Here is a 124795-nt window from a genome sequence, read left to right as displayed (position 1 = left end):
TATATATATATATATATATATATATATATATATATATATATATATATATATATACATACACACACACACGTATAGAGAGGAAATTGGTGGTAGGAACATAAAACATTCAACAATATAATCAACAGGAATTTATGCAACAACCGCGTTATTGTTAGGCAGAGACTGTGGCTGGACAGCAGCGTAGCCTTTGAAACAACGTGAGAGAGACACGGCAGCGGGTTGAGGATTTTCGTGGAAATTCTCGTTGTCCTCCAAGGATCTTCCCTTGGTCTCCGGAGTAAACAAGTAAGTGCATATCATTCCGGCAATGCAAACACCCCCCAGCATTATCAACGATGCCGTCATTCCCATCCCTTTAGGATACCCATTCTCTTTCTTATTGTGAGAGGCCCAGAAAAAGCCAATCGACCCAATCATCGCCCCCAGCTTCCCGACGGCGCCGAAAATGCCGTGGCACGTTGTTCTGAACCGGGCCGGGAACAGCTCGGCCGGCACTATGAAAGTGGTTGTGTTTGGCCCGAAATTGGAGAAGAAGAAGGTGAGACCGTAAAGGATCATGAACCCCGCATTATTTCTGCCTTTCTCCTCCACCCAGAAGCTGTAATAAGGAATTCCAATGGCGAATAAGGAGATCGCCATGAAGAAGAAACCCATCATTTGGATCTTCACTCTACCTATTAGCGTGTATATTCAGTAGAGGGCAGAGTAGTAAAATCCATATATGAGTTGGTTGTAACAACCTCTTGGCGTCATGTGTAATCTCTATATAATCTGTACTGCCATCGTCATCAATAAACTGAATCACCATTTTACTTCTTCTCAATGCCATCTTCGACCATCACTCTCACCTAGCTCTCTGTTTCTAGTCTTATCATGGTATCAGAAGAGAGAGGATCCACGTACGCTACAGCTGTATCCGGTACCGGAGAATCCAGTCAACGATCGCATCCTTCCACTCCGATCGTCCAGTCTCCAGGTCGCACAAACAATCCGCAGAGGAATTCCGCTCCACAGAGGGGCAACAACTAAGATGATATCAAAGATCCCCTGCCTGACATACACAAGGTGTATGTTATGGCCGAGAAATTTGAGAGGCAATTAAACGTTGCGAACTTAAGTGACTTGGAGATCGTACATGCTAATGCGATTCAAATTGTTCAAACAACCAATGAGAACTTTGCTGCTGCAATCAATCACTTTAATGGCAGGAAGAACGTGAATATTGATCAGATGTCACATGAGCAAATTCAGAAGCTCATCTCTCTGTTTCAGAACCAAGCTGGACAGACTCAAGCATCAACTACAGCCGCTGTTTCTCTCTTGCCTACATTCAACAAAGAAAGCTCTCAAAATGAAGGCAGGTGCACGCTTAATACTCATACTAATTCAATTACTTTGGAATCTTCTGCATGGATATTGGATTCAGGTGCTACCGATCACATAGCCTGTTCTTTAGATCTGTTTGATGATTATCATGTGGTTAAAGGAGCTATTGTAAACCTGCCGAATGGGAAATGCATTGAAGTAAAACATGTAGGAAACATAAGGCTTAATGATGAGATATGGTTGAAGGACGTTCTCCACATCCCAACTTTTCAATTCAACATTGTGTCTGTTACTAAATTGCTTCAAGACTCACCTTACACTCTAATCTTTGCGTCTGATCAGTGTATGATTCGGGGGAAACATGGGAGGATGACTGGTTTTGCTAAGAAACAAAGAGGATTATACTTGCTACATGAATCACCGGGAAATCATAAGAAATCTTGTACTTCTTTTGCTATGCAGTGTAGTATTGAAACTTGGCATCAACGGTTGGGACACTTCCCTATAAATAAGATGCACTACTTACATAATTTCTCTGATTTTTCTGTGCATAACCCTAAGAAATTAGCCTGTGATGTATGCCATTTTGACAAGCACAAAAGGTCTCCATTTCCCCTAAGCAGTACATCCTCTAAAACTTGTTTTGAGCTCTTGCATATGAATATTTGGGGGCCTTTCATGATTAAATCGTTGGGAGGGGAACGCTATTTTCTTACCATTGTTGATGATTATTCGAGGTTTACATGGGTTCATTTAATGAGGAATAAATCAGAAACTCAGCTGCTGGTTACGAAATTTCACAAGTCTGTCCACACACAGTTTGCTGCACCAATCAAGATTATACGTAGTGATAATGGAGTAGAATTCAACATGACTAATTTTTTTGATGAGCATGGTATTGTCCATCAACGATTGTGTGTAAATACACCGCAGAAAAATGCGGTTGTGGAACGCAAACATCAACATATCTTGAATGTCGCTAGGGTTCTTCGCTTCCAAGCTAATCTTCCCTTGGAGTTTTCGGGGCAGTGCGTTCTACATGCAGTATTCCTAATCAACCGGCTTCCATCTCCGGTCATTGAGTGGCAGAGCCCGTATCAAAGATTGTATGGGAACAATCCAGACTTAAGCAACATAAGAGTGTTCGGGTGCTTATGTTTTGCCTCCACTTTGCCCCAATCACGACACAAAATGGCTGCACGCAGCAGAAAAGGTATTTTCCTTGGCATACCTGCAAATACTAAAGGTTTTCTGGTTTATGATGTCCATGATAGGTCTATATTCATCTCCCGTGATGTGATATTCTATGAGTCACAATTTCCATTTGGCAAAGATAAACAATCATGCAGTGAAGAGCTTGCAGAAGTTTCCCAAACAGTAATTGAACCATCCTTGCCCATCATACCAACATCACATTGTGAAGAGTTTAACTTCCAAGAAGAAAATGTTCAAGCAGGTACTGGTAGCCCTCCCGTGCCAGCAGCGTTCACGGAACCAATGGGAGTTGACTATCCTAACAACATTGATCAGCCTAGCAGTGATCCTCCAATAGTACAACCTGCTAGTGATGATACAGAAAGCATAAATGCAGACAGTATAAACACCACTGGGCAGTCTCATTCTCCAGTTCAACCTAGGAGATCAAACAGACAAAGACAACTCCCGAGCAGATTGCAGGACTATTATTGTGATACAATTGTTCAAAACAGAACGTCACCTCATGCCCTCTCAAAGGTGGTGTCCTACAACAATCTTACTTCCTCACACAGACTGTATGCAATGGCAGTCAACACCATTGATGATCCAAGAACTTATAATCAAGCTATTAAGCATGACTGTTGGAAAAAGGCAATGCAAGCAAAGATCACGGCCCTACAAGAAAATAACACTTGGGAGCTAACTGAACTACCCCCGGGAAAGACACCTATAGGGTGTAAGTGGGTATACAAGACTAAGCTTAAATCAGATGGAACCGTTGAAAGATGCAAAGTGAGGCTTGTGGCTAAGGGCTTCACGCAGCAATTCGGAGTGGATTATCTTGAAACTTTTTCTCCCGTGGCCAGAATAACCACAATCCGAACCTTTTTAAGTGTAGCTGCTTCCAAGGCATGGCATATTCATCAAATGGATGTTAATAATGCCTTCCTGCATGGTGATTTAAATGAAGAGGTCTATATGACTCTACCACCTGGCTTTCAAAGCACAAAGCCAAATCAAGTATGTAGATTGCTACGATCCCTATATGGTCTCAAGCAAGCAAGTAGGCAGTGGAATGCGAAGTTAAATGCAACATTGCTCCACATTGGTTTCACTCAATCTAAGTCTGATCCATCATTGTTTACTAGAGGGAAGGATACAAGTTTCATAGCCCTGTTAGTATATGTTGGTGATATCATAGTAGCCAGTGCAAGGTTGGACTTGATTCAAGAATTGAAGCAATTCATGGACAGCACATTCAAAATCAAGGACCTAGGTAATTTGAGTTATTTCCTGGGAATTGAAGCTCATCAATCCACAGAAGGGTTAAACATTTGCCAGTGAAAATATGCTTTGGAAATACTAAATGAAGCCGGTTTCTTAGCGTGTAAGCCTGCACACACACCCATGGCACAAGGTGTAAAATTGGCGCACGGTGATGGCACTCCTGTTGATGATCCTAGTAGCTACAGACGCTTGGTGGGAAGATTGCTATACCTTACAGCCACAAGGCCCGACATTACATACGCTGTCCAACAGTTAAGTCAATTTGTTGATGCTCCTACGGACAAACATCTATAAGCGGCTCATCGGGTCCTACGGTACATCAAAGCCTCCCCTGGCCAAGGTCTTCTCTATCCAAGTAATACAGATTTACACCTTCAAATGTTTTCAGATTCGGATTGGGCTACATGTCCTGAAACTCGAAAGTCCATCACTGGCTATTGTGCTTTCTTAGGCTCAGCATTGATATCATGGCGATCCAAAAAGCAAGTCACGGTCTCGAAATCATCTTCTGAGGCAGAATACCGTGCATTAGCTTCTGCTGTATGTGAGGTCCAATGGCTGATATATCTTCTCCAAGATTTACAGGTCACAATGGTCAGGCCAGCGACAATCTTTTGTGATAATAAGTCTGCAGTTGCCATAGCTGAGAACCACGTGTTCCACGAACGCACAAAACATATCGATATTTATTGTCACATTGTGCGGGAAAAATTATCATCATCAAATCAAGTGGCCGATGGATTTACTAAGCCGCTTCCTGCTTCGGCATTCCAAAGTTTCAAGTCTAAGCTGACCTTGCAAGATTTGCATGCGCCAGCTTACGGTGGGGTATTAGCGCCATGTGTAATCTCTATGTAATCTGTACTGCCATCGTCATCAATAAACTGAATCACCATTTTACTTCTTCTCAATGCCATCTTCGACCATCACTCTCACCTAGCTCTCTGCTTCCAGTCTTATCACTACCAATGCGATCGATGAAATAAACCGTGAAAAAGTAGCCTGGAATTGTGGAACAAATGGCCTAAAGTTTTGCGATGTCAAAAGCCTCCTGGAAAGCGTTTTTTGTGGTTGTGCCCAAGTAGTGTTGGTATATATGGGATTGGAAGAGGTTGCTGCTGTAGAACACGACGTCTAGTAGGAACCATGAGAGGGAACAAGCTAGGAGGTGAGTCCCATGTCTGCTGAACAAGAATTTTCTGGAGAACAATGGATAGTCATCCTCATTGTTATTACAGAAACTGTTCATTATTGTTGGTGACGATGACCATTCACAATCGTCTTCTACCACTGGAGTCAGTGAAACGTCTTCGAGCACCTTTTCCATGTCCTTTGCTGCTTGCACCTCGTTTTTCGCCACCAACTGTATACCTGTGGATTCATAGGGTGATCGGGAAAAGTGTTTTTTTTAATTTACTACTATTAGCTGTTTCACTTGATTTAAAAATAAGCGATTTGTTAATTAGTTTTTTTTTTTTACATTAAAATGTTAAAATTAAAGAATAAATTACTCAAAACAACTTTTTCAATTAGCTTTTTGAAAAAAAATTATACTAAATAATTATTGATATGCTAACAATTAATTTATCAAATACCTTCAATATTATTAATTAGTTATACACTCTAATCTAATCAGCTACTGTCACTTATCTATCTATTTACCAAACAGATTTTTTAAATGAGGTTAACGGGGGCAATTGGAAAGAAGCATATATAAATCAATAATAATGCATTATTAGGCCTAGAAATTTCAAACCTGGCGGTCTCGGGCATCATCATACGCCAGTAATACGTCATCCCTGCCGGCACTGCACCTAACACCTAACATCAGAATAATCCTCCAGGCCAAGTCCGCCGACATCGGAGTATGGAGACTGTCCTTTGAGAGGTTAGCGGCTCGCATAAAGACGGCGCAAACGGCCATCGTCACAGTGGAGCTCACCAGGATTCCAAAACCCTGCATGGAGAAGACGGCGGCAATGAAAGCGCCGCGCGTGTTCTTGTTGGCGAACTCGGACATGATGGTGGCGGAGAGAGGGTAGTCGCCGCCAATCCCCACGCCCAATAAGAACCTAAAGAAACCGAGCGTGAGGAGCACGCAAGTGGTGGATCGGAGGTGCAGATTGAAAATCCGCTGGCGAGAGCGCTGATGAGCATGAGGATGAGCGCGGCACCGTAGACGCGGCGTCGGCCAGCTAGGTCGCCTAGACGGCCGAAAATAAGATTTCCTATGACGGCTCCGAGGAGGGCCGTAGCCGGAGAAACTTTGCAGGAGTTAAAGGTGGTCGGTGCAGCGGTGGGGATAATAGATCGATGTGAGCGAGGAGTTTCATGATGGGAGGGATGCAAAAAAGGTCGTAAGCGTCGGTGAATAAGCCCATGCCGGCTATGATGATAGCTTTGTAGTGATAATACTGCGTTCTTGCTGAGTCCAGCGCCGCAAGCACCTTCAACGCCGCCATCTGATCTCTCTCTGATTATCTAGCTATACTACACTAAGTTAGTTAGTTAGTTGTTATTTACATAAAACTCTGCAATCTAATTTCAAAAGATGGAGATAACAGGACAATGTGAATGTATTTATTTATTTGTAGTTAATAATGCATGTATGGATGTTTTGATTGGTGGGAGAAAGATGGGGGAAGTTTCATCCCGCAAGACTTTGACTCCGACCATTATCATATAAGTATAGTGCATAACAGATATATTTATACACATAGAAACTAATTTATGAATAATCTTTGTAACTTTATATATACACAACAAATACTCCTTTTTCTAATTTTCCACTAATAATATTACTTTTATGGATCTCATGCTTATTTTTTTACACACAACAACTGTACTACAACTTTTTCTTCTCTTTATATATTTCATATAAAGAAACAATTTGTTGCCACTAGACCAATGATGAATTAAACAGTATTATTAATTAATAGAAGCAGCGAGATTATTGTTAGGCGATGCTGATGATCGTGGCTCAACAGCAGTGTAGCCTTTGAAACAGTGCGAGAGACACATAGAAGCAGAAGTACATGTTTGAGGATGTTCCTCAAAATTTTCGTTGTCCTCCAATGATCGCCCCTTGGTCTCCGGCGTCAGCAAGTAGGTGGTTATCATTCCGGCGATGCAAACTCCGCCCAGCATTACCAACAACGCCGACGTCATTCCAATCCCTGCTGCTGAATGTTCTTTCTGCTTGTACTTATGGGAAGCCCAGGAGAAGCCAACCGCCCCAATAATCGCCCCCAATTTCCCGGCGGCGCCGGATATTCCATGGCACGTTGTTCTAAACCGTGCCGGGAAAAGTTCCGCCGGCACAATGAAAGTGGTTGTGTTTGGCCCGAAATTGGAGAAGAAGAAGGTGAGTCCGTAAAGGAACATAAACCCTACACCCCTAATCCCTGCATTGTTCTCCGCCCAGAAGCTGTGATAAGGGATTCCAATGGCGAATAACCCCATGGCCATGAAAAAGAACCCCATTATCTGGATTTTAACTCTGCCAATGCGATCGATGAAGTAGACCGTGAAAAAATAGCCCGGAACTGTGGAGCAAATGGCGATGATGGTTTGGAGTTTTGCGATGTTAAAGGCCTCTACGAAAGCATTTTTTGTGGTTTCAGGGAGATACTGGTGGTAAATGTGGGATTGAAAGAGGTTGCTGCTGTAGAAGACGACGTCCACAAGAAACCAGGAGAGGGAACAAGCAAGGAGGTGGCGCCCATGTCTGTGGAAGAATTCTGTGGAGAATAAGGAATAGTCATTATTACAGAAATGTGTGTTTGTTATGGGTGAAGATAATTCTGGATCTATATCCTCTTCCTCCTCCTCCTTTATGGGGCTTAATGAAACGTCCAACACCTTTTCCATGTCCTTGGCTGCTTGCAACAAATTTTTCTCCACCAAAGCAGTGTATCTGCACCATAAATATATGCACCAAAGACTTTGATAACTATATAACCTCATCATATATGGGCTAAAAGTACAATATGGATAATTAAGGAAGTAAATATGTTTAAAACTGTATTTTAAATTTTCAAAAGTGAAATAATTCAGGCCTGGAAAAGTGTTAATTAGCCAGTTATTAGCTAATTAATTATAAGTAGTGTTAATTGTAATTTAATTTTATGATTCAGGGAGTATTTTTAGGCCAGGCCAGGCAAGTTAACCAACATAACTGCCACTACTATATATGGAATCCTTAATTAGATGGAATAAGAAGAAAGTGTAGTCAGTCAACACATGCAATTCATGTATCTATTGACTCGATCTATGCCAAGTCAGCATGAGAGAATGAAATTTCAAACCTGGCGGTCTCTGGCATCATCATACGCCAGTAATACGTCATTCCTGCCGGCACTGCACCTATCATCACAATAATTCTCCAGGCCAAGTCCGCCGACGCCGGAGTATGAAGATTTTCCGGCGAGAGGTTGGCAGCCCGGATAAAGATGGAACAAACAACCATGGTGACGGTGGAGCTGAGCAGGATCCCAAAACCCTGCATGGAAAACACGGCCGCAATGAAAGCGCCGCGCGTCCTCTTGTTAGCAAACTCCGACATTATGGTGGCGGACAGAGGGTAGTCACCGCCAATCCCCACTCCCAACAAGAACCTGAAGAAACCCAGGCTTAGGAGGACGCATGTCCTGGAGGTGCAGATAGAGAATCCGCACCCTACAGAGCTCACAATCATGAGCACCAGTGCAAAGCCGTAGACTCGCCGTCGCCCCACCAGATCGCCCAGCCGCCCGAAACCCAGCTTGCCTATCACGGTTCCAAGGAGGGCTATTCCCACCATGGTTGAGTTGACGGCCGGAGAAACTTCGCATTTGTCCGGATAATGGATGTGAGCGAGGAGTTTCATGATGGGAGGGATACAGAAGAGGTCGTAGGCATCGGTGAATAAACCCATGCCGGCTATGATGATAGCTTTGAAGTGATAATACTGCGTTTTTGCGGAGTCCAGTGCCGAAAGCACTTTCAACGCCATTGCTAGCTCAACTGGCTCACGAAATGAGATCGATCGAGTTGTGGTGTATATCGTTGCTGTTATGACTTACGAGTTGAACGAAAGAAGTTTCGTCGAACAAGACAAACGAAGACTTTGACTCATTAAGTATTCTATGAAAATTGACAATATGTCGAATGAGAGTTGAGGTTGACCAGTTTCATAAACATTATATTCATTCATTCCTCCTATAATCCTATTGGAGCTGCAACGTAAACCACAACTCATGCTGACCGTGTATTTATCACAACACTACCGACTATAATTTTGATGCTTAGAATCAAAATCTTAGTTTTAGTAAGATACCTTAATTGCTTCTGTGTAATAACTTACAAATTACAGCACTAGAAAGACCATATGCAACAAGCTTAATCAAAAAAATGTTGGTAAAAATCAAACTCGTGACCTTCAAGTACAAGAATCATGTTCCACCAACTTTTTATAGACCAAAAAAGCATATGTTAAGTCACCAAAAATACAACTATATATGGATATCGAAATCAAAGGAATTTGGGATGGTGCGGTACAAAATCCAATTTTCCATAATTCGGCTGGTAAATAGCAATGTAACATATATAGGAAGAGGAAGCGATGGTGGAACTTAGACTTGGAGAGTCTGACCTTAGTACCTTACTCTATCGCATTCTTCACTACAAAGAAGACAACCACTTCATCAGTTTTTAAATTAATTGTCCTATGACCATAATCAAGAAAACATACCTAAACACTGATTACAGTTAAGAAGGTTGGAACCAGCCATTGGACCAATTTTCAGACAAACCTTCCGCTGAAACACGAGGTAATCCAAACTTCAGTACGACAACTTCTAGAATACCATCTTGTCTGAATGTTAGAGAACATAGCCTGGGATCCACTGCTCCTGGCAAACTGAATGATACGGTGAATGGTCCGGGTGGGCAAAGCTCTTGTACATTCACTTGATAAACTTCAGAGGCGTTCTTTAAAAGCTGAGACTCTGAGACCACACCTTCTATCTGGACTTTGCCATCTCTCTGTATCTCGCATTTTAAATTACCTGTATGATATTATACAACTAGCATCAATTCCACTTTAGTACCAACCACCATATATGCTCATAAAAAACATCTGGGTATAGTACAGAGAATTTTACATTTCTTACAAATCATATTCACATGTTATAGGTCTTATTTCAAATATCCTTAACTGTAGTCATTGTATTATAATAGTAGAAGCAGTAGCTTACGTTTCAATTTGATTAACATATTCTAGATTGATTACCAGGCAAATTAAAGCATTTTCAAGTACAATAAGAATCTGATGTCTACACTGATCTTGGCATGCAACTGATCAGAATTATATGCACCTATCCATTTGAATGCCTGAACCATAACCTATTGTCGAACATGAAATTGTAGAAGAACAGACCTTTATCTCTTACTCCAGGAAGGGAAACTTGGAAGAGGTAAGCATACTCGCTCTCACCAATGTCAATCAAACCAAGGGTCGGTCCAATGGCACCTTCTTTTGCAGTACCACTTAATGTTACAAGTGGTTTTACTTGAGGGAGCTCTGCATATTGATGAGAACTCATGATCCCAGCCCTGACAAAAGGTTATAATCTCTCAATACCTTCCAATAGTGTATATGTTAAACCCAAATTTTAACTTTTAATAGAAAGAGTGCAAATAAAGACTGCCTATACAGAAGATTGCCAAATTATTACTCTAGAAAGTGCTGATAGCATTCCATAAAATCCATGTCGTAGACATAGAACAGAGAAGGAAGCTTGTTTTCACATTGCAAAAACATAAGCAGTAAGAACTAAGAAGAGCAATAAACCAGGAAAAGTAGCATCAAGCATGTTCAAGATTATAACAGAAGTACATGTTTTAGAGGTTCCTAAGATAAAAGGTAGATAAACCATTCCAAAGGACAAATCACAATTAACAAGTGATCACCCCTTTAATGGATATTTTAGTAACATTAATATGTATAGATTATAGAATTTCTTTGATCGAACTACTATAATTAGAAGTGTTTCTTAACTGTTCTTACAGATCCCTGAAGGACCCAACAAAGAAACCCTGACTGGGACAAGAATTAAAAGTAAGAGAATGAAGAAATTGCAAACTCTTGACAATATCCACTATGCTAACCCAACACACCAAGTCCAGGATGGATTGTGTTGTCATCAATTTTAGGGTCTCGATTTAAACTGTATTACAATGACTCAGAACAGTTTGCATACTGAATCAATAACCTAAAACTGAATGGCGCTTGTTCATGTAATAAGAGATAACTAGGTTTGCTAGCAACTTGACCAGCCAGGCCTAAGGTTTTGAAAAAAAAAAAAAAAACAACAATGAAGACGGCAAGAAGAAGAATTATAGGATAATAGATCCATGGCTTGAAAAGTTACCCTCTGTGTGCCACCAATAGTAATGTTGACCACGGATTGAAATGGCGGAAGCTGAAAATGGAGCAATTTATTGGGAGTGATGGACTCCTAGGTAGGGTAGAGCTGTCAATACTGGCTGGCTAAACGGGCGAGCTTGCTCAGTATTGTTTTTTCAATGAGCAAATGAGGAAAAGTTTACAGCAAATGAGAAGTGTAGAAATCTCTCTCCAATTTTCACTTCTTCACCTACTGACAACAGAAGAGGGGTTATAAAATTCTGCAACACTATTCATAACAAGCATGCTAAGCACTAAAATTTGGGGACAAATGTACAAAAGAGAACATCAAATATGCCAATATGACATAAATTACAACAAAGCACCATTAATAAAAATTAACCTTAAAACCACCAATAATTACACTTGTATGTGGCAACCCACCTACAACTGCTTTCTTCATGGAAATATGTGGAAATTACATTCTGATTTCTGAACTACACGGCATGAAAAAAATATGCATGGTTTATTGTAGCATCAGATTATATGCACATAAGGAATTACCACAAGTCCACAATGACCTAAACCATGGGGATCCGACGAATATCTAGTTCTAATTCCATGAAATACAATGTCCAAAGTAGAAAACAGAAAATATGACAGCTGAAGAAGAAGTTTCAATATCGCAGTAAAACCCTAGAGGCAAACCTGTAAAGACGCTAGTATTACTAGTAATAGACGCGTCGCTAGTCGGAGACGATGAGAGTGCCCTAGAGCTTGGAGCGACGGGCAACGGAGACGATGAGAGGAATCAGACGGATTTAGAGATTTGGCTTCTTGGATTGGAGTCGTTGCCTGGTGCTGTTAAGGAATCCGGTTCCTGAACAGAAGGTTTCGGTTTGAACCGCCCGTCTTCTTTTTTTTTTTTTTTTTTTCTTTTTTTTTCCCCTTTTTTTTTTTTTTTTTTTTTCCCTTTTTTTTTCTTTTTTTTTTTTTTTTTTTCTTTTTTTTTCCCCTTTTTTTTTTTTTTTTTTTTTCCCTTTTTTTTTCTTTTTTTTTTTTTTTTTTTCTTTTTTTTTCCCCTTTTTTTTTTTTTTTTTTTTTCCCTTTTTTTTTCTTTTTTTTTTTTTTTTTTTCTTTTTTTTTCCCCTTTTTTTTTTTTTTTTTTTTTCCCTTTTTTTTTCTTTTTTTTTTTTTTTTTTTCTTTTTTTTTCCCCTTTTTTTTTTTTTTTTTTTTTCCCTTTTTTTTTCTTTTTTTTTTTTTTTTTTTCTTTTTTTTTCCCCTTTTTTTTTTTTTTTTTTTTTCCCTTTTTTTTTCTTTTTTTTTTTTTTTTTTTCTTTTTTTTTCCCCTTTTTTTTTTTTTTTTTTTTTCCCTTTTTTTTTCTTTTTTTTTTTTTTTTTTTCTTTTTTTTTCCCCTTTTTTTTTTTTTTTTTTTTTCCCTTTTTTTTTCTTTTTTTTTTTTTTTTTTTCTTTTTTTTTCCCCTTTTTTTTTTTTTTTTTTTTTCCCTTTTTTTTTCTTTTTTTTTTTTTTTTTTTCTTTTTTTTTCCCCTTTTTTTTTTTTTTTTTTTTTCCCTTTTTTTTTCTTTTTTTTTTTTTTTTTTTCTTTTTTTTTCCCCTTTTTTTTTTTTTTTTTTTTTCCCTTTTTTTTTCTTTTTTTTTTTTTTTTTTTCTTTTTTTTTCCCCTTTTTTTTTTTTTTTTTTTTTCCCTTTTTTTTTCTTTTTTTTTTTTTTTTTTTCTTTTTTTTTCCCCTTTTTTTTTTTTTTTTTTTTTCCCTTTTTTTTTCTTTTTTTTTTTTTTTTTTTCTTTTTTTTTCCCCTTTTTTTTTTTTTTTTTTTTTCCCTTTTTTTTTCTTTTTTTTTTTTTTTTTTTCTTTTTTTTTCCCCTTTTTTTTTTTTTTTTTTTTTCCCTTTTTTTTTCTTTTTTTTTTTTTTTTTTTCTTTTTTTTTCCCCTTTTTTTTTTTTTTTTTTTTTCCCTTTTTTTTTCTTTTTTTTTTTTTTTTTTTCTTTTTTTTTCCCCTTTTTTTTTTTTTTTTTTTTTCCCTTTTTTTTTCTTTTTTTTTTTTTTTTTTTCTTTTTTTTTCCCCTTTTTTTTTTTTTTTTTTTTTCCCTTTTTTTTTCTTTTTTTTTTTTTTTTTTTCTTTTTTTTTCCCCTTTTTTTTTTTTTTTTTTTTTCCCTTTTTTTTTCTTTTTTTTTTTTTTTTTTTCTTTTTTTTTCCCCTTTTTTTTTTTTTTTTTTTTTCCCTTTTTTTTTCTTTTTTTTTTTTTTTTTTTCTTTTTTTTTCCCCTTTTTTTTTTTTTTTTTTTTTCCCTTTTTTTTTCTTTTTTTTTTTTTTTTTTTCTTTTTTTTTCCCCTTTTTTTTTTTTTTTTTTTTTTTTCTTTTTTTTTTCTTTTTTTTTCCCTATTTTTTTCCTTTTTTTTTTATTTGAAACCAGAATCGACCAATTTTGAATTGAAATTATTGGTTTAAGTTTTCGACTTTAATAAATTGGAATTGAAAACCTTTTGAGTTCTGATTTGATTCAAATAGAACCATGGTTATCGGCAAATTATTCACACAATTTATATAATGAATGTTCACAACTAAATGTTCACAATTTCTTGTCAATTACTTGTCAAAAAAAAAAAATGTTCACAATTTGAATGGTCATAAATCCGAATTGGAAAGCAAGCTTGAGGTTGTACATTAAGCTCCTAATAAGTTTGCATAATAGAAATGGTTATATAGTAAATGCAAATAAATTTAATAATATTTTCTTGATTGATGTTGAAATATTACAAAGGATGTCTTGTAGAGAAATTGAGAATGATTTGTCTAGACCAAGACAATGGTCCTAGAATGGTGGTGGAGCGCAAGACCATAACGGGTCAAAGCCCGCCATTATGGACCCGGAGGTGAGCTCAGGGACTAGAATGGCTAGTCGTCTAAGGCCTCGGGTTGCCAAACTTAGATCTCGAATATTGGGTCAAGGTCATCTATCTCGATCCAAGTTATTTATCTCCATCCAAGTCATCTATCTTTGTCCGAGTCATCTTCTCGCCCAAGCATCAATGAAGGAACAAATTGTCATTGGGTATGTAGGCACCAATAAGTTCGCATAATAGAAATGATTAAATAGTAAAGGCAAATAAATTTAATAATATTTTCTTGATTGGTGTAAGAATATTACAAATAATGTCTTGTAGTGAAATTGGACATGATTTGTTTAGGCCAATACAATGGTCCTAGAATGGTGGTGGGCCGCAAGACCAAAATGACTTCATAAGCTGGCCTCGGGTTGCCAAACTTGGGCCTTGGGTCCCCAATATTGGGTCAGGATTGTCTTTTCCTGTCCAGACCATCTATCTTCGTCCGAATTGTCTATCTTGGTTCTGGTCATCTTCTCGCCCTGCCCAGATTATATTCCTAGGCCTCCCAGCTATGGGCTCTCGCAGCCTAGGTCCTCGTTCTTGGGTAATAACAATCATTAAAGTAAAAAGAGAAGAGAGAAGACGACCCAAAACTGTACACCTAAGAGTAAGAAGATCAAAGGAATCGAACACGTGGTTAATTAGTAAAGTACATTCCAATTTCTATATGCAGGAATACAAGATTGAATAAAGGGGTGGCAATTGGCAAATGCACCCAACAAGCTAAAAATTATTGAACTATGTATAAAAGAGTTTGGATGATGATTAAATGTTTTTGCCATAGAACTATTGCAATAGTGAAAATGTAGCCATTGGAGTTCTGTCAATAGTTTTAAAAAAAGTTTATGGTTTAAGATTTTAAAATTAAGTTTTTGACAAAAATATTTAATACATTGTCCAAATCTATATTTTCTTACAAATCTCAATAATTTATAAATGATTATAATTATTACTATTTATTGTATGTATGAAAATAATTTTTCATTATTTAAATTTAAAATTTTAAAAATAACTACTGCCAAAAACACTAAATGGCAACGTTTTCACTATTGCAATACCTTTTTGACAAAATTATTTACTACATTGCCCAAACTTTTACCTATAAAGTTCAATAATTTATAAATAATTATAATACAACTATTTGTTTTATTTATTAAAATAATAAATAGTTAATTATCCAAAAAGCTTTTGTTAATCTGTTAGGGGCTTGATAACAGTAACACAGAGCATTTTGTTGATAGCATCAAAGAGTAATTTCAACACCTATGTAACCCTTCATCTTCTACCGTGCATGTGCATGTGCCGTGCCGTGCCGTGCAGTGCATGTGCATGTGTAGTGCAGGGAGACGGTACAATTGTACAAAGGCACATTATATTGTCAATACCAAAATACAGGATTACAGGGCTGATAGAGTACACCAGGCCAGTCTAAACTGCTGTATGCATGCATACATGCAACTACGGGCTATACTTCGCAACAATGCCTTCAAAAATTCCATCACATCCAAAGTTGGGTGAGAACAACCTTGGATCAACAGGCCCTGGCAATCTGAAAGACAGAGTGAAAGCTCCAGGCGGGCACTGCTGCAGAAGTGTCATTGCAAAAACCCGATAATACTTTGACACAGTTTTTCCGCCAGTTGATGTCACCCCTCGGATATGAACCATACCATCACGTTCAATCTCACAGTTGAATTCACCTAAGACACAAATCACAATAATATAATGGTGTAGTTATTCTTGAAAAAAAATGTATGTAATGCTTCAAATTGCAGCTTTAGAATATTGCAAAAGAAACCGTTATTAGCCGGTGGCTATCCTTATCCCAACAATACTCACTTTCAAAAGTGAGCCCTACTTCTACATTAGCAAATTTGTAATTCACCTAATAGTTTATCTACACCCCTGCAATACTCTTCACTCTAAAAATTTATCTACCAAATCCTATTACAATATAATAACAAATTATTAATAAAACAATAAATAATTTTTTTTTTTTTTTTAAATAGTACAAAAGTCTGCCATATGCTGCCATGCGGCAAGCTTTAATTTGCAAGTTTTCTAAATTAGAAAGCTTGCAAGCCACATGGCAAAAAAAAATAAAAGAACAATTTTAAAAAAAAAATCCACACAATACTACTTCCCAATGCTGCTCTTCCAAAACAAAATATATGTCGTTTGTTGTGCAAGAAGGAAGACATATTGTTTAATAGCCTTGGGTGTTAACCACAATTAATGCCTAACTGGTTTTTATGTTAACTATTTAGCTCCTTTTAAAGCTTCAGAATCACATAAATCACCTCATTAAATAGCGTCAGGTGTAGCACATCATATAAAAATAGAAACTAGTAAAGCTAAGACAATAAATTAGAATGCAGAGTGACAAACCATACCAGGGTCCTTTTTAACACCAGGCAGAGCAACACGAAAATAGTATGCAGATTTGCTGACGCCAATGTCAAAGGCTCCAATAGGTTGCCCAGTTACTCCTTTACAAGCTGTTCCACTCAAAACTAGTGATGCCTTTGAACTACTTTCCATGTTGGGAATGGGTAGAAGGGGCATCATGCAAGATCTCCTCCCGGAATATCCTTCAACCTCAACTTGTGGACTATCACTTTCCTCATTCAAGTTCCGCTTTGAATTCTTCCTAATCACTTTCTTCCCTTTCTTTTCTGAACGCAAGGCATCCATGTTGATATCTGTGCAATTTCAGTGCTCACCTAGGTCCCCCGTTAGATGCTTGTAGTAACCAAAAGAACAGAACAGTTATGTGACAACCAAGTTACCTGAGCCAACATTCATAAAATTGTTGCATATCAACAAGCTAGGAAAATTCTTTTCAAAAGAAGGGTGAGGAAATTAGCAGTCCAATATCAGATGCATTTCAGAATGAAGCAAATAACAGGATTGGAGCAAATGAGAATACTGACTAAATATACCCTTTGCTTACATTAACAGAATTGAATTTCTATTATGTGCTTTTGCAAATAATGCTTCCCTTAAATAATGCCAGAAGCTTACCAAACACAGAATGGATTGACTGGTTTTACAAGTTAAATCAGGAATTACGCTCACCACAATCCAGGCATACATAGAAAATTCATTAACTTCAAAAGGTAACCAAGTGAGTGGAGTATGATTTCATACCTGAAAATCAGTCACTCCTTCAAATTTTGCCTCAGTGTACCTCTCATGTACAGTTTGAAGGCTATGTAAAAACCAATGGACCACATTAATTGATTAATTCATAGTATATTACAGTCCCATAAACCATAATATATCAATACTCAAAATCAACCATAGCCATTCTAAATTGACAGTCACAACTCACAAGCACCATATACTGCTCTACAAACTATTCATCGTACGGAGTATCATACATAGGAAGAAAAAGAAGTAATTCAAACAAGAATAAATAAAAAAAAAATTAAAGGAGAGCCCAATGCAAGTCGTAGCCGAAAAAATTGTGCTAGATTATATTAACCTCGAATCAGATTGCAAATAGTACCAGACAATAGATACTTAATTGACAGTAAATTGTGTTGAAACTCGGATTAAAAGCAACAAAAATTATTTAATCGAAAGTAAATTGTGCTGAAACTCAAAAGAAAAGTAAAAAAATTGAGGAATTTCTCCACTTGATACAGTGAGAAGAAGAGCATTACCATAAAAATGGGGCTCAACGGAACCTATTGGCGGCGTGATTTCTTCAATTTCAATTCTAACTTGGAAGAAAATGGATGAAATGGCGTTGCTAGAGCTACGATTTCACAACAGTCGTACAATGAAGAAGAGAAGAGAGGCGAGGAAGACGCCCAAAAATCGCACGTAACCTTGAGATTCTGAGAGTAAGAGTAGATCAAAGGGATGGAACTTTAGAAAATATATTTCATGTGGGTGGAACGCTTTAATTACATACGGTACAATTCGGCCAAATTATACCATGGAGTTTGACAGTTGGTTATACCTTGTACTAGCTATTGCCCCGTGCGATGCTCGGACTAATATTATATAAATTAAAATGAAGTATTGGTGTAAAAAGAGAATAAGAATTGACGAATTATTTTTTCTTTGAGAAAAAAAAAATATTATTATTGAAAGCACAAATTACAAATTATTAAAAATCTCTTTGTAAACTACTTTAGTAGTAGAAGTACAACTAATTTGATAGTCATTGCGTATGTCAACATTAGAGGAAATTTTCTTTTGTTGAACTTGAAAGGTAATCTTGAGTCTGATGAGGTTATAATCATTCTAGCAATTAAAACTTTAGTTCCAGCATTCGACCTGCCAATATGCTTCCATCAACCACATTGAAAGTCTCTCAAAGTTTTGTTGTAGACTAATAAAAGTTTTGACAATTCTAATATTGCAAACTCCTTTTCTTCTTCGTCTTTTAAAAACAATTCTAAAACCACAAATAAACAAACATTTCATTAGTTAGAAAATACAATTTTTCCCGTTAATATGAAATAAATATCTATTTCATTTTTAATTATTAATACCTGATTGATTAAATAATCTCCTACGATTGTGCTGAGCATCATCAGCGAGATGTACTCATACTTTGTTCCACACTGATTCCAGACAAACCATTGTAAAAGTTTGTATACTGTATATAGATATATATGTACCGTGTATATATATATATATATATATTAACGAAAGAAGAAATGAGGCCAGACATTATTTCCTTCGCTCTGCTCATCTCTCATCGCTCATCTCTCTCTCATCTATCGGTCACATAAACTCTCGCAATCTGTAATCTAAATCGCACCAATGATCCAAAATAATCCATCTATGGTGTTCTAGTAAGACAGATCAGGAAAGCATACACATATACAGCTCCGATTTACCCGCGATAACACATCTCTTCCGGTGTAGTTTTCATTTGAAATCTTCATTTTCAGTACCAGATAAGTATGATTCCTATTTGTTTCTTGAATAGAATTGTTGAGATCTGTAATTTAAAGTATTTTTTTTTGTGGTAGAGTTTAAGAAAATACGACATCTAAGTTTGATTCATCCATCATTTTTTCCAGATCTATAACTGTTACCTACTGTTCTACCTAAAAATTGACTGAATTTGTTGTTATAGTATTTCAAATTTCGAATTTGAACTATTTTATTGTGTAATCTTGTTAAGAAAATAAGCAATCTAAGTTCTGGGATTTACAGTGTAGCTCGGTTCATCAATCTTTTGTCAAAATCTATATTGTTTACCTACGGTGATAGCTTAAAATGCCACGAATTTGTTATTATTACTGGTATTTAATTAATGCAATGAATTTGTCTAAATTATGATTATACAGTACTAATTGATTTTTATTTTTTCCATTGCATGCAGATGGCTGAGATAAAAAACTGAGCTGCAAAAAAAATAAGTTCCTTCCAAGCATTCTAAATAGTATTACACTAAGTTGTGGCTATTAACTGTTATGCTATTTTTAATCATACATACACCAGTTTGTTAAATAAGATTAAGATTACTGCTATGATGTTTTGACCATTACGAATCTGGGTGTAAATACTTAATATTAACGGGTAAAGCTGGAAATTGACATACTATGTCAATCTGGCTTTCATTGCATTGAAGATGACATGTTAAATTTATTGTCAGGTGTTGCTGAACTTGATAGGCCCTCCGGATTGAGAGTTGCAGAACATTTCAAGACTTGAATCATAAAGTAAGTATTCTAACATTCCTGCAAACTCAATATATATATTGCAACACATATACAGTACTTTTGAGAAAAAAAAAACTAAATTCAAAGCATATATTACTTCCATGCTAACATTGCATCAGAGATAGTTATAAAAATTTTCATTTATTATGTACACAGATTACTGACTTACATCATTAAATCTATTAAGTTAAACACTATCACCTATCTCTATGATGACATACATGTAAAAATCTAAACTTAAATAACTAAACTGGATATGTCTTGAATTCTGATACGCCCTTGCCTATGATTAAGTTCAACTGTCACTCTTAATACCTTCTAGATCCACATAGTTGACTTTATTACATTGCTTGTACATCCACTTCTGATTTTGTCTTACCTGCAAATGATTTCTTGAACAAAAGATAAACTACATCAGCAGTCCATTGCAAATACTAAATATTTCATGCAAATAGGGCCTATCTTCATTTGAAGTTGTAACAATTGTCTAGCATGAATATCATCATCACAAATAAAATTTAAAAAAAAAAACAGATTTATAATTTTCCAGATTTTGTCATCTGCTGAATCAATAACCTCCTCTAGTTTTACAGTGGTATACACCTTTATCATTTTGTATCCATACTCAGTGATTTCTACACTCCAAATAAAATTAAATTGGCCATTTTCTGTTTCTTTTCAAGAAGTTCATCTGCTTTTTCCTTACATTGACATGTTGCAGAAGTTGTTTCTTCAATCTAGAACCCAAAGGCATTCTACCATTACTTTCTTGCTTTGTGTGCATTGCAAGTACATATGACTGCACTTCCTTCTTAAAAAAATCATGGATTGAACTAAATGCCACTATTTTTCAAAAAAAATGCCACTATTTTTGTGGGTTTGTTTTTTAAGAAAAAAAACATACCAACCAACACCTCTAGATCAATTCCTTCTAGTGTCATCAGAGGTAAAAGACTGTAAACAATACATTTTTTAAGGAAAATCACAACCTTTGTATTCTTTCTACTTTCACCAATGTTTTATGATAGAAACTCTAACATGAAAGGGATACTGCATGTCTTAAAGAAAAGAAATGAGTGATTACCAGGAATTTTTTTATGCAGTACACATTGTCAGCTGTACACAACCATGAAATGTAAAATTGCTAATCTTTCAAGACATAAAAAAATTGATTTGAATCTTTTAATCATTAATACAGATACAATACATGATTTTTTATGAAAGAATTTGCATTTAAAGATGAAGAAAATCTAAACAATCCAAAAAAGCACTAAAACAAAAACATCAACTTTAAAAAGTGTAGAGACATCGTGGTATTACAACCTTCCTTGGAGAATAAGTATCTATTCAAATTATGTGTGTATTTCGTACATGTAAGATAGTATGATAATATGAAATTAATCTTTCCATTATTTTTCTGCTTTATTGTCTACCTAAATTGTTCTTCTTAACACAGTTGTTGAGATATTTGCACATGATGAGAATTAAATCTGATGCTTTATGCAGTTAGGAAGGTTGTAATACCTGGATTTGGAATAGGCTGTGGTTTCTTCTTTCTTCATATGACTGCTAAAATTGTTAGTTTCTTTCATTCTGGCAGTGAATTTAAGCTTGACAAAGTGTAGAGACATCGTGGTATCTATTATCAGTATATACCTCCTTTGTCACTGTATATATAATTTTACACTTTAGAACATTTTTACAGTTTAGAACATATACTATTCAAATATTTTAGTTACATACAGATTGTGAGAATTACAGATTTGGTGGCTGCCTTTGTTCATACCTTTTTAAAAAATCATGGGGATGTAATTGGAAGGCCATCGATGTTACCAGGATCTATCTTTGCTTTGCTTTGCTTTGCTTTAAAATGAATAGGACCTGTGATAAAGAATCAACAAAAAATCGTTTTAAAAACACCAGAAATTAGACATTAAAGTGTATACCTTTCCCGTACACAACAGCCCTATTACTAAGGAACAAAATATCATTATAATCAACTACCATGGCTTTTGCAGGTGTATACCTTTCTCTTGGTAGGCTCTGATTCTGCCGGCTGTTTCCTCCTCTCTGGTTGGGCTTCTGGCCTGTGGCATCTCTGCATCTAATTCTAAAAGAGATTTTGTAGTATTGGTTGTGATATGAGATTTATTTATAGTGTTGATTTAGATGTAAATACTGATTTTGAATTTTAAATTCATCTGTAATCAATTAATGTTAGTCTTGTAGATTGTAAAAGTAGTTATTGGAATTTGTAAGCATGCTTTGTTTGTTGCAGAAGATGTGAACACAATAAATGCATTCATACCTTCTAATATCTTTTTACTGATAATTTTACAAATTTATCAAAACTACGTAGTTTTGACTGGGCGGGAAAACGAAAATATTTTTATTTTCCAGAAATGTGTGGCTTTTATATATATATATATATAGATATATATAGATATATAGAATTAGGTTCAGGTGTGAATTTAGATTTTCATGTGAGCCATGTGCATTCATGGTAGCCGTGCACTCTGTTCGACCAGTGGTCCTGATTGTGGGGGTATAGGGGGTGCAGGTGTGGGTGTCCGCAGGGTATGATTCACGTTTGTGGCAGTGCAGTGTGATGTTGTGGGGCCCCCTCCTTTTTTTTTTTTTCGCGTGATGTTATGGCTTATGGGGACCTTTTTTTTTTTTTTTAATTTTTTGCCCTTTTTGCGCGTGATAATTGGTTCCCATCTGTGGCAGTGATCCGGCTTGCACGCTGCTATCGAGTCATGGCTAGGTCGAATGGTGGTCGGCGTTCGAAGAGGTGGGTGTCCGGTAGGGCGATTCCGTCGGCGGCCTCGGGGTCGGCCGGTGCGGCTGGCTACTCCGCGCATGCTTGGTCATTCAAGCGGCGGACTTTCCGCCGCACCCCGATTTCGGTGGTCTGCGAAGGGTACGACCAGCAACCGGCCGGAGTGGGGTCTAGGGTATCAGCCAGGCGGCGGGCGGCACATAGGGGGGCGAACCGTGGTAAGTGCCATTCCTCTACTTTATATGTCTAGGTGTGATTCTGCTGGGGTTTTGCGGGGATTTTGGTATGAGGGGGGTGTCGGTTCTGCTGGTGTCCTTTGTTCTGGAAGGTGGGGTAGTATCACCAGTTCAAAAATTGCAATATAGTTATTCAATGTTTGTATAACTAAAACTAATACTATGGGGTCAGTAGCTGTGAACTAATACTATGGGGGTAGTAGCTGATGAACCACTAATTGTTCTTGTTATATATGTTAAAAGGGGGTCTGCCATTGGGGTTAATTAATTTTATATCTCTTTTCAATTTTTGACTACTGTAGAAACCATGTCGGTGGTTGCCATTATATATATACATATATGGAGTAGTTCATTGTTATATCTGTTAAAAGGGGGGCTGCCATGCTGGGGTGTTTATGCTATTTATGGACTGTTTACTGTTATGTTTTTTTTTTTTTTTGGGTTCTTTTCTGTTGTTGTTCTTAAGATTGATATCTTCTCATTTTGATATTTTAGGCTTAAAATAAGAGTATAGCTAGGAGTTATTCTGGGTAAGACTATATGGAGGGATTATACAGTATGATTTAATGTTATATATGTTAAAAGGGGGAGCTTGCATTTGAGTAAATTGATGGGGAATCAATAATAATCAATTCAGATATTAGTTAACAGATAATTAGCTCTAATTTAGTGCACTACAGGTGGTATTTTCTAGGGTGGGTAAATGCATCTGTAGGGAGGGTGGGGTATGCTCAATATTAGCAATGAACTACAGTACTGCCCATTGTAGTGCATCATACTGCTAATATGTGGTTCTAATGTAATGAGCAGGGAGGGTGTAGTTTTTTTTAAAGTTTAATTTTTTAAAGAAGGGTGTTGTCCATTATCTATTTGTATTGAAAAATTCAGCACCATGCATCCTATGCCTCCTTTCATGCTGCTGAATTAAATGTAATCATTTCTTTTTATAGTTAGCTGAACATATATACAAGTTAGGCTAATTAATTAGATCTTTGATTAATTCCATCAGTACGTACACATACTCATTAATTAATTTTATATCCCTTTTCAATTTTTGACTACTGTAGAAACCATGTCGGTGGCTGCCATTATATATAAATATACATATATGGAGTAGAGGAGAGGGAAGAAGTAAATTAATTATATTAATAATGGGTTACGACCTCGGATCTTCAAATGTTAACTCTTCTTTTGTTTGATGAATCTAAAGCTGCTGGTTTTTCTGCAATAATTCAGCAAGCAAGTTGCATCTTTTTTTTTTTTTTTTAAAAAAACTTTTTTAAGAAAAAGGGAAACAATGCTAAACTGTCTTGCTGTTTGAATTCTTCTTGTTTGTTTGGCTGTTTTTCACTTTAGAAGCCTAACCGATTGTGTTCCTTGGTTCCAAACAGACCAAAACCCATTTCAACCGGTGGTTTTAACCGAAGACGAGGGCGACACTGATGACGAATTCCACACTGCTCCACGTATTCCTACTTTCACGACGCGCGGTGGACCGAAGCAACTCATACGTGTTGTTTCCTCACTAACGCAATGTCAGCGGGAAGATGTTATCAGTATTGGCATGGGGGGCCTCCTGGGGTTGCAGGTAGCGGACCTCCCACTACAGCTCGGCGAGTGGTTGGTGGGTAACTTTGACCCAGATATGATGGCCCTCAAGCTATGCAATGGGAGCTACATGAGCATCACGACCCAGGACGTAGCAAGGGTGTTGGGCTTACCCAATGGGCCGTTGCCAATTTCGGAACGTGACGGGCCACATGTTTCGCCAGAACTACGTGCATGGAGGGAGGAAATCAAACACCGGAAAGGAAAAATCACAGTCAAGGCGTTAGTCACGCAGATGTTAGAGCTCAAAGGTGGGGGGGAGTGGTTTAGGCGGCATTTAAGTGTCGTTGTTGTCTCCACCCTGATTGCCAGTGTTTCAAATGGCTATGCCAATCAAAAGACCGTCCATATGTTCCGCGATGTGGACCGGATTACAGACTTGGACTGGTGTGGGTATCTCCTTCGCTCTTTGGTTGTCGCACATGGACATTGGACCCAAGATAGAACTCGCAAATTCATGGGGCCACTACTATTCTTAATTGTGAGTCATACTGTTATACACGGATATATGTGTGTGCCTCCTACTATTATATGCGTTTAATTTGGTGTGGTGTAGCTCCTGTATGCAGATAGGGTCGTGGTAGGAGGACGTGACGTGCCCAGATCAATCCCCACGTTAAATGGGTGGACTACGGAGTTACTCAAAGCACGGGAGGCACGAGAGATTACTGCACAAGGGTTTGGGCAAGGCATGCTAGATGATCCGCCGCATCCAACTGACTTCCATGCTCCTTCGGTTGAAGCATCATTGACTGGCCAACCAATACGACTCAACACCGAGCCGGGCACATTGCAGCCGGGACCTACTCTTGGAACACCACAGGTATGCACATCAACTACTTTAACCCTACATTGGTGCCTGCGTTTTTAATACAACTAGTGCACGGTGCTAGTACGTGCAAACCACTAACATTTGCTAGCTGGTTCTCATTTGTTTTGTAGGGATTTGCACAGCTCTTCGAATCCAAAACCGGTGATCTAGTTTTAGTCGCGACACAAGTGGCTGATATGGTGCGCCAAAACCCCAACCAAGCTTATGGTGACCACAATTTCAAGAGGCTGCCGAGGCATCCAATCTTCTGATAGGGGTAGCTCAGAACGAGCCGAATGCCACACACTGTTCTGGTGCTCAGGAGCCGCAAACGCTGGGCCACACTAAAATGGATTAGGAAGAAGCATTCTGGCAAAACTCGGAGAACATCAAGGCATTGGAGCGCGCCGAAATGGCAGCGCTGCGGGCTACCACGATTAGCGACATGCCCAGCTTCAGTCTGGGATTCACGTAAGACGACCCCGCACAAGGAAAGGACAACCACCCGCCGGTTAGCGACATGCCCAGCTTTAGTCTGGGATTCACGCAAGATGACCCCGCACAAGGAAAGGACGACCACCCGCCGGTTAGCGACATGCCCAGCTTTAGTTTGGGATTCACGCAAGACGACCCCACGCAAGGAAATGACGACCACCCGCCGAACCATCAGGGTCCTGTAACACCAGCCCCGCATGTGAGTTTCTGATCACCAACACGTTCTTCTCAGTCACCGGCTAACCTTATTGTCAAAATGATCATTCAGGGTGCTAACCGCGGTATGCAATTGGAGGACTTGCTACCGAAAAATCAGGAATCCCCACAGCCACCGGTGCCCGCCGTAGCAGCAGATCGCAAAGGAAAGCGACCGCTCAACCAGGAGGCTAAACCGTTCCGCCTTCTCTTTAGTCCGGTCAGGGGTTATCCAACGGTTCCGATACCACCAATTTACATGGTATGGATGTGGGTATTCAACTGCCCAAACACCAACTGGTAAGTGATTTCCGCGACTCTGAGCTGCTATTCCTTGGAATACCCACCGTAAGTGACATAACCGTGCTTGCGTTAATAGCGATGAGGTCCTGTTCCTCCATAACGCACAAACCGCCACCTGGTCAGACTTTATGACATTGAAGGAGGGAGTCAACGTCACCACGGCTGTGGTAGATGCGTGGTCCACTGTTTTAATTGCGAGGGAAAAATCAAGGGGATGGGGGACCCCTTCTCGCCTGTTTGCATCCACGACCACTACTGTATGTTTCTTATTTTGAACACTCTTATATACGGGGGTTCATGTACACCTAAAATCTATCCTTGATTTTGCAGGTAGGGACCGTGGTGAACACTATAGGCACCAGGGACGAGAGAATCGAATTATTTAAAGCGAGGCTAGATGCTGATTTACGGGCCTCCGACCACGTGGGAACTGCGACTTTAGATATGGTAACACTCTCTACGGCATTCCAGACCTACGAAATCAATAACGGAACCTTTTAAACTATCGTAACAACTCACACTAACCTTTGCCTCGACAGTACTTATTTCCAATAATACAAGATGGACATTACTATGTCATGAGTGTAAATTTCAACCAATACAAGTTCGACATCATCGATTGCGACTCAAAACAGGTGCCCAACGATAAAAAATACCACGACGCCCCCGTGGATCTGGTATGTTCTTTGCGTTTACTGTCTATGAATATGTCTACAACTTTTGTTCTGTAATCACATATAAGCAAAAATGATGCATGTGTTCAAATGTGGGGCGGGGTGGTGCTATTTGATGGTTTAAACTTGGTTTGCAGCTTGACATGCTTTCGGAGTACGTAGAAAGCAAGCGACAGTGGGCACGAGCCATCCACGCCAGGAACTTGCGTCCGAAAAGGATGCAAATGTCGTGGAGAGATGCAACTCCTAACGCTGATTCGGCTATTTTCGCGATGCGGCATATGGAATCATTCACAGGACAGACAGCTCGCACTTGGCAGTGTGGGTTACAGAGAGGAAATCGTCAGCAACTAAACAACCTACGCAAGCGCTTCATGCACAACATCCTACTCGCCGAGGCAAATGAGTACATGCACAATGTGTCTTCACGAGTGGGGCGATATGACTGCGATCGCATAACCAGACCTTCTCACTGATCAAGAGTACCAACGGGTCAAGCTTCAAAATAAGGCAATAACAGAACAGGAGTGCTATCATCAATAATATAGCTACCTTGCTAGTGTTTAGTAGTAGCATGTTCACGGCCCCTCGGTACCACGTCAGCATGGTACGCTGGTGTCCAAGGACCTTACAACTACTGCAAAAACCTATTATTTCCCCTCATCCAATAACACAAACTCAACCACGGTGCGTTGACACCAAAATTACAGTAGGTATGTGCATTGGTGCATTATGATTACTACTATGCTATAACAATCTTGCTGTTGGTGATACAGTTTTTGGGTTGGGCATTTATGCAGCGTGCGAGATCTGCACCGACCTGAATAATTTTAGTTACAAAAATGAATTGAAAATTTTGAAGTTAATTGATTTGGAATGAAGATCCCTTGATCACTTGAAACTTGAAAGGCATGCACACAGAGAAAAATATTAGGCTTCATGTCTACTGGTTCTCCAACTGGTACTTAATGTTTGGGCTTTCATCCTAAGTTGAGCTAGGAGAAAGCATGGCAGAACTTGAAGAAAGTAGAAGAAAGCTTGTTAATTTGAAAATGCAGAAAGAGGCAGCATCAGTACGAGAGCAACCGGTTTTGGGTTCGGTAAATTGGAGCGTGTCACCAGAATATACAGTGAGGACAATGGATGTTCAGGAACTAAAGGATTCTATTGAGGAGACACAGGTGCTGTGACATTGGCTATTATTGCTTGCTTCTGTGTCTTTGCCTGTGTGAGTGTTTCTTTAAATATGATATGTTTCATATGTTATAGGTGTTGGCAGATGACCGCCTAATTGAACTTCAAGATGCCAAAGATGACAATTCTGTCCTGCTAAAGCAGTTGCAAGATCTTAAGGTCTCTAATCTGTACTTTTTGATGTGGTATTTGAAGTTTGAATTTTGATTTTATCATTATTAAAAGGTGGCGATATATACCCCAATTTTATTTGCTTATCCAATTTACCAATATTCATATGTTGAAATCGAGTTTTATGAAGTAATTTCATTTTTCCAGTATTAGGAAAAAAGTTTGGAAAAGGAGAACAGAGTAATAAAATTTTTGTTGATGTTGTTGTTTGTTTTTTTTTTTTTTGGGGGGGGGGGGAATTTTGGAAATAGTGGTTCAGTAACACTCTGCTTAAAAGTTTATCCCCTGTAGATAATCCCAGTTTTGAACCTTGACTATGCCCAATTTCTAAAAGTGCCATTGTGCACTACATATGCCACTGAATTGCATCATGTTTCTACCGCCACCCCTAGTGCAGTCTGACTTTAAATGCATTGCATGCGTGGTATTGTGTTTATTCACATATAATGTCAGTCAATTCACTGAGTATTTAATTGACTATGCCCAATTTCTAAAAGTGTCATCCCTATAATGTAAGAGTTTGCTATACTTTTGGTCCTTTGACTACAGTGGCATTTTCACCTATGGTGTTTGACCCTTTTTTTCCCACTTAGAGTCTAAAATATCCACACATGTTGTAAGGTGAAGTTTGGTGAAATTTGTATGAAGTGAAAGCAGTTTGTATATTATTTGGACTAAAAGTTGGACTGAGAGCATTAAATATTTGGCTGCTGTTTTTTTTTTTTTTTACTGTGTAGGAGTAAAGATGGATGGGAGTGCAAGCTTTGGCTTGGATACAAAGTAGTACCATGGAAAAGAGTAGGCATTCATCAAAGGGCAACCTCTTGACCATGGAAAAGAGTAGGCATTCATCAAAGGGCAACCTCTTGGCACTTGGGGTGCGCACGCCTAATCTGTGGGAACCCCAGGACTGTAATGTAATTTCAAAAATATCCTATATACGCATATTAAATAGTGGATGCGTTTCAAATGTGCATTCTACCTTTCGTGGGCCTCAGAAGGTTTGTATACACTGTCAGGGTGTTTTCATGTCTTTACTTTGCTACTGGAAGTCAATATGTATATAATAAAAAGTTGTGCTCAAATTTTATATTAGTAAAGTGGGGTATGAACAAAGTTTGAGGGTGATGATATGTGGAGGGCAGGTGTAGAGTAGAGGAAAGTGAGGGGATGTGAAGGTCACGAGTAGCAGGCAATGATTCAGCTGCCAACTACTAGTCACAAACTTTGATGTCAACAATGCCACTTTCTTCATGAATTCAATATTTTAACAATTTCTTTCAATATGCTTTGGTAGTTTGGATGCGGAAGGGCCACTACTGGGTTAGGACTCATGATTAAGATCGTAAAATCAACATGGTTAAGCGTGGTCAACTGTTACGAAGTGCACTCATCATTACCGGGGGGAGGGGGGGGGGAGTCTGTGCACAGGCCTAATCTGTGGGATTTCCAGATCCGTAATATAATCTAAAAACCATTCCCTGTGGGCATTTTTTTTAACAGATGTGCATTCTACCTGTGTATAAATAGGATTTGGCATTAGGGAAGGATTACTAAGGTGAAGTCAAATAAATACAAGTAGTATTTATAAATAAATTACTACAGTAGTTTTGTAATAGGGAAAAGTTTTCTGCTGCTAGTTTTATTAATGGGAAACACATGAGTATGGGTGGCTACAGAAATTAATGCAAATGTTATACAGCATGGACACTTGAAAATGTAAAAACCAGCTAAAGCGGTCCACAATGTGCTTTCAGAAATGACGTCCTAATTTGCTGTGCTCATTATTAAACTAACAAAGTACAGAGACAAGGGCTGTACTAGGGAAAACTAACAAACTGCACTCTAGTGGGATTCCACATTAGCGATTAAGCACTATTTTTTTTATTCAGTTTGTCACCGGAACCGACACGTGGAAATTTAGGGCAATTTTGGCGGTCATGACGCCCGTAAAGACCGCACGCCCCGCACTTGTGCTCACCCTTCTCCCTAGCCTCGATAGCTAACTCCCGTTTGCTCTTGATGCGTTTCCCACTCCCCTTGTTCTTCACTTGTGCTGGGGGCTTAATAGATATGGATTGCGGAGGGCACACACCACACAAAGCCTGAATAGCAGCGGTGTTGCCCTTTACCATGCGAGTGCTCGACCCGTCAGCCACGAATTCAGCTTTCAGTTCATTCATTGCCTGTAACAACCGTGTCAATCGTCCCTCATTCCTTCCCACCATCCCTACACACGTGTTGATCTCGGCCCACAATAAATTCATAACCATTCCGGGGGGGCTACTGGTACTGCACTGCTCCAGGCTCCCCGGAACGCTGCACTGTTTGCACCACCGACCCACGACATATTGGGGGGGGACCGACTGTAGGTGTGCTTCCTTGAACACCAAGAACATATGCCTGCAAACCAAACCCATCCTCTGGAATAACTTGCAACTGCACTGTGCACTAAAATCAATAGGGTTGTACTCGACACTGCATACTCTATTCCACTCATCTTTAATGACGTACACCATCAAACCCTTGTCCTCACAAATACTAACCACTCGACAAAAAAAACACCCACCAAGAATCTCTTTTTGAACCTCATAAAAAATAGTTATTGTGTAGATTTGCGCGACATGCCTTTCTAATGCTAAAGGAGTTTTAAACTCGGGTGAATACCCCTCGCACTGAGCGTTCAATTTTGTCTGTTTGTGACGCTGAGCTTCCAGCACACCCTCAAATTGCATATAAAACTCAACTATACTAGAGTGCGGATTTGTGAACTTACCGTAAGCACTGTTTTCCCCTTCAGACCGGGACGTCGTCCGTAGTAGCCCACTCATTGGCAAGTCAAGGAAATAAGCCGAGATCCAGAACATCCGCTCCGCATATAGTTTGTTAAACCAGCGGTGTTCACCAAGATCATACTCTGCCATTAACCCCTGCCATTGAGATTCGAACTCCTCAACTACGATTCGGTCAGACCAAACTATACTATTTAACTTCTTACGGAATACTTCGTCCTTTGCAAGTTCACCACCAGCTTTTTCACTAACCTTAGTCATGATGTGCCACATACAAAACCGATGACGACTCTCTGGTAAGACCCGTTCCACAGCAATAATCATGGCGGCGTCCTGATCGGTAACCACATAAAGTGGACTCTTACCCATTGCGGTTTTGAATCTGTCTAATAACCACATGTATGAGTCCACGTCCTCTTTAGTGAGTAGTCCAGCCCCCAAGGTGATGCAACGACGGTGGTTGTCGACCCCGGTGAAGGGCACAAAAACCAAAGAGTACCTGCAACAGAAGATGCTTAAACACAATTCTCCCTCGCCATAATCAACATCACTTTACGAACGCTTAATTAGGCTAGCATGCCAACGTTATGGATAACAATTTATGGGGGAAAAAAACACACACACAAATGACTACATACCGACTCAAATTAATCGATAAATACAATTCACGCAAAATTAAATGAACATATAATAACCCAATGTACAGTATAACAAATTAAAATTGCCCCAATGACCGAACCAAACCAAGATGCACACACAGAACTTTGTTCCGCAGGATCTATAGTCTTATAATGTTTTCTCAATACATTCAATGCATCATATAACTTTTACAAACCCAACACACTGCCCATCTCCACTTATATTATATTCCTTCAAGGCATGCAGTAATTAATAACCAAACACCACCGACCTTTCTAATATTATAGTCACCAAACCATTCAAATAAGAGTTACGGGCATCAATCACCAACCTTCTCATTTAATTTTGACAAAAAAAAAACAAAAAAAAAAAAACAAAATGACCCACCCCAAGACACAACTGTATATTTCAATCCACCTCATATATATAATTTGTCTCTCATCAAGTAGTGAGATCAACGATATGCATATCAAATGTAATTTGCTAACTAACTTCATACTTTAAAGTCCAGTACAGGGTTGCTACATCCACGCATCATGGTCATATACACGAAATATAATTATGCATATTGAAAAGCTTTGACATACCTGTTCGTACCATAGGTTGCATCGAACGAAATGGCGTCACCAAAGGTCGAGAAATTGTCCCGAGCTAGGGGGTCAGCCCAAAAAAGACGCGTCAACCGATTCTCTTCATCTAGTTGATAATCGAAATAAAAACCATCCGACACCTCCCGTTTCTGGCTGAACTGTTTAATAATCATCTCTCCATCACCCCCGCTGACATACTCTTGTAGGTCTCGTTTGAAATTATGGAAGTCAACACTTGTTGCACCGATATTACCGTACGTACCCACTAGCTCCTTGCATAATCTGAAGCTTTGAGCGGTCCCAATATTAGCCTTAATGCAACTTGCAATGAATGCTTGTTGTGTGGCATCTAGGTTCCTGTTGATGCGCAAAAATTGTTTGGATGCCTCAGAGCACAAAGGGTGGGTGTGATTCTCTTCGAAAATAGTCACCACGAACTCTCTAGTGTTGTCCTGTCGTAAACAAATCTTAGCTAGGCATTGAACCCTGTTAGAAATTCGCTTTCTTCGTTGCTTAACGTGGCCTCCCTCACCATTCACAGTGGATGGGCCGCTACTACCACCCCCTTTGGTCCCTTGACGGCTGCAAACTAAATAACGCATAGTCACCTCACCATCCCGGCCTCGCTTCATGGTGCTATGGCGTACATCAAACCCACCGGCGCGTCCGTAGCTCATATAAAACTCTACACCCTCATTCATTGTCTTGAACCGAAGTCCAATGGCTGGTCGTATCATTGCGTCAACATTCGGTGTCCAGAACGAGGGATCAGTCAACGCCCAGTCCGGTTCAATCGCACCACCGTGAGTACGAACCTCTACACTACCACCTGCATTAAAATAATGTCAGTGAAACAAGACCACCCCATTAACCGTTCTACATGCATGTGTTAAGTAACCAACATGGCCTGCACCACCATACCCAAATACATTCGAAAAGAATAAATTCAAAGACAATTCAAGAAGTGCTAATTATATGTTAACTAATATCTGAATTAATTAATATTGATTCCCCATTTGTTTTCTCAAATGCCAACCCCCCTTTTGAACATATATAACACTAAATCATACTGTATAATCCCTCCATACAGTCATAAGCAGAATTACTCCTAGTTATACTCTGATTTTAAGCCTAAAATATAAAAATGAGAAGATACTAATATTAAAAACAACACCACAAAAGAACCTTAACAAAAAACAAAAAAAACATAACAGTAAACTTGAATAACTAGCATGCATCAGTTTCTATGTGTCCATTGTTATCTTCATTGGTATATACATTTTACATTTGCACTGATGAGCCTGGGAAATCATATATCTTGCATTCCATCATATTTGAATGGTTTGGTAGTTACCCATACTAGCCTCATAGTGGGTAGCATTGGGGTCTCACACGGCTACAATTTTTACACAATTAATGGGGAAAACCTACATGGTGATCAAAGGGAACTAACAAATTAATGTGAGTATGACTGTATCACTGGTGCGGTACTTCCTGACTTCGCTCATAAGTACACCATCAGTACACCATGTTATTGGGGAGCCCTTTCAAACCAGTAGCGCACCGCACAAACTACCCTAAACTGCGGCGTGTTCGATGGGCGCTCGACCAACAGCGGCACGGCGCCGTGGAGAAGACCGATAATAGGACTCCAGGGTCGTCTACACATACGCGGGTGTATAAAGTGCGTACCTGGTGAAACTGCGCAGTCCTCGTCGCACACCACCATGCCGGCGCGGGGCTTCACCATGCTACAGCCGTCACACCAGAACTAATCCAACTCGCCTTCTTATTCGTCCCACGACCGACGGAGCGCAGTAACAGAAGACTCCAGTTCAAACTTCGAATACGTTATCCATCTACGCGAACTACCATGAATACCCCAGGTGCCCTGAAGCAACGCACACGCGACGAATAATAGGGATAATATGGGCCATCAGATCTAAATTGCATCAATGCACTCAAATGATGCACTCATTCACAAATTAACGTAAGTGTGCACCGGAATAATAACCTAGATATATATATAGATATATAGATATAGATATAGATTGTGTACTTTAGTCTAAAAATAATTATTTTGTATACAATTAGTAAATTTGCTCGTATGTTTCACGGAATGAATTTATTATAGTATTTTAAAAATATTTGAATTGATAAACAATTATATAAACACATATTTAGATAGATTTATATATCTTGAGGCATATAATATGGTAATTGCAGACACATATTTAAATGTTAGAGTGCGCCCTACTCATGCCAACCAAACTGGTTATTTGTAATTGTTTGTTGACCGTGGATCTATATTTCAAATCATAATTATTTTGTGGGTTAGGAATTTATAATTCAAATTGAAATTGTGTATATATTACGAATGTACTTTTTACATGAATTTTTTTGAATGATATAATTAATTGTACATACAGTACGTACAATTAATTGTATATTCGATTACAAGGGATCGGAGTAATAACTAACCTCTCCTGGTTCCACATAAACAACATCCGCTTCCATTAAAGAGAAGTCGGCTCCTACAGCCAAAAAAAAAAACATTATTAAAGTAGAACTACTAACTAATTATGGGAGAAATATAATTTAGAATGGTTGAGGATCAAAGAGGTTGAGATTATATTGAATTGCTAGAATCAACGTAACTTGCTTTACACCTTCACTACCTGTTTGCGTTTCTTGGGGAGCTGCTAGGTTTTGTCCGGATTGAGTTGCTGCAGACGAGTTGGCAGCCGGCGGCGGTGGGGGATTGGCAGCCGGCGGCGGTGGGGGATTGGCGGCACCGCAACTGGCCTCGGAACAGGAATTCCCGGCGGCCCGTCAAACATCGCCGGCGGTCTCCATCTGGAATTCATAACCACGGGGCTAGCACTCCGATTAAGTTGCTCAAACTCCGCTTGTAATCTTGCTGCCAACGGTGACGATGCCACGTACATTGCACGCATGGTTTCTCCATCAATGTTACTCACTAATGATCGTGAACCCGCACCTGCCGCCGCCGACTCTTCTCCGGTGAGGTTGCCCTGCCTCTTCCTGTTATCCATATCCCCACCACCTACTATACTTTGTTAATTGAACAGATTTATGAGGACGGAACCTTGTATCCAAGTTCATTTATAAGGGCCAAAATTTAACTTTTCACAGAAATACATTACTATAATGGGCGAAAAATGACGTGACTTCTTACCAAGATTTACATAACAATTAAATACTAAAAAAACTATAAATTTGTTTTTTCTAGAAAGGTAAAATATTTACTTTTGGTGGACATACTTAGCAAAAATATACGAGATACTATATTAGTATTTATCTATTCGATTTTTATTTAATTTACCATTTATTAATTGACTAATTAAGAAATAAATTTATGTACCATTATAAATAATATAAAATGAAATAATTTCTTGAAATATCCGTAGTCCAATATATTTTTATTACACCCACCACATACTAAATTCTTTTTTTCTTTCTTTCTTTTTGTAAAATTTCATAATTATTAGATGAATTACTTCAAGAAAGAAAAAATTAAAAAACAACATTTTTAATCCTAAATTTATAGGTGACATTCCACTTTGTTTAATACCAAATCGAAATAAACACAAATTAAAGGTTCCCAGCGGTCTAAAAGCCAACTTTTGATCCGCCCAAAATGAGCTCCTCAATGCTTATGTTGCATCCTCTTCTGATCTTCCACCTTCCCCACCTTCTCATTCACTAATCATACATTTCTCTAGTCCTATCTCTATGTTCAAGCAATTTTCTTTATTTAACTGTTACGTTGTCTCATTACAATATAATTATTCAATTATATTTTTAATGGTATCTATTTTGTAATGCATAATCTAATACTCCGTAGTATTTAAAAAAAAAAATGGCCCACAAATTTCTATTTGCAGATCGAATGTAACTTTACAAATTTCCTATCTTTGATGATTAGCAAAAACACTATTCAATGGCATGCAGTCATGCACACACTTCATTTTGTACATGACACAAAAATAATTTGCAAGTCTAGCTAATAATCTTGCTAGAAAGAATATTGCTTGTATACATTATAGGCTCCTATTTATAAGAGGCTACTTTAATTTGTCGGTCTTTCTTCCATGTAAAATAGAACAAAGACCACACTATTACAAAAATAGCATATAATATATGGCATATCACATCGATTTTAATAAACCTATCATCAAAATATTAAATAAATTTATAATTTAAAAAATGTTTTAACTTCAGTTTTATAAATATTATAACACATTCATTCCGTGCAATGCACGTGAAAAACACTAGTAAACATATAATATAATGAAATAGATGGAGCATGTGAGAGAGAGAGAGAGAGAAAGCGGAATCATTAAACATGCATTAGTTGCCTCGTAATCCAACGAGAACAAAAAACAATGCACATGCCAGCGCATTAATTCTCGAATAGACATCAACTAACGAACAAAAAAACAAAAACAAGAAAGAATAATCTGAAGCCAAGTAAGTGGAGTATGATTTCATACCTGAAAGGTTGAAAGTAAGTCACTCCTTCAACTTTTGCCTCAGTGTACAGTTTGAAGGCTATGTAAAAATCAATGGACCACATAAATTGATTAATACATAATATATTACACTCCCATAAACCATAATATATCAATACTCAAAATCAACCATAGCAATTCTAAATTGACAGTCACAACTCACAAGCACCATATACAGCTCTACAAACTATTCATCGTACGGAATATCATATGTAGGAAGAAAAAGAAGTAATTCAAACAAGAATAAATAAAAAAAAATTAAAGGAGAGCCCAATACAAGTCATAGCTGAAAAAATTGTGCTAGATTATATTAACCTCGAATCAGAATGCAAATAGTACCAGGCAATAGATACTTAATCGACAGTAAATTGTGTTGAAACTCGGATTAAAAGCAACAAAAATTATTTAATCGAAAGTAAACTGTGTTGAAATTCAAAAGAAAAGCAAAAAAAAAAAAAAAAATTGAGGAATTTCTCCACTTGATACAGTGAGAAGAAGAGCATTACCATAAAATTAAAATCGGGCTCAACGAAACCTATTCGGCGGCGTACGTGATTTCTTCAATTTCGATTCTAACCTGGAAGAAAATGGATGAAATGGCGTTGCTAGAGCTACAATTCCACAACAGTCGTACAATGAAGAAGAGAAGAGAGGAGAGGAAGACCGCCAAAATTCGCTTTAATTAAATACGTTACAATTCGGTCAAATTAGACCATGGAGTTGGTTTTGTTGACTGTGGGTCTATATTCCAAATCAGAATTATTTGGTGGGGTAGGAATTTATTGTAATTCATATTGAAATTGTGTATATATTACGAATGCACTTTTTACATAATTTTTTTTAAAATGATAATTGATACTATATGTCATCATGTCAAAAATTATATTAATTGTTGTGTGTGTTTTATGGATCATTATAGGATTTATTATATGCAAATTATTAAGTAATGATTACGATTTTCTATGTCACTCAAAATAATAATAATATGTTTGAATTTACTTTTTAGATGTCATTGTGTTAATAATAATAATAATAATAATAATAATAATAATAATAATATTGTCAAAGCATACCGAATCATTCAATTAGACTTAACTCACTACAAACTTACATTTTGGTGGGCTTTTGTAAACCGGCTCGCATGTTATTGTTCAATTAATCCTACCTGCCCCACGTGAGTTGCGTGGGCTCTGTGGGGGTGACCCGTGGATTAGACAAATATGTTTTTTTTTTTTTTAAGAAAAAAGTATAATACTATTAAAATCATGATTCATAAATAAACATAAAAAAAAGTTAATTTACAAGAATAAGAAGAGAATTACAGTAAATACATTATTGCAAGATTAAAAATTAATATAACACACACAATACACAACATACATATAAGGGTTTGGCCCGCGGGAGTTGCAGGCCTATGTAGGCCAAACCTATTAAGCCGATGGAGCATGTGAAAGAGAGAGAAAGCGGAATCATAAAGCATGCATTAGTTGCCTCGTAATCCAACGAGAACAAAAAGCAATGCACATGTTAGCGCTTTAATTCTCGGATAGACATCAACTAACAAACAAAAAAATAAAAACAAGAAAGAAACCGATCCGATAATCCGGAGTTAGGTATTGAAAGACAGAAAGTAAGGGAGACAAAAGTTTATGTTAATAATCCAATTAAGTCCATTGATTGGTGTGTATTGCATCCGTTTGAAACGCCTACTGGTGATGATCCGACCAATCAAATTGAAATTCCTGTATCCTCACTCATATCACCCCTAAGGCCCTAAACCCTAAACCTTAAAAACCCTAATCAACTTGCTTTACTTTCACTACCTGTTTGCGTTTCTTGTGTTTAGGGTTTAGGCTTTAAGGTTTAGGTCAATTGCCCTTTTGTCTTGCAAACGAGTTGGCAGCCGCCGGCGGTGGGGGTGGCAGTGGCACCACAATTGGCCTCGGAACAGGAAATCCCGGCGGCCCGTCAAACATCACCGGCGGTCTCCCTCTGGAATTTATAATCACGGGACTAGCACTCCTAAAAAACCGATTTTGTTCCTCGTACTCCGCTTGTAATCTTGCTGCCAACGGTGACGATGCCACGAACATTGCACGCATGGTTTCTCCATCAATGTTACTCACAAATAATCGTGAACCCGCTCCGGCCGCCGCCGACTCTTCTCCTGTGCGGATGCCCTGGCTCTTCTTGTTATCCATATCTCCACCTATGGACCTCTTCTATAGATTTATGTTTCCAAAAATAAAATCACAAAATGCAAAATTGATATTAAAGATCGTAAGAGAGCATTGAATTAAGACTTACTAGGTTAATCGAACAAAGGCCTATGGACCTCTTTTATAGTTTTATGTTTCCAAAAATAAAATCTCAAAATCCAAAATTGACATTAAAAAAAATTACCCAAAAATAATCAACTCACAACAACCATAAAAATCTAAGCAAAAATCTAGCAATCGAAGTAGTGTAGATTCTAAATTTTTTCTTCCATAATTAATTCAAACTCCTATTTTTGTGTGTGTGTAAAATATCAAAATTATTGATGAATTATTTATGGAAAGACAAAATAAGAAACAACAATAACAAATTTCTTATCTAAAAGAAGAAATAAACGCATGCAAGTTATGCTTTAAAAGACTGTAAGAGACGGTTGAATTACAACTTACTTTGTTAATCAAATAAATTTATGAGGATCGAATTTTGTATCCAAGTTAATTTATATGGGCCAAAACTTAACTTTTCACGGAAATATTTTATTATATTGGGCGAAAAATGGCGTGTATTCTTACCAAGATTTACATAACAATTAAATACTAAAAAACTATAAATCTATTTTTCTAGAAAGGTAAAATATTTACTTTTGGTGGGCATACTTAGCAAAAATATACGAGATACTATATTAGCATTTAGTCCTCTTTTTTTTTTTTTTCAAAAGTGGTTGACATGAGAGCATTCAATTATTTATGTATAGTATGTATGTAGGTGTATAAACACACATTATGCACGACGCATGCACACTAATAGTACTATGTATAAAATTTTAAATAATATAATTACAAGGCAGTGAATCAACAAGCTTAGCTAGCCTAGTTTTTTTTTTTTTTTGAAAAACAACCAACCAACCTTAGATAAATAACAACCAATTCATAAATACACAAAGGCAGGGAGGAATTCCAAACCCCTAGACAAAAGGAGAACCAGTCGCCCATGCAAGCACATCAGTTACGTGATTCCCTGACTTCTTGACATGGCGAATAGCAAGTCAACAACGTTCCCAAGCAATGTCACTAGCAATTGAACGACATTGCTTAATGAGAAGACTCACATACGAAAAGTCTCTACAAACAAAACTAAAACTAGTGCAGAAATTTAAAATGTCAATTTCTACAATGACATTATTCGCCTTGCGACTCTTCAGCCAAGAATATTTAGATTAAGGATTAGAGAAAGCATGTAAATGTTAAACTTCAAATATTATTTAAGCTTTCATGATAGTTCATCTGAAATATTAATCTCCATTACTATATAAATATCCAACAATAACATACATTATTTTTTTACCCTTGTGGTTATCATCAAACACTTGATATTCCTTGCAGGCTTGTCTATTAAGAAGGATTACGTCAAGGATATTAAGAAGAAGGATTTGAGTAAGCAGGTAAATGACGTGGTTTCTTATATCATGTGTTTCTATTGTTTTATGTCTGGAATTAATCACTTAAGGATGTGTTGATTGTCTTTAATATTATGCCTTATATAGTTGAGCAGGTTGAACTAAGTCTAAGTGGGAGGGATAAAAGAAAGAGCTCGAAGAATTAAACAGGAAAGTTAATTAGAAATTAACAAGTAAATCACCTTATGGCATTTATGCTCTTTGATTAATGAATTTGAGCTTCTCTAAATTTTAGATATGTTTACTGTATAGGGATAGATTATATGTTTAATCGGTCTATTAATTACCATTGCCTGTTTGAATATAATACCCATCAATGTCATTATTCTTTAGAGAGGTGTGTTGTCTGAATTTTAATGCTTACTTCTTCTTGATTATTATGTGTTTTTTAAAGAAGATTATTATAATGCGTTTTGAGTCCTTTTTTTCACTTTGTTAAGTATTCTTTTTTTTACTGCTTATTATGATTTTTTTCGTGTTCTTTCTATGTATTTCTAGTTTCGATGCGTGTATTCATAATTTTTTTTTTTATATGAAGTCATTGTAGATTGTGTGTGTATTAGCATGCAAACAGTGCATTGTAAGTACTGACCTGAATAGATATTCATTTGGCATTATATTGAATAGTTACACTAGTGAGTTAGTGTGTCTGTTAATTACGAGAGAGTTATTCCTCGAATAAATGGATAATACAATAGGATGAAGGAGCAGATACTACAATAAAGAACATCGCAAAGCATATTATAGCATACCACAAGGAGAAGATGGATATGGTTTATCCTCAAGAACATCCTTTCCCATTCAAGACTATCATCAGTTGATGAAGAATCCTCTCGTTTCTATTATTGCATGTCCTCTGATCTACTCCAGGAATAATAATTCCCTTCCCGTGGGAAAAGCAGCCTAGGGCCCCCAAAACTCCACCGCCAAATGACATCATCCCACCTCCTACTCCTCCCCCGTTAGCCCAAAACTTACCTCTAACTAAAACTCGACAATCAATTTCTACGCCGTTAACCCAACCTAGTGCTGTGCTATGCTTCAAGACCGCCGCACCTTTGCATAACCGGTATGCACCTCTTGAAAGAGGTGATGAGCAAATGGATTTGATTTGATTTTTTTTTTTTACTTTGCTTATGTGACAAGTCAACCGCCAAGGTGGATTTTATTAGAGGTTACTGGCAGGTTAACTTGGCTATGGCTAAAGTGGTGGGATGCCCTAAAATCATGAGTTCATGTGTTTAACTGTCTTTCAAAAATTTAAGGACCTTTAACTTTTCCCGTAAAATTCTAAAGCCTATTTGACCATTTTCCCTTCATCTAAACCTACATTTTTTTGGCCTAGTACCAACACATACCAAATGAAAAACCATGCTTCTTGTTGGTGAGCTGTGGGAAAACAGGCAACTATGGAATGGAATATATGCATCCTAAAACAACAAAGGGTAACCCTTGCGTATCGTTTTCTTGTAAACCTGTGCACTCACTATGGAAGCTGCCATTCATGAAATGAGATTAATAAGCTCAGTATACGGCAACACAATGCATTGCATTTGTATTTTCCCTGTCCCTGGCTACAAATTAAGCGTTCCTAAAAGCTATACTGTGCAAATGAACAAACTCCTCCACTACTTTTAACATCACAACACATCAAAAATCCTACACCCAAGCAGACCCACTGAGTTCTTCCATCTGCTCCCCTTCCTACCATCTAGCTACTAACTTCTAGTTTTTATCCAGACCACATTAACATCTAATCTCTCAACAAATTCATAAATAGTTCCGATAGTCAATACCTTGAGATTGTTCATACATGATAGTCAACATCCACAAACTCATTATGCTTTGTCAGATTCAGCTATATGTCACACAACTTTGGCCTCACATATTCGACTGCTCAAATGGGACTCGTACAAAGAGACGTCCGTGCAGGCTTACAACAGCAGAAGTCTGAAGAGGATCAATTCTAGCAGGTAAGCTTACTACCTGCAATCCAAATAAATCTGTCACATTTTCTCTAAAACCTTAACCATTGTCAAAAAACATAATTTCAGTTTTGGTGCTAAGATTGACTTCTATATTTAACCATTGTGACAAAACTGAGGTAAGAAATGAATTTTTAACTCTAGTAACTGATTCAGTAAAACAACATGCAATTACCAACTACTTTATCAACTTTGGAGATCAGAAACCTCAATCCACTGACAGTTTATGTGGCTATTGCCTATTGGTTAAAACCTTTTTCTAGTTTAATACCTGTTACGTATCAAACCTTATCATAGCAATCATCTTGTACATCAAATAATATGGTATAAGAGCAAAACAAGCCAACGTTGAAGTCCAAAGGTAAAAATAATGCTGCACCTTCTTGAAAGCAGTAATTCCCCAAGGATTGTCAAGCTGCTCAGGTTGACCAGTTATAACAAGCCGTCCAGCTGGATCAGATTGAACACGCACCTAGGACAATCAAGTCATGGGAATGAATACTCTGTGATGGCCGAGAAATGTATTTCTATCTATATGAATATGAAAGTGATAGATGTACAGCGCAGTAGTTAGGGTGTCACGACTATAATCACAAATATATACCCTCCCGCACAAATCCAATTCACATTCAGATCCATTGAGATGTGCAAGTTAATGAAATAAAGGGAGAAAATGGAAAGAAAATACTAAATAATGAACCAATTGGTTTGCTTAGTAATGAAACAAGCGAAAAGGAAAAAACATTGAAGCAGACAATAAAAATAAATCTGAAGAGATGCAAACATATAAACGGTTGTGAAGCAAAGTGCACGGGTACACACCTCCTCACGTAGCAGGCCTGGAACTAGGGCATAGACCTCGAAACAATCTTTCTGTTCATTAGATGTCAATTACAGTTAGACCTTCCTAGGGAAACAAAAAGAGAGACTACATATTCACTTTCTGTTCTGCCAAACAGGAACTTACTGTTTCCCGCACATTGATTTTCACCCAATCAGCAGGTGGTCCAACATCAACAACTGTAGTAACCAATCTGTGACAATAAAAACAAAGGTAATTTTGCATCAAAATCACAACAATAGTGCAATGGCTTTCATCAAGTTGGATGCATTAGAAGATTTGACATAGGAGTGTGATTTACAAGGACAATCACTGATCAGTATTAATCCCCAGGATACATATAAGAGGGAAACAATCATGCTTTTGAACTGAGACAGTGATTTGTGATAACCTTTTGTCTTTAAATCTACACAAAACACAAGCTATCATTGATTTAAAGCCAAGTCAAGGAGCTCAAACACTTGAGTGAGCTTGGTTAGTTGGCAGGCCTATTTTCATCACTTTTTGTTTTGCTGCAGACAAATTCATAAAAATCTAACTGGTTGCAAGGATTAATACTAAGAATGAGCACAACTGTAAATAAAGAGTAACATTTTGCTTACAATGTACAATTTCAAATAGTCATAACTACCAACTGCATGCATTTGAGATGAAAGCAGACATGAACTTATGGAGCGCATCACAATTACAGTGAATACATAAAACATGCTGTGCTTGATCCATACACCAAACTCGGGCAAAGAAAAATAAACAAAACAGACCAGATACTATAAACTTAACTGCCTAGACATTTCAGTTCGTGCTGCTTTCACAGGGAGTTCAACTTCGTTAGGCCTCTTCTGCTTAAGAGAACCTGCATTTATACCAAAAGCTCAATTCAAATGTATATTGGTTTCTCAAGAGAATGGGAAAAGATCACATTGAGTGTAACCATACATTAGGAAACCAATTAGAACATTTATTGGGCAATTATACTAATTCATGAAATCTTGTATATATATAGTGCTTTCCTTCAACACAAAATGGGACTCCTAATAGAAACACAAAGAGCCACAAGACATTCTTCTCACAGTTTCACCATCTTGGGCTATCTTTTTCTCAACTCCTTATTTACAAATCAGATATACCATGCACAACAATTGAAAAAGGTGAAACCTAAAGCTTTAGGCTTCCACATCCCTGCAGCAGAGAGAAGATTTTATATATCCTTGCCTTTGTTTTAGATAAATTCTTCGCACAACCTAATGGCCAATGAGTGAGCATCTGGTGGCTACCCCAAGCCCAACCTTCATTTTTAAAAAATTAATGCAAATTGTAGAATGTAGAGGATAGATACTATTCCTATCTCTGGTACTAGTCTTACTTTCAATTTTTGTCTGCCCCATAAGGTCATCTCACTCCTCTAATGGAAATATTTATAAATTACTTGTTACCCTTTGAATGTTACAACAACAACAACCACCAAAAAAGAAACAGCTGGCTCAACTTTTTAGCCAATAACTCCCTATTTTGTTTTACTACGTGCTTTGAAAATGTCCCAACAAGATTGGCAACTAGAAAGAAGTTACTAATTTATAACTCTACTTGCCTACTTCACATTATTTCACTTTAAAGTGGCATGGCATCAATGGCAACAGAAGTTTAGGTATTTAATTTACTAGATATTTTTATAAAAAAAAGTTCCTAAAACCTTGAGCCATTGACCATTGTGAATAACTGAGGAAATATAAAATTTCAAAGTCGAGAAAAAGTTCTGTGTTACCACTTTTTTTCACAATTCTAACATCATAGAGTTACAACTCTGATTAATCTCATTCTGCAGTTGGACGAGGAGTAAAAGATGCTGAAGTACCATCAATCTCCATTCTCATTCTGGAAGAGTTAGTACTAGAAGTCTAAAAGCTTGAACTTGAAGCTAAAAGCATCTTAACAAGGAAATTTTGATATTTCATAAAACAAAAGAAAAGCAAAACCATAAAAAACATTAATCATAAAGAAGCTCAAGTAATTTTGAATTGTCTCACTAAGACCAGTAACAATCTTCTTATTTCTTAAGTGCTCAGGATCTTCTGGGAGTTAAAAAGCCCAGGCAGACGAGTTTGTAAATTTGCATGACTCTCAAAGCATTGATGAATTGAACATAAAGCTAAAAACACATTAACAAGAACAGATCAACATTTCATAGAACGAAAGAAGGCCATGACTGTAAAAATAATTAACCAGAAAGAAGCTTACCTATACTTTTGAGATTCTTTTCACGTTTTGCCATACTGTTTAGGTTCTTGTCCTATTAAGTAATGATAATTGGTAAAATGTTATCAAACATGGATAGAATTTAATAAATTTTTAAAACAATCATAATAATTAAAGAAAGAATTCTAGGCCCCCTTTAGAATTTCACCATACCTTTATAATTGGCTCACCAACCTCACCATAACGAAGAAGGCGTTGCTCATGCCATCCTTGCATAGCACGGGCAGCAGCATCTCTTCGTGCTCTGCCTGATCCAGAAGCTTGATGGCCATTTCCCTGAATATTTGCTAAAGAAGGTAAATTTGCAGATCAAATGTTTAGAAGGTTTATGCAGATAAAGGGTGGGGGGCTTAAAAGAACTTATTTCAAGCAAAATTATTAAAATGTCAACAAAGTGAAGCTGGTCATTACTAAAGGCATAAATAAATAATACAGTGCATACATTCTCATGCAGTCATGCCAAGGTTTACTGGATTATTTTTCTCATCTGAATTAATTTTTGCAATATATCTCTCGTTTCCAACATCCATAAACAAGTTTATAGTGGTGAAACACAGAAATTTTTTGCTCCTATTGAACATCTCAAAGTAGAGAAGTTTTCCTCATGATACAGGGGAAAAACTCAAATTAGTGAAAAAAACTTTGAACATAGCATATCCATAGCTCTCGCTAGCCAACAATTGATGAAATTGTCCAAATACAGTGCTAACAAATGTCAGAAGAACCTTACCTCATTGTCAACACCTGAAGGATCAGGGAGAGAACCAATTGAGAGTTGAAGCTCACCAGTTTGTATCTTATGCCGTTCATATTCTAGAAGTGCCTAAATTGAGAGGGAAGATAAGACGACTGGATGTATTGAAACTATATGAATAAAAAATACAAATAACTAATACATCAATATGTGAATAATTTAAATCAGCAATTCTAATATCTAATTTGATTTCCCACAAATGCCCAGAGTAAGAAACAAAATGGATACTTTGAATGTGGAATAAAAGATTCAAAATGTGATCATGAAATTCATCTATTCATATTTCTAGACTTAAGTTATCAGATGCAAGTAGAAAATATGAATCAAATCATTGAAGGTAAGGAATGTAAAGGTTAAGGAAATTAACATAAAGATACAAACTAAATACATTGGCTGCTACTGTTACTATTTATGTAGTTCACCAATTCATCATGTTTCAACTTTCAACAAACCAATTGCATATTCAAAACTGAAGATTTATATTAGAATGAACACTTGTATCAATATTCATGCTTGTAGATGAATTTTTTATTTGCAAAAACAAAAAAAAAACAAAAAACAAAAAAAACAAAAAACAAAAAACAAAAAACAAACAAAAAAACAACTAAGAATTCCAGGGGTAAGTTAAGTTGATCATATTACCTTCTCATAGAAAATGCGAAATGTCCACGAAACTGTTGTGCAAGTCCTGTTTGACAAAAATTATGATATCATTAAATTTGAAGATGGAACAAGAACAAAAAACTAAATAATAGAAAGCTAAACTTTAGACCATTGGTTAATTCTGAATAAACTAGCAAGCTAAGATTCTAAGCTCTTTCAGTCACTAGTATTAAAATATATATTGGAAATATGATACTCCAAATTCTTCTACAAAGCAAAACACTAAAGTTGGACAACTTTTAGCCTTACAAATGATAAGACTAGCGTATGGTTCACAACTGTTCCACCAATTTAAACTAAATTGAATTTGTTGTTTTTCAAACATATGATGGCAACATTAAAATTTGGATGGGAACCCTCTGTATTATTTATTCTGTGCTTCCAGCCCAGACCATGAAGAGGTTCTACAATTTAATGAGCCAACACAGAATTTGGTTACACAAATGAATATGAAAAGGTTTCAATTGCTACTTGGTGTTCAGTACATCAGAAAAGAATGGGGTTTGAACTCCCGACACTAGGTCTGAGAGGCCTCCCTCTGAAGTTCTCAATGGTACTTACTTGGGGGGGTTGAAAGACTCGCCCACTTGCCGCCACAACTTCGATCCAGTCACCTATCAAAACCCAGACACAGCAGCTTAAGTGCTTTAACTTTGTAGCATCTCAAGGAAAACTTTACACAAGTTTGAATTCTTCTTTCAACAAATTAGATCAATCATGCAACAAAACAGAACACATAAGCAAGTTCAACCCAGTTGAATATCAAGAATCAAGGCATCAAAACAGAAAAGTTGCAAGATTATAACCATGTGCCAGCCAATAAAACCGCTCTGGGGGGAAGTCGCCCAAGGGAAGAAAACTTTAAGGTTTGCTATGCATAATATGAAAAATAGCCATGTCCACATAGCTTAGTGAAGCACTTCTTAGTTATTGCTTTTATTAGTACTAGTAGTCTTGTAAGAAAGTGAAATAAGGATTCACAAATATAGGCATAATTCCTAGTATGATAGCCCAGTTTACTAGAAGAATAAACCCAATGCTCATTGCATAGATTATCCAAAGCCAAGCACCTCAAGATGAGATACATTCTTACCCGATCATAGCCACCCAACCTGATTACAGCTTTCCATAACCTAGAATCCAGGAACAAAAATGAATAAATAGATCATTAAATTATTTTAAACAGAAGAAGAAATATGCACAATCACAGAGGTACTTACTTCAGGCAATTCAGTGGCTGCCCATAGAACCTAGGTGGTTTAAAATCCAGTGATCTCTCCCGATAAAAATTTTCAATTTCTCTCATAAAGGCTGCTTGATCTTCTGGAGTTCCATCGTCCTCGTCATCATCATCAGCATCATCATCCATCTAAAAATTAGAGTAATAAAATAGTAACATGAAAACCCAGGGTAGTTTACACTTAACATCCACATGAATATACAATGTAAGCTACCAAGACATTTTCTAAACCCCCCCCCCCCTCCCCCAAGGGAAAAAAAATTAAAAAGAAAATTCCCCAGAATTACCAAACTTACCCCACTAATCAGATACTGCAATACATACCTTGACATAACCAAACTTATTCTTGCACATTTCCCCACTAATTTGTCCAGATTTTCCTGCTGAACATTTCACCAGTGTTTGTGGAGTTACAGGTTCTTGCAAATTTACAGGAATGTAATTAACTTTCTTTTTGGTTTCTGAAGCTTCACCCAGACTAGCATCTTTAACATCAATAACACTAGCAGAAGTAGTTTTATCCTCAGGTTCCTTCTTTTCTTCAATCATCATCTCATTTCCATTTTCGGGAATGTCATTCTCACCATCATGAGCCAAACCTCTCATTCCTCCTTTCGTGTCCTCAGGTACCTGATTTGTGAGTTGTTCATCGGGCAGTTGAGCATTTTCACTAAGGGTTTCTCCCTTTGCAGCATCGTCATTAGCTTCTTTGTCCTCCAAGGCCTCACAAGTGAGAATTTTGTCCTCTCCATTTTCAATTAAATGTGGCTCTTCTTTTCCACCCATTATAACATCCTTTGAGTCACTTTCAGCAATGTTTTGGTCCCCTGAGTCATCTCTTGGTTTACTTGGGTCATCTGTGGCTGCATTCGTTTGATCCTTTACCTCATTTCCTGCATTGCTCTTTTCATCTGCCTCATTCTTTAAATAGCAATTGTCCTCTATCTCAGTCTTTGCAGTGTTCTGCTCTATCTCATCTCCAGCCTCTCTTTGACCTTCAACATTAGCCTTGCATTGGTCTCCTTCCTCATTCTCTGCCTTACTTTCATCACTGTCCCCAGTGGTGCCATCTTGTTCATTCTTTTTGTCCTCTGCTTCTGTAATTATTTCATTATGCTGCTGCTCTAAACCACTGGATTTTGGTTCATCCACAGAAGCTGAGAGAGGCAATTCTGCTATCTCAGGTTTAACATCAGCATCAACTTGTTTCTTATCCAGCCCCTGCTCATTTTTTCCAACACCCTGTGACTGCATTTCAGTGTCTTCTATTTCTACATCATTGTTACCCATTCCCATACCTATTTTCATACAGTAGGTACATTACATGTATCATGTATGAAGAATTTATATGAACAAACATAACGTTTATATATGGACAGGAAATGAATCTCCGCATAAAAGTCAGAATAATGCAAAAGGCTGCCAGATCATGCAGGTCAAGCGAAGGAGAACAGTTTTGTACACGTGGACCCAAAAAACAAAAAGCACGCAAGTTGGGGCGAATAAAGAAAAAATCATAACAAATAACAACTGAGAATGTATCTTGAGAAAGTGAAACCCTAGTTCCACACGGTGGTCGGTGGAAGAACGAACACGAAGCAATCTGGTGTTTTGTATTTTGTTTTTCGTTTTTCTTTTTAACTCTTTAGCGTTTAAGCGCAGCAACACCGCGAGTCTCATTGAACATTGGAATTTGGAAAGAAAACATATCTCCGGCTTACCACTCGGAGCGAAAAACAGTAGATATTTATGAAAACAAATGTGGACATAAAAACACACATGCAAAAAAGAACAGAAGGAGATACCTTGCCAGAGTGTCGAGCAAAGCTTGGATCAGTTGAGGGGAGAGCTGCAATGGCGTGTAGGGTTTTTTTTTTTATTTTGATTTGTATTTCAGGTTTGAGAGTCGGAGTAGAAGTAATTGTGGGTGTATGAATGGCAGAGAAGAAAATCGGTGTGCGAAAAAAAAATGTTAAAAAAGAAAGAAAGAAAGAAATTTGGTGGGAGGGACTAAAAAGGAAAACGCATGGTAATGGGTTAGGAGTAGTTTGGATGGATGAAGACGACAACACCGGAACAGAAGAGAGAAACAGAGGCAAGCCTCTCTCGGCTGCTACCGCTGCGCTTTCCCTTGTTCAAAACAACGCCTTCGGCTCTACCGATAAAACGCCTTGGACCCTCGACGGACTCCACTGCCCCATGGAATGTCTACTTTACCCCTGATTTTTTGACTTTCTACCCCCAATTGATGATATTTTTTAGGACACTTTGGTCTTTGCACCGTGGAACCACTTAGGCCTACAATAAGATAAACCAGTCAACCTAGAAGGTTAATAAACCGCTCTCATTAGATGTCGATCTTTTAACTTTGTGATTATCAAAATGTCACGAGTTTAATTCTTATCTATACTTCTTATTGGTCAAATCTATCATGCACAAATAAACAATATTTATCTAGTGTACATCCTCGAGTTTTATAACAATTATTATATGTGATGTGATGGGACACGAATTTAAATCAGCCCATTAGTCAGTTGGGACATTATTTGAAGATAGCCCCTGTTCGGAACTTGATTAGCCAACCGCGACGATAAAGGAAGGAATTATATGGCAACTACGCAATTATGGAAAGACAATCAAGGTAAACCTGAATTAGTTCATACCCCTTAAATTATCCTTCTATTTGATAAAATCATTTTCCAACCTTATTAATTACCCTACCTCACCATAAATAGATAATTGCCATGTAGATCTCAAATTACCATAAATCTTGTATCCATTCTACTAGATAATGAATTTTGGTTTGGCACCGCCCAAAAAGGCCCGTAATTTTTACTTTTTTTGTTTCCACGTTAAAATCATTGTGTTCTTTATTTTTTTTTTTCAAATATTTGTCTTCTATTTATTCGATCGGTTATGTTGGCCTTACCGACTAACTACCCCGGCCTTACCGACTAACTACCCGGTAGTCAATAAAACCAACAATATGAGATACGCAAAATGATGTAAGATAGACAAATTAAGAATGAACTTTATTACTCCGTACTTGTTATTAAACTCAAATAATTTATGATTTGTATATATTTAATATTGTTTTAACCTTAATTAATTTATAGATAATATTCTTATATGGTAAAACAAAAATTTTCAAAGATTAGGTTTCCATATAACCTAATTAAATGTAAAAGGACTGGTCATGGAGGAAAACATGTGAATACAAAGAATTGAACACAATACAATGAGCAATATATTGTGAATAAAGTATTGATAAAGTCGTACTACATTCATTTATTATAATTTTAAAAGTAACCGTTTTTAAACTATGATGACAACATTGCTATAAATACGGGTGTTGGGCTTAAAGAAGAGCAAGAACAATGTGGCATTGCTGAAGTCTAGTTGGAGGCTTCATGTTGGATCAAGTATGACACCATTTCATTAATATGTTTGTCTGAGCTCCCTCCTTCATCTATTGCTTCCTTCGCCAACTCCTTCCAACGAAGAGCATTCTTCTTAATCTCTTTACCCCTTTCCCCTTCCAAAACTATTTGAATGCATTTACTTATTTCCTCACTCCGAGTGAACCCCTTGTCATCTGCTACGGCACCCATTCCCACCTTCCAAACTTTTTCTACCAAATGTGCATTAATCATCTGGTCTAAAAATTGGGGCATTCCCACTATGGGCACCCCAAAACATATGGCTTCCAAAGTTGAGTTCCAACCACAATGAGACACAAAGCATCCCACTGCATCATGAGCTAAAACTTCTAGTTGGGGGCACCAACTTGCTATGAATCCTTTACTTGATGTTTCTTCACTAAAATTATGGGGTATCTTACTTTGTTCGGTAGGTTTCACTACCCATAGGAAGTTGGCGCAACTCTGCTTGAGAGAAGTAGCTATTTCTGACATTTGTTCTGCACTTAGTAGTGCAGCACTTCCAAACGACACATAAACAACTGAACCTGGCTTCTTGCTGCTAAGCCACTCCATGCAGTCACGAGAATCTAGCTTATAAGTATGGAAGCCATAGTCGTCATCATTTTCCACTCGTTTGTCCAGGTGAAAAGATGGCACAGTAGGTCCTATAGGTTTTACTGGCCAGAGCTTAGCCATCCACTCAACAACCTGCTCATGGAAGCAAATCCATTTTCACTATTCTTAATAATGAATGAATGCATGCATATTGAATTGAGAATATGAGCAATCAGAATCACCAATTGAATATACTGGCACTGCAATAGTGTAATTTACCCAAGGAAAAGGGGAAAATGATAGTCATTGTTTAGCATGTTTAAGGAAAACAAAAATCAAGATCAATCGAATATCTTCAGGCACATATAATTCCTTTGTATACATACAAATAGTTTACCTCACCTCTTCTTCCAACTGATCAAAGGAGTTCATCAGGACCCAATTAGCCTTGTGAATGTTGTCAAACTGGCTTAGTAAGTGCATGATTATTGGGGGATAACGGCCATCAGTAGGACCGAGGGATGGCAGGTTTGGAATTCCAAGCTTTGGCAATCCAATCAATGGAAAAACAGATTCTGGCATAGGCGTTCCAGATACCTCACAATACATAGGATAGTAGCTGGCAGCAGCAGCACAAGATTGAGTGAAAAATGCTGCACTAGCGATTTTGAAGTTGGATGCTATGCCTGAAGCCCATGGAATGTTAGCATCATATACAAGGCACTTCACCGGATATTCACTTCTATCATGTTGTGCAATGAAGTTGCTAAGATTTTTAGAGCCACTTACTTGAAACCGATCAAGGAATCCTTTAAATCCTCCCAGTCCAGCAACCCCACCTTCAGTGCAATCATCATACACAGATAGGAATCGAAGAGAGCTAGAACTAGAAACAGCTTGCAGGGCCTTGGTGTTAGAGAGTGTGGTAGCCACAGTAATTTTGATTCCCTTGGAGGCTAGGCGTTTAGAGAATTGGACCATAGGGTTTATGTGGCCTTGTCCATGATATGCAAGCACCACAACATGAACATTAGCTCTACAACCTCTCTCTTCTTCCATGGCTCAATCTATCCTTCGCTAAGGCTCTCTGAGTTGAAAATTTCCCAGACATAGGTTCACAAGAGCCAGCATTTTTTGGACGTATCCATTGTTTTGACGGAACAGCCAAAGATGCTATAAGAATAATTTATTTTACTACCTTTAAAAATTGCAATCTTCTATCCAAATGTCAATATCTGGTATTATTGTATTAATAGTCTTAAAGACTTATTTAAGTTGACAAATACGCATATAATACGACGCATATCCACAAGCTTTCTTCTAGACGCTTTCTGACATTTCAAATGGCTGTGGCAAAGCCTTGGGTACCAGCTACGAAGAATTCTATACTGCAACATACGTAAGATAGTTCATTACCCACAGGAAATATATATATATATTTGCAAATACATTGAGACAAAAGAAAAACAAACCAACATAGATCAGCCTTAAAATGGCTAAAGCTGAATCACAGGATCTGCTCCTAGCTGAGAATATTCCAGCAATTAACTTCACAGATTACACTGTAAACTTCTTCAACTCCTGGAGTGAAGGGTCCTAGATTTCAACAATCATTAACAGCAGAGTGTTCAATTAATTAATGCACCGCAATCTGGCTATACAAGTTTGGTGGTATAGAAGAGCAATGAAAAAACTCTTTACAAATCAAGTGCATCCCAATTATTTTAACAAAAAAAGAGTAAAAAGTTCTCTTATTAAAGCAGAAAAATAAGAATCCTTCCTCATCCCGCAGTAACAATTCATGAAATTACTTCGCAACTCAAAATTACAGGGGTCAAAAGACAATAACTAAAACTAAAGATACGTTCCACACCATAACCTACTTGTTCTGCACCTAAATTGATATCCAACAAAGGTGCAGTCTAGCAGCAATAGAGCCACAAAATTTCTGAGATAGACTAATAGTCTGCTCTTGCTTAGAAGTTTGTGTTACCACCATTTGACATAACTGAGAGAATATTTGTTACAGAAGCCATGGCACTTAAAGCTGCTTTCAGCACATCCTGTGAGCAACCTGGTTTCACAATGGTGCGTACCTAGAAGAAGAAAAACATATGCACATTAACAATCAAATTGCATCAAGCAAGAAGAGATGGGGAAGTAACTTTGCACAAATGCGTCCAAGTGTAGGATTATATGTCTTGGGTGATAAGAAGAAAGGAAATGCCAGCACCTTATCAAGATATTCCTGCAATTCCTTGATCCGGCCCATGTAATCCTGGTCCTCAACACAAAGGGTTAAAGCCTTTGCATCAGCACCTGGGCCATCAAACTGAAGAGGTCCAGGATTCCTGTACACATCGTCCAACAAGAATTTTGTGGCATTCTGTCTCAGAAGCCTGCAAAAAAGTCAACCCATAACAAAGCACATCAAATATTGAACACAATCTTTCATTTGTTGAAATTCTATGCGAAGAAGACACCTTTCACATCAGCCACAAAAATTCTACCCTTTTAAATAACAGGATCATAAAATGAAATTGACATACTCATATGCTTTGCCTCTTAAATCAACAGTAGCAGGATGAAGAGCAGGCTTCCCAAAGGAATCAGCAGCAGGACCATGACCATAACGCCTGACAGTCATCATAGCCTGCAGTCACAAAATGGTCTTTCAAAACCTTAAACAATGCATACAATAAGTACACAACTTAAGCGAAAAGAATTAGGGAGAAAAGTTTCTATTGCCCCAGAAAATGTAGCACGAAACTTACAGTTATTGGAGCAGCACCACAACGCCACTTATTCACAGGATTCTTCAGGTTAGTTAAAGTTGCCAAGTAACCATTCAAGCCAGCAGCCAAAATATGGTAACAGACATGACCAAGCACCTGAAAGTATAATGTACCTTCGTTAAAAGTCCAATTCTATCAAACCAAGAGTAATGAACTACATTATCCAGAAGAAAACTCACATAAGCATAGTCACAATCAAACTTCGATGGCAGTGATCCCCGAGCTTGATAACCAAAGAAATGGCAAATAGCATTGAATTTCTTCCCCTTGTATTTTCCTTCTTTCTGAAGAAACCAAACATCAAAAAGCAAGGCACATAAATAGAAAGAATACTAATCAATAGAATTTTTCATTAAAACAAAATTGTACAGTAATAATAATTTCCAAGATGAAGTTTTCTTAACTTCAAAAACAGAAAGAAAAAATAAAAAGTTCCCAGTCAAATACAGAATATGTTAACGGAGTATGTCACATGCTGAAGTCAAATACACAGCTTTCTCACCGTCCGTTTATTCATTTCTTCTTCTACAAGAAAAGCTAGAAGTTTCTCTGTCTCAATCTGTGGAGAAAGCAAAGCAAAACCATCATCACATGAGACAAGTTAATCATACAGCATCATCAAGGCAACTTAGATTACCTGAGATAGCTGAGCAGAGTCATCAGATTCTGGGTGCAGAAGGAGCTGTAGCATTGCAACATTTCAAGAGTAAGCACTATTATATGTTTGAGTGGAATTGACACAACTTGGTTTGTGGAGACCCATATCATTTTACCTGCTTCCTGATGAAGGGTGGCATAAATTCAAAAAGTGCAGATGCCCATGGTGACAACTGAGAGAAAATGTTATCAGCAGAAACACCTTGTCTGAGCAAACCATGAATTTCCTGGAAATAGAAAATATTAAATACAAATATTCCTGGGATTTCCCTAATGATTTAGGGAAGAAATGCAATAACCAAGCAAACAAGTTCACGATCCTGGTTTACCTTTAACAGAGCATATACTTCAGGAATACTTTCAATAAGCCCCTCAGGCAATAGGATAACACCATGGTATTTATCTGGACAAGAAATCTATGTCAGACAGTTTGACACTAAAAACCACAAATAGAAAAATAACAAAACAATAATAACTGCATGCCTTGTTCAGCCCTGGCCTGCACTGCATCACAAATTTGTTTTGTGATGTCAAAAAGAGTAAGCTTTGATGCAGCTACCTCCTCAGCAAGAATCACCTGCCAAAAAATTTCAAATACTTAGTGGTCGCAAATTCATAAAATACTGAGAAGGCAGCAGATAATTTTGCAGAGACATGAAACACAAACCATATTTGGGTGTGATTGTAGAGTGCATTCTAAGGCAACATGTGATGCCTTTCGGCCCATTAGTCTGATGAAATAATAATACTGCAAAGGGAAAAAAGCACAACTAGAAATCAGAGGATGGGCAAATCATAGATTAAAGATATAAACCATCTACTAAAAAAAAAAGACATCATGAGTCATGACAGTCTTTCAAAAATGTGACAAGGCTTTGAAAACCAGGAAAGGGAACATAAACCAGGCTTTTAATCCAGACTCAATGCAACAAGAGAAATATAAGCAGCCATTACCTTCTCTGCTGAGAGTGCATCTGTGCAGACATTGCTAATAAGCTGGGAATTAACCTGAAAAACATCAAAGCACAAAACAAATTTAATTTGTTTTCTTCCTGAAAAGTCATTCAGTTCCACATGCCCTAAGAGGAAAAGAGTAAAGATGAAAACAAAATGTACAAGCAAACAAACTTCATTTATTTTATTATTAGTTTTTTTTTTTTTTTTTTTGGAAATGAGAGGAAAACAAAATGTACACAACTCGGTTTACAGAGGCCCATAGGGCCTATATTTGTCCATAATGCTTCTACAGATGTCATCAACAGATAAAATATGCTAACCAAGTTAACATCCAAAATGCAACATATCAAAGAAAAGGGTCAAAAGTACATTAAGATGTATATCATCATCTCTGTGAAACATGGTTCCATATATATCATCTCTCAACTTAACAAAAATAGAGGTTAATACCTTGCATATAGTATCAAAACCAACATTTGTCTCAACAAACTGATTCTTTAGATCTCCATTTAATGTGACTGGAACTCCAACAACCTGAATGAATGTAGTAATCAATTGCTGTGATACTTGTATAACTAGAAGACAAGTAAATGAAGCTTCAAACTGTCAAAAAAGAAACTACAGAACAGAATGGGGTCATCATTAACATAAACAAAGTTCAGTGAACAGGTATATACATGCACGCACATGCATAACTGTGCATATATTAACTGTTAACATACTATGTACAAAGGAAATTTTGAGTAAAAAAATTCCCATAAGCAAGACATACTTTTGTTGGGCATTTAGCTTCAGCAAAAGCTTCTGCCAGATAAGCAGCATCTGTGTTTGATGTTACTCCTATAGAAAGTGAAAACACATATTAGAGAATTGAAGAATTGTATATTAAAAACATCATTATGACCATGAGAAATAGCACACATCATGAATACCTCCAACAATAACAAGGCCATCCAATTTCAAAGATGTACAAGCAGTCAGTGCAGCATTAACTTGCTCAGTTGATCTGATTTGATCCTTTGTTCTTCCCAGCAAATCATAGCCCCCTTTACAAGATAAAATCGAGAAACTGTAGACTAGTCTATACACCAAAATACCTAAATATTAAATCTTGAAAGCAAAATTGATACCTTGGTTTTTATAGGTAGCCAGAATATCATCAGTGATTTCAAGTGTTTTCTGGGCAAATAAACCTTCAGACCCACCTGAAGGCATCATTGTAATCAGCTTTAGCAATGTGCATGCATAACTACAAACAAGCACATATAGCAAAATTCTCAACAATAGAAGTACATACACTCTTAAAGCTACAGTAAAGAACCCATACCCAAAAATCCAAGCAAAGTACTATTAGGATTGTGAACTTTGATAGCATCATAAAGACCCCATATGGCATTATGTCCTCCTGGAGATTGTCTACCACAGAAAACGATCCCCACCCTATGGAGAAAAAGAAAGGACCAAATCTTAGAATTGCATTATCCTGGTAGTAAGAGGAGAGAAAAATGATATCCAAGTAATGGAATGGCCAAGAAGCCAAGACAGCATGACATAATCATCAAATTGATACCTAATTGCTGGGTGCTCAGTAATTATCTGAGCATCTGGGACCTTGGCACTTGCCCTCAGAAAATGAGCCAAAGGCTGACCAAAAGTATGAGGAAACAAGCGACTTATGGTATGTCCACCAGAGGGATCTGCAGCAGTAGTTGCATCACCAAACTCCACACGGACAGCAGTGCCCTATTAAAAATGCAAGAGTTGACATGAAATAAACAAGGGACTAACCAAATAGGAAATAGAGGACAGTCAAAAAGAAAGCCCACATCAACTCTTGCAGCATGCCAGGAGTATGGAAACACATGAAAATGAAGAATAACAGTCTATAGCAACAACACCAACGAACTTGAGCTCAACTGTTCTACATATTAACCTAATAATCTAGTTGGGCAGGGCTACATGTATTTTGTTTCAGTTCAACTTTATTAAGCATTAAACCCCTAGTACACCTTTCAGCTAGCTTATCTTTATTAATTCTAGAATTATTATTCCCCATGACAGAAACTTCAAATAAGAAAACCATCTGGGTGCATGGGAAGGATAACCTAACCAATAGGACAGTGTTCTTCTCAACTTCTCAGAAATGTCAAGGTAGAGTTAATTGTCCAATCAAAACAGGTAATTCACTCAAGCCACCAAATAGTGTGGCAAAATATTATTGAAATTCTTAATGTACGGATCAAAGCAACCAAAAATAATGTAGTGGTCTCTACAATAAGGTATAAGTTCTTTAAATTTAATTTTTTTAAGAGAGAAATGAAACAGCACAGACTAGGTTAATTAAACTAAGAAAATCTACAGTACTGCCTAATAACAGACTGTGACTGAATCTGGCATCAAATCACTGGCAATCCTAACATGAAAAGACATAAATTGCATTAAAAAAAAAAAGAAGCAAATACATAACAATTTACAAGCATTAACGCCTCAGATCTACTCTAACGGGCGCTAGCATTAGAGATGCACGATAACGCTAAAGTATGATTAGACAAAATCAAGCAGTCCTGTAACATGTGACCACATCACTAAGTAAGCAGCACGAATGTACTAAATCGATAATACTGTATAGAGGCAAAAATGGAATAGTGTAAGCACAGCTCTGTTGCACATAAATTCTCATTCCACGATAAAGAAAAAACAGTGTAAATCGAGAACGATCCAGTGGCTGCATATAAAAACTGTAGGACTGAGAAAATATGAAGGAAGAATAGATACCTGAAGACAGGGAGGAAGCTCGGGCCGATACTGAGATCGGAGCTTTTGCAGATCAGAGAGTTCTCTCGCCAGTCCGAAGTCCGAATCCATTTTCACTTGACCTTTCTCGCCGCTGGGCACTCTTTCTGACTCACAGTGACTATCACTTGAAAACTCTGCTTATATATTATTATATATATATACCTGGTAGAAGCGGCGATACAACCAACGACCACACTAGCTTAACCTTTTACCTTCCGGATCTCTTCAGCATTTGCCCTTAATTATCTATATTATTACACTATTGCCACGAGGTAGGTCCGGAAATTCTGAACCTGCCCTCAACGAAACAGGGTACTCGTTTAAACTCATTTAATCGTTTTTTGGTATTTGTTTTATACTTTTATATCTGTTATAATTCATAGTCAATATCCACTACCATTCGATCTTGTAACTTTCTCTCACGGAGATTAGGAGAGTCACAGATGTATCATTTAAGCGCAAGGTACTTGGTCATTCAATCGTATTAATTGTATAATTTATATATAATGAAAAATGTATGAAAAATAATTTATAATATAAAAATTGAATTATATATGATTTAAACAAATCATGTAGTTGAACATAAAATGGGGACGGAACAATTATTGAATAACCGCAGGTTAACTTTGGATAAATTCATAAAACTTGTTTTTTCAATGATGAATATATGCATTTACTATTTGTTTGGTTGGGGGTAGAATAAACAAAAAGATGAAAAGAAATTAGCATCTGAACAAGAATATGCTCAGGGATATCTGTGTAAATTCCCTCTAGGGATGTACCACGTTTGTGTAGCATTGTTCTGCTTCTCACCTACCGCTGCCTACTTTTTTTTCCTTTTGGGTTGTTCCATCAACACTGCCTAGTGCCTACATTTTTTTCATTTTGGTTTTTTCCATCAACACTTTGATGTCTTCCTTTCGTGTTAGTATTTATATTACTGTTTTTGAGGTCTCACAGTCATCTTTTTTACTCTATATTTGATGATTTGTTTGTATCGAAGATTTTAAAATTAGTTAATAATTAAAAATAAATATTTGTAACAATACAATTATGAGATTATACTCCAATTCTATTGAAATCACTTATTTAAAAGCGTGTGTACCAAACCAGGCCTTAATAGTCACATTCGAAGAGGGGTGACATGTCCTATTTAGAGAGTGAGTGACCACTTCACGCAACGAAAAGCTAGGGATAACTTTATAACTACCGCACAGCTAATCAATATTCTTCTTGCTTACTCCAGCTCTCCACAACACTTGCCCTCTTGGACCAACAATTTACAACTACGAATTTCTCCCTATTTATGTATGTTCGTATATACCTGCGGCAACTGTGTCAAAGCACTTCCTGCTTTCCTTCACATATTCAGTAACCACTAAGAAATGACCATGCGCTTATTAACAGAATTCTATGTTTAGGGTCAAGAACATCTTATTGCTATAACACAACAGATAGTTATAAGTTCACCAGGGGGTTGGTTCAAAAGATATAAGTTAAACAAGGGAATCAAAGATAGAACACCATACAAACTCTGAAACTCAACACTACTCTTTAGTTTTTAATGATCACTAACTGGATAATAGAACTGTAGAAAACCATTATCTAGTCATATATTGGCTTGCTGCAGCTCTGCTGAGAAGAATCCTCGACCAAATGACAAGGATCCTTAGAAGGATTGATCACCAGGCCAGCATCCCACAGACCCAAACAGTGGGCACTTGTGCAAGAACAGAAGTGGACTTCATCCTCGATCTTGAAGCCTTGTATCTCTTGCCCATCATGGATTGGATGACCCAAATTCTATTAGTCCTACTTCCCACCTTTCCTGGGGCTAGACTTGCTTGATTTTTGTTTTCTTGCCCTTCTTGAGGAACAACTCGCAGTGGAGTTGACTGGAGCAGGGGCAAAAGAATAAGCAGGCATGTGATGCCCAGGAACCAATGCAGGGAACCCAACAGCAGGGATTCTGCAGAATTCAAACTTAATTAGATCATTATGCAGAACCAATTTGGGGAAGAGAAGGAATAATATGTTATATGTATATTGTGTGTGAAAGTAAAACAAATAAAAAAATGATTTTTAATGTATCATGGACTGTTTCAGCAGGAGTGACCAACAGTGAGCCAGGGGTATAAGGAAATCACAGCATACATGCTAAGCAACAAGTGCATTTAAGATTAGTATAGGTAGGTGAAAGGTGTGTTGAAAACTTACAGACACAAAAGAAAAAGAGAACAAAATGAACAAGCAAGTATGATGGGCTTACCCAACAGGAGCACAGCAGACTCCTGCATTGGCATGGAGGCACCAACAGCCTTGCTATTCTGCAAGGAAAGACGCAAAGTTTGATTTTCTGCAAGACAATACTGGAGCATTATCCCCAGCCTCCTGCATTCTGACTCATAGTATTTACTCTTCAATTCAAGATCCCTAACATACGTTTTTTTCCTCTCTCGTGATCGGACCGCTGCATCCCTATTCCTTAGTTGTCTGAAAGAGTAAAATGAACAATAAAAAGAACTGATCATTATGACAGCACATTCATGGCCAAAATGGGAACATTAACAAGAAAAGATATAAAGGCAAACTCTTGGGTTTAAGACACATATAATTGCTCTGAGAATAAAGCTGGCAATGAATAAACAATAATTTTTTAGGAGAGGAATACCGCTTGCGTTTCTTTGCGATCGGATCATCATTGTCATCGGCGAGGACCTCGACAGCGTTATCCGCCTTTTGCTGAAACTGTTCAACCCCTTCCACTGTGTCCCTCTCCTTTCCCTTGCCATCGTCCTCGACTTCGGAGCCGCTAGATCCTTTGGTATCAGGAGTCCCAACGACTTCTCCGGAATGATCCGATTCCTCAATCCCAGCCACCTCCCCAGAAGGAGCCGACGCCTCAGCTGGGGAATCGAGAAGTATTTCTGAGATGAAGTCGTCAGGCGCAGCATCATCGTCCTTCATCAAAATCTCCTCGATGTCCCCGATCGACAGAGGTAACGAATCCGGCGAAAGATTGGAAAACCCCTCGTCCACTGCTGCAAACAAGAAATTGTCGTCATCTAGACGATTCCAATCAAAATCTATGTTTTGCTCCCCTGGGATACCGCCATTACCAACCATCGCACATCGACAAGAGACAAAAGACTGCAGAGCTAGTACGGATAAAATAGATAGATAACGAAAAGGGTTTCGAGAAAATTCATTTTTGGGGGAGCAATTTATGGAGATGGGGAAGACAGCTTTTCTTCGAGGTGAAGGAGAGGCACTTTCCTTACGACTTCCCTCCGGTCCGTGCTTAGCAAACCGGACACATTTCCTTAGTGGTGGAGACTGCGTCATCCAACCAATCAGAAATCAGAATTCAAGACCAAAAACAAAAAACAAAAAACAAAAATAATTTGCTCAAGTAAATTCAGAAGTTCCCCTGTATTATTAGATAATTATAGAATGCACTTATTGAATTGTTAAGATTTACGCTAACCTCCCTAATATAGGCAAATATATATTAACTATTGAATTGTTAAGATTTACGCTAACCTCCCTAATATAGGCAAATATATATTAACTTATGGTCTAGTGGCACCTGGTGTCCCGATTAACACTCCCACATGGATGATGAAAGTAGGTTCAAGCCTTAGTGGAGACAATTGTTGACTCTTTATGCTTCAAGTGACATCTGGTGTCCCGATTAACACTCCCACATAAATGATGAAAGTGGGTTCAAGCCAGCATTAAAAAAAATAAAAAAAATACGTAGTATGTTATATATGGAAATTTTTGTTTCTTACTGTCATCGTTGATTAACTTTGTCACTTGTAAAAATGATTCTTAATAAATAGGTTTTTTTTTTTTTAAAGATGGGTTGATTAATAGGGATGGCAAGTTATTATTATTATAAAAGATTTAAATGTGTAATACATAAAATGAAACAATAATAATCTATTGTGAACGTAAGACTAAAATTGAACAAACATTGGTTAAAAGCAATCTCAGTTTCTATGGAAATATTACCAAGCCTCAACACTTCGACTTGATTAGTTCAATATTGTAAACCAACAAAATCACACACTACTTTCCTTGTTGGAGCAGCAACCACTCAACCAGCCTACTCATAGAATCACTGAATCAGTAAAATATGAACAATAACCAGAAACTTCAGTCATCAAGGAATGGCATCTGTAGTAGGAATGGTAAAGACCTCTGAAACAAGTAGTTAGATGAAGCAATCACAAGTAGAAAAGCTATTTCAATCTTACAATATACAATCTTTGGTTTACATCAACATACAATCTTTGCACACTTTCTCCGCTTGAATTTTCAGTCAACGCAGAGAACTACATCTTCATTCTGCTCTGAATTACCACACCTGCCTTCCTTCCTTCCTTCTATCACTCATCACCAATTACAACCTCCTAAGTCCTGATCCTACCAACAATTACTCAAGAGTCAAGACTATATATAAATTTAAGAAAACGACTAGGGAACAACCATCGCCAAATCCCCAAACCCCTATGTCATGAAGGCAAAACTGGAAGGAAGTTTATGTGGGGGAAAACAAAACATAACAACAGTCCTTACAAAGAATCACATTTTGTAAAGTATTAAGTATATACTTATGATAAGAAAAACAGGCAGCAAGTATCACTCACAAAAAGACACACACACACATTTTAACAAATTCACACTATCCAAAACAAAAGACATCTTTTGAGTTACTCCAATAACCAAGTGCCCCTTTTTATTCCATATTCCATTAGCTGAGCACAAACTACCATATTTTACCATGATTAAGCCTTTCTAGTCAAACCAAGCAATGCCCTTTATGAATTCAATTTGGGTTAGCTCTATTGCGGCCTAAAAGAGCCCAACCCCCTAAACTATGTAATAGTAACATGATGGATATTCTAAAGTTCAATAAAACAAACAAAACACAACAACATAATGAAACCTGCACATTCCCATTCCTTGTTAGAATTTAGAAACAATAAAGAGCTCCAATAACATTTTCCCTTTTTTTCACATGTAACTCTCAAATAAGTGTTAGATACCTGTTGGATGTAGCAGTGCAAAAATGATTCCTCTATGTTGGCATCTATTTACTTGGCCTACTCACCAGCATGCATTCCCCAGCAGGTGACTTGATAATATTGATGCTCTCATATATGTAAAATAAAACCAGATTTACAAGCTGAGACAGATAAACAAGATCATGTGGAACAAATAAATCTAGAAGGAAAACCATGCATCACAGTAAAAGAGAATTAGATAAAAGGCCATCTCATGCACTGCTTTGTTGAATGCACACGACATGGTAGTTATTAGGCCACTAAGGACAGGGGTAATGCAAGATTGAGAATACAAACATGGAAGCAATTATACCATGCAACATTTCATTGCTCAGAGGTGAAAAACATGTCCCCGCATGTTCTTTGCTTTGTTTCCCATGTCTAATATGATTTCGAAAATATTAGCTTAAAAGTTCCTTCTGCAGCTAAATTAAATTTTATAGTAAATCTCACCATATGAACTTCAGTTGATCACATTACAACAAATCAGTATTTTAAGTTTACTTCCATCATATTAGAAGCCCGATTAGTTTTCATAGTCTAAAACTGTTCTTGCATGTTAGGCAATTGAAATTTTAAAAAGAAGTAACAACATCTATTCTCTCTGCGTTCTTGTAAAGAAGGAAGTACTAACAACAGACGGGTTAAGCGGCTACAGTGCTACATTTCATTACAAACAAAGGGTATGAACATGAGCATATATATATGCATAGCAAGAAATCAAACAAACACTGAACCATACTACAACAACAAATATCAGCCACCTTCAAAACAGAAAACCAAGGCAAGCACTCTCCGACAAAGAAAACAGTTTCCTTTTTCAATATTTTGGGTTTGGGGAAGATCATCCCCGAGTTCTTCAGAAACATAGAGAAAGGTAGCATTTCAGCCCAAAATAATCAGGAAAGGAGAAAATGGCAAAGAAAGTTTCAATACTAGAAATGGACTAAGAACCTCAGGACTGCCTCTCCTCCCTCTCTCGGTTCCATTGCTCAATCCTAGCCCTGCGTTCCTCGCTCCCTTCCCTTATTGGACTCCGGCTTAACTTTGGACTCTCGTGCCTCCTCCTCCCACTATCACTCTCATGCCTCCCATGCCTTCTCCCAGCTCGATAATCGTCACGCTCTCGCTCTCGATAATCACGATATTCACGCCTATCACGGTCCCTCCGGTTATGCGGGCTCGCGCTCCTGCTACGGCTCCTACTTTTTCTAAACCTGCGGTACCTCCCAAAGAGCTTCCTCCTCAGCTCCCTGCCGATCATCTTTACATGCATGAAGTTACAGTATCCCCCTCGGTTGCAGCTATTCTCCTCATATTGGCGGCATGTCGCCTCGCGGAAATCTGTCACTGGCGAGAAATCAGCTATGATCGGACGGCCAGAGTAAAATCGGCCCTGCAGCGCCTGCAAGGCAGCTGCGGCATGGTCTTCCTCCTTGAACTGAACATAAACGTTGCCAATCATGTGGTCGGCGAGGTTGTCACAAACGTTCAGGCTCTCGATCTCACCGAACTTGCTCAGCTCTTCGAAGATGTCCTCGTAGAAATCCTCAAAGTGCTCCTGGATCTTACGGGGATCGATAGGTTGGCCCTGGGCGTCAACGCCAGGCGTGATCATGTCAGGCCGATGGTACATGTTGGAGAGAAGTAGAGTTGGGGAAATGGTGGGTCGGTTGTGGAGACGAGAGCACCGGTCGCCGTGACGGCAGGCGCCGATCTTGAAGTAGAAGGGACAGTTCACGCGATCCTTCTCGGTTCCGAAAATCGAAGCCAAATGCTCCGCCATGTCTGGCCTAAATCCGTATGGTAGGGTTTTTGAGTCTTAACCAAATCGCAGAACTGGAAAGATTTTATTTTGAGCTCATTCTGAGATTTATGAGAAGAAATGGAAGATTTTATTTTAGATCGAAACCCTAATTTGATATGAAATGGGCAAGTGTGAACGATAGAACGAGCTTTAATTGCAGTCCGGGTGAGATGAACTGGATCCAGTCCGGGCCGCCCCACTTCCGTTACTCCGTATAATTGTATGTACTCCGTAATATTTACGAAACTTGGTAACGGACTAACGATCCTCTTCTTTTTCTTGATCAAGAAAAGAGGGAACACCCAGGGATCCAATTACAAGATAACCTCTCCCTCCCTAATTACGGAAAATCTTATGCTAAAACGAGCTCTAATTTGATCTTCATGTAACATGTCTCTTAACTTATGAGGAGTCACATTCATTTCAATAAGATCATGTCTCTTAACTAACGATCTTCTTTAGTTCGTATCGTTCATCAGAGAAATGGATTATAAAAAGAATTAAAACCGTGAATGAAATGGAAGTTCTGGTGTAGAGCAAAATAGAGAAATAGACAAGGTATAACCACAATAATCAGTACATATGAAGCAATTTATTTAATTACATAATCGTGGGAAAAAAGTATATAACCGTAAACCTTCAAAGTTTAATCTTCATGATCACACGAGTATTTGATATTCTGGACCAATAAATCAATTGTACGTAGATGATGATGTTGTTATTAACATGTTGTTATTAACATATTTCTCAAACATATATGAAGGTAGGAGTTCAGTGAACAAATATGCTAGATTGTTACTGGGATGGACCTTTTAAACGAGTATTTTATCATTCTTTTTGAAATTTATGTGAGTCTAAAAGGTGATGGATATGATGAGAACCCCACAGGGATTTTAATTTGTTGCAGTGTACAGTATTCGACCCTAAGCTAGCCGGGCATTTTGTGACTGGCTAACAAACCAAGGGCAGGCCTGAGGGGTAATTTTGGAGACAGGATTATTGTTTTTTTTTTGGGTAAATGTAAATATATATATACACCCGAATACGGAGTACAAATACGCAGGGCATCCCCTGGGGAAAACAATGGTGCACTAAAGGTGCAAGATAATGTAAAACAACATGAATCATGAACAACTATGGCCTAAAGCCCAAACAGAACCATGGAACGGTCCTAACTACTCTACAGAGGATGTTAACAAGACTGTATAAAAGATAGTGGATCAGCCTATATATAAGGCTCCACTATGATCAAGAAAGCTAAGCAAACCAATCTAACTTAAAAAGAGGGTGGGGAACTAAGCATCTACCCCTGAATCAAAAACCCAGGCAAAACCAAGTCAAATCTAAAGGACAATCATCTCAAAGGCACGTAACATGCAGCCAGGAAACATAAACTGCAAAAAACGGTAAAGGTACAACTACTCGGGGCATACCCCGGCATCGAGCAGAAAACATAGCAAGCAGATAAGAGAGAGCCCAAGCACAGGAGGCAAAAGAAGGAGAAAGAAGCAAGAAAGAAAGAAAAAGTAAAACAGGGAAAGAGACCTAAACAGAAGGGGGCTAAGGAGAAAACAAACAGATAAACAGGAAGGAGAAGGGAGTTTTTTGTTTTTTTTGGGTAACGAAACGCAAAGAGAATTTTTTTTTTTTTGGGTAACGAAACGCAAAGAGAAAAGAATCACAAAAAAGAAAACCAAGGCAAAGAGAAATGAGAAGACAAACTAAGCGAAACAAGATCCCAACTAGGTTGGCACCTTAGGGTAGAAGAGGAAACCAGAGAGAACAGCAGGGTACGGGAAAAGGATGGTAGAAGAGTAGAAGGAGCAAAGATGAAACAAGAAGGGAGATAAGGGGAACGACAAGAAAGTATATCCCCAAGAACGGCAGGAGAAAACTAAAGGAAAACTATATGGGATAAACCGGAAAAAACTAAAGGGCAAGAGGAGAAAAGAGCAAAATAAAAGATCCAAAGAAACAAGAAAGATAAACCGCACCAACAAACTAAAAGAACCATTTTTTTATTTTTTTTTTTTTTACTGCAGAGAAAAAACCACACGAAGAGTATCAGTGGCAATACAACTGACGAGACCATCCAGAGATGGCCTACAAGCAACATCATGAATAATTTGGTTCCTTAATTCCAGACGTGATACACTGTGCAAGCAAGAGCAATAGAAACAGCTTTTGAGTGATTCCCTTTTCCTTTAAACAACCTTCTTATCCATTTGATAGAGCTGCAAATAGCAATCGTATTTTTTGGAAAACCAAAAAGCTCCCGGACCTTGCGCCAAACCTGCAAAGAAAAAGCACATCTAAAAAAAAAGGTGGTTAGCAGATTCTTTTTGCCCCATGCACATGGAGCAATCTGATTCGACATCCATCATCAACAGACGATCCTTTGTGAGGAGACGGTTCTTGAGAGCAAGCCACAAGATGAAAGAGAATTTTCGAGGAATGAAAGGCCTCCATGTAAATTTCCACTTGACTGTTACATTTGCTTTGTGTCTAAGGAGATCATACACCAAGGCAATATGGATTTTATTCTTGCTGAAGGGAGATAGGAGAAAGCATCTAGCCCTGTGATCACTGCCCATGTGCTCCACAATTGCCTCCTTTACAGCAAACACAGCTTTCATAAGAGGGGAGTCCCTGGGCTTCGGTTTCCAGTCCCAAAAATCATTTGTTTTGATATAGTAGCCACAGACCCAACAAATCCAGAGTGAATCGCGTTTGCAATGAATATCCCAAAGGACTTTTGAAAAGGAAAGCCTGATTCCAGATCTTGAGATTATGCAGACCCAAACCACCCTCGTCCTTCGGGTGGCACACCTTATCCCATGCAATAGGGGCTGGTTTATCCCCCCATAGGAAATTCCTGCATAAGGAGATAAGCTGCTCAAGCACATTAGACGGTGTGGAAAAATTCTGGAGCCAAAAACTAATTGTTCCTTGAATCACTGACATGAGCAATTCTAGTCTCCCTGCATAAGTTAGATTACTTCTTTTCCAAGCTGCAATGTGTTGCGTTACAGATTCAATCAGCGGGGAAAAATGGGATGACTTGAGTCTCTGAGCATCCAAAGGGATACCAAGGTAACGGACTGGGAGGGAGCCTCGTGGAAAATCAACAAAATTCAGGATATCACCTTGAATACCTGCTACAAAACAATTGGATTTATTCACATTGACACAGTCAGGCCAGAAGTCTCTTGAAGGTGGGCCAAGGCATTCAGTTGTTTAAATGTATGGATGGGCAAACTTGGTAGCTCACACTTTAGCCAGAGCCAGCTACAAGCTCTTATGCTGTTGCATACTTGCATGTACGAGAATGAGACTTAGCTCCTCCTCCTCCCTGTATTGCTGACTTACTTTTGATTAATAATATTCAAGTTTCTTGATTCAAACCAATGGAATTCATATTCTCATATTCAAACCAAATACTAACAGTCCGTAAATGGAAATATGGAATTCATATTCCCATAATCAAACCAAACGGTCTGTAAATGATAGCCACAATATAGTAAAATTACAACAAGAACATGCTACAAAAAGCATTAGTTATTTATTTTTTTAATCCCAGAATTAATCATCTAGGCAAGGAGTTTGGAGGGAAGTAATGCAGTGGATTCTCCCTCAATAATTCCGTTTCCCTGCATAAAGTTAACACCACAATGATTAGTGAAACTGAGGCGAATAGTGAAGTGGGGAAAGAAATGCTGAGGTAGAAGTCATTGACTCACTTCTTGATGTCTTTTCCATCCCCTTGTCTGAGCTGCAGAGTAGAAACCTTCTCACCACGATTTTCTGTTTCAGATTTTCTACAAGAGTAAACAGAGACAGCATCAATGCCACATTCTGCAGCATGTCTGAAGAACTAATTAACTATTCTAAACTTCATTCATGTAGATTCAAACACAATACAATAGTGGCTAAGTGATTGATATATGCATTGATTCTCCATTGGACTTTCATAAAGTCAAAAGGATACATGAGTCTAACAATGATAGCAGTGTGTACTCACTCATTACATTCGTCATCCACAAAAATCTCGATGCATGCAGTAGCAGTGGCTCCATTGTTTCTATGTACTGCTCTTTGAGGAATCTGGAAAAAGGAACTTTGGGTATGAGATATTGCGAAACATTGGGTATTCTTGCAAGGTTAAAGTTTTCTTCACATGAAACCTAACCTTATTTGAGGTCCATTTGGAAGGAATTGCATTATTCTCTTTGTTCCTCTCTCCTCTGGCACCAAGGCAGTGCCATGATCTGGTGTCCAACTTTGATGTCTCTATATGATGGCTTGATGCAATATCAGTGTTTTTATCTTTATAAATGGGGAGAAATGGAACTTGAGCCCTGCAAAATGTGAATTCTCATTCAGAAATGCATTATACACTATCCACACTCTCTGTCAAATTGTTCTTGCAATCTCATTATCAGCATTTCAGTTTCAATTCAATACTAACACAATCCTGAACAAGTCTTGTCTATTGCTCCTCAAATGTTGTTATTCGAAAGGATCATAGATATTCAAAATCCCAGAAAGTATTCAATCTCACATCTTTTTAAAGATTTTAAAGTAGAATCCTTAAATATAATAACATATGCATTAATAAGATTTCAGCTGCTATACCCAGGAAACTTGCTAATTCAGTGGCCCCTATGATTTTACCCTGGAGTAGAGATAAACAAGAATTCATGCTGTCAAGAAACCCTATAAGGATAAAATCATTTTGCTCACCTTCCAGGCTTCAACTTCTTCCTAGAAAAATCAGAAGTCTCTGTAGTTTGATTTCCTACAGGAAGGAGAACAATATTACTATTTAAGATTCTCATGACTTTAACAGAAACATGGGGTTATATGACTTACCGGTGCCTCCCCTAGCCAATAAAGTACCAAAACTTCGAACTGGCAATTGGTTTTCTGTTGAATCTTCCTGACCATTTGCAAAGAGGCATCATTAATATTTAATACAACCTCATGGAAAATAGGAAACAACAAAAAGGTGGGAACCCTAAAGGAGCAATTTACATACCTCTACTGCTTTTGATTTCCTCATTGATCGTCCAAGAAATTTCCTATAAGCTTCCTTCAACTTTTCAATTGGCTGTGCATTTCTAGAACAGAGGAACGCCAAAACAATAACAAGAGCGATAACAATAATAATGTTAGTGGCTGAAGCCTGAAGGTATTACTTATCATTGGATAGCAAACATAGGAATCAAGGAAAATGTAATATGCTTGATTTGGTTCCTGAAGGATGTTAAATATGTTAATAAATATTCAATTGCATGATGTCTCGAAGGTATTTAGGGACATTATTTTAACCTAAGCTAAGGATTGATAATGTTATTGCATTGCTGGAGCAAAAAGTTTAACCCACAACTGGCAATCATTTGCTGGAGCCAACTCATGTTTACTATATTCACATAATATCTTGAAAAACAGCAATTGCTATTTAAGAAAATTCAAAACTGGAAGAAGATTGAAAAAGAATTAATAAAATTATTTAAAAAACAAAAAAACAAAAACAAAAAAAAAANTAAAATAAGCAGCCAGTAAGGCTGTATGAAATATGTTCCATTAAGAAAACTACCTGGACATCAAAGATGAATACAAGATCCTAGGTCTATAAGACAGCTAAACTTTTCAGAAAGAATATAAGCTTAACCACAAGGAATCTTACAGCGAACATATGGAAAACGCCATACTATGGGATCTTCATTCCACTTTGTTGGCAAGAAACGCTTAATTGCAGGTAACAATGTTGCTCTACAGAGTGTAAAAGACAAGAATTGTGTTTGATATCATTCATGTCAATAAAATGAATTATTAAGCATTAGCAAAATTGATCCATACTAAAAGAACATACGAAAGGGCTGCAATGCCGAGTACAAAGAAGTAACATGTCAGGACAGCATTAACCAGGTCTTTAGACAGGAACTTAAAAAGCAAGAACAATGACAACAACATTGCACTTCCAACTAAGGGAAATCGCATGGCATGTTCATTAGACATTGTCTCCTACAAATAAAAATAGCAAATGTTTAGGCATCATCATTTATAAAGCTATCATAAATCCTAGTTTTAAAAAAGTAATTAATTAATTTTATTTAAAAAAAAAAAAAAAAAAAAAAAAAAAAAAAAAAAAAAAAGCAAAAACAAAAACAAAAACAAAAAAAAACAAAACAAAACAAAAATCACTGTAAGCATTTGAATTATTTACTACTTTATTCAGAATGAAGGCTTAATTGACACTAACAGAGAAGCCTCAAGTTTAACATGTGAAGCATCAGACATGAGAAACCAACATAGCAACATAAAATACCAATGTTATCTAAGTCAAAGGGTCCTACATAATTTAGATAGTACACCAAACTCAAACAAGACCAATGCAGCAGAGAAGTCAACCATACAGGAAATCATAACTAGATCAAATAAAGAGAACTTACATAGATAACCCACGATTAAATATTTCATCTGCAGTTCTAATTTTATTTTTAGATTCCATGTGCAAGGCATATGCAACATAGAAGGAAGAGTGTGTCTGTCCAATTTTATTTGCCTCCAGAAAACTAAAGATGACTTCAGCATCCACACAATTTTCAGCCTGCCAAAAAGTTCAAATAAAAACATAATAAGAAATGGCCATTATGGCATAGTTTTTTAATCAACTAAAGATCACACTTGTAAACTTAATTCTGTATAATGTGGAGAAAAGGAGGAAAAACATGGAAATGGAACCTACATATTCTAGCCACACTTTCAAGTAGCGAAGATCATCTTTGTAGCGATCGTCATGCCAAAAGGTGCGAACACATTGTTCATAAATCACAACAAGTCCTGAGCTGTCACCACCAGGAGGGAAAGACTCCTGAACCCACTTGATACACCTACAGGATTTTAGTGAACATAACGTTATTAAACATCAAAAGAAAGTGCACTAACATACTGAACATAAAATCTCGGACAAAAGCATCAATTTCCCCTCAGTTGAGGGCCTTGAGGCAAGCACATTATGACAGACTATTTCACTTGTATAAACCAGTGTGCCCTTCAGAAGTTTGCACAGTTACTTTTCCTTTAACCAAGTAATTTAGGTATGTCTGTCTAGCAATAGCTTTAATTGCTCCGTACTTGAGAGGAAACAAAAAGGCAAACTATGCCCAAATGATAACGATCCAAAATTGGAAGGAAAAAGAGCAAGGGGAATCACAAATGAGGACTCTACTCACTCGAGCCATGGTTGGAGAGGGTCTTCGCCTTTGTACTCGTCAACGGCTTCAATCAGCCTCCTGGTGATGAAAGGGGGCAGGTTAAATTTAGGAAAAAGAATGAAACCAGGATCTGAATCAACGAGGGAATTAGTTAACAGAAACCTTCGCTTATCGAGAAGGGATTTCTTGAGCTCGAAATCAGAGTGAGATTTGAGAGCGTCGTTGAGAAGACTGATGTTACGGCCTCTCTTGAGAGGCCTGACGTTCTCCTTGAAGAGTTCCCACTCGTTGCCCGTCTCTTGCTTTGAAGCCAAAAACTCAGTCTCTGGATCCATTAATACGTTCTCCATTTCCGTCGGTCTTCTTCTTCTCCTCCTCCAAGTTGCAGAGAGAAATTTGCCGTGCGTTTCAAAATTTGAAATGAGGATATAACAACGGAAGATTCATTCACAGTTTCAATTTCATAGCCGTTGGAGCCGTGGGGCGTGGGCCAAATGGACTGCCGATTGAACCAATCACGTTGAGGTTTGTTGGGTTAGCCCGTTACTTTCAAAAAGACCAAGCCCAAAAAGCTGTCTCTGAGTTGAGGCAGGCAAATTATGGCAAATTATGCTGTGGACCCAGGTCCACCTTGCAAGGTAGACCTGGGTCCAAAACTACGTCGTTTTTGTTTTTGTTTTTTTTTTTGCTTTTTTTTTTTAATTAGTAAACATATTGGTGAATATAGAGTTGTCCAAAAATGTGTAAATGTAGATGTTTCAAAGTGTGAATGTAGAATATAGAAATCGTGAATGTAGATTTATGATTGTGCGAATGTAGAGTTGCTCAGAAATGTATGAATGTGGAGGTTTCAAATAGTGAATATGGAGTATAGAAATTGTGAATGTAGAGTTATGCATGTGTGTGTGAATCTGTAATAGAGTTAAGAAGTTCTAGCAACTTGTAGCCCTGTAATGTGTGAATGTGGAGTTCTCAAGTTGTGAATATGGAGTATAGGACCTCTGAATATAGAGTTTTGAATGTGTGAATGCATAAGAATAGTAATATAGTTACTAAACATATAATCATGTAATGTGTGAATGTGAAGTTTACAAAGTGTGAATGTAGAGTATAGTGTATGTAAATGTAGACCCAGGTCCACCTTGCAAGGTGGACCTCTGGGTCCACGGCATAACAACCCGCAAATTATTATGTGGGTTGTTATGTTACGGACCCGAGTTCATGTTCACAATTTCATAACTTTATGTTCACAATTTCATAATTTCATATTCACAATTTCATAATTTCATATTCACAATTTCATAACTTTATGTTCACAATTTCATAATTTCATGTACACAATTTCATAGCTCTACGTTCACAGTTTTATAACTCTATGTTCACAATTTCATAACTCTATGTTCAACAGTATAACACAAATTTTGAATCTATATAACAAAATTGTGAATATAGAGTTAAAAAATTGTGAATATTGACTAATGTAATTTTGTATGCCAAGGACCTTGTAGTCCAGTGGCATCAAACCCTTCCCTTTATACGGGAGGTGGTGGGTTCGAGCCTCGATACTGCATTGTAATAGAGTCAGTAGTATTCAAAAAATATATATATATAATTTTGTATATTGAGATATAAAAGTGTAAATATAGAGTTCTAAAATTGTAAATATACCATCTTACACAATTTACAAACTGAATGTTCACAATTTATATACTGAATGTTTACAATTTGAACATTTCAAAGTGTGAACATTCAATATGTAAATAGACACGAGCCCACCTTACAAGGTAGATTCGGGTCCATGGTATAACTATTGGTTAAGGCATGTATGGATCGCTGTGTGGGCCACGATACAAAACGTTGATGTTAAAATTTTTTTTGCTCCGTACGTGTTAGAATAATAAACGTTATGAGATAAAATAATATTATCAACTAATGATACCTCTCTAACCCACTTATCTAACAACTATCAGCTACCCGCCATTTGTCAAACAAGACCTTGGTGAAAGAAATTAATCATATGAAATGTTTTAATAAATGTACTCCGTATATAATTGGTCTACTATTTTTCTTGGATCTAGAAATGGCCATATTACATGAAAGAAAGAAAGAAAGAAATGAATTTAACGATTTAAAAAAGCAAACAACAGTAGTATTAAGCAAGTATTTGTCTCTGGGATATTAAAAAGTCCATGTCGGATACAAATTATTCATCCTAGTCACAGTAGATTATAGATAGATTCCTTATCCTAACTTTTACAAAAGCAAAGCTATCCAATCTAATCCAATTCAGCGACCAAATTGAGCAGGGTGAACACAAAGCCACAAAGATCAAGTGACGGAGCTGAGAACCCTCAACGTGATAAGTGGCAAGAAAAAGAGGAAAAGGGAGAAAAGATCATAGAACGTCGAAGAAAGGTATGGGGTCTTTGAGTTTGACGGGTTTCAGTTTGAATCTGAAGCCATCTGTACCCCAAGGCCCTGGCTTGTTCAGATCAGGGCTACCGCCAAGGAAGGTGATGCAGCAGCAAGTAGAGATCAGGAGGGTGAAAGCTACGAGCGGAGGAGCTAAGTACAAGGGGACGTACATGAGGGAGAAGCAGCTGGAGGAGATGATAGAGAAGATGGTGAAGGAAGCCAAGGAGGTGTGTGGCGAGGACGAAACGTCCGACGAGTGCAAGGTGGCATGGGACGAGGTGGAAGAGGTGAGCCAAGCCAAAGCCGATCTCCGCCTCAAGCTTGAGAAACAGCAAGATCCCCTCGAGTCCTTCTGTCAAGACAACCCTGAAACTGATGAGTGTCGCATCTATGAACATTGATTATATTGTTGAAGTTCTGCACTCACTGGTTCCGCATCTGTCTTAATTTTAATTTATCACTGTACTTGTAGCACCACCATATAACCATATTTGATGTAACACAACAAATGTGTTTGTTTGATAATACTATCTATTCAAGCAAAAGCAGTTGCCCCCTTTTTTTTAGCACTCAACACCTTCTCTTTCTTTTACTAGATTCTTTTCTACCACCTTCAGCACTATTTGCCCCCCTTGATTTCAATTGTAAAGCTATATTCTGGGTTCTTAGGAGAATCACTTATGAAATACACATAATGTATAGGCCTTTTCTTCCAGAAATTCAAGTCTGACCAGTCTTTTCAATGCCAAGCCACTGTCCATACCAGTAAATAAAACTAATAGCTGAAAGAGGTGGTGTACTTGTAACTTGTAAGAAACAACAATATCCCATAGGTAGTGAGAAACAACAAGATCCCCTTGAGTCCTGTCAAGACAACCCCAAAACTGATGTGTCGCATCTATGAACATTGACTATATTGTTGTGTTTGTTTGATAATACTATCTATTCAAGCAAAAGCAATCACCCCCTTTTTTAGCACTCAACACCTCTTTCTTTTACTAGATTCTTGTCTACCACCTTCAGCACTATTTGCCCCCTTGATTTCAACTGTAAAGCCATATTCCAGGTTCTTAGGAGAATCACTTATGAAATGCACATAATGTATAGGCCTTTTCTTCCAGAAATTCAAGTCTGACCCATCTTCCTTTGGAGAGTCACCCTTTCAATTCCAAGCCACTGCCCATACCAGCAAATAAAACTAATAGCCGAAAGAGGTGGTCGAGTGGATAGAGCATAATTCTTTCGAACACAAGAGCCAAGAGAAAAATAGAAATAAATAAAAGTAGTAACATTGACCTGTCTATGTCCATAAAATGTATCAATTGCATCCCGTTGCTTCTGAAAATGTCCAACATCAACCATCAATGCATTATGCATTTGAATTGCGGTATAGATGCTTCCAATAAAGAATGATTCATACAATAACTCTGGTAGTAACTTAAACATTACGGGCTTCTCATTCATTTGATTGTCTGACAAATGGAGCGTATTTTGGCGTGGTCATGGCATGCATCCTGCCAGCATCAATTTTGACCCTTGGATGTCTAGTTCTGGCAGCATAGGCCAGGATAGTGGTTGAGAAGTCCATTTGATGCCAGCCCCAATATGATACAGTCTGATCCTTTCTGGAGATTCCTCAAATGGCAAATTCTACATCACATGAATAGTCTATTCAATACCAGTTGGCACCCCAATCAGCCTTCATATTGATGGTTCTGCCTTTAGTCAGTCAATTGCTAAAAAGCCTGAAAGATCTTTCTTGATGTCAACAAGTAGCTCTACATCCTAAATACTTAACACTAGCACAATTCATGATCACTTTTACTTCCTTGTCTTCATTCACCTCAAACTCAAAATCTGCACCAACCTTGTCATCAAAAGCTTCACCACCATTGGCAGCAGCACTAGCCACCATCTTGATTATCCATCCATACCTATAGAGCAAATAAAATGACTTCTCAATCTCCATATCCCTTTGAGGATTTTTAAGAAAGCCAGGACCTCATTCACTGCCTTGCTACCAGTAGTTGGTGGCAGCCCTTCTATTTATTGAATCACTGAGAATCCTTTCATGGGTAAGGCACACATTATTCCTAATGACGTCTCTGTTTGCTGTCTAGTTGAGTAGTTGGAATTCTTTCTGATGCAAGTGGTCCTCTCTCCTCCATAATTTGCATTCTTAATTTTCTATTAAATTCAATGGGGGGTAACCATGATCACCAGATCATCGGGAATCTATTTTCCCCAAAAGGAACTGAGGCTTAGCACTAAGCTCAGGGGTGTAACGGAGGCAATAAGTGAGTTAGGACATGATACCTTAAATCAGTATCTCAACCTTTTTGTTGTTCGAGAGATATCTGAAGCAGATATTATAGAAGACAGAGAGTAGTTAAAAAATAAGGGATGCTACTTCAGTGGCGAAATCTCTTGTAATGTAAAACAGGAATTTGTAGATATGTGTAATTCAAAACCCTACATGTGATAGAAAGTGATCAAAAAAAAAAAAAAAAAATCAGCAAAAAGGAAGATGTAGAAATGTATATAGTATCTCGAAACATGCTGGATACGCCACAAGAGATGGTGCTTTGCAATACCAATTTGAAGAGCAATGTTGCATGAAACAGATTGACATGCATATGCATAAACATTCAGTAAAATGGTGTCGAAATCCTTTTACACCGGGAAAATGATTGGGAGAACAAATCGGCGACGACACAACAACCGTAGAATTTTGATCCTACTACAGCAGCAAGCAATTGTAGCAAGTGTACAAGAAGGCAATACTGGATTCATAGTAACTGAGAATTAGATTCTACTTACCAAATCATAGAGCCCGAATGTGATGTGTAGTTGAAGAACACGGCGTTCTCAGTCGTCGTTGGCTCGATGCCTTCTCCTTCAGTCCTTGGTGTTCTGTTCTTCCTCTGGCTCAGAGCGGATGAGATCATATTTGGGCGGTGGAACTCGAGCCACTCAAATATGGGCTAGGCCAGTAGTCCGATTTATTTTTTTGGGCTGGACCACCGTCAGCTTTTATTGGCGAGAAAATCAGATTTGGGCCGACCCACTTGGGGTGGTGGTTAATTTGTTATACTATGAACCATGGTCAATCTTATATCAAAATTATGTGTATGTAATTAGTAAATTATGTATGTGAGTAGATACATAATTTGGAGCCACTAAGCTAAGCCCAGGGCTGGATTTCTAATTTCCTGATTGGTTAATTGCTTAATTGCTGTAAGAGTGGCAGTAAGTTAAAAGTCGTTCAGCTTATTTATATATATTCTCATAAATTATTGCTATTTCATTCTCATAGAATGAAATATTCTTGAAAGTATCCAATTCCCCTTCAATTGAGGTGCGTGGTGGTGGCTGTGAACAAAGATAATACTCCATAGATAGATATAATAATAAAACAAAAAAAGGGAGTACAAAACTACAAAATTACAGCTTTTGTACTTGTTTGTAAGCTAGAAAAAAAAATTAAAAAAGAAATTGTTATGTGGACTTACAAGCCCAATATTTTCAGCGATTGGGTTTGCTTAACCAATATTTAGGAATCTAGAACTAGAAATTCAAAAGACTCATAATTAAATATGACAAAGCTTTATTTGACATTATAAGTTATAAAAACTCTATCAAATATAGTCAAAGTTATGAATATTTGTGTGAAAGAAAGAAAAAGAAAACAAGAGGGGATTACCTTTTAAGCAATTAGTTATGGCAAAAATTTGTGTGAAACGTCTCACTATGAGACAAGTCGGGTCGGGATGGGTCAAGATGTAAATGTAACACTTATATGCACAAATATTATACTTATATGCTCAATTGTAATACTAATCAGGAATAAAATTTTTATTACTTATAAGGGTAAATGTAATACTTTTAAGGGAAAATACAATACTTTTACATTTCGATTTAAAAGTATTACATTTTCCACAAAAGTATTATATTTGCCCTTATAAGTAAGGGGCACTTGTCAACATTACTTATTATGAAAAATGTATTACTTTTTCTCTAATAAGTAACAAAATTGTATTCTTGATTAGTGTTATATTTGAGCTTATAAGATTTGCACATATAAGTATGACATTTGAATGGTGCATTGACCCGACCCGACCCGTCTCACGAATAAGAATACGTGAGACGGTATCAAACAAGTGTGACCCATTAGTTATTAGTTGGTGTAATTATTGTTTAACAAACAATAAAAAATGGAGTATCACCGGCAACGTCATGGTACACCAACTGGAGTGTACGATTGTTGATTTGTTGACCCAACACTATCCATCCATGGTCCAACCAAAGAAAAGCAAGGAAAGGACGGGTAATAAATGCGGCGGCGAAGGGAGGAAAGAGTATTGGAGGAGGCGTACGGAAGTAAGTGGACCTGTGAATTAGTCGGCATGTGAATGGCCTGGCCGGGTGTGCCAGTGGACAAGGAAAGCGACACCACCTATCCAAATCCGTCTTTCACTTTTTTTTTAACCCACCACCTCCTTCCACCAAATTTTCATATCGTACATACTACACCACTGTACTGTATTGCCCACTAAACACAGTACCTTCCAACTCACACTCACAGTCAATTTTTTCTACCAAAAAATGTACACCCAAAGATCAAAATATGGGCAGGTGTCGGATTCTTTCGTAGGTACGCGGGCGGTCGGCACAACTCTTTAGCCCAAGTGCTTATTCAATTTTTTATTACCCCGTACAATTTTTGCCAGCCAACCCCCATTCATGAACTGGAGGTGGTGAGAGGGGTAGGAATTAGGAAAGAACCAAAAAAAACAAAGGGCAAAAAGAAACAGTGCGTGGGAGGGCTAGAGACATTTTAAAGAAAAACATAAATAAATAAATAAGAATACAGTTTGTTGAAGAAATAAAAAGAAAGTGAAATATAGTTGCAGAACATGGAGGGAAGGTGAAAGAAAGGGGAGAGTTTGTGTTCCAGATCTCTCCATGTTGCTGTGAGTTTGTGTGGCTTGCCAAGCTGTTTCTGCTCTGGATTTGAACAAGAAAAGATTTAAGCATAACAGGATAAATGGCATCCGCATCCAGGAACCCATAAAGGTGTGTGCTTTACTGATTTAGTGCTTTCGTTTGAATTTTTTTATGGATGCTATAACTTTACTTGTAAAAATCCCATTCTTGTGTCATCTTAGAACGCATAAAGTATGTATCTTTGTTCTTTATCGGCTGCATATTGCAATATTGATACTACTCTTTGCATCTTGTTTATGCCTTCATCATTATTATGTTTTGGTAATGAAGTTTGAGCTTTCTACAGGCGGTTTTGATATTTTCTTGTTATCTTTTTTCCTATTTAATTCTGTATTCTAGGATTTTTGGGTATATCTTGCCAAGTTAAAAATTTAACATGGAAGAATTGAGTGCCGGAGTGGTTTCTCCAATGCTAATTCACCATCAACAACTTGGTGGCTATTTGCCGCATTCCATGGCCAAGAAGCGTAGTTTGCCATTTCAGCCTATAAACATGTCACAACAACGGAACCCTTTGGACACCTGGAATCCCAAGGCTTGGGAATGGGATAGCACCAGGTTTCTTGCCAAACGAAAAGAGTATGATGGATTTCAGCCTGGTACTGGGGCAGAATTACAGTTGAGAAGAGATGGAGCTGTACCCGTGCAGCCAAAGAGAAGGGAGGAACAGATGGATGATCCAAAGAAGACAATACATGTGGTTGAAGATGATGAGACTCTTAGGTTGAATCTTGGAGGCACTGGAGGTTGCAAATTGAATGCTGCAGAGGAGCTGGCGTTACAGCCTAACAAAAGAGTCCGATCTGGATCTCCTAATGGTGGTAACTATCCGATGTGCCAAGTTGATAATTGTAGAGAAAATTTGACCAATGCCAAGGACTATCACCGGCGGCATAAGGTTTGTGAGATTCACAGTAAAGTTAGCAAAGCTTTGGTGCGGGATCAGATGCAACGATTTTGCCAGCAGTGTAGCAGGTTCGTATGTGTGAATGGACTTCTTATTTCCACCCCCTTTCCATGTTTAGCTCATTAAATGGACATCCTCTTTTGGAGGATGTATTTATTAAGCAAGGTCATGGCTCCTAAACTGTGTTATTCTGTTTAGAATTGCAGATATAATGCAGTTATTTTCTTCCCAGGTTTCACCTGCTTTTGGAGTTTGATGAGGGTAAGAGGAGTTGTAGGCGCAGACTCGCTGGTCATAACAAGAGGAGGAGAAAAACTCAGCCTGATGACACAACATCAAGGCCGTTGCTTCCAGGAAATAATGACAATTCTGGGAATCGTAACTTGGACATTGTCAATTTGCTAGCAGTTCTAGCTTCTGAAAAAGGTAAAAGCTATGCTTTAGTTTTGGCATTCACATACTACTATAACTCTTAACAATCTTATTTGACAAGGAGTGACTTACTGAAATGTATGTGCATGTAATTCTAGGTAATAATGATCCAAGGAGTGCTAATATCCCATTGGTACCTGATAAAGACCAAATAATGGAGATTCTTAGTAAAATTAAGTCATTACCCTTGCCAGCTAACTTAGTGGACAAGTTGCCTGCTTCTGGAAGCTCAAGTCAGACCAGTGCCAACCAATTGCCCCCAGGATTTAAAGCAAATGAGAGCATCTCTTCTCCATCAACTTTGGACTTGCTTTCTCCACTTTCAGCAACTCCAGCAGCAGGTTCTTCTGATGCGGTGGACATTCAATCGCAACGAAGCAGTCAGGGGAGTGACACTGAGAGAAGTACATTGACCTGTGTTGAGAAGGTCAAATGGCTCAATTTGCAAGAAAGACCACCTCTAGAGCTTTTGTCAGTTCAAGGGGATAGAACAAGTGCCAGTTACCAATCTACTGATGATCTAGATTTTCAAGTTCATGAGACTCGTTCTCATCTACCATTACAGCTTTTTAGTTCTCAAACTGAAGATGATAGCCCACCAAGACTTGCAGGTTGTGGCAAATATTTCTCTTCTGAGAGCAGTAATCCTTCAGCAGAGAGGTCGCCTTCATCTTCACCTCATGTTGAGCATAAACTATTCCCCATGCAGATATCAAGTGAAACAGTGAAGCCTAACTGTACTTTTGCTAGTAGGGAGGAGACTCAGGAGAATAAGAATCTTAATGCTACTAAAAAAAGTGGTTGCATTACATCTTTAAAGCTTTTTGGAGGTTCAATAACTGGAGCAGACATTTGCTCTATTCAAAACCCTGCTTATAGAACAGGATATACATCTTCCTATGGGTCTGATCATTCACCTTCTAGTACGAACTCTGATGCACGGGTATCTACACTCCTTTTTATTCCTCCTGTGTGCTTAAATAGCTCTTGTTATTTTTATTTTTATTTTTTCAAAAAACTTAAAGATATATGTAATTGGACTGAATTTGACTTTGATTTCTTTACAGGATCGAACTGGACGCATAATATTCAAACTATTTGATAAAGATCCCAGCCACTTGCCTGGGACACTGAGAACCCAGGTGAGAAATTTGGTTAATTTTTGCTTATTGATGATCTTTCTCTGTTACTGCCGATGATGTAATGATTTTTCTTACATATTTCTTCCAGATTTACAATTGGCTTTCCAAAAGTCCTTCAGACATGGAGAGTTATATAAGGCCCGGTTGCATTGTTCTGTCACTTTATTTATCAATGCCACCTTCTGTCTGGGAGCAAGTGAGTCAAGTATTGTAAAATATTTTGCTACTATTTCTATGTGGATTATTTGTTTGACTGACCATTTGCGAGGGATGTGTTTTATTTGTAGCTAGAAGAAGATCTTTTTCAGTATGCGAATGCTTTGGTTAAAGAAGTTGATCCTCAGTTTTGGGCTAGTGGAAGATTTTTAATTCGAACAGACAAGCAACTGGCTTTACACAAAGATGGTTAGCGTTTCTGTGTTAATTTTGTTAAAATAACTGAATACAATGATTCACACTGTTACTCCCCTGCTGTTGTATGGTTAGTTATTGAAGTTGTTTGTGTTGCGTTCTTATGAGCAATTAGCAGAATGGATTTAATTAGGTGTGCCACTCTTTGGACTCCATACATTAGCTTTCCTGTTATATGATTATTTATCTTATCTTTTATATGCTATAAACTGGACAGGGAATATCCGTGTATGCAAATTATGGAGAGAGTGGAAGTCCCCAGAATTGATATATGTCTCCCCCTTGGCAATTATCAGTGGACAGGAGATATATCTCACACTTAAAGGGAGAAATCTGAACTTTCCTGGCACCAAGTATGTAAACTATTTCAAGTCTTTTGTGTGCCACATTCTCTCTCTTTTTTCCCATCTATCTTCTTGGAAGGTTTACTTAGTTTATCATTTCAGGATTAATTGCACACATGCAGGTGGTTACACAATAAGGTCGGTTCCTACATCAGCATGCCAAGAAAACGCCTGTGAGGAGATAATCCTAGGCAACTTTGTAATCGATGATAAAGATCCTAGTTTACTTGGTCGTTGTTTTATTGAGGTAGTTTTGTCGTAAACTAAGATGAAGTTTTCTGGAACCTAGGTTTGAAGTTTGAGTACATTTGTTTCTTTTCTTCCTGATTCAGGTTGAAAATGGCTTTGGAGGAAGTACTTTTCCTGTTATTATAGCTGACAATGCTGTGTGTGAAGAATTGAGGTGCCTTGAATCTGAAATAATTGAAATTGTGAAAGTTCCCAAATCAGTTTTAGAACATGGCAACCAGGATTTTTGGATGCCCAGGTCAAGGGAAGAAGTAGTCCATTTTCTAAATGAGCTTGGATGGCTGTTTCAAAGAAAGGGCAATTCCTCCATGTTTGAGGGTCCAGATTTTATGATTAGCCGGTTCAAATTTCTATTTATGTTCTCAGTTGAACATGATTTCTGTGCAGTGGTTAAAACACTTTTAGACATTCTGTTGGAGATTACCTTGGTTAGAGAAGCAAGTAGGGAATCATTGGAGATGCTTTTTGAACTTCACCTTTTGAGCAGGGCTGTTAAAAGGAAGTGTAGGAAGATGGTTGACTTGCTTGTTCACTACTCTATATGTGCTTCTGGTGGAAGCTCTATCAAGTATATCTTCACACCGAATCTTACTGGGCCTGGTGGTATTACACCTCTGCATTTAGCAGCTTGCACATCGAATTCAGATGATATTGTTGATGCTCTGACTAGTGACCCACAGGAGGTAAATTTACCGGCCTTTTGCAATATTTAACTAGCTAGCTAGCTTACAGAACTATATATCTTAGCTGTTCGATCAGTCAAGAAAAATGTTATCCAGTCCACTGTAACTGTGTTAGATTGTCTATTATGGCTAGCTCATCATATATAGTTCAAGTTTTTCCTTAAATCCATTTTGGGTTGATATCATCTTTATATATATATATATATATATATATATATATATCCCTAGTGAAAGCATGTCTCTTATGGCTAGCTCATCATATAATTTGATGTTCATTTATTCGTTTTGTTTGACATAGGTCCTTGGTTGACTTTTGTAATTAGATATATATGTTTTGATGTTTTTAGATTGGGTTGCACTGCTGGGAATCTGTCCTTGATGAAAATGGACTCTCTCCTTGTGCATATGCTTCAATGAGGAATAACCTCTCTTACAACAAGCTTGTGTCTCAGAAGCTTTCTGTGAGAGAAAACTGCAAAGAAATATGTTTAGTGATTGGAAATGAAGTGGAAGAGCAGGAGCATAAACCTCCTCCTCCTCCTCCTGCTGCTTCCCAAGTTAACAAGGAACCCAAATCTTGCTCCAAATGTGCTTCTGCAGTGATAATGAGATATAACAGGCCGAGCGGTCCACGAGGATTGATGTATCGTCCATACATCCATTCATTGCTTGCTATTGCTGCAGTTTGTGCATGTGTGTGTATCTTCTTCCGAGGATCCCCAGATATTGGCTCAGTTGCTCCCTTGAAGTGGGAAAACTTGGATTTTGGTGCAATTTAATTAGGTGCAGTGCAGTGGTGGATGAAGTAGTGTACCATATATATATATAAATGATGGAATAAAGAGGTAACAGCTCGATCATTTAATTTGGAGATGCTAAAATCCTTTATTCTGCTATTGGAATGGAAGGAGAACTACTGTACTACTGCGTGCATCATTATTCAAGCTAGCAAAGCATTGTGTACGTTGGTTAACTGGCCTGGCGGCTAATATGATTGAGCTGAGCTTATATATATATATGAATCATGTCGTCCTTAATTGACTGTAAAGTTGTTTGTTTACCCAACTTACCCGGGGTGATCGGAGGGGGGGGAGGGGGCGTTAAAGGATGGCAGACTTTGGATTTGTTAAGAATTTATTTAATTTATTTATAGGTGTTCGTTCTATTAATATTTTTTTTTATTTATTATTATTCAAGATTTATTGGCAACAAGCTAAGATAGATAGCATAAATAAAGTTTATGCATGCAGCTGCAGGCTTCTTACTTAACGTGTATGTACGGAGTTGGGTGCAGAATGAAGTTGAAACTCATTAATCAATGATTGTAGGCTAAGCCAGCAGGCTTTTTATTTTATAATCACAAGACAGACAATATAATAATATATATGCATGCATGCTAGCTGCACTGTACAAGCTAAGGCATTTAATCTGTTACATCATATCCAGTAATTCTTCACTCCAACAATATCTATAATGTAATACTCCTCAACACTTGCTATCTACCTAGCTATTCTGGAAGCTGAATTCCCTAGCTATTTCAATCTGAAATACATATATACACAAACAAGCTTCATAAAGAATCCACACTTTTTTTTATTTTTTAAAAAATAAAAATTTAACTTATCTATTTTAAACTTTTTACGTACCCCTTATATTTATTTATTTTTAATGAAAAGTTGTATGTTGGATGGTGGTGTGGGGTAAATATATAAATAATTAAGGTTAGGTAGGTAGGTAGGTTTAAGGCGTTGCTCTGATCCTGGCACTGCCCCTACCTCCAGAAATATTCTGAACAATGGCTTCTCCAACCCCTTCGCCGATTCCATCTATAAGCCCTCCGATGAACTCGAAAACCACCTGACCCGCAATCTTAACGGCAGTCCCAAGCACGCTTGGCTTCTCTGGGGGATTGATTCCGTTGGCTTGAAGCCCATTGATCATTTCCTTAGCACAAACTGCGTGTAGATGATAATCGCAGGCTGTGCAGCCATACACCCGTCCCGCTCTCTTCTTCCCGCACTTACCGCATGACACTGCCGCCGGCGCCACAGATCCACCGTGTCCGTGTTGATCACCGCCGGCGGCAGGACTCCCCAGACCTGATGATAATAAAGACGTGGATGGTGGTAAGAGCTTTAAGCGGTGGGCATGCGGCGGATACTTTATCTCCGTGGAAAGCATAGCGCAGCAAGGATGCATCTGAAAACTACAAGCTCTGCATCTGAACGTGAACCCTTTGGTGGACTTGCCGCATACATCACACTTTGCCCGTGTAATTCCAGATTTCACTATATATAATAATCATCAATTCCCGCACCCGCACATATGTTATTAAAAAAAAAAAAAAAAAAAAAGAGTAGCGGTATACCTTGTTTGGGTTTATCATGGAAAAGGAGCTGGTGCTGTCCATGCAAGGGATGAGTCTTTAGAGAGGGAGGAGAGAGAGCACAGAAGTCATGCAGCTGAAAATTACATTGTTGGCAAGCATACCTCTTCCCTGCGCCGTACTCTTTGCACCCTGAGCAGGTAAACAGTTCTGGGAGCGTCATCTCTACCAGGGGATGCTTTGCGTGAGAGCTGTGAACTATCTCTTGGTTGTCTCCGCCATTGTTTGGCTGGGGCGAGGTTGGGAACTCTACTGACTTGCGTAGTAGTCTTCTAGAAGCTGCTGCTGATGATGAACTACGATGCAGCTGCTTGCCATTGCCGCCCCCACCACCATTAATAATAATATTATTATTATTGTTGTTGTTGCTGCCGCAGCTTATTGCTGGCAACAAACCAGAAGTAGCGGCGTAGGCTGCCGAGAATTCCCGGAAAGATGAAGCTTTATTACTACTGAATCTTTTCATGGCTATAGATGCTTCCGACATCTATCTCATCTACTACTTCCTTATCTTCCAATTCAACACTATATTGAATATAGTATGTGGATAAAATTATATATAGCTCTAATCCAACTATACAATTAATACACCAAGCAGGAGGATCTATCGGATATATTATTTATGCTGCTTTCATCTCATCTGCCAAAACAATATATATAGAAAGATAATTAACTTTTTTTCGTCCTAGCTGGCCCAATGATTTTTCTATAGAATATTATTATTTCATCTAACTTAATTAACAAGTATAATATATTAATATATACTTATGACAAATCAAATGCGTAATTAATAATATTCAGTATACAAGTTTAGCACGTACGTATAATAGTGAGTTAGGTAATGTAATCAGTATTAAAAGCGCAATTCAAGATACTGCATGATGGTATATTAATTTAATTTACTTCCAAGGCAAGGTAATTAATCGTGGAGAATCTTGACGAATTAATTAATGCAATGATTTGATGGAGCGCAGACTTGTTTCCCTGTGACCCCATATGTTTTATGTGTGTTAAATTTAAACTCTGGTAGATATTCCCTTTTTCTTTAATTTTTCAAATAACGCGTATACAGATTAGATTCTCGATCTCTTGCGGCAGGCCAGGCACCTAAATAAATAATCTACCTGTATAGATAGATGCAAAATTAAATGCGAATCGGAGTATTTAATTGCATTCCATGCATATTAATTGGCATGCAATCCTCCACAGCGCATATATACGAGCTAGAAATAATAAGGACCATGCATACACTTTCTGCCCGGAAAAAAGGATAGATGTAATAATATAATGTTGGAGTATTAAATTAAGATTATACGCATTTAATTTAATATGCTAAAATATGAGTAAAGTTATAGTAATCTTAAAAAGTTTGATGATTTGTTTTGTTTATCAACAAGATAAATAGTAAGAATGTGATACACTATTATATAAGAAATTAGGAAAAGATAATTAATATAATAAGACAAAAATATTTGTAATTAATTATAATTTTACGTTAAAGTTAAATAATGTTTGGTATAGCTTGTAATAATAGATTTCTACTTAGTCAAAAAAATTGATGTAGCTTAGCTCATGTTGGAATATTATAAAGTAATTATGAAAAATCAATTCAAGAAAGATTCGGGCTAATAATAAGTTCAAGTCATGTGACACTTGCACCTTCTTAAAACCTTATTTGTTATATCTCAATGTGCTAGGAGCATTGTAACGGATAAAATGAATTTATGATTTAAAAGTTGATGAACACTCAACTATTAAGTTCAAAAAAAAAAAAAAGTTCAACAAACAAGAACAAGGAATAGCATAATAAATTTTAAGGAAGGAGGAGTGTAAGTTTTAGAGAAAGAGTTTCTGGCGAGAAAATAATTTCGTAGCTATGTTCGTAAATTAGCAATAAAAAAAAACATATGCTCAACCGCACAATATATATATATATATATATATATATATGTTTATATATATGTGTGTGTGTGTATATATGTATGTGTGTGTGAGAGAGAGATTGTCAAATTAACAAGTAAGCATGGTATTAGTCTGTAAGGACAGCCCAAATGGTAAGAGTGCTCTACCTACAACCGAGAGGTTGGAGGTTCAGTTTGAGCCGGTAACCTAGGCTGGTTTACCTCCTTGTGGTCCTTTGCCGGCTAGGGTCACAGGACGAGGGGAAGACCTCCTTAAAAGAAGTAAGCATGGTATTAACACTTATTTAAAATTAGTTTGTAGCCTCCCTGATAGATAATTTAATTTGAAAATTAGCATTACGGTTACCAACATTAATTTAAAAAAAAAATTGAATTAATATAAATTAATTCATATAAATTAGAATTAACATATTCCAAAACGATACATCTAAAACTGACACCCAAAAATATTGAATTGAAAACATTAACCTCTCCTTCCGGAATTCCACCAGAGGGTGGAAGTAATTCCACCTTGAAAACATTAACCTCTCCTTCCGGAATTCCACCAGAGGGTGGAATGGCTAAATTCCACCTTTCAGTGGAATAGCCAAAGCTCCATTGAAAGGGGACATCTCCTTCCAGTGGAGTACTACTAAAAAATTAATATAATTTTTTACAAAATTAAAAATTAATATGATTTTAATAACATTGAACTTGTACTATTAATTCTTTTCATAAGACTTGTAAGATTATTTGATAGCTTATAAATATTATAAAATGTATTATAATTTATAAAGTCCATGCTAGATTTTGCCCAGGCTTAGATTCGTGTCTGGGCCGTGTTTGGGCTGATTAAGGACATGGGCCTGGCCGGTTTCGAGTTGGGCTTTGAGTTATTTTCTTATAGGACCTAAACTGGCACTCTATAAGCTGGTTCAGGTTTGGGCTAAGTTCGACTTAGGCCCGGTGAAACTCATGCCCCTTTTTTTTCTTTTTTTTTTTTTCGGGCCAATTCAAGGCTAGTTCGACCTTGAACTGGTTCATGGCCACCTCTACCTCACTTCAAGATATGCAAAGTCTAGGAGCGGTCAAGATGGCCAAAGCATGGGAGGAGCAAGTTGATCTAACTTTTTCACGAGCATAGAGTCCGCTGCAATGCATAACGCTTGTGCAGCGTCTCGGGCACCCCACGGGCCAGCTTGACCAGCATATGTGCCAAATTGGTTTTGGTTTGTCGTGGGCTCATTAGGGGAACGACAATAGCTCCCGACCAGTTGTGCCCTTCGAATTGCATTGGTCCTCTTCAAAGTCAAGTCCAAGACCAACGACAAGCTCCCCAAACTTAACCGAGCCGACATGCTTGACTTAGCCAGACCTTACGTCTAAGGTAGAACAACCCTTAACGCTACTGACGCCCCAATTACCCATTTAGCAAGCTAACCAGTTAAGCCAGTCATTCATTAGGTCTTTAACACAATCACGGAAAATAGTCTATGACTTTCTCCCCCACCCAAAATCTAGCATACCCTTGTGCTAGGAGAAAAAGACGTTGCTCAAAGATCACCGTACTATATTGCCTACACGTCTCATCGCCAGGACTACTCCCGCAAAGTAGCTCGACTAAGATGGCAGCCACCCGAGTCCCCTTTTTTTTGCTAGGACCCATCCGCCCCTTGTGGACCATCAGGGTGGAGCCGTCATTAGCATGTGCGCCCCTTACGCGCCACACGTGCTCGCATAGTCCTCTCCCTAAGGACCCCACCATAGCGCGCAACAATATAAGTATGTCCCACTCTCATAGCACTTTGTCACGGGCATAGAGTCCGGGTCATGGCATAATGCCCGTGGGGCATCCCGGTGCCCATCTCACCCCGTGGACTAGCCTTACATATGTGCAAAACTAGTTTCGTGCTGTCATAGACTCATCAGGGGAATGACAATAACTCTCGACTAGTTGTGCCCTTCAAATCTCCCTTTCATAGTCAAGTCGAAAACCAGGGACAAGCTCCCCAAATTTAATCGGTTTGGCATGCCTGACTCGGCTAGACGTTAGGCAGAACAATCCTTAACGCTACTAATGCCTCTTTTACTCATTTGGGAAGCTAACCATAGTTGGTCTATTTATTTATTTGTTTTTAATAGGATTAAATAACCCGTGACATTTAGCTCTTTGCTTTTTTAGTCCCTCCTAGAAAAATGATCCTCCCATCTACTCCGACTCCCAATAACATTACATGGAATAGTAAAGAAAAGCCGATGAAATGAAAATGTCATCATTTTTACATACATTATTTTAAAAATTCCAACAATTAAGTCTGCTTATATATTCTCTTTAATCAATTATTTTCCTCCGATCCCCCTAGCTAGTCATCCAACAGCATGACAAGAATCAAATCGCTTTGGAGGGTTCTTATTCTGATATACTTTAAGTAAAGGTGAAGAAAATGCTGCGGACTTTTTTCTACGAATTAAAGTAGTTCCCCAAATTATAATAATCATCCAATGACAAGACATGTATATATATATAGACTAGCAAGCCTTATTTTCTACGATATGAGTTGTAAAGGAATTTGCATACGGCAATGGAAAATATTATATGAAAATCTTTATAAGATTATTTTTTTTAAGAGAGAGGATGCATGAAAGCAAAACATATAGCTATAATTTTACGTTATATGTAGTAATAATTTTTTTAATGTATTGCTTAAAGCATGAATAATTCTCCGTGTATATATATGTGTGTAGGCGGCAGTGGATGTCTTTATCTTTATTTAGATATATAAATTTCAATCACTTGGACTTGTGTGTCATTAATGTCCAATGAAAAGTTGTGCTTTATAGTACAAGTGATTCCCTTTCATTATTAGCCTTGCACCCATTAATTGTTGATACAAATATCAAATGGCGACCTGACATAGCGACAGATATATGTATGTATATATATGGTATCTTAGCTGAGATTAAATTCAAAGGAAATTGCGTGCGCACACCTCTTTCTTTAATTTGGGTGATATATACTCTTCTCCAGTCATACTAAAGCTACCGTCTTTGCCCTCCATTTTATCCTTACATGTCTTCAATAAGACTTCAATTCACATGTTGCGTTGCATTTGATGTATATACTGAATTACTGTATACGCGAAGTTGATTAATGTTGAACAAAATAACTAAAGTGACATTGTAAGGGGTTATTTTGTGGTACAAATATTGTGGAGTCCATTTATGATTTTGAGTTAGGTCATAATAGATTCGGGTTCTTTATAGTGAGACGAAAAGATCGATATATTGTATCATATTTAGACTAATTTCTGTTCACAACGGGTTGGTCTAATTAAGGGGCAAAAGTACTAGTCAGGTTGATTATGTGAACTGCTTCGTTAGTAACCAATAATTTGCAGATTAAATTAATCAACTATTTTGATGAACTATTAATGTAGTACTCCGTAATAGACTAGTAGACTATTAGTGCGACTACTGGGCAGCCATAGTAGCAATTTAGGCCCCAAATTTTGTGTCAAAGAAAGAAAAACATGTCCATTACTGTCAGCCCAAAATGATACAGAACTTATTGATCTTACTTGTCCGCTGATGTTATCAGTCAACAATTTGATATTATGTTTTTAGATGAGTAAAAGTGTTTAAATAGCACCGTAAGCCCCCGATCATATAGTGTGATAGATAAGTTTTTAAGTGAAAAAAGTTTCAATCAATTTCCTTAAATTCTAACTAATAAGAGCCAAAGAGAGTTAGACCTAAAATGGGTAGAAAAAATGGCGGTCAAATTATTTAATCAAATGTATGGTCAGATGAATTATTTAATCAAATAGATGGTTAAGATAATTCATATTAATATTATTAATAGAGATTACCTAATTTAACCTTACTTTTATGATTATTCGTTAAGTTTTCTGTTAAATATTCTCTTCTCCGTTAATATTCTGTTAACTTTTAACTTACCCATTAATTTCTATAAGAAAGATCTTAGGTTCGAACCTCATCTCAATCAAATTTGACATAATTAAGTTTCTCACTCTATTTACTCTTATTAAATTAAATAAATTAGTAGCTACAACAAAAAATGATACATATGTATTTCTTTAATTTAGAATTATGTGTGTTTTCAAAAAAAATTAGAATTACGTGTCTACAATACCTTTATTTGAAAAAATTATTCATTATAAAAAAATTAAATTAAATAAGAGAAATAATTTCATTAGTTATATTGTCTTTATTTTCTCTCATTCAAAGATATTTTACATTCAAACTTATCAATTGATATTCATTACATTATCCATTATCTTATTTTTACAATATCTTGTAATTAAATATCAAAGTTATAGTACAAAATAATGTTATATATTTATTTACCAAGTATTTTATTAATACTATGAAAAAAAAAATTAAAATAATTTGAAGCTAATTATATTAACTACTTGGGGATTGGTTGACAAAGAGAATACACAAATAACCCAACAAATTGAAGTGGAATCGCTCTATTTTACTGTTATTGAATTAAATAAATTAGTAGTTACACAAAAAATGATACATATGTATTTCTTTAATATCATGAAAAAAATAAAAAAGAATAGTTTGAAACCAATCATATTAACTACTTGGGGATTTGTTGACAATTAAAGTACTCAAATAACCCATTACCCAACAAATTGAAGCGAGAAACTACCTTTTAATATCTTTGGAATATATAATATTTTAAATTTTCAAATTTTTATTAATTTATTTAATCGTTTTTCTTAAACTATGGATTTCTTTATCCACAATAATTCATTCAACAATAATGGTTGAACCAAATGAACCCCAAGTAGAACACCTAAAGGAAAGCCCATAGCTCCTATATCATAATCTCATTGCATGAAGTTGTCATCTATGCTACCAACAATAACCGAATTGCAAATGACACACTACCAACAAAAAGGAAGAGAACAAATAGTAAAGATGAAGACAATGACAATGTTACTCAAAAGAGAATTAAGAACACTTAGAAAAATTCAAATGAAATGTAGTATTTATTTAGACTATCATTTTTAGATCAAATATTTAGACTATCGATTTTACAAGGTTGCAAACATTTATTTAAGTAATAATTATAATGAATTTTCTATATTATCTTGGATTAATATACTTTGAGTTAGATATTTAAATAAAAAAATTCGACATTCAATTATCCATGTATAAACTTCTCCTATATAATCTTGCATTGATATACTTTCAAATATTTATTTAAATATAAACATTGGGCATTAACACATACGCACAATGCGTGTATAGAACTAGTAATTAAAAGAAATGTGTAGGTTATCGTTAATTTAACGCTTTGTGTGCCTTTTGTGTCTACTTCTTTCGCAGATGATAGTGAGTTAATATAATGAATTGGACCATTTTAAACAAATATTTTTAAAAAATAAAATTAAATACGTTTTTGTTTTCAAAAAAGTATATTCTCAATTTTATTTTAATTTGCTAAATAAAAACATAAATTACAAAAGATATTAATTTTAAAAAAATCAATTGGTTATTAGGACAATTCAATCAATTGGACTAGTTTGGTCAAAAAAATATTTGGTTGGTTAATTAAGTTGATTGCATGATTGGCCCAATTGTAGCAATAGTACGATTTGGGTAAATACTAGCATAAGAAATTCAGTTGTGTTATGAATAATAACAATAATTGTGATATTAAAAATGAAGAATCTAGAGATGAAGAACACTGAAATGGAGTAGAAGAAGGAAGCAATTCGTATTGATGATGTTTCTGGATGATCTTTTACAGAGGAGTGAAGGGGTATTTATAGTACCCGGAAATGAATAAATAAATACATATATGTACAGGGATGGTTCATAATTGCCGCTTAGCTTTGCTGGCTTTGTCAACTGCTAGATGCTCCTGTCGCCGCCCTATGGTCACGGGATCGATTCCTCCTAGCTCATAGTTTTTGTCTTCATCTGGTATTAGCTTCATCTAGCTTTCAGGGAAACATTTAGGTATTAAATGGTCTCTGATCTATCATTAATAGCAGCAGTAACAAAGTGGATTGAATCTTGAGTTCTAAGCAATAGGTCCAAGGCTCGAATCATAGCTTGGACATCCACCATTTTCTTTTTGTTTCATAACACTCCCCCTTGGATGTCCAAAGGATTAACACTATATTGCCTCGTTAAAAACCTTACCAAAGAAAAACCCATTGGGTACAAAAAAAAAAAAAAACTTTGGGTAAGGGAAAAAGAGTACAATATGTGCTCCCTGATAAAGACATCATTGAAGATCAAATTTGTGATTTGTGTGCTCCTCCTTGCTTCTGAAGATTTTTGAGATGATGCCATACTGATTAATAACGTTTTCCATTGGCCATCACCTTATCATACTCATGCCTCATTAAAAAAAAATTTCGCTAGAAAAACCTTGTGGGAAAAAATCTGGCCGAGGGAAAAAGAGTACATGGTATGTCTAATTATGTATTGCACTGGTTGCCTCATTAAAACCTTACGCTAAGAAAACCCAGTGGGAAAAAACTTAGCTAAGGGAAAAAGAGTATAACCATAACCCCAACATAAACTTCAGGACATAATATTCATGATTCATTATGCTCCCCCTGAAGATAACATTCTACAAATCCCTTATTTTAAACTTCCAAAATGTAGAGGGATTTTGTGAACAATCATGTTCAACTGTCAATGGGAAAAATATATTTCATAATAATTGCGTGACTCTTTTTAGAGCTGATGTGGGTATAATACTGACATTATCATGTCTAGTTAATTTTCATAATATACCCATAACATAATTCTTATTGTCCACTTATAGAACAATGGTGAAAATTATAGTACAACCAGTTTTTGGAACTTGGCATCATGGGCATATAATAATAATAGCCAGTACCCAAGTAGCCCATTATATAGTGGCTTGTCTAAGTAGCCAACCAGAATCATTTATGGGCTAACTGGTGTATAAATTCCTTTTCAAGGAAATACTCGATCTTTCAAGTTGAGATAATATTTAGCTTTCACATACAAGCTTTTCATTTCAAAATCCCCGTCTTTAGACATGAGCTAACATCATTAAGCTCTTTATATATTTCATTGATGTTTATACCATCAATATTGACTGAGATGTTCATTGTACAAATGATCTTCATGCAGTCAGCGTATCAAATGATCTTATATCATGGGCTCTAGGTTTTTATACAATACATGGATATTTATAATCAACATGTATACCTAGCTTTATTTAATAGCTCGTAGAGATACGCAATGATGTGATAATAAAATAGACTGCATATTGATAAAACACAGATTTGGGAAATGTTCAATTTTCACCACGTACTAGATGTAAGGGGAATATTCATTGTATGCAGTATGTCAGATTTCATAAACAGTAGTATATCAAATTAGACTCCCATATAATTTGAAAATTTTCATTTAAGCATGCTTCATAAAATAATCATGCAAATAGGGAGACTACTGTTTGACATATATACGATGTCTTATTCATATTATTTCAAATCTGACTTATCAATATTTAGTCCAAATCAATGGTAGCCCCGACAAATCAGTATTCCCTAAAGATGTTTTGAAAACCGCAATCGTTGTAAACAGTAAGATGCAGTAATTGTTATCTTTTCACGGGACAACTGACTTTGAAATACTCAATCGGTTTAAACAGTATTAGCATTCTAATACTGATTGCTTATTGCTATAAATTCATTATTCGTTATTCCCTTTTTGCCATTCTATCGCTCACATTCACTTCTGAGCATTTTCCGTTCTAGACTTATTACTCGTTTACTTCATTTGCACCTTTTGCAAATGGCAAGTACTACTCATTCCTCATCTCAAGATAATTCTTCCTTTTGGGATGAGATTCACCTATCACCGTTAAGGGATAGTGCACAGAGTACATATCATACTTCTGTCGAAAATTTTGAGAATGCTCCAACAGAATTGAATGAGATAGTTGGTAAGGGTTCAACCTTTTTCAAGAATTCTTATTCTATAAGTGTAATATTAACTTATAGCTTTTAATGCAGGTACTGCAGTTACAGATGTTGTGGCTGCAAACCAAAGTAATACTGTAGTGGTAGAGGAAGATAATACCATTACAGCGGTAGATGTAGCAAATATAAATGCCAATGTATTTATTGGGAGAAAGAGGACTAGGAGAACATTTTGTGATACTACCACATTAACTTTTGAAATGTTTTCTAAATATTTCTATTTGACCGCTGATCAAGCTGCAGAAGAATTGCAGGTCGGGAGAGCAACTTTCAAGAAAAAATGTAGGGAAGTAGGGATTGCCTACTGGCCTTATCGGAAACTTGTGAGTTTGGACAGGCTATTAGCAAATGTCCAGGTAATTTCTAATTTACTTTCAACTTGATATTATTGAAGTAGGTTTAACAATTTGTGGTGTAGGAATTCGGTGAAATCAAAGATCAAGCTGAACTGCAAATGGTAATAAAGGGGCTAGAAGATGAGAAGAAAGCAATTCTACAGGATCCAAACATAGAGTTGGCTGAGGCAACAACAAGACTCAGAGACAAATGTGACAGGAATAGTTCTAAAAAGAGAAGGTATATAGATCCGACAGTTATTCCTTCAACTATTCCTGAGAGTTCATCACAAGCTCCTATATTTCCTGATATTCCTGAATTAGCACCGGAGGACATACGGGAAGTACTCGCTTTGTTAGATGAAGATGTTCCTCCTCCCAATAATACTAATGACAATTAAAAACATTATGACTTATTGTTCATCTTAAACTTTCTCATCAACTTGATCATTTAATTTGCTTCTTTCAAGCATATATATAGCCCTTAAAATTTAAGCATATACGATTCCACATTATTACATAAAGTGCCAAAATAACATTAATCAAAATTAAAGCAGTTAAAGTGAAAGTCACTTCACTTTGATAATAGGATGCCAGGCTAATCCATTTTCTCAATTTATGAGAAATCATCATCATCATTATCATCACATATTCATGATGATTTAATCAGTCGTGCCAAATCATAAAATTATACAAATCAGTAAACTTTTAGTTTACAATAAGATTGGCTTCAATGGCACTCATTACAGTGCAACATGAGGAAAAACAAGGGAATTTTCCAATACATATTTCTTCCCTGACATTGCCTTTGTAATTTAAAGAAATTCTCAATTCCTTTATTTTATAGTCTCAACTTGACATTCGTCATTACAAACATTCAAATTCAATAACCTTTTGATGAGACTTCGGAGGGAACAATGCATTACAATTTTTCAATGCATATTATAAATTTGTTCCTCCAGGCAATAATATATTGGCTCATTCAGAGCTTTCAATCATTTCGTACTACCAAATATTGTAGTAACAAATTCCTCACCTTTTCAATGTGCAGAAACACTTTGCACTTTTAATCATTGTATGTGTGGTTCCAATATCCACAACACATACATTTTCCTCATTCCTTTCTTGATCCAATCAAGAGTGATGATGCATTTATTTGCTTCTTTGAAGCACATATCTTTCAAGGATTAGGCATCACATGATTTATCATCCAATTTTCTCCATATGGTATTTAATTTGGAGATAGCATATGCCAAACAAGCATAATTATACATTTTTATCCCATGATTTTGATAAACATATCAAAATACCTTTCATTTATAACATATGGGATAAACTTTATGGCCGTTAGCATAATATTGATGATTCACATGGCCATAGCATAAGAAAGCAAGTTGTGACACAAAATTAATTGTCACATAAATTCATCATCTTCCAATAATTTCATCAATTATAATAATAAATTTCGAAATTTCACCACATATATATATATATACATATATATCCACACGGTACACATAACAATTATATACATGCATATATTATTATATATACATACAAGACAATTGAGAACTCCCATGGCTCAAGGAGCACTAATATACATACAAACATATAATATTATATATATATACTACACGCCACTGCCACACACATAAATATATTATATGTATATATATAATACACAATAGAACATATATTATTATATACACACTCACAGTGCACAAGAAGCATTGTTCATCATCATCTTCTTCGTTGCCTTTTTCGCCGGAGAGAGAGAGCGCGAGGGAGAGGTCGGCTATGGCGGTGCAGTGGTGTGCCGGGCCGGCGTGAAGGAGGGATGGTGGTGGTTCGGCAAGGTGTGAGGTTTCTGTGTTGGTCATAGTTCGTCGCCGTCGAACTTCATTATTTTTGTTGTTGGTTTATATTTTTGTTTTGGCCGGAAAAAATGGTGGCGTGGGTTTGGTTTTCGCCGAAAAAAAAAATGGTGAAAGTGATTGTCGTGGCTTTTGGGTAAAGCATTCGTGCTGATAACGTGTTATGAATAATAACAATAATTGTGATACTAAAAATGAAGAATCTAGAGATGAAGAACACTGAAATGGAGTAGAAGAAGGAAGCAATTCGTATTGATGATGTTTCTGGATGATCTTTTACAGAGGAGTGAAGGGGTATTTATAGTACCCGGAAATGAATAAATAAATATATATATGTACAGGGATGGTTCATAATTGCCGCTTAGCTTTGCTGGCTTTGTCAACTGCTAGATGCTCCTGTCGCCGCCCTATGGTCACGGGATCGATTCCTCCTAGCTCATAGCTTTTGTCTTCATCTGGTATTAGCTTCATCTAGCTTTCAGGGAAACATTTGGTATTAAATGGTCTCTGATCTACCATTAATAGCAGCAGTAACAAAGTGGATTGAATCTTGAGTTCTAAGCAATAGGTCCAAGGCTCGAATCATAGCTTGGACATCCACCATTTTCTTTTTGTTTAATAACAAGTTGTGATTAATTAAGAGTTTTTTCCACTTTTGATTCTATGACTTTAGTCCTTCCGTCAATTTAGGTATACAACTTTCATTCCTGACATAAGTAGTGCTTGGCTTTGATTTTTTTTCCACTTTTAGTCCTTGACTTTGATTTGTTTTCCACTTTTAGTTCTTTTGGCCATCCGAGCGACAACTTTTAGTTGGAATCAACAAACTATTGTGCCATTAAGGGTAAAAGTGTCTTTTGATAAAGCCCTAAATATATTTATAAATAAAATTAGATAAAAAAATAGGAAAAAGAAACCGTTATTTGCTTGTTCTGCTTCACTTTTTAAGCGAGAACTTTTAATCGGAATCAACAAACTGTTGTGCCATTAAGGGTAAAATTGTCTATTGATAAATCCCTAAATATATTAAACGTTATATTTATCCTTAATGGCACAACAGTTTGTTGATTTCGATTAAAAGTTGTCGCTCAGATAGTCGAAAGGACTAAATGTGAAAAAAAGGTCAAAGTCAAGGACTAGAAGTGGCAAAAAAATTAAAGTCAAGCACTATTTATGTCATGAATGAAAGTCGTGTACCTAAATTGATAGAGGCACTAAAGTCGTAGGACCAAGAGTAGAAAAAACTCATTAATTAGTTTAATTGCTTTGGCCGAATGGTGCATTGGTGCATATAATGTTTGGAGTTTGTGGTCAGACAAAGTTTTTGATCGGGTTGGCTGATTTCATTTACGAGAATTCGAATGGGTTTTGATTGTAGCATGGATTTGGACACAATTGTGACATTACATTTTGGGTATAGCTTTGCATTATTAAAAATATTTAATTATTGTTAATTTCACGGCTACCATAATTAACACGAAAACAATGGAATAATAATTCTATTTTCAGAAAGTAGAAACCGAACTCTTTACAATGCGTCAATGTATCCCCAGAAGATATTATTCTGTTTTTAGATTAGATAATGAGAATCCCATATATCAGGTTAAAGTTTTGAGAAGTTCCCGTGGAATTTATCATTGAACAATACGGTGTATATATTAAAATTTATAAATTTTGAATTTAATATTTTTCATTGAAGACCTGTTTGAAAAAGAATCAAACGATATTTCGGTTTTTTCTTTTTATTTTTTTTTAATTTTTGTTTACAACAGATGAACAGAATAAGAAAAGTTGTGTAGCCGTGTAGGGGTGGCATCTTAATTAACAACACATGATTTCTAACACTTTGTGTTTCGTCTGCTGGTGGGAAGGCGGATACGCGGATTGACAATACATCTCAAAGTGGTAATTAAAAGTCAGAGATGAGCAGGGTAAGATGGGTGATGATTCATGTGTTGGACATGTTGGGAACAGTATGTGCTGTAACTAATAATGTGGTTTTGCTGCACGTAACTAATTGTACTACCTAATGAAACATGTTTTTCTGTGTTTATACCATTTGTCTGTTGCCATATGGATATTCAACGATGGTGGCCGGTGTTTAATACTAGACTTCCGATTTCTTTGCCGCCCAAATCCCGTGCTGGTTGCAGCATATATTAATTCCCCACCTTCAAATTTGTATATCAATTATTAATCGATTTTTAATATAAAATTTCAACCAAACAAATTAAACGATTGATTTGTTTAATTTGTTCAAAGCAAATAAGAAAATTATTTTTTTTTTTAAATAACATCAAGCTCAAGTTTGACTTTAAGTTTGTTGACTAATACTCGTGAATTAAGTTCAAACACGGGCTTGAAGAATTACACCAAAATTTTCTTTGTATTTGAATACATTTATGTGTGAGGGTGAATGAATCCAATAATTGATGTAATTCTTACTAATTCATAGTTTAATCTAAATAAAATATGAATAAATGTCAAATGAGTTATTAGTAGTCTACTCACAAAAATTACAATATGTAGTGGGACGAACTAGCTCGCATTAATACTCCTACATGAGGCAATAGATGAGTAAATATTGTTCACTAATAACAATTAAAATACATGATGCCAAGGATCTTGTGGTCTAGTGGTATCAAACTAGCTAGTTATGAACATATATTGTATTCTAATAGAGTTAGTAGTATTAAAAAAAATAACAATTAAAATAATTCTTTGTTTATTTTTTTGGAGCACATAAAATTTGCGGGTATCTTGGAATGGGAACCGAAGGGTGACGGTCCGTGGAAATGGGCGGGTTAGTCGTGCTTGGGGTCCAAGTTTCTAGGCTTTGTAAAGGTGTCAGTCATGCAACGGTGGAGATAGGAAGGAATTTGCCTAGTAGCAGCTGACGCACACACCGCAAGATAAAATAGTTTGTATACCACGTCAGTGCTTATGGCCGCGTGATGTGGACTTTTCTTTGCATTTGGTGTTGGCGCTAACGGTATTAGCAAACTGACCAAAAGGCATTAGCGAGTGACGGCGTCGCTTCCGTCACATTACTCCCACCCATTAATATTGCTAGGTGAACCCCACCTCCGGAAGGTTAGGCGAAAGTGTCTCTTCCACGTACCACTCCGTTACCTTTCCTTTATAAATTATATATACACGCATCCACAGCTCTCGTCCACAATCCTCTTCAAATCGATCTCCGTATCCATCCGCGTCTCTAATTCGATCATCACCCTGCAGATTAATCCTAGATGGGAAGTTGTTTATCTTCAACAACGAAAGATCACACAGTAATGGAGAAGCACAACTCCGCCAACGTCATTTCGTCCACCGGAGAGCTGCGCCAGTTCTCTATTCCGGTTAAAGTCTCTCAAGTTCTTTTCTCCGAGACGACGACGACCACTTCGGCCGTCGATCACGCTTCCTCTGCAGCACCCTCCTTTTTCATGTGCAACTCCGACCGTCTCTACTTCGACGATTACATACCCCCTCTGGACCCGGAGGATGAGCTCGAAGCCGGTCAGATCTATTTCCTTCTCCCCACCAATAAGCTTCAGTATCGTCTCAGCGCATCCGACATGGCCGCTCTCGCGGTGAAGGCCAGCCTCGCCCTTCAGACCATAAATCGCCGGCGCCGCAGCAGCAGGAGCAAGAAGATCGGTACGAGTAAATCTAGGATCTCACCCGTCATCTTCCACCAATCTGATCATGGTCAACTCCAACAATATGACAGTCATAGTGGTGAGACAATTAGCAATATCAACAAGGGGGCGTCATCGGGACTAGGAGTTCCGATGAGCTCCAGACCCGCAAGGAAGCTGAAAAGATACTCGTCCCAGAGGGCTAAGATGGCTGTTCGTTCTTTCAGACTCAGGCTGATGACCATTCACGAAGGATCTGTACTGGGTCCATTTTACTAGTTCTTTATATATACGATACTCTGGAAGACTGGAAATATTTTCTTTAATTTTTTATTTATTTTTGGGTGATCATGGCGGTTTATTACTCCCCCACTATGTAAAAAGTTACGGTTTGGTGAGAGGAAGCGCCTTCTAGGATTTACCGAGTATATATTAATCAATGCATGAATGCTTGAGTTCTGCAGAGTAACTTTAATTATTTTTTGAGGGTAAACGACATAGTGTGTCGTACATACAATTAACTACAACTACATTTTGTATTATCCCATCTTCTCGTTCTTCTCGTCTCTGCAGCTAATATAGAGCTTTTAATTTTCTTTTCTAGTATGAGTTGATTTCATTTGAATTGGGTTGGAATCCCTTAATTTCGTTCTCACAACAAACGCAACATGACAACTTAGACTCAAGCATAATGTCATGTTTGTTTTGTTTTGTGTTTTTTTTTTAATAGTTAATTATCAAAATAGTCTATTAGTGTTGTCCAGATATTTGTGCCACCCATTTAGATAAGGTGGAGGCTAGGATTTGATTGGACAGGTCACCGATTGAAGAAGATACAAAATGGCATACGGTGGCCCGAGAAATAGGAGAAGTCCGGAGATATTACCCAGTCTGACGTGACTTGGTGGTAGGACGCCCTCACTGTAGCCTGGGCCTGATCTGCTAGAGCGCTTGGAGAAGTAGCACGATCCTATGAGAACTCCTCGATCTCACGAAATTGTTGAGTCGTAGGAGGAGACCGAGAAATACACGACCTCTCTACCTCATCGTCATAGTCTTGGATGGAGAGGTTCTGGGTGTTTGTGTCTGACATGTCTCATTAATATCAAAATGCAAGAATTCGAAAGACCGGGAGGAAGTCTTCACTCAGAGATGTAAGCGTGAGATGTTAATTGCTTTAGTGCAGAGTCCATTGCAAGTCAATTTGCTCAGGATGCTCTCAATTTCGAAGCGTGAGTTTAGCCCACCACTGCATCATATTTATAGATGATGAGTAGCAAGAGAACTTGAAATTTTGAACAGATCTCGAGGCAACCAGAGAGACTTTGACACATATCTAGCAATAGGACGTGAGCGGTGATCCATGCGTTGTATGGTTTATCCAATTGAGTCATTGGCTATTAGAATCAATAATTAAATCGAAAAAATTGACTATATATAGTCGACGATTAAATTAGGCAAAACTACTATAATCGATAACTAAATTGTGTATTAATATATGTTAAATAATTATCAAATTACCTTAACAGAAGACTTAATTAAGTAAAACTATAAAATCAATGACTTAATTAAACACAAAAAATCGTTTAAAACTAAATCGAGAAAACTCAGAATAATAAAAACTAAATTGAATATTCACTGCGCACATATCTATTTCTAAGTTTACATGCATTTGTGTGAAAAATAGACTTTAACACAACGGCTAGCCATTTCCTTTGTTCTATCATGGATAAGATTCGCAATTGTCAAACGTTACGCATTCCAGGAGACTAAATTGTCCAGAACTAATTGTCAATATTTAGAAAGATAAAGACATACAACTCATTACGGAAATGTACTTCTTTTATTTGGGTACATGCGGAAATGTACTTTTCCTTTACTTACAAATCATCGATTGATTCAATTCCCTTCATATAAAGCTTTGTATAGTAGATTAGTATGGGTGGGGAGCTTGACCGTTGACTATTAACATAAAAAATGATTTTAAAAAAAAGTAAAAGTGCTATTAATATCTATCTACTATACTAATAAGAGCCAAAGAGAGTTAGGCCTAAAATGGGTAGAAAAAATGGCGGTCAAACTATTTAATCAAATGGATGGTTCAGATGAATTATTTAATCAAATAGATGGTTAAGATAATTCAGATTAATATTATTAATAGAGATTGCCTAATTTAACCTTACTTTTATGGTTATCCGTTAAGTTTTCCGTTAAATATTATCTTCTCTGTTAATATTCCGTTAACTTTTAACTTACACATTAATTTCTATAAGAAAGGTCTTAGGTTCGAATCTCATCTCAATCAAATTTGACATAATTAAGTTTCTCACTCTATTTTACTCTTATTAAATTAAATAAATTAGTAACTACGACAAAAAATAATACATATGTATTTCTTTAATTTAGAATTATGTGTGTACAATACCTTTATTTGAAAAAATTATTCATTATCAAAAAATTAAATTAAATAAGAGAAATAATTTCATTAGTTATATTGTCTTTATTTTCTCTTATGCAAAATTCTTTACATTCAAATTTGTCAATTGATATTCATTACATTGTCCATTATCTTATTTTTACAATATCTTGTAATTAAATATCAAAGCTATAGTACAAAATAATGTTATATATTTATTTACCAAGTATTTTATTAATACTATGAAATTTTTTTAAAAAATAATTTGAAGCTAATTATATTAACTACTTGGGGATTGGTTGACAAAGAGAGTACTCAAATAATAACCCAACAAATTGAAGCGGAATCACTCTATTTTATTCTTATTGAATTAAATAAATTAGTAGTTACACCAAAAAATGATACATATGTATTTCTTTAATACCATAAAAAAAATAAAAAAGAATAGTTTGCAACCAATCATATTAACTACTTGGGGGATTCGTTGACAATGAAAGTACTCAAATAACCCATTACCCAGCAAATTGAAGCTAGAAACAACTTTTAATATCTTTGGAATATATAATATTTTAAATTTTCAAATTTTTATTAATTTATTTAATTTTTTTTTAATTTCTTTAACTAGGGATTTCTTTATCCACAATAACTCATTCAACAATAATGGTTGAACCAAATGAACCCCAAGCAGAACACATAAATGAATGTCCATATCTCCTATATCATAATCTCAATGCATGACGTTGTCATCTATGCTACCAACAATAACCGAATTGCAAATAACACACTACCAACAAAAAGAAAGAGAACAAATCGTAAAGATGAAGACAATGACAATGTTACTCAAAAGAGAATTAAGAACACTTAGAAAAATTCAAATTAAAAGTAGTATTTATTTAGACTATCATTTTTAAACCAAATATTTAGACTATCGATTTTATAAGGTTGCAAACATTTATTTTAGTAATAATTATAATGAATTTTCTATATTATCTTGGATTCATATACTTTGAGTTAGATATTTAAATAAAAAAATTGGACATTCAATTATCCATGTATAAACTTCTCCTATATAATCTTGCATTGATATACTTTCAAATATTTATTTAAATATAAACATTGGGCATTAACCCATTCGCGCAATGCGCGTATAAAACTAGTAATAATATAAAGGCCATATTTGATAAATGAATGTTAGTTGCTTGGGTTGGAGGGTATAACTAGTGGATAACATTAGCTTATTGTAGAAATGTGTTTGTTAAATTAGTGGTTAGCTGATAGTTGTTTGGTATAAATTATTTTCTCAAAAAGCTAATTGAAAAAGTTGTTATTTTAGTATTTTGAAATTACAAAAATCTAATTAACCAAACATTTATAATTTTTTTAACCAAATCAAACAACTAATAGTGATCAGATATGCCAAAATTGGGATGAACTAACTATTTTACCAAACAATGCCACATTTTTTTTTATATAACCACGCTTAAGTGATAGTATAATTAAGTTGGGTTAGCGAACATAATCATCAGAGATACATAGTGTATCATGTGGAACATAATCACAAGGTTCTAAGTTCTATTCATAGTGAAAACGGCCTATTAGTTTTATTAATTAGGCTGGTAAGTTATGGACATTCAAAATTGGTTTACCTCATTGTAATTTTTTGTTGTCTAGAGTCACAAAGTGGAGTTTGTCCATTGCACACATTTAAATAGTAGCTGCGAAGTTTTGATTGGGTTTAGGGTTTAGGATTAAAAAAAAAAGATTGAAAAAATAATGATGGATCCCTAGACCTCGGGGTCCATTTTATTGGGAAACGTCTTGACTGAAATGGGGGTGGTTAAGGGAGGAGGTTGACCCAAATCTGGTTAGGATAGGAATGCTAAAAGGGATAAAAGGTTTCTGCTAGCAAGAATCAAACCTAAAACATCAAGAATGGCATGCAAGCCTCAACCCAGCAAGATACAACATCACTTGTTTACCAAGGTGAAAACATGACCTCTACATAGCACATGCAAAACTCAGACAGCTAGAAAACTTCATCACTTGTTGACTTAGGCGCTATGTCTTATATTTATTACTACATTGGCGAACTGGCAGATTTAATAAACCCCCACCATCGACCATCTCAGGTCATGGCACCCCTGGCGGGCCTAGGTTGCCCCGTGGTGTGGAAACAACGCCCCGCCAGAAAGGGGGCACAGTATTGTGTGTGGCGACTAGGGGCGGCGACTTGCGTGCGTGCGTAGCGACTAGCATGACAAGGCGTGTCATGACGGGGTGCTAGAAGCATGACATGGATGCAAGAAGGTAGGATGCAAGTTAGTGCAAGGCAAAACCCAATGGAGAGGTCATGCAAGGTAAGAAGTGCAAAGTAAGACCCTGGAGAGATAGGGCGTCAGCGGTCGTCGGTGGGGAGCGCAAGCCAGCGCGGTTGCTGCCCGGGGCTGAGGTACCCTGGGGGCACCGGTCGCGCCCACCATCGTCCCCGCAACGTGCCCAGTCGCCTCGAGTGGAAGGTGGCGAGTCACCCGGGGCGACCAGGTGCAACTGTCACCACTTGGGCGCGACAATAACCCTTTGGGCACGGACGCCTATCGTCGTGCGTCTTGGTCCTCGTGGGTGGCCCGCAAGGGGTTTGGGCAAGGTGCAACGTGGCGTTTAACGACTAGATGGGATGGTTGAGGCAACTGATATACAGGGACTACGTGGGACGCACGTCTAGCTGGAATTGACAGGGTGTAGATAGCTTACATGTGGGTGGATGAGGTTAGACTGCCACAGTATAAAGGGGGGGAGGGGGGAGGGGGGAGGGGGGAGGTTTGTCCATATAAAACACAATTACTCCTTTGGTTAAGTGGTCATGTCTCATCCCTCCTGTTGGCACACCTGAGATCGAATCCTTAGGTAATTATTTAGCATTTTTTATTTATTAGTCCCTTGTATTATCTAGTTATTATTTTGGGTCGTCATTCTTGGGTTTGTATCTATTTTATTGGGCATCACGCCCCTGCAATAAAGATTATTATTTTCCTACCCCTACTCCATATCATAACCCGATTTATGGTGGATCTAGTCCCGATAAAATCATCAAATATAAATCAGAGGTAAACACCAATTGTTATATCATTACCCAAGGTTCATATTGTATTGTGAGTCATAGTAAAAAAAATTATGTGTCTACACTTAAAACATTCTTTGACTATATTTAATAATTTATTGATTTGTAAACAAATTGAAGGCACATTATATAATAATTACCAGCACATAAATTGTTAATTACCACTACAAAAAAACGCGAAAAATATTCTCAAAAAAAAAAAAGAGCGAACAATAACGACAGATTCATTCCGTTGCTAATTTAATGACGGAATAGGGACGAATTTACTTATTTTCAAAAAATCGAAAGTTAGCGACCGAATAACGGCGGTATTTTGCGACAGAAAAAATTTATCTTTAAATCCGTAGCTAATTTTAGCGGTAAATTTCCGCGCATAAAATTGAGACAAATTTTTGGCGGGATGATTAAATAATTTTATTTGCAATGGCTTAGCGACAGAACAAATATCCGTCGCTGAGGTTCAACTATTTATTTTTTTACAACGTAGCGACGAAAAATGATATCCGTTGCTACCTAGCTCCGGATGAGTATTTGTCGCTAATTATAAAACGCGGAATATACATTTTTAATAACATATATTGACGAATATTTAAATCCGTCGCTATATACTGATTCAAATATCGCCCGCTAAAACATCATTGCCGGAATTTTTTAAATAGATTAACGACGGATAGAGTAATATGGCTGATTTTTTTTTTTTTAAGAATATAGCGATGGATTCAAATATCCGTCGCTAGATTAATATGAACGAATTATTTTTGGTAGAATTTAGCAACGAATTTGAAATCTATCCGTATATCTTGCGATGTATTTTATTTTCGTCGCTAAATTAATATTGCTGAATTTTTTGTAAGAATATAACAATAGAAGTTTAATTCGTTGCTAGATGTAACGACGAGTTCAATTTCCGTCGCTAGATTAATATTGCCTTTTTTTTTTTTTTTTTTTTTTTTTTTTTTGGTTTTTTGAGAATATTGGGACGGAAGTTTAGTCTAAACCTAAACAAAATTCCGCCTACGCGACTTCCTTCCGACGCCCAACCGCCCAACGACGACAGCACAGCCGACCGCCGTCTTCCTTCCAACTGCTCCGCCTTGCCTGTCCGCTGCTCGCATCGACCATTGTCTTCCTTCTCTGCCGTGACCATCGACCGTGCCTGTCCGCTGCTCGCGTCGTCCGCTGCTCTGCCCTGCCGTGCCGCCGCTCCGCCGAACGCCCACCGCCGCCGCCGCCTGGTATGACTCCGAACGCTTCTTCTTTAATTTAGTTAATTTTAGCTTTTTATTAAATTGTTAGAGACTGAATTTCTGAAAACTTAAAAGCTCCATGTTTAAAAGTTTAAAACTATAATTGCTGAACCAAAATCTAGATAGGTTATATGAAATACAAAGCTCCATGTTTCTTCTTTAATTTCGTTAACAGACAGTTACAAAGTTCCACAAATACAGACACTTACGAACGAAAAATTTCACAACCAAATCTTGGTCATGTTTGGGATTATGCAATATGCTGTTTCTTTAATTTCACAACCAAATCTTTAATACTATAATATGTTAACAGTAAACACATGAGATGTTGATTAACATGTTATGTGTATGCAGTTAACATATTATGTACATTAATTAACAATCTATGTGTCTGATGTGGTAAATACGTTGGGATCAACAAAATAGTCTTATGTATTGACTACAAAACATGTGGGCAAGCTCGGGTAACTTAGGTTGTGGGTCAGAAGTTCCTAAGGTAAGACGTACTAACAATGAGAAAATCCCAAAAGTCATACTTCAAGACTTTAAGTGCGCCTTATATAGAGGGTTGGAGGGAACACGTGCTAGAACTCCACATGTTGGCCAAGTGTCTCGCATGCACTGACCTTGAAGGGGGCGGTCTCAATTAGTCCACGTGTGTTGAGATTCGTGACCGATGCATTGTTGGTATGTGGTCGGGCGATGCGGTCGATTTAGGTTAATTTCTTGAATTGTCGATGGCTACCGGCTCGGGTGGCCATTCCAACCTTACGAAGTCGACACTTAAGTCCCGAGCGTGATAACTAACTTAAAAGTCTTGGCGGTTATTCTATTTAGGTCGGGTCGGGTTGGACCCTATTGAGCTCGGGCCTGCTCGGGACAAGGCCTACGCGGCATACGACGTACATACCGAGTAGATCTACAGTATTGCGAGCGGCTGATATATCATATCAGTGTCTATAGTTATCATGTTATGTATATGTAATTAATATTTGATGTGTCTTCAATTTGTTTACACGTACAAAAATGGTTAACTGTATGTACAAAATGTCAGAATGTGTCAATTGCAAGTACAAAATTTGAAAGTTATTTTTAGACCAAGATCCACAATGCAAGATATACTTTGGTCCATGGTATAATTTGCCGGTAAACACCCAATAGTCCCTCATTTAAACCCTTACACTTGTTGAAGGTTTGATGCATTAATATATCAGAGGACTAAAATAGATAAAAAGTTATAGTCAAAGATTTAATTAGCCCAAGTCAAAATGATTAGGGTCAATTTGTCAAGCGATCCGCGAATAGAATTGCCCATAGATTTATATGGGAATCCCTTCCTATGTCTGACTGTTCAGAGTGGTTGATACACTCTCCTCCTTTTCTTAGTAATGATCTTTTGATGGAGAATAGTTAATGGAAGACGGGAAGTTTTATTTTGAAAAAAAAAAAGAAAAAAGAAAAGAGTCCAATTACGAAAAAGTAAAAAGTAAAAAATCAAAGTGGGACTTGTTTCCCTGAATGCATTCTGAGAGGCGAAGGCAAAAGATAGACGCATGTTGCGTTGCCGGTATCGGTGGGTGCTGGAGTCGTCAATTCTATTCAAAGCTTCAATCGTAGGTTAGAGCTCCTCGCTTCCTATTCTTATTTTATTATAAGCAAAATCAATCTATTTAGGCGGGGGAAGTGGGGTGGAGCGGGGCGGGGTTTTCTGGTAACTCAAACAACTCACGAGCATTGTACTTAAATTCCGGTGTTAAGATATGCTCCTTGAAATTCCTCGGTCAGGGATTTCTGTTCGTTGCTCAAATGCTATATTATTTTCCATTCTTAAAACCACATGTACATAAGTTGTCAATAGTATATTGTTGCCCCAGGGAATGGCTTCCTATTTAAGTATTTACTGACAGGGACGGGTCAGGGAAAGGGCTCCTGAGAAGTTGGACAACTCATTCCACTTTTGTTTTTATGTTTATATTTGATTTGATTTGATTTTTGAAAAGCTAACGAAGTTGGTTACTCCAGGTCCCCACTTTGTAGAGAGGCAGCCAACTCTCAGGGAAGTCTCACTTGAGGCTTGGGTGTTTTATCTTTTGGCAGTGGTGAGAGTAATTCAGTTGCAGAACGGAGAAAAGCCAAGAAATCAGAGAATATGGTCCTCTACTCATGCCCTCATTCACATTCTTTTTAATTATTGTGTTAGTTGTTTATTAGCTCAATTTATGCTTTTCCAAGTCACAGAGTGGAGGAGAAGAAGTTGTTAGTACTACAAAACAGAGGGAGCTAGAGCTTGAGAAAAGTCTAGAGTCCCAGCCAGACAATCCTTGTCTCCATTTTGATCTGGGTTTCCTTCTATGGGAGAAGGCAGCCAGCAGCACAGGAGGTGAAGAGATCAGGGAGAAAGCTGCCGAGCAATTTCTGATATCTGCAAAACTCAACCCTCAGAATGGGGATCCCTTTAAGTATCTGGCTCATTATTATGCCAACTTCTCATGTGACCCGCAGAGGGCTCTGAAGTGCTACCAGCGAGCCATTTCTCTCAACCCTGATGATTCTGATGCTGGGGTAAATTTTAATATTCCTACCTCCTATTTATTAATATTTTGAAAAAATCTTTGAAATTCATGAACAAACCTCATATGAATGCAGGAAGCAATGTGTGAACTACTGGAGGAAAGTGGAAAGGAGAACTTGGGGATAGCTGTCTGCCGAGAAGCCACGGAGAAGTCACCCCGTGCCTTTTGGGCTTTCCGAAGATTGGGTTACCTTCTGGTGAATATTAATTCTATGGTTGTCTGCCTTCCTGACTGAACGAATTCCATTCTCTTTACTGCTTGTATTGTTGCAGGTCCATCAAAAAAAATGGACTGAAGCAATACCAAGTCTTCAGCATGCTATCCGAGGCTATCCCATATGTGCTGATTTGTGGGAGGTCATTTATTATTTTCTTTCCATCTCTCCCTTTCTTCTGGTGTTTTCTAATTCTACTCACTGACCATGCTTTATTGCTGCCTGTTCTCTTTTCAGGCCCTCGGTCTTTCCTACCAGCAGATGGGTATGTTCACTGCTGCTGTTAAGGTAATTATTTAAATTGTGTCATTGTTCCATGCTAGGTTTATTTGTTACAATTTTGTTTTCACACTTAAACACAAAAACATGCTTCTGTTTTATTACAAGGAAATTAAGGGTATATACATGTTTGATTTGGATCAGGTTCTTATTCTTTTGTTTCTACATGGCCTTGCTTTAAAATGCCTCTTCTCTAAGAAACGCAAAACCATGAAACAAAAGATGTTTTTCTCCTTTCCCCCCTCTATTTTGGAACATGAAAGCAAAAACAGTAAAGGGGAAACATGATTAGTATGAATGTGCCCTAAGTTGCACAAGTTCTTGCCCCTGGACCTATCTTTCTTGTGTTATTATATTTGAGTTCAGTTTCAGGCTGTTAAAGTGTTGGTGCCTGATAAACATATCCTTTTTGTTGAACATTAAACACTAACCCTAGATTGTAGCCCACGTGTGGAAAGAGATCGCTTTGTCGCATATCAGGGCCAGTTGATTTTTGTGGCCCCATTCTTATAAATAAATGAGCTCCTACCAAAAGTATAAATCTTTAAAATCAATACGTAAAATATATGATTTTTACTTCAAGTTATCTCTGCAAATTCAAGGCTTGAGACATCATCTGTGCCGTTGGGGAAACATAATGGGTTTGCCATACTCAATTAATTAGGTCCTAATTATTAGGAGAGAGAAGTGATTGGGATAAAATTGATGTGTTTAGGATTAATTGTAGATTTTTTTTTTTTTTTTTTTAAATTTCTTAAATAGCTAGATCAAAAATAAATATTGGGCCCCCTAAAAATTGAGGTCCTGTGCTGTTGCCCATCTTGCACGCCCTAAAATCTGGCCATGTCGCATAAGCAACAAAGTGAGCATGAGCGACCTTTAGTCACTCTGCTTCATCAAATCGAGGCTGAACATGGAAGCACAGAAGTGCAAGTGCTTTTTGACAAAGCAAAGTGCACTGCTGTCCTATAGGCAGCAACCGTGCATTGATTGGTAAAAATGTAAAATTGGGGGTTTAGATAAAAACATACATTGTTGGTTTGTCCATTGAAGTTCCAAACGAGGGACAATGCAGCCTATAGGTGACTCCATAAGCAATTCTGCAAGTCATCCAGCCTATTCTCAGCCTGTGAGTCCATGGCTTCCCGCAATTTTGCAGGATGTCACAACCTCCTTCTGTTCTGAATTCTAGTGTGTTTTATGCGACTGTTTTTCTTAATTTTTTTTAATAAATAAATTGGAGTCAGAGATGAAGACTCACACTCCATCTCAAATTCTCATCTGTGTAACTCTGCTTTTATGTCCTTTAATCCCTGGGTTATATGCATTTGGGCAGCGGGTAGTAGGCAGGGCATTATGTGCTAAGTGTTATTTTTTTAAAGCTTTTGGAATTAGGAATCTAGGAGTAATAAATGTGTATTTGCTAAATTAGGCAGTAAATTTGTAGTGTATTAGGCAATAAATTTATTAACTATTTTATTTTAATATGACGATAGTACTGTTTAAATGATTTATATTCTGTTGTATTAAATGTGCAGTTATAATTTTAAATTAGCTTTAATTGATGCAATGAATATATTGTTTAGATAATACATTGAATGTGGCACAATTTAATTAATGCATTATTCCTATTATTTAGATAATAATATGGCTTCTTCAAATTTATAAGCAAAAAGATTTGGGATGGGACCATAGAACGTGTTTAACTGAATGATAACACTAATGTGAGGTGTAATTATTGTGGGTGCGTTATGGAAGGTAGAATACATAATACATTTGATTATTGGTAATTGCAATGTAACAAAATGTATGAAGTGTCCTGAACATGTTAGCGAATCTATAATATGTTGAAAAGAAGAAGAAAATAAAAGTTCAAGTCAATAAAAATTTTGGTTGGGATGAAAATGATGAAGAAACCCATGATGATGATATTGCTGATATTAGGAGTTTTTTGATGAAGAAATTAAAGCTCCTCAGGAGGAGGATCTTGATTAGGCTTGTGTTAGTATTAACTACTCCGTATTAACTAGTATTGGTGCTTTGTGACTATTTGATTGGACAAACGTGCTTGAAATTGTATGCAAGGCATTTACATATTCTTTTAAAACATTAAATTTGATGTTTTCCACTCCGTGTTGCTTTTTGAACAAAAGCGACACTTCAATTTACACTTTGCCTTTCAAAGCAGGGTACTGCCTTGTTGCTCTGCTGTGTTTTCTGCTTTAAAAAACTTGGATTCTAGTAGTGGGCTTAGACCAACTAGTGTCATGTGCATATAAATAGGACCTTATATATATAGTTTTGAATACATTGAAATATAATAAACATATATTATTGTACAATTTTGAATTTCCATCAAATATTGTATATCTTTTACCAAGTGTGCAATACTATAGTATAATTTGAACGTGAAAAATGTTGAAAACATATCAGTATGTACTCCAATCATTTGAAGATTGATGTAACTTCATATTTATGGATCCTTATCTTTTTTTGAGAGATTGATGAGAATTGGCGTTTCTAATATTGTTTGCTTAATCTTATTGCAATAGTCATATGGACGAGCTATTGAGTTAGATGAATCAAGAGTTTTTGCATTGGTTGAAAGTGGGAATATATTTTTGATACTTGGCAACTTTAGGAAGGTAAAATTCTCTATCTCTGGCATTTTTTGGAGTAAGAATTTCTGTTGTACCTTTTGTTTGTTTGACTTTTTACTTTGCTGCACATATTGTGAGCACTCTTGGAATGAACCTCTGTGTGGGTTTGGATGTTGGATTGAGATTAGCACTAATCTTGGGATTTCTACCTGTTCGTTGCACTAAATCATTGAGCTCATTATTTATTTGGCCAATTGTGATATGCTTTTTGTAATTCATCTTTCAGAAGCATCTTAACTGTCTTTATCATTTTCAGGAATATGCACGGTTGCAAAAAAAAAAGAAAAAGAAGTTGTATTAGTGAACTTGTTGTCAAAGCATGCTTGTAGTAGTCTAGATTTAGACTTTCGATTAAAATATGTTTAAAATCCTTGAACCTGTTCATTAGTTTGGTTTTACCATAGCATTGGTTGCTTGCCCTATATAATTTATTTCTTTTCCCTTTGCTTACACAAAATGCTCAGCTTCTAACTTTTTTCTGTTTCCTGTTATTGCTGTTGTTACTCTAATAATTTACTTCTGAACGTAGGGAGTTGAGCAGTTCCGTCAAGCTTTACTAATCTCACCTCTAAATGTATCTGCACATTATGGCCTTGCGTCTGCGCTTTTTTGTTTGGCAAAGGAGTGCGTAAGTTCAGGCGCATTTAGGTGGGGAGCTTCATTATTAGAGGTTGGTCATACGTGCTTCTCAGAGACACAAGGGTGCCTCTGTTTGTTTGTTTGTTTTTTTTTCCCCTCTGTTCCTTAACAGATGTTACTAATCTTCTAAACTGTGAATTTTAATCTAGTGTAGGAGGCATCTAAAGTGGCTATAGCATGCACATCATTAGCTGGTAATATTTCATGCATATGGAAGCTGCATGGAGACATTCAGGTAAATGTATTTACTTAGTTGCTCTAAAATTATTTTTAACCTTCTATTATAGTACTCTTTGTGCGTACCTTTAGTTATATACTTTATTGATTGGTATATCTGACATTGGTTGTTCTAAAAGAAGTTGGTTTTCCCCCTTGTTAGCTCATGTATGCAAAATGTTTCCCATGGATTGATGAAGGATGGAGCTTACAATCTGATGAGAAAGCTTTCGCTAATTCAGTCCATTACTGGAAGAGAACCTGCCATGTGGCTGCTATGACAGCCAGTCGCTCTTATCAAAGGGCTTTACATATCGCTCCTTGGCAAGCTAACATGTATACTGATGTTGCTATTGCATCAGAGCTCAGTTTCTCTTTCAAGGAGAGTGATAAAGATTATTTAAATGCTTGGTATGCATTTTGTTTCATCTATTGATCTGTTGTGTGTAAATATTACACTTATATCTTACTTGCTTATTTTATTAGGTCTCTGCCTGAGAAGATGTGCCTTGGGGGGTTATTGCTTGAGGGTAGCAATAATGAGTTTTGGGTGGCTTTGGGATGTTTATCAGATCATGCAGTGTTGAAACAACATGCTTTTATAAGAGGCTTGCAGCTGGATGTGTCTCTGGCTGTTGCATGGGCATACCTTGGGAAGGTAATACACCATATTTTTTTCTGAGAATACTTTGATTTATTATGCAAACTGTACTGATATGGGGGGAAGGGTAATAGCTTGGCTTATTATTATAGGATGCCAAGCATTTTTCTTGTCCGGTTAATTTTCAGAACTTAGTTGCTGTTTAGTTACCCAAGATTAGGCAGGGTTGGATGTTTAATCTGACCCTATATTCTCAGCACTATTACATTTATGGAAACACAAGATTGCTTATCCAATCCCCCATTTTATATTCCCCCTTAATCTCAGGTTCACAATCCCCCACTATTTCCTTTTGGTTAATTGACTCCATAATCACTGTAAAAATGTCCTTATAGCGCATGTCTTTGCCCTCCGGGGGTCTGTACCTGGCGTGCTTCAATGACTTGTTTTGTGCTTGTTTAACTTCTGATTATGTATTTATGTTTTTAATTTGTTGCTATCAATGAAATACCGGTCATTTTTCTTTGAAACTGAGTGACTGATACACATGGTTTTTTATAATACATTTGTTCATAAATGATTTTGAGCTTGTTCACAAACATGTTTGGTAAACAAGCTTTTTTAATTTAAATGAGCCAAACTCAAACAAACATGAAATAGAAAATAATGAAGAACCTACTTTGAGCTTAGTTTGTAAATGAACAAGCTTGAACACCATGAAAGTTAAATGAGTGTTTCTTGAGTAGACTCTTGTTTGTTTGAGTCTGCTTGTTCACACCCCTAACTTGAGGGTGTGTGATACTTGACTTCTGATAAAATTTTCATGTACTTTATCCTTTGATATGCACAGCTGTATAGGAAAGAGGGTGAACGACAATTGGCGCAACTTGCATTTGATCGTGCGAGAAGTATTGATCCTTCACTTCCGTTGCCGTGGGCTGGCATGTCAGCTGATGCTGATACAAGGTAAATTGTACTTTTTATGGTAAACAGCATAATTTATGATTATGTATCTTTTGAATGTGCATGTTCTTCTATTTCAGGAATCTGAAACAAGATGAGGCATATGAGTGCTGTCTACGAGCTGTTCAGATTTTTCCTGTAATAATTGTCTCTCCCTGTCTAGTGTTGTGTTAGTAGAATGCATTTAAGAGGACAAACCATAAAGTTAATATCAAAACTAACTCACAAATGTTGCCATCATCATATGCTTACTGCTCGTGAAAGAGTTTCAACGTGATGGTTATGCATTTTTGTTGTAATGCTACCTAGAGTTTATGTTACCTATCACACAGGTTCCAAGTGTTTCCAGTTATTGCACATACTATACTAGTAACCCAGTAACCCATAAATTTCTTTTGAAATATACTTGATTAACTGTTTTACTCAAACAGCTTGCTGAGTTTCAAACTGGTCTGACAAAGCTTGCTCTACATTCTGGTAACCTGAAGTCTTCAGAGGTATGGGCCTAACAGTGTACTAGGATATATTTAGAATGAAATCATTATCTAACATTCTAACATTTATGCATGCAGGAAACTGTTAGCTACAATGTATTACAAAAAATCAAATAAACAAATAAGAAATGATTATTTGAAATTGTTATACCAGGTATTTGGAGCCATCCAGCAAGCATTGCACCGTGCCCCGTGTTATCCTGAATCTCATAACTTGAAAGGGCTAGTTTGTGAGGCAAGACATGATTATCAAAGTGCTATTGCATCATATAGACTAGCCCGCTATGCAGCTGGCATATTTGATGAAAAAGAATCAAAGACCTATCTCAACCGTATATCATCTAACCTAGCCAGATCACTTTGTAGGGTAATATGCTTACTATACTTTTTTCGGTTGGTCTGGAAGGTCAAGAACAGTGTACTTGATACCCCGTAACTAAGTTTGTGATTTCACTGGTTTGAATATTTTACTCAATACAGGCTGGGAATGCTAATGATGCTGTTGATGAGTGTGAAGATTTGGACAAAAGAGGTTGGTTTTTACTGTTATGGCATTTATCTCCTTATAAAATTTTGTATTTTTTTTGTTGGTAGAGGGGAAAAGAAAAGACCTGAATGAGTACTTGCTGTTGTGTTTGTAATGCACTGATTGCACATGAAGCAGAAACTTTTTGAAGTTTTAATACCAGAAATTGTGCATAAGTTCCAGAGTGTTTAAATGCTGTTTAAATTTTTTATTTCTCTCTATTCTAACTGATTATAAATTTATATAGTCATAGTTTCTGGACCGAAATGCCTGCAACTTTGAGATTATATTTCCTTATGATGCACCAGGTCTTCTTGATGTAGAAGGTTTGCAGATTTATGCACTGTGCTTATGGAAACTCGGAAAAAATAATCTGGCTTTATCAGTGGCAAGAAAACTTGCCACAAATGTTTCGTCTATGGATCAGTCATTGGTGTCCACATCTGTTAGTTTCATCTGTAGATTGCAATATCAGATTTCGGGCCAGGATGCTGCCATTTTAAACTTATTGAAACTCCCCAAGGGATTATCACAGACTTCAAAAGTTATTCTTGTAGCGTCTGCTATTCATGCATTAGATCATAAGAATCAGCTTGATTCAGTTATTTCAAGTGCTCGCAACTCTATTGCTTCAACTGAAGGGTCAGCTGTAATGGATTTTCTAGTGGCACTGGGTGAACTAGTAAGCTTTCGTATTGAACTAGGCCGAAATGTCTAATTTTATCTGGGTTTGCAAGCTTTATAAGAATGTTGTTGTTGTTGTTGTTATTATTATTATTATTAGGGACCCTTATTATTATTATTATTATTTTCCATGTTGCAGTTGAAACATGGATCTAAAGGTTGCCTTGGGTTTAAGAAGGGACTTGAGTACTTGAGAAAATCACTTCACATGTCTCCCAATAGTCACTTGATAAGGTAATTGTTATGACTCTGCCTCTTGTTATGTCTGTCAGTTGTGCATTGCAGACCATCTGTGTTGGGATGGGAGTTGCTTTGGTTTATCTATATTCTGAGCTGATGTATTAACAATTATGTATTTCACTTTCTTGTCACAGAGTACAAGTTTTTAAAAGCTGTTAATCAAAATTTCTTTCAGAACGAACTCACTAAAGATAGTTAAACAGAACGCGTTTTTTTTTTCCCTAAACATTGTGACTGTATCACCCATTCAAATATAACACTCTTTTCTTTGATTTGATCATATACATAATATTCCAGATGGTCATGAGTAATTCAAAATAGCTGATTAGTTGGCAATGGCTCTCAATTGTAATTTTCAAGTTCACATATTTGTACTTTTGGAGATTGGGACAACTTTATCCTTTTGTTTTTGTTTTTGTTTGTTTGTTTGTTTTTTTTTTTTTTTTTTTTTTTTATTGAAATTTTCAGAAACTTTAGATATCTTCTCAAGGCTACAGTGTCATTTCCTTCTAAAACGGGCTTTTATAATGCTTCTTAGTCTCATCTCCCAATTCTATTTCTCAGATTTGTCTTACTGTCAACAGGAATCTTCTTGGTTATCTTTTGTTATTAAGGAAGCAATGGAAAGATTTTCATGCTTCAACTAGATGCATTATTGTGAACCCTTCTGACCATCCGAATGAAGATGATAAAAAATCTGCACTTGAGATTTTTGGTGCAGAGGGAGTAGCTTGCCATGCCTTCCAATGCTGCAAAACATCACTGGCCACCTGCAGAGGGAAATCTACATCTGGATGTAACACTATGCAGCTGTTACAGAAGTACATTGCTTTAATTCCTCGCATCTTGAGAATTTCATTTGTATAATGATTCTTTTGTTTCCAACTGCTTGTCTGATGATTGATGAATTTTTGATGTTTATCAGTGATTTATCATTGAATCCTTTTTTGCCATGGATAGTTGATAGACTATCATCTTTTGTTTTCATTAATGCATCATTTAATTCTACTTCCTAATTTAACAGGCATTTGCATCAAGAGCCATGGAACCAAACTACATGGTACTTGCTCATAACTAACTATTTTCAGAGGGCTCGCCAGGAGAGATATCCTCATTATCTATGTGTTGTGCTTGATCGGCTAATAGATGTTGCCCTTTCTAATGAATTGTATTCAAGAAAGGACCCTTCTTTTCAGTATCAGAAGTTCCAGCTCTTACTTAGTGCAGCTGAGGTCAGTTTGCAATGTGGGAATTATTTTAACTGCATAAAGAATGCTACAAGTGCTTCAGAGCTATCCATACCCGATCGCTATATCTTCTTTGCCCACTTACTTCTATGCCGTGCATATGCTGTGGGAGATAATCCTGTTAAATTGTCTGAAGAATATCTAAAATGCTTGGAGCTTAAAAATGGTTGCCATATTGGTTGGATCTGCCTCAAGTTTCTTGAATCTCAGTACAAAATACAGGCAGATTCCACTGTGTTAGCGTTAAGATTTGAGGAGTGCTCCAAAGATGTAAATACTTCATGGAATGTCTGGCTAGCTATATTCAGCTTAGTGCAAGGTCTAAGTGCAATTTGGATAGGAGATTTCACAAGAGCAGAAGAATATCTTTCACAAGCTTGCTCGTTAGCCTGTGACGAGAGCTGCTTACTGCTTTGTCATGGTATCATCCTACAACATATAATTCTGACTTTTGCCCACACACCCATACACATATATATTGGTCTTCAGAATTTATCTAAATTCTCGGTTTTGTTTAGGTTCTTTGAAGCTGATGCTTAGAATTTAGGTGTTGGTTTTTATTTTTAATTTAAAATTTGCCCTTTGAATTCATTTGAACTGTCTATCTTGTTTAAAAATTTGGAACAGCAGAACTTGTTGAGGCAAAAACACAATGTTAGTTGCATTAGCCTCATTTGTCAGTAAAAGAGAAACATAAAAAAGATCAAATACACAAGGAGTAACCTAGCCAGCATTTATGTGATTTAAATAAAGCTGGAACTGTGGCTAAGAAATTTGTTGTAGAGAGCAATTACAACTATTTTTTTTTTTAATATAAAAAACACTGGATCTTCAAATTAACAACTGTCCTTTGGGGGTCTAGTATCCCTCTTTTTCTTAATGCATTCATTTACATTTTTCTCTGATAGGTTATAAGGGGAGTGTTTTTTTTTTGTTTGTTTGTTTGTTTGTCTTTTTAAATATGAATTCAGGTGCTATTTGTATGGAGCTTGCCAGGCAGCATTGTGATTCAAAGTTTCTGTCACATGCAATTAGAAGTCTAAAGAAAGCTAAAGATGCTACTCCAATTCCAATGCCTTTTATCTCACTATTGTTGGCGCAAGCAGAAGCAAGCCTTGGCTCTGAATCAAAGTGGGAGAAAAACCTTCATGAGGAATGGTCATCTTGGCCACCAGGTTAGTATTACTTTAGCTCTATTACCTCTTCTGTCTTGTTGGGGTGGACAGGTGGTTTGTGGGATTATTTCTTTTGGATGTTCTAAATGTGCATTAGTTTACGATTCTTAGTGAAGTAACCTAACACAGGAAGGGGGACACCACTCCCTAAACATAGCCACTGGTTAAAGCCGAAGTGGAACGATATATACGTGTGTGTGTGTGTGTGTGTATACACGTATATATAAAGTCATAAGGTCCTAAAATGTGAAACAAACATAAGGTAAAACCAAAACATTAAGGTCCCAACAAGTCATTGGTGGTTGAACTCCTGACCTTGGGTCTTAGAGGCCACACTCTGAACAATTTGAGACAATGGTCAATGGTGAGGACTTCTATTTGATGTATTAGTGTGTTGAGAGGCTAGAAGCATCTCTCATTTATTGTGATACCACTCTGGATATTTAGCTAATGTTTTGTAACATTTGACATTTGGTGTCTACCCAAATTTGAGAGAGGCTTAAATAGAAGAATGGGGCAGACTTGATAATTATAATCCTTTGAGCCATCTTTATCTGCTTTTATGCTCTAAGAAGCCTTGTATTTCCTGCAGAAATGAAGCCTGCTGAACTCTTATTCCAAATGCATTTGGTTTCAAGACATTCACAATGTGGTACTTATGACGACTCATCATTGGAGCCTTGTGCAGATTCTATAAGACAGATGCTCCAAGCTATCCATTTGAACCCATCTTCTTCTAGGTACTGGAGAGTATTGAGAAGTTCATTAAGCAACTAACAAGCTATCATGTGAGAGGAGAGAGAAAGAATATGGGATATGGTGCGCTGTGATATTAACCTTTCCTTGTGAAATTTCTGCAGAGAAGATATAGTTTACTATCTTCTCTTGTTCTCTCTTATAAATACACCCGAGTTTTTGGCTTATTTGGCATTTATAATTTATTGCGGTTTTACTACCGGCGTGTTTCCGCATATTTGTACATGGATGTGGACGGTCCCTCATCCTCATTGTCCGGTTGGGGACTGGAGCTTGAGGTATATTATATGGCATCACTAAAAAAAGGAGGGTCAATGATTAAAATGGGAAACAAATATTTGGGTTAACAAAAATATGATTAAAATGGGAAACAAATATTTGGGTTAACAAAAATGGGAAGATTTTGAAACTTAGACTAAAGTGAGAAAAGAGCGTTTAAGAGATGGTACCAAAAAAAAGTTGGCGGAGAAGGTGACTAGTTTAATCGCCTTCTGCAGTGACCAACTTTTTTTTTTTTTTAATACACGAGACTCAAGTGAGATTTGCGTCTTATGTATAATAGCATCCATATCAATGGATACTTCATGGGTTATTGTTAGGGATTTGCCATAGCATGGAGAGAGAAGAAGAGAGAGAAGAAAGGGAGAGCTTCTGCAACAACCGGGTTCTTTCTACAGTAAAAATTAAAGCTATTTTTTTTAACCTGGGCTGCTGTGCGCGTATCGCGCACAGCAGCCGCCCATGCGGGCGCGTGCACTGCACGCGCCCACATGGGCGTGACAGGCGCGCCTGTCACAAAGCCTTTTGATTTTTTTTTTATAAATTATATTTGTTTTATTTTTTTATTCTTCCCATCTCATTTTCTCTTTCCTAATCACATCTACAAAAACTCCTCAATTACCGTGAAAAAACTCCACTGATAAGGATGCTCTAATACATCATACGCAAGTTGCACTTGCATGTGGGAGATGTGTTTCTACTAACATGAAGCACATCACCCTAATGCTCTTTTCCACTCTAGTCCAAGTTTCAAAATCTTTTTATTTTTATCAATCCAAATATTTTGTTTCCCATTTTAATCATTGACCCAAAAAAGGAACCGGTGGTATTTATTCCCTCTCCCATTATTTACATTTTCTAATTTCTGGTAATAGACTTAGGACTGTTAGCGAACAGAGCTTTGGACAAACTATTCGTGTTCGAGCTCGGTAAGCGTTCGTTTATGTTCGTTTATTAAGGTAAACGAACATTAACAAACAAGATTTAGTTAATAAACGAACATAGTCTGAACAGTGGTAAACTTGTTTGCTAAGTGTTCGCGAACAAGCTCGTTTGTGTTCGTTTAGTAGTGTTCGTGAACAAGCTCGTTTGTGTTCGTTTAGTAATATTCGAGAACAATCTCGTTTAGTGTTCGTTTAATAATGTTTACAAATATATATATATATATATATATATATATATATATATATATATATATATATATATATATATATATAT

At 37.0% G+C, this 124795-nt stretch overlaps 17 protein-coding genes, 1 long non-coding RNA gene and 1 pseudogene across 25 annotated transcripts; 7 read left to right on the top strand and 12 right to left on the bottom strand.

Moving 5' to 3' along the window:
* Window positions 1-129: 129 nt before the first annotated feature.
* LOC116028714 lies at window positions 130-6366 on the bottom strand (annotated as a pseudogene).
* A 171-nt stretch (window positions 6367-6537) lies between these two features.
* On the bottom strand, window positions 6538-9103 carry LOC116025997 (probable inorganic phosphate transporter 1-9). Its single transcript, XM_031267444.1, has 2 exons — window positions 8118-9103; window positions 6538-7726 (listed from the first exon to the last, which is right to left on the bottom strand). The coding sequence occupies exons 1-2, from the start codon at window positions 8801-8803 to the stop codon at window positions 6739-6741; spliced, it is 1674 nt and encodes a 557-aa protein (XP_031123304.1). The 5' UTR covers window positions 8804-9103; the 3' UTR covers window positions 6538-6738.
* Window positions 9104-9280: 177 nt separating this feature from the next.
* On the bottom strand, window positions 9281-12063 carry LOC116026027 (increased DNA methylation 3-like). 3 transcript variants are annotated; one of them, XM_031267468.1, is made up of 4 exons: window positions 11906-12063; window positions 11223-11450; window positions 10229-10404; window positions 9281-9857 (listed from the first exon to the last, which is right to left on the bottom strand). In XM_031267468.1, exons 3-4 carry the CDS (start codon window positions 10392-10394, stop codon window positions 9559-9561), a joined length of 465 nt encoding a protein of 154 aa, XP_031123328.1. In that variant the 5' UTR covers window positions 10395-10404; window positions 11223-11450; window positions 11906-12063; the 3' UTR covers window positions 9281-9558. The 3 variants fall into 3 exon arrangements, with proteins under 3 accessions (XP_031123328.1, XP_031123333.1, XP_031123343.1); XM_031267473.1 differs by having other exon boundaries at window positions 11223-11447; window positions 11906-12059; XM_031267483.1 differs by lacking the exon at window positions 11223-11450 and having other exon boundaries at window positions 11906-12041.
* Window positions 12064-15325: 3262 nt separating this feature from the next.
* On the bottom strand, window positions 15326-17979 carry LOC116026008 (increased DNA methylation 3-like). Of its 2 annotated transcripts, XM_031267454.1 has the most exons (4): window positions 17778-17979; window positions 17260-17320; window positions 16503-16898; window positions 15326-15809 (listed from the first exon to the last, which is right to left on the bottom strand). In XM_031267454.1, the coding sequence occupies exons 3-4, from the start codon at window positions 16801-16803 to the stop codon at window positions 15568-15570; spliced, it is 543 nt and encodes a 180-aa protein (XP_031123314.1). In that variant the 5' UTR covers window positions 16804-16898; window positions 17260-17320; window positions 17778-17979; the 3' UTR covers window positions 15326-15567. The 2 variants fall into 2 exon arrangements, with proteins under 2 accessions (XP_031123314.1, XP_031123319.1); XM_031267459.1 differs by lacking the exon at window positions 17260-17320.
* A 728-nt stretch (window positions 17980-18707) lies between these two features.
* On the top strand, window positions 18708-22116 carry LOC116031808. Its single transcript, XR_004100669.1, has 3 exons — window positions 18708-19032; window positions 19460-19799; window positions 21818-22116. It is a non-coding gene; the product is annotated as an uncharacterized LOC116031808 (long non-coding RNA).
* A 2265-nt stretch (window positions 22117-24381) lies between these two features.
* Window positions 24382-25508, top strand: LOC116028701. The gene is made up of 3 exons (XM_031270498.1): window positions 24382-24906; window positions 24982-25248; window positions 25368-25508. The coding sequence occupies exons 1-3, from the start codon at window positions 24382-24384 to the stop codon at window positions 25506-25508; spliced, it is 933 nt and encodes a 310-aa protein (XP_031126358.1).
* Window positions 25509-26133: 625 nt separating this feature from the next.
* LOC115998750 lies at window positions 26134-27607 on the top strand. The gene is made up of 5 exons (XM_031238430.1): window positions 26134-26226; window positions 26306-26486; window positions 26560-26676; window positions 26769-26906; window positions 27041-27607. Exons 1-5 carry the CDS (start codon window positions 26186-26188, stop codon window positions 27377-27379), a joined length of 816 nt encoding a protein of 271 aa, XP_031094290.1. The 5' UTR covers window positions 26134-26185; the 3' UTR covers window positions 27380-27607.
* Window positions 27608-30136: 2529 nt separating this feature from the next.
* On the bottom strand, window positions 30137-34098 carry LOC116028670 (protein FAR1-RELATED SEQUENCE 5-like). Its single transcript, XM_031270455.1, has 3 exons — window positions 33982-34098; window positions 32287-33118; window positions 30137-31559 (listed from the first exon to the last, which is right to left on the bottom strand). Exons 1-3 carry the CDS (start codon window positions 34037-34039, stop codon window positions 30137-30139), a joined length of 2313 nt encoding a protein of 770 aa, XP_031126315.1. The 5' UTR covers window positions 34040-34098.
* Window positions 34099-42012: 7914 nt separating this feature from the next.
* Window positions 42013-50386, bottom strand: LOC116026082 (AT-rich interactive domain-containing protein 5). Its single transcript, XM_031267534.1, has 14 exons — window positions 50039-50386; window positions 48558-49531; window positions 48214-48362; window positions 48087-48126; window positions 47555-47607; window positions 46973-47018; window positions 46307-46399; window positions 45730-45852; window positions 45559-45610; window positions 44104-44176; window positions 43450-43516; window positions 43305-43355; window positions 42862-42954; window positions 42013-42483 (listed from the first exon to the last, which is right to left on the bottom strand). Exons 2-14 carry the CDS (start codon window positions 49527-49529, stop codon window positions 42379-42381), a joined length of 1917 nt encoding a protein of 638 aa, XP_031123394.1. The 5' UTR covers window positions 49530-49531; window positions 50039-50386; the 3' UTR covers window positions 42013-42378.
* A 991-nt stretch (window positions 50387-51377) lies between these two features.
* Window positions 51378-53477, bottom strand: LOC116031373 (UDP-glycosyltransferase 74E2-like). Its single transcript, XM_031273561.1, has 2 exons — window positions 52613-53477; window positions 51378-52363 (listed from the first exon to the last, which is right to left on the bottom strand). Exons 1-2 carry the CDS (start codon window positions 53267-53269, stop codon window positions 51629-51631), a joined length of 1392 nt encoding a protein of 463 aa, XP_031129421.1. The 5' UTR covers window positions 53270-53477; the 3' UTR covers window positions 51378-51628.
* A 437-nt stretch (window positions 53478-53914) lies between these two features.
* Window positions 53915-59551, bottom strand: LOC116031366 (pyrophosphate--fructose 6-phosphate 1-phosphotransferase subunit alpha). The gene is made up of 19 exons (XM_031273548.1): window positions 59395-59551; window positions 58190-58362; window positions 57947-58059; window positions 57750-57824; window positions 57552-57665; window positions 57392-57459; window positions 57070-57153; window positions 56617-56670; window positions 56330-56410; window positions 56146-56239; window positions 55992-56065; window positions 55779-55889; window positions 55643-55687; window positions 55508-55564; window positions 55185-55289; window positions 54985-55101; window positions 54760-54863; window positions 54444-54609; window positions 53915-54306 (listed from the first exon to the last, which is right to left on the bottom strand). Exons 1-19 carry the CDS (start codon window positions 59482-59484, stop codon window positions 54187-54189), a joined length of 1845 nt encoding a protein of 614 aa, XP_031129408.1. The 5' UTR covers window positions 59485-59551; the 3' UTR covers window positions 53915-54186.
* Window positions 59552-60815: 1264 nt separating this feature from the next.
* On the bottom strand, window positions 60816-62775 carry LOC116015071 (bZIP transcription factor 60). Its single transcript, XM_031255076.1, has 3 exons — window positions 62087-62775; window positions 61685-61908; window positions 60816-61384 (listed from the first exon to the last, which is right to left on the bottom strand). Exons 1-3 carry the CDS (start codon window positions 62758-62760, stop codon window positions 61098-61100), a joined length of 1185 nt encoding a protein of 394 aa, XP_031110936.1. The 5' UTR covers window positions 62761-62775; the 3' UTR covers window positions 60816-61097.
* Window positions 62776-63398: 623 nt separating this feature from the next.
* Window positions 63399-66484, bottom strand: LOC116015079 (splicing factor U2af small subunit B-like). 4 transcript variants are annotated; one of them, XR_004097548.1, is made up of 3 exons: window positions 65442-66484; window positions 64470-64583; window positions 63399-63846 (listed from the first exon to the last, which is right to left on the bottom strand). XR_004097548.1 is itself a non-coding variant. In XM_031255095.1 (2 exons), the coding sequence occupies exon 1, from the start codon at window positions 66271-66273 to the stop codon at window positions 65443-65445; it is 831 nt and encodes a 276-aa protein (XP_031110955.1). In that variant the 5' UTR covers window positions 66274-66484; the 3' UTR covers window positions 63399-63846; window position 65442. The 4 variants fall into 4 exon arrangements, 2 of the variants coding, with proteins under 2 accessions (XP_031110955.1, XP_031110950.1); XR_004097549.1 differs by having other exon boundaries at window positions 64470-64576; XM_031255095.1 differs by lacking the exon at window positions 64470-64583.
* Window positions 66485-69692: 3208 nt separating this feature from the next.
* On the bottom strand, window positions 69693-78829 carry LOC116023949 (mitotic spindle checkpoint protein BUBR1). Its single transcript, XM_031264864.1, has 12 exons — window positions 78750-78829; window positions 73677-74013; window positions 73533-73592; window positions 73046-73190; window positions 72750-72907; window positions 71333-71414; window positions 71167-71233; window positions 71038-71092; window positions 70484-70652; window positions 70316-70398; window positions 70035-70112; window positions 69693-69944 (listed from the first exon to the last, which is right to left on the bottom strand). The coding sequence occupies exons 2-12, from the start codon at window positions 73862-73864 to the stop codon at window positions 69881-69883; spliced, it is 1149 nt and encodes a 382-aa protein (XP_031120724.1). The 5' UTR covers window positions 73865-74013; window positions 78750-78829; the 3' UTR covers window positions 69693-69880.
* On the top strand, window positions 75715-76503 carry LOC116023965 (calvin cycle protein CP12-3, chloroplastic). Its single transcript, XM_031264865.1, has one exon. The coding sequence runs from the start codon at window positions 75932-75934 to the stop codon at window positions 76328-76330; it is 399 nt and encodes a 132-aa protein (XP_031120725.1). The 5' UTR covers window positions 75715-75931; the 3' UTR covers window positions 76331-76503.
* Window positions 78830-80555: 1726 nt separating the features above from the next.
* On the top strand, window positions 80556-86373 carry LOC116014989 (squamosa promoter-binding-like protein 14). Its single transcript, XM_031254970.1, has 11 exons — window positions 80556-81005; window positions 81276-81911; window positions 82076-82269; window positions 82374-83218; window positions 83343-83417; window positions 83506-83613; window positions 83705-83822; window positions 84046-84181; window positions 84275-84419; window positions 84505-85104; window positions 85452-86373. The coding sequence occupies exons 2-11, from the start codon at window positions 81313-81315 to the stop codon at window positions 85881-85883; spliced, it is 3252 nt and encodes a 1083-aa protein (XP_031110830.1). The 5' UTR covers window positions 80556-81005; window positions 81276-81312; the 3' UTR covers window positions 85884-86373.
* A 42-nt stretch (window positions 86374-86415) lies between these two features.
* LOC116014997 lies at window positions 86416-88113 on the bottom strand. The gene is made up of 2 exons (XM_031254983.1): window positions 87473-88113; window positions 86416-87392 (listed from the first exon to the last, which is right to left on the bottom strand). The coding sequence occupies exons 1-2, from the start codon at window positions 87975-87977 to the stop codon at window positions 86845-86847; spliced, it is 1053 nt and encodes a 350-aa protein (XP_031110843.1). The 5' UTR covers window positions 87978-88113; the 3' UTR covers window positions 86416-86844.
* A 14650-nt stretch (window positions 88114-102763) lies between these two features.
* LOC116016043 lies at window positions 102764-103853 on the top strand. The gene has a single exon (XM_031256229.1). The coding sequence runs from the start codon at window positions 102861-102863 to the stop codon at window positions 103527-103529; it is 669 nt and encodes a 222-aa protein (XP_031112089.1). The 5' UTR covers window positions 102764-102860; the 3' UTR covers window positions 103530-103853.
* A 5917-nt stretch (window positions 103854-109770) lies between these two features.
* On the top strand, window positions 109771-123497 carry LOC116022223 (tetratricopeptide repeat protein SKI3). 2 transcript variants are annotated; one of them, XM_031262845.1, is made up of 22 exons: window positions 109771-110019; window positions 112054-112183; window positions 112270-112593; window positions 112678-112800; window positions 112877-112960; window positions 113056-113106; window positions 115650-115742; window positions 116287-116427; window positions 116551-116631; window positions 116776-117023; window positions 117099-117270; window positions 118064-118179; window positions 118257-118314; window positions 118608-118673; window positions 118825-119037; window positions 119151-119202; window positions 119505-119878; window positions 120020-120114; window positions 120705-120941; window positions 121145-121788; window positions 122339-122542; window positions 123135-123497. In XM_031262845.1, the coding sequence occupies exons 2-22, from the start codon at window positions 112181-112183 to the stop codon at window positions 123317-123319; spliced, it is 3564 nt and encodes a 1187-aa protein (XP_031118705.1). In that variant the 5' UTR covers window positions 109771-110019; window positions 112054-112180; the 3' UTR covers window positions 123320-123497. The 2 variants fall into 2 exon arrangements, with proteins under 2 accessions (XP_031118705.1, XP_031118714.1); XM_031262854.1 differs by lacking the exon at window positions 109771-110019 and adding an exon at window positions 111219-111648.
* Window positions 123498-124795: the final 1298 nt, after the last annotated feature.

The sequence above is a fragment of the Ipomoea triloba genome, chromosome 1, assembly GCF_003576645.1.
Source record: "Ipomoea triloba cultivar NCNSP0323 chromosome 1, ASM357664v1".
In the NCBI taxonomy this organism is placed as follows: Eukaryota; Viridiplantae; Streptophyta; class Magnoliopsida; order Solanales; family Convolvulaceae; genus Ipomoea; species Ipomoea triloba.
The sequence above is the reverse complement of the archived record's forward strand: the minus strand, read 5'-3'. Positions and strand labels throughout refer to the sequence as shown.

Bases quoted from the DNA above. Each gene is read 5' to 3' on its own strand.
- LOC116025997 (XM_031267444.1), bottom strand. From the start codon at position 8,803: ATGGCGTTGAAAGTGCTTTCGGCACTGGACTCCGCAAAAACGCAGTAT. The intron at 7,727-8,117 runs GTTTGAAATTTC...TTTATGGTGCAG, and splicing joins ATGATGCCAGAGACCGCCAG to ATACACTGCTTTGGTGGAGA.
- LOC116026027 (XM_031267468.1), bottom strand. From the start codon at position 10,394: ATGAGTTCTCATCAATATGCAGAGCTCCCTCAAGTAAAACCACTTGTA. The intron at 9,858-10,228 runs GTCTGTTCTTCT...AATATCATACAG, and splicing joins TCCTGGAGTAAGAGATAAAG to GTAATTTAAAATGCGAGATA.
- LOC116026008 (XM_031267454.1), bottom strand. From the start codon at position 16,803: ATGGATGCCTTGCGTTCAGAAAAGAAAGGGAAGAAAGTGATTAGGAAG. The intron at 15,810-16,502 runs GTATGGTTTGTC...TTTGTGTCTTAG, and splicing joins TGGTGTTAAAAAGGACCCTG to GTGAATTCAACTGTGAGATT.
- LOC116028701 (XM_031270498.1), top strand. From the start codon at position 24,382: ATGGGGGGCCTCCTGGGGTTGCAGGTAGCGGACCTCCCACTACAGCTC. The intron at 24,907-24,981 runs GTGAGTCATACT...GGTGTGGTGTAG, and splicing joins GGCCACTACTATTCTTAATT to CTCCTGTATGCAGATAGGGT. The intron at 25,249-25,367 runs GTATGCACATCA...TTTGTTTTGTAG, and splicing joins CTACTCTTGGAACACCACAG to GGATTTGCACAGCTCTTCGA.
- LOC115998750 (XM_031238430.1), top strand. From the start codon at position 26,186: ATGGTATGGATGTGGGTATTCAACTGCCCAAACACCAACTG. The intron at 26,487-26,559 runs GTATGTTTCTTA...TTGATTTTGCAG, and splicing joins TTGCATCCACGACCACTACT to GTAGGGACCGTGGTGAACAC. The intron at 26,677-26,768 runs GTAACACTCTCT...TTGCCTCGACAG, and splicing joins GAACTGCGACTTTAGATATG to TACTTATTTCCAATAATACA.
- LOC116028670 (XM_031270455.1), bottom strand. From the start codon at position 34,039: ATGGTGAAGCCCCGCGCCGGCATGGTGGTGTGCGACGAGGACTGCGCA. The intron at 33,119-33,981 runs GTACGCACTTTA...ATTTTAATGCAG, and splicing joins GGACTGCGCAGTTTCACCAG to GTGGTAGTGTAGAGGTTCGT. The intron at 31,560-32,286 runs GTATGTCAAAGC...CTTCTGTTGCAG, and splicing joins GCAACCTATGGTACGAACAG to GTACTCTTTGGTTTTTGTGC.
- LOC116026082 (XM_031267534.1), bottom strand. From the start codon at position 49,529: ATGGGAATGGGTAACAATGATGTAGAAATAGAAGACACTGAAATGCAG. The intron at 43,517-44,103 runs GTTAAGTTTATA...TTATTGTCACAG, and splicing joins CGAACTGAAATGTCTAGGCA to ATTGGTTACTACAGTTGTTG. The intron at 42,955-43,304 runs GTGTGTACCCGT...TGATTGTCCTAG, and splicing joins CAGGCCTGCTACGTGAGGAG to GTGCGTGTTCAATCTGATCC.
- LOC116031373 (XM_031273561.1), bottom strand. From the start codon at position 53,269: ATGGAAGAAGAGAGAGGTTGTAGAGCTAATGTTCATGTTGTGGTGCTT. The intron at 52,364-52,612 runs GTGAGGTAAACT...TTCCATGAGCAG, and splicing joins TTGATCAGTTGGAAGAAGAG to GTTGTTGAGTGGATGGCTAA.
- LOC116031366 (XM_031273548.1), bottom strand. From the start codon at position 59,484: ATGGATTCGGACTTCGGACTGGCGAGAGAACTCTCTGATCTGCAAAAG. The intron at 58,060-58,189 runs GTATCAATTTGA...TTTTCTCCATAG, and splicing joins ACTGAGCACCCAGCAATTAG to GGTGGGGATCGTTTTCTGTG. The intron at 56,240-56,329 runs GTTTGTGTTTCA...ATTTTTTGGCAG, and splicing joins TACAATCACACCCAAATATG to GTGATTCTTGCTGAGGAGGT.
- LOC116015071 (XM_031255076.1), bottom strand. From the start codon at position 62,760: ATGACGCAGTCTCCACCACTAAGGAAATGTGTCCGGTTTGCTAAGCAC. The intron at 61,909-62,086 runs GTATTCCTCTCC...TTACTCTTTCAG, and splicing joins ATCGCAAAGAAACGCAAGCG to ACAACTAAGGAATAGGGATG. The intron at 61,385-61,684 runs GTAAGCCCATCA...TGAATTCTGCAG, and splicing joins GTCTGCTGTGCTCCTGTTGG to AATCCCTGCTGTTGGGTTCC.
- LOC116015079 (XM_031255095.1), bottom strand. From the start codon at position 66,273: ATGGCGGAGCATTTGGCTTCGATTTTCGGAACCGAGAAGGATCGCGTG.
- LOC116023949 (XM_031264864.1), bottom strand. From the start codon at position 73,864: ATGGAGAACGTATTAATGGATCCAGAGACTGAGTTTTTGGCTTCAAAG. The intron at 71,234-71,332 runs GTATGTAAATTG...GCAAATGGTCAG, and splicing joins GGAAATCAAAAGCAGTAGAG to GAAGATTCAACAGAAAACCA. The intron at 70,399-70,483 runs GTTAGGTTTCAT...TCCTTTTTCCAG, and splicing joins CCAAATGGACCTCAAATAAG to ATTCCTCAAAGAGCAGTACA.
- LOC116023965 (XM_031264865.1), top strand. From the start codon at position 75,932: ATGGGGTCTTTGAGTTTGACGGGTTTCAGTTTGAATCTGAAGCCATCT.
- LOC116014989 (XM_031254970.1), top strand. From the start codon at position 81,313: ATGGAAGAATTGAGTGCCGGAGTGGTTTCTCCAATGCTAATTCACCAT. The intron at 81,912-82,075 runs GTTCGTATGTGT...TTTTCTTCCCAG, and splicing joins TTTTGCCAGCAGTGTAGCAG to GTTTCACCTGCTTTTGGAGT. The intron at 84,182-84,274 runs GTATGTAAACTA...TTATCATTTCAG, and splicing joins CTGAACTTTCCTGGCACCAA to GATTAATTGCACACATGCAG.
- LOC116014997 (XM_031254983.1), bottom strand. From the start codon at position 87,977: ATGTCGGAAGCATCTATAGCCATGAAAAGATTCAGTAGTAATAAAGCT. The intron at 87,393-87,472 runs GTATACCGCTAC...TATTATATATAG, and splicing joins CCATGATAAACCCAAACAAG to TGAAATCTGGAATTACACGG.
- LOC116016043 (XM_031256229.1), top strand. From the start codon at position 102,861: ATGGGAAGTTGTTTATCTTCAACAACGAAAGATCACACAGTAATGGAG.
- LOC116022223 (XM_031262845.1), top strand. The intron at 113,107-115,649 runs GTAATTATTTAA...TTATTGCAATAG, and splicing joins TGTTCACTGCTGCTGTTAAG to TCATATGGACGAGCTATTGA. The intron at 118,315-118,607 runs GTAATAATTGTC...TTACTCAAACAG, and splicing joins GAGCTGTTCAGATTTTTCCT to CTTGCTGAGTTTCAAACTGG.